This window comes from Salvia splendens, chromosome 4 (genome assembly GCF_004379255.2).
Source record: "Salvia splendens isolate huo1 chromosome 4, SspV2, whole genome shotgun sequence".
Lineage (NCBI taxonomy): Eukaryota > Viridiplantae > Streptophyta > Magnoliopsida > Lamiales > Lamiaceae > Salvia > Salvia splendens.
The window spans coordinates 12,325,252-12,469,430 of NC_056035.1; the positions used below are offsets into that span (position 1 = coordinate 12,325,252).

The following is a 144,179-nucleotide window of genomic DNA, read 5'->3' on the forward strand; positions in this document are numbered from 1 at the left end:
GCAGGGGTTACTACAAATGCAGTAGCATGAGAGGGTGCCCAGCAAGGAAACATGTGGAGCGATGCTTGGAAGATCCTGCGATGCTTATAGTCACTTATGAAGGCGAACACAACCACCCAAGGCTGCCTTTACAGTCGGCCAACGCATGATTTGCAAGGAGATATTGTTGTTGTTCGAAAATCATCTTCTGAATTAGACTTGATTGGTTCTGTACATAAGCTGCTTGAGCTGAGGCGGGGGCAAGCTGGGCGTCGTAGTTTTCTTCAAGGCTTCTAGTTCTAGACGTTGGTAAGACATGAACTCGATCAAGATTTGGTTGTAAGAAAAAAGTTATTCCAATCAATCTTTAACTGACTGTTTTCATGTTTTGTTTTTTGAGAAGTTGGTGGATTTCTATGGTACTGATTTTTTAGCTTATGCTTTTCCTTGGCTATTTACTTTGTTTTTGCATTTAGTATAGATTGAATTCTACTGGGGTGAATTTTATTTTTTGAACTAGTTTCTAAGATAGTTCAAATTTTACGAGAATTTTGTTTGACAACATTTTTAAGAACAGATAGGGGGGAATCGATTTGAATATGTTTGGGAAGTTTGATGCAATGTTTATGATTACTTAAATAACTATTTGTTTTGGTTTTTTAAATTATTAAATCTTCTTTTTTAATAGTATTTTTTAAGTTTTGAATTATATTATAGAATGAGGATACTAATCTACTATTATGATTAGATGCAACCCACATTATTATGTCTCTTGTTTTAGGATTTAATTTCGTGTTTGAAGTTCAAATCATGGAGTATTTTACATGATTAATGCTTCTGGAGTAGTATTTGTTTTTTGGGATCGTTTCGCAACTTTTTCGACTTTTCTTGTTTATCTAAGAAAACTATTCTTGTTTATCTTATATTTGTAAATTTTATTTTAAAATTAATTTCTAGATGTATGATGGAATTATAATTTTATAATCTAATTTATATTAAGCAAAACATATCTAGAGGTCTTGTTGAGTACATTTTATTTCATTTGTAGTACAAGTTTTTTAATGAATCAAAAATTTATAAAAAGATTTAATAAAATAAAATATATTAGTACAAGGACTACTAAAATTGTTTTACATTTATAATTTGAAATATTAGTTTCATGTCCTTCGAAAGTAAATTGGTCTGTCTTGTATAAAATGTAAGAAAATATGCATTGAGTATGTATACAAAGTGATTGTATTCAGACTAAAAATTAAGTTCACTGAAAAATTAAAGTTTCCATTCCCTCAAAAAGTCGAATCCATATCTACACTTATCCAACAATAAATACGGACTCATCATAGGTCTTTATTATTAAATAAAGGAAAATAGTTTTCAATTTTCATAATAAGAAAAGTTTTTATTTAAGCATCTTAATTATCTAGGGGTTTTAGACTTTAATTATAATAATTATCTTGAACATAAATTGAACTGAATATATAAATTAACTTGACATAAATTTAACTGAATATATAAATTAACTTGAACATAAATTGAAATTGACAAAGTATATGAATTCAGAGTAAAAATTAATTTATACTAAAAATAATAAATATTTTTTCTTTTCTAGAATTTTGACCTCGGACTATATTTATCATGTAAAGAAGATGTATTTCAATATTTTAAAAATTGGGCTGATAAGTGAACTGATGAAGATATTGATTGACGGTTCAATTGATCGAACCGATTTAAGTAATGGTCTGGCCAAAATATTGTAGCAAAAAAATTGTCATTAAAGTTTGAATACCTCTTGTTATTTTTTAAAATAGTAGTTCTTAATACTGAGAAGAAAAAAGTACTTAAGATAAAGTATTTTTTTCTAATAAGAAAAAAATATTGAGGCAGAAAATTAAAAAAATAATGAAACACAAAAGGTATTGGTGGCTCAGTCGGCACTGACATAAACCACTCATGAATCCACTTTCACTAATGATCTCAAGGGAAGCTAGTGAAGGATGCCCAAAGTACCCGTCTCAAAAACCCTATGTCGCACCTACTACCACACAACGATCACCACTACAACACGCAACCATCTCACACCTCTCACTCTCTCACGTGAATCGCTGAAATCTCCTCCAACTAAGTGAATCAGAGCTCATATGGTTCGATTTAGCATCGGACTTCGCATGTCGATCCAAGGGTAACCTTTGCTAGAGACGTCATCGTTCAACACTCACAAAAATTAGAGAGAGAACGATTGGAGACAGATATGAGAAGGAGATCGAAGGAAGAGAGAGATCTAGAGAAAAGGCATAACATCACTCATCACTCAAAAGAGAGTGTGAAAGTAAGAGATCAATGAATGAATATTAGAATAATGAGAGATCCACGATAAATTAGTCTAAAAAGTACTTCGTTTGTCCTATTATAAGTGTGACATATGTTTTTTTAGGCCTTCTCACGGTAAGCAAGACATTTTACTATATGAAAAAAAAACAACACTATATCTTTTACTTTATCTTCTTTCCTAGTATTTTTTCCTATATTTTATTCGCTCCTAAAAAATGTGCCCAAAAGTCACGTGTGACGTTTAATTAGATAGAGGGAGTATTGTGACAGAGAGTGGTGATCCACGTGGATAGTCAACATGGCCCAGTAGGGTACTGGGATTCAATTGGGCCAAAACCAGTTAAAAAATTGGGCCACAATAGTTGATGATATTGTGAAAAAGTATTTTAAACAGTAGTATTATATTACTACTATTATTAGTATTAATTTACCGTTCATGATATAAAAATACAATCTACCCGTGATTAATTACAAAAAATGCATATCCGTGTTTCTTCTACCGAACGACACGAAATAAATAGGCATGGTGGGATAAATTAAAATGATCACATTTTCCTAAACCTGTACATACAGCAGCAATATTTACGTGAGGACAAAAGGGTCTAAAGTGAGACCAAGTTGTAGAAATGGAGAATACCAACTCCATACAAAACAAACACATCGACATAATACCAAAAACTAACAATACAAAGAAGAGCAGAAAAGGAGACCTTTTTATTGATTGTGTAAATGTGAAAATCTGAATTACAAAATGCAGATAATCTGCTACTTATATGAAAACGAGAAAGCTTCATCAAAGGAATGAAGAAAATATCTAAAACTGAAAACTAACTACCAACTAATTGACAGTTGTCATAACTAACTTTTAACAGCTTCCAACGGCTCTTTCCAACGGCTCTTCTTTCAACTTCCATTTCATGCTTCAGCTTTGAGCTCGAACTTCACACTTCAACTTTTCTATCATGATCATCAACTTCAACACCCCCTCTCAAGATGGACAATACAAACTTTGAAAGTTCATCTTACTAAGGATGTTACCAAAAGCTGAAACTCCCAGTGGTTTAGTCAAAATATCAGCTAATTGTTGATCACTTCGTATAGGCATAGGCTTAATTACACCTTCTAGATATCTTTCCCTCACAGTATGACAATCAATCTCGATATGCTTCGTGCGTTCATGAAAGACCGGATTGGAGCTGATGTGGATGGCCGCTTGATTGTCACAAAACAAAGGGACTGCTTTCTCAACCTTGATCCCAAAATCTTCCAGTAGGCTTTTCCCCCATACTACCTCACAAGTAGCATGAGCCATAGCTCTATACTCGGCCTCTGCCGAAGATCTTGATATGGTGTGTTGTTTCTTTGCTTTCCAAGAGACTAATGATGAACCAAAGAAGAGACAATAACCTATCATAGATCTTCTGGTGTCGGGACATGCAGCCCAATCTGCATCTGAAAATATGCTAAGTGTTGAATCATTATCACTTGGATAGAATAAACCATGCCCTGGAGTTGCCTTTAGATATCTAAGTATTTTTTCAGTGGCTTCCCAATGCTCATCACACGGTTTTGATACATATTGGCTCAACTTATGAACTGCAAAGGTTATGTCAGGCCTTGTTATGCATAAGTAGAGCAATCTTCCTATCTGCCTTCTGTATTTAGATGGATCCTCCATAAGGTGACCAGTGTCTTGTTTGAGTTGATTTGTTGGATCCATAGGTATTGAAGATGGTTTACATCCTAGTAAACCAGCATCCCTGACTAAATCCATAGCATATTTCCTTTGAGATATCAATATTCCCTGTTTGTTTCTTGCTATCTCAAGGCCAAGGAAATATTTTGGAATTCCTAAGTCCTTGAATTTGAAGAACTGTGACAGAAAGGCTTTGAAACTTTGTATCATGTCTGGTGCATTCGTGGCTATCATCATGTCATCAACATATACCACAACTCCAAAGAATGTTGATTGATCTTTCTTGAAAAAGAAAGAATGGTCCGAGGCTGATTGTTGGAGACCAAATTTGGCTAGGACTTCAGAGAGTTTAAGATACCATTGCCTTGAAGCTTGCTTCAAGCCATATAGAGATTTGTTTAGTTTGCATACAAGTTTTGTTCCATCAGCTGTGTAGTTGCCCTCCTCAACAATAAGTCCAGGATGTATGTTCATGTAAATCTCCTCCTCTAAATCCCCATAAAGGAAGGCATTATTAATATCCAAATGAGAAAGAGACCATCCTTTGACAGCAGCAATGGCTAGCAGAAACTTCACAGTTGTCAACTTTGCAAATGGTGAAAAAGTGTCAAGGAAGTCAATGCCTTCAAGTTGGGTGAAACCCTTAGCAACAAGCCGAGCTTTAAACCTTTCCACTGATGCATCAGCCTTGAATTTCACCTTGTATACCCATTTGCAATCAATGGGAATTTTACCAGAGGGTAGAGGCATAATTCTCCAAGTATTTGTCTTCTCCAAAGAAGCCAATTCCTCTTGCATTGCTTGCTGCCAATCTGGTGAAGAAGATGCTTGGGAGTAGGATTTTGGCTCAAAAACGGCAGTCATGAGGATTATGTACTTGAGGTGAGGAGGGGACAATTTTGAGAGAGTGAAATAGGATGATATAGGATATGGGGTGGAAGAAGAAACTGAATTGCAGACATAATCTGTCAAATGAGAAGGTGTTTTGAGTGTTCTGCCATGTCTGGTGGTTTGAGCCTCAGGCTGGTTTGAAGAAGATGTATCTGAGTGTGGAGTGGTATGTGTTGGAGCAGCTGAGTCAGAAGAACTGGAATGCGGAGTGGAGTCTGATGGAGCTGGAAAAATTTGTGCAGCAGAATTATTTTGAGCGGCTGAGTTATTTAGTGAGGCAGAAGGAAAAGAGGATGGATGAAGGTGAGAGAAAGGGAAAGAGTCTTCATGAAAGACAATGTTTCTGGAAATCAATTCTTGCATGGAGTCATGGTCTAGGACTCTATAGCCTTTGTATCCAGAGGGGTATCCCAAGAAAATGCATCTGTAAGCTCTTGGAGAGAATTTGTTTCTATCTCTATGAAGAGTAGAAGTAAAACATAAGCATCCAAAGACCTTCATGTGATGGTAGGATGGTGGTTTGTTGAATAAAATGTGGAAAGGAGTGGTATTGTTTGGAAGAACAGAAGATGGGATTCTATTTATTATGTATGAGGCTACAAGAATACTATCCCCCCAAAATGTGACAGGTAGGTGAGATTGAAACAGAAGGCTTCGAGCCATGTTAAGAAGGTGTTGATGTTTTCTCTCCATTCTAGCATTTTGTTGTGGAGTTTCAACACAAGAATGCTGAGTTAATGTACCAAATGAAGTGTATAGAGATGGTAAATTGAACTCAGGACCATTGTCAGATCTTATGGTCTTGATTTTCTTGGAAAACTGAGTGGAAATGGTGTGAAAAAATTGGGTTAAGATTGTTCTGACATCAGATTTATTTTTCATAAGAAATGTCCATACAAACCTTGATTTATCATCAACAATTGTCAAGAAATAGGCATAACCTTGTGTGGTGCATGGGGAAAAAGGTCCCCAGATATCACAGTGTATAAGATCAAAGATATCAGAAGCTATAAAGTCAGATTCATGAAAAGGTAGATGATGTTGCTTGGCTAAAGGACAGATTTCACAAATAGAGTGAGATGTTTTGGAGAAAGAGATAACATCATTCATTGATTTTGAGTTTATTAAAAGAAAGATGACCAAGTCTCATGTGCCAAATATCCATAGCAACAACAGAGTTTACATGAGAGTTAGAATTTGGGAAAGCTAAATCTGATACAGTGGAGGGAATGGCAGTGGATGTGTCAAGAGAATAGAGATTACCAATGCGGCTACCCTTCCCAATCACAATCCCCGGAGAAGCTCCCTGAATGATGATGGAATCATGAGAAAAAATTACAGAACAAGGTATAGAGGATGTGAGAGAACTGATAGAAATCAGATTGAAAGAAAATGAAGGCACACAGAGGACAGATTGAAGTGTTATGGTTGGTGTTAAGAGTATAGTTCCCATATGAGTGACATCTGCTCTGTTACCATTTGGTAGATTTACAGAAGCATTATAAACTGGAGATGAGTGTGAGAAAAGTGTGATATCACAACAAACGTGGTGTGTGGCACCAGTATCAAGTAACCACAGAGGTGAAGATAGAGAAGTATTAGCAATAAAAGGTGAGAAGAGAGTGGTACCAATGAATGGAGTAGACTGAGTAGGAGGGAATGGACTTGGTTGAGCAGGAGATGAGGATGAAGAATTTGATGTAGATGTAGCAGCAAGCTGGGATTGCAACAGAGAAATCAGTTGCTGAAGTTGATCAGTTGATGAAGAATTGATAGGTTGTGGTACTTGAGTTGTAGGTTTGTCAAAACTCTCAGTTGTAGATTCTTCAACATAATTCACCACTTTGTTGTTAGAAAAATCTCTATAATTTTGTGGAGGTGGTTTGCCCCTTCCTTTGCCAGAACCTTGAGGAAAACCGTGTAAGGAAAAGCACCTATCCACTGTGTGGTTAGTGCGGCCACAATGAGAACACAATAGTCTTCCACGACCAAAACTAGTAGAAGAAGCATTGATGCTAAAAGGCTGTTCACTGGAGGAGATTGGAGATGAACTCATCATGTTACCATCAATAGATCTTTGTCTTTCTTCTTGAATAACCAGAGAAAAGGCCTTAGATAGAGAAGGCAATGGCACAGTAGACAGGATAGTGGATCTAATCTGAGAGTAAGATGAATTTAGACCTATTAGGAATTGAATTGTGCATTCATCTTCCTGATGTGTGTGCCAACATAAAGAAAATTGGTCTGATACCATATTAGAAATGGGCCACTCACCCCTTAAAAGGCCTCATAAGGGGAAGGGTTATCCACACTTATATAGATTAGATGGGATCTTCACCAAGTCGATGTGGGACGGAATTTAGAGAATTTAACACGCCCCCTCACGTGTGGGCCGGAAAGGACATCGGTCTTCCATCACGTGGGTAGGCAATGCAAGAGAAACCATCATCGATGTGGGTCGGAAAGGACATCGGTCTTCCACTCGTGAGGTAGATAAGAGATAAAGAAAAAACCATCATTGACTTGGGTCCGCTCTGATACCATGTAGAAATGGAGAATACCAACTCCATACAAAACAAACACATCGAGATAATACCAAAAACTAACAATACAAAGAAGAGCAGAAAAGGAGACCTTTTTATTGATTGTGTAAATGTGAAAATCTGAATTACAAAATGCAGATAATCTGCTACTTATATGAAAACGAGAAAGCTTCATCAAAGGAATGAAGAAAATATCTAAAACTGAAAACTAACTACCAACTAATTGACAGTTGTCATAACTAACTTTTAACAGCTTCCAACGGCTCTTTCCAACGGCTCTTCTTTCAACTTCCATTTCATGCTTCAGCTTTGAGCTCGAACTTCACACTTCAACTTTTCTATCATGATCATCAACTTCAACACCCCCTCTCAAGATGGACAATACAAACTTTGAAAGTTCATCTTACTAAGGATGTTACCAAAAGCTGAAACTCCCAGTGGTTTAGTCAAAATATCAGCTAATTGTTGATCACTTCGTATAGGCATAGGCTTAATTACACCTTCTAGATATCTTTCCCTCACAGTATGACAATCAATCTCGATATGCTTCGTGCGTTCATGAAAGACCGGATTGGAGCTGATGTGGATGGCCGCTTGATTGTCACAAAACAAAGGGACTGCTTTCTCAACCTTGATCCCAAAATCTTCCAGTAGGCTTTTCCCCCATACTACCTCACAAGTAGCATGAGCCATAGCTCTATACTCGGCCTCTGCCGAAGATCTTGATATGGTGTGTTGTTTCTTTGCTTTCCAAGAGACTAATGATGAACCAAAGAAGAGACAATAACCTATCATAGATCTTCTGGTGTCGGGACATGCAGCCCAATCTGCATCTGAAAATATGCTAAGTGTTGAATCATTATCACTTGGATAGAATAAACCATGCCCTGGAGTTGCCTTTAGATATCTAAGTATTTTTTCAGTGGCTTCCCAATGCTCATCACACGGTTTTGATACATATTGGCTCAACTTATGAACTGCAAAGGTTATGTCAGGCCTTGTTATGCATAAGTAGAGCAATCTTCCTATCTGCCTTCTGTATTTAGATGGATCCTCCATAAGGTGACCAGTGTCTTGTTTGAGTTGATTTGTTGGATCCATAGGTATTGAAGATGGTTTACATCCTAGTAAACCAGCATCCCTGACTAAATCCATAGCATATTTCCTTTGAGATATCAATATTCCCTGTTTGTTTCTTGCTATCTCAAGGCCAAGGAAATATTTTGGAATTCCTAAGTCCTTGAATTTGAAGAACTGTGACAGAAAGGCTTTGAAACTTTGTATCATGTCTGGTGCATTCGTGGCTATCATCATGTCATCAACATATACCACAACTCCAAAGAATGTTGATTGATCTTTCTTGAAAAAGAAAGAATGGTCCGAGGCTGATTGTTGGAGACCAAATTTGGCTCGAACTTCAGAGAGTTTAAGATACCATTGCCTTGAAGCTTGCTTCAAGCCATATAGAGATTTGTTTAGTTTGCATACAAGTTTTGTTCCATCAGCTGTGTAGTTGCCCCCCTCAACAATAAGTCCAGGATGTATGTTCATGTAAATCTCCTCCTCTAAATCCCCATAAAGGAAGGCATTATTAATATCCAAATGAGAAAGAGACCATCCTTTGACAGCAGCAATGGCTAGCAGAAACTTCACAGTTGTCAACTTTGCAACTGGTGAAAAAGTGTCAAGGAAGTGAATGCCTTCAAGTTGGGTGAAACCCTTAGCAACAAGCCGAGCTTTAAACCTTTTCACTGATGCATCAACCTTGAATTTCACCTTGTATACCCATTTGCAATCAATGGGAATTTTACCAGAGGGTAGAGGCATAATTCTCCAAGAATTTGTCTTCTCCAAAGCAGCCAATTCCTCTTGCATTGCTTGCTGCCAATCTGGTGAAGAAGATGCTTGGGAGTAGGATTTTAGATCCGATGAGAACGTGAGGAACCAGCTGAAGGCTGGGATTATCACTAGGATGCAAGAAATATGGACTTGCATGATCATCAGCTGGAATAATAGCATCTCCTCCACGATTGCCACGATTGCCGCGGTTGTTCATCGTGAAGAAGAGAAAGAATACCATGTAGAAGTGGAGAATACCAACTCCATACAAAACAAACACATCGAGATAATACCAATAACTAACAATACAAAGAAGAGCAGAAAAGGAGACCTTTTTATTGATTGTGTAAATGTGAAAATCTGAATTACAAAATGCAGATAATCTGCTACTTATATGAAAACGAGAAAGCTTCATCAAAGGAATGAAGAAAATATCTAAAACTGAAACTAATTACCAACTAATTGACAGCTGTCATAACTAACTTTTAACAGCTTCCAACGGCTCTTTCCAACGGCTCTTCTTTCAACTTCCATTTCATGCTTCAGCTTTGAGCTCGAACTTAACACTTCAACTTTTCTATCATGATCATCAACTTCTAACACAAGTCAAAACGTTTTTAACCGCCCATGTTTTAGCGTCAGAATAGCGGCGGCGGGAGATTTAAGTCGAACATAAACGGTTTCTTAATTCTCTTCTCCTGCTCGCTCATCACCACCTCCTCCATTTTATAACCCTTGTACTCCGATCGGCGGTGGAGGGTCGCCATAGCCGAAGTTGGTCTTGGCCTTGGCGCCGCGGAAGGACCGGTCGTAGGCGAGCGCGGCCTCCTCCGGTGTGTCGAAGGTGCCGAGCCACTTCCTAGTCTTCTTCCACGGATCGCGAATCTCCGCTGCGGAACTAACGAGGAGCGGCGGCGGGTAGCTTTCATTTTCAACCACCATTTTTGTGATGAGTTTTTCGAGAAGAGAGAGTAGGGTTTCTGATATTTATAGCATTTTATTCTCTTTTTCTAGATACTATATGCATTTTATTACTTGTAGTATTGACTTTAGTGTCAAATTTATCATTTCCGTCCTTAATATATATTCATAATAAACTCACTTTGGTCTCCCGTTAGTTAATTGACACAACGTCTTTTAAAAAATATTTCTATAATGAAATAAGTTAGTGTAACATGAATCTTATTTTTATATAATATTTCCTTCGTCTCATAAGAATATATGCTCTCTTTTTTTGTAGTTTATCCCACAAGAATATGCATTTTTTAATTTTAGAAACCATTCTCTCTCTGATGTGGTGAGACTCATTCTTCACTACCAATAGTACTTTATTACCTTTTTTCTCTATCTCTCTTTTACTTTACCTATTTTGCACTAAAACTCGTGTCGAACCTAAAGTACATATTCTTTGGGGACGAAGGAAGTATTATTAATTTTATAATAAAATATAAGTACAATGAGTTAGTGAAATGTGAGATCCATTACTAAAAATAATAAAAAGTAATCCCAATTAATTGATGAGAGGCGAAAAAGGAAATTGGTGTCATTTAGTGAGGGAGAAGGTAGTACTATTATCATGAATCTATATCAAAACTTAAACAAAAAACATAGAATTTTAGATTTAAAAAAATGGATGTCTAAGATATCGATATAGCATTTTCGGTGTTCATTATAGACACTAATATGGTATTGAGAGGTAAAGTGGTGCGTCTAAGTTGGCCATCTGGTAGAGAAATACTACCTTCGTCCCACAATAAGAGTCAAATTTTACTTTTACCATAAATGGTAAGTAGGTCTCACATTCCACCAACTTATTCCACTCACATTTTATTATAAAACTAATATATAAGTGAGACTCATAGTCCACTATTTTATTCAACCCACTTTTCTTTACATTTCTTAAAACTCGTGCTCACACCAAACATGACTCCTATTGCGGGACAGAGGTAATGATGTCTGAGGTTAAAGGTCTCGGGTTCGAGTCATTCATAGTACAATCTTTAAATTTATATTCATTTACCAAAAAAAAGATAAAATGGCCTAATTGATAATTTTAGTATTAAATTAAATTCATATATAATTTAAAAATATACTTCCTCAGTCATTGCTTGTTACTATTACTAGTTTTCTTTTTTGCATGTTTGCCAATACTTATCACATTCACTATTTACTATTTTTTATAATAGATCACACATTCCACCAACTTATTTCACTCACATTTTATTATAAAACTAATATATAAGTGAGACTCATAATCCACTATTTTATTCAAGTCACTTTTCTTTACATTTCTTAAAACTCGCGCTCACACCAAACATGACTCCTATTACGGGACAGAGGTAATGATGTCTGAGGTTAAAGGTCTCGAGTTCGAGTCATTCATAGTACAATCTTTAAATTTATATTCATTTACCAAAAAAAAAGATAAAATGGCTTGATTGATAATTTTAGTATTAAATTAAATTCATATATAATTTAAAAATATACTTCCTCAGTCATTGCTTGTTACTATTACTAGTTTTCTTTTTTGTATGTTTGCCAATACTTATCACATTCACTATTTATTATTTTTTATAATGGACCACATATTCTACTAACTTTTTCAATCAATATTCAATTATAGTACTCCTTCCGTTCTGCGGTAATGGAGGCAATTCCTTTTGGCACGTGATTTAAGAAATACTGTGTTAAGTGAGTTAAGTAAATGAACAATAAAGTAGGAAATGAAAAAGGTAGAGAGGTGAAGAGATAAGAGAGTAAAATAAAATAGAAGAAATGTGTTGTCTTTTGCAAGAAAATGAAATAACTCTACTATTGTGGATTGTACCAAAATGACAAAATGACTCCACTACTATGCAAGAGAGGGAGTATTTCTTAGAGCATCCACAATGGATGCCCTGGTGGGCGCGCTAGTGGTTGCCACATCAGCATTTCTTAGTCCGCCCTTTCTTTCTGCAATGGTTTCGCTCTAGTGTCCGCCCTATCAATTAAACTTAATTTTTAATATTATTGTTTTTTATTTTTATTTTTAATAACTAAAATACCAAAATATATTATATTAAACACCACAGATTTAAAAAAAAACAACTACATTACTTAATTAAAAAAAAACTAGGCCATACTTAGCTAAAAAAACTACATTACTAAACTAAATTACTAAATTCATAAAAATCTAACTAGTCATATAAATTTAACTAGGGTATTTATATTGGTTTAATAAAGAATAAAAAAATACAAAATCCGAGAGATCGGGCTAGGGCGTCGCGTTGGGCGCCCGATCTCGCAACCATTGTGGATGCTCTTAAAACCCATGTCGGGTCAAATTGTGACATGTAATGGCTGACCCATGGAGTATATTTTTTCCCCATTATATACACTTCATTTAACACATTATAAACTTTTCATTGAGCTCATTACACCGTTGCAACATACTCCCTTCGTTCTATCTGTCCCATGTTATTCGCACTTATTATTTTAGGTCGTAAATTTTGGATTGATTTTTTAGTACAATTAAACTAGTATTTTAAGTGTAATGAGAAACCATTTAATAAGTGAATACTTAATTTACTTTACTATATTAATTAAATATCCTAATTCTTATTTAAAATAGAAATAGTGTAAGTAGTTTGGGACGAGCCGAAATAGAGAAGTGCGAGTAATATAGGACAAGGGGAGTACTTTATTAAATCACAACTATTTGCAAATTTTAAAAACACGCTTAAATATCACTCCCCCCGTTCATGATAAATAGTCACATTTGTGGACGGTACAGATTTTACTCATTCACATTTCATTATATATAAGTAGAATGTATATTCCACTAACTATTTTCACTAACTTTTCATTATATTTCTTAAAACTCATGCTCAGTGAAACTAGATCTCGTACTGATGGATGGAGGGAGTTTATATTAAGAATATGCGACGTGGAAAATATTTTATCAAGTTAGATTGGAGTCATTAATGAGAGTAAAAGTTATACTAGTTGAAGGTTTTATACGTGGATGAGAGATAAAAAAATATTTTATTAAAAAATTGGGTTAAGTTGAATGAGAAATTGAGAATCATGGACGTGAGCAGTCTAATAGTCGAGAGATGAACTTGATACAAGTTTCTTGAAAGACTTGCGATTTAACCGGAGGGCAATTTTTTAGGAACCTCGTTACGAAAGCTAGAGAGAACGTCTAATAATTTCCTTAGGGATTTTATAAAGACCATATTTCCTGATATTTATATCTACGGTTTCAATAAGAAATGAATTTCGTTTAGATTATTATCCTTGAAGCTTTATCTGTTTACGTTACTACAAATCTACAAATCTATTAATCAAATTAGTGATGATTTGCTGTATTCTGATACGTCGATAAGTTTCAAGCGTTAAGAAATTAGGCGTTTTTAGACGCGAAACTACCAATTAAGAGATTATTGTGTCGTTTGGCAGTTGAACGTGAACTAATTTTGTTGGAATAAGAAAATCAATTAATTGGAGAACAAGAAGGCAAAGGATAAAGTTATGGCAAGAATAAAGAAGGAAAGCAATTAAAGATTATGTAAAATCAAATATAAAGGATATTAATATTAGTATAATTAGAATATATTTTCCATGTATAGCTAGAATTAGAGCCTATAAAAGGTTGTGTAACCATTGAGGGAATTAATTCAAGTCATTCACAATATAGTTTTTGAAGTTCTCATCGTCTTTTACTTTCTGCAATAGTATTTTATTTTCCGCATTGTATTTTCTAACATGGTATCAGAGCAGGTTCGATCACATGGATTGATCGCTGTCTCTAAAGCAAAAATAACAAAAAAAAACCAAAACCCTATCAGAAAAACATCAAAGCAGGTGGAGGCTTCTGGGATTAGCACCAGGAAGTTCTTCACCAACAAAGCGACGGCATAGCAAGACCCGACGAAAACGGCGTCACAAGCAGCGACAGCGACCGCCTCTATGGCTGACGGCGGCGCTGTAAACGATGGTGGCGCTTGGCTGGACGGAGACAACGATATTGAGTTCTCCGCAGTTGAATTTCAAACAGCAGCGGCTGCTCAGCTCCGACCGACGGCGAACAGTAGGACGGATAGACGACGGCGCAGACCGCAAACAACGTGATGATGGCCTCTCTTGTCAAAACTGCGGAGTAGCCAACGGACAACTAGCAAGAAAGAGTCGATTGGACGTTGGTGGGAGCGCCGATAAGGAGATGGCAGCGAGTAAGAGAGATCTAAGAGAAGAAGGCAAGAAGACTCCGAAAGTGGAGATGTCAAACAACCATAGCAGGCCAGTCTGTTTCTCCAGAGAAGAGATGATGGCTTCAAAGATGGATATAATGAATCATCCGGCTGAGGGGAGAGAAAGCAAACAGCTGAACAATTCTTCTTCGAACAGAGGAAAGAACCGATGCTGTCAAAAAGGCCGCAGAGTAGCAGCCCAACCAAGCCATCTTTCACAATCTTACAAACATAAAAAATGGAAGAAGAGAATTCGATGAATCGTCCAACGAGGGGGAGACGACAAACACTGCCAAATGATTCATCGCGCCTAGAAGAATACCGAGAAGAGAGCAGGACAGTATGTACCACCGAAAGAAGAGCCGAGGCTGTCGAGAAGGTAGCAGCCCAACCAAGAGATCATGAGTCTCCGAGATGGAGACGCCAAAAGGGAAAGAGTTTGTTGGTGGTCACCGATAGAGCGCCGCAGCCCAGCCGCCGTCAAGAGAAGAAAACAGCGGATGAGTCCTCGGTTTTTCCGGTAGAGGGGGTGAGGAAGTTGTTGGTTTTGCAGCGGAAATCTATTTAGTTTGATTGAAAAATTTACATCTAAACATGCTTTTATCTGATTGTAAACTAGAAACATGTTCATAAGCATATAATCACAGACTGTACTGAATATATGCAATTAAATGCAACATACCGTAGGAATTCAAGAGTTGAATTCAATCACATTCTTCAATTTATCTCAACCACGGATCTTCTGATCTGTTCCCTTTTAACTCAAATCTGACCTTTGTGTAGGCAAATCTAGTCAAATCCTCAAAAGCCGGAGAAGAATTGAAGACAAAAATCTCTACGGAAGAAGAATGCTAAAAACCGATATTTTTCTCTCTACAGATTGAAGAGATCGAAATTTTTACGTAGAATGAATTAATCCGTTTTCTCTTCTTCTCCCTTTTATATTAAGTTAATTATTTTTGGGCCAGACCAGGGATCTGTGGAGGATTGGATTGGGCCACAGTTCAGGCTTTCACTAATTAAATTAAAAGCAACTTAATTCAAGCTCAAACTTAAATATCATTATCATCCACTATAGATATAATATTGACTGCTCGTCCAAACCGAAATTACGAGTATTCCGGGACTTCCTCTTTAATTAAATCATTTCTCGTGTTAAAGATATAAATATCCATTAATTAATATCAAGTCTGCTATCTGACTATTATTAATTAATTTCTTTTTCCAAGAGTGGTCTAGTTTAGAAACATTATTTATTATTCATGGAATAAATTCCAACTGGCCAGTTTTCTGAATAATAAAATCTTTTTCTAAACACCTCTTGAGGATATTATCATACTGGCCTCTCCCAGCACACGATTCATTGCAATAACAATACTAGCACCACTTAGACATTAATGATTATTACCCAATCTATCAGGATTCTTGGGCAACGAAATTCCCTCACCATTTGATAAGTCAAAGTAGTTTTCAATTAATATCGTATGCTCAATGTTATGTCAACAATGATTAAGAAACGACAATCACCGAGACCTCGTCTTTCAGTAAATAGCCAAGAAAGACTTATCTCACTGTTTGATCCTTTCAGTGCTATACCACACCGACGTCGTTCATTTCCTTAGGTAAGGAAACTTTCGGACTGACGTCGCAACCTTTCACGATAGGTAGTCAAAGCCTATCTAGGTTGTGAAACAGTTTTTCTTCTGCATGAACTGACAAGTTACCTACTGTGAACGCCGCTCACAACTCGTCTACTATGCAGAAGACTTAGACTCATTTTGCTTAAACTATGTATTTAAATGGAAAACGCATTTCAACATCTCATAAATACATAAGCAATACATAAGCAAAATACATTATAACAAAATATTATTTCTCATAAAATGGTAACAAATGGATGAAAGAGTTATTACATATACAAGCATTCGAAAGATGCTTTCAGTATACTAAACTCTAACAATCTCCCACTTATACTCAAAACAGCTTTCGAGTATACCAAAACTGCAAAATCCTCCCACTTATACTGAAAGCGGGTCTAGGTCAATCGAACACCTAATCCTTTCACGTGACGTTCAAACGTCCTGGCTGGAAGTGCCTTTGTGAATGGATCTGCCAAGTTGTTTTCTGATGCGATTTTGACCACTTCAATGTCTCCTCTCCGCACTATATCACGAATGATGTGATATTTCCTTTCTATGTGTTTGCTTGCCTTGTGGGCTCGTGGTTCCCTTGAGTTTGCCACAGCACCAGAATTATCACAATAAACAGTGATGCTCTTGGGCATACTCGGAATCACATTCAAATCAAAAAGAAAGTTTCTAAACCATACTGCTTCCTTTGCGGCTTCTGATGCTGCCACATATTCAGCTTCCATGGTAGAGTCCGCGATGCATTTCTGCTTCACACTCTTCCATATTACGGCTCCACCTCCTAAAGTAAACACATATCCAGAGGTTGATTTTCTCGAATCCCGATCAGACTGAAAGTCTGAATCAGTGTAACCTAAAGGATACATCTCGGATGCCTGGTAAACTAGAGAATACTCCTTAGTTCTTCTCAGGTACTTGAGTATTTTCTTTACCGCAATCCAGTGTCCTTGACCGGGGTTTGACTGATACCTTGCTACCATGCCAACGGCAAAGCAAATATCGGGCCTTGTGCATAACATAGCATACATGAGACTCCCAACAGCTGATGCATAAGGGATCCTTCTCATAGCTTCTATCTCAATAGGTGTTTTGGGACACATATCCTGAGACAGAGTGATTCCATGGCTAAAAGGTAGAAAACCTTTCTTGGAATCTTGCATACTAAAGCGTTTAACTATCGTATCGATGTAAGATTCTTGAGATAGGCACAACATCCTTTTCTGGCGGTTCCTAAGAACTTTAATGCCTAGGATGTGTCCAGCTTCTCCCATATCTTTCATCTCAAATTGACTTGAAAGCCAATCTCTCACGTCTGACAACATTTTCTTACTGTTTCCAATCAACAGTATGTCATCTACGTAGAGTACCATGAACACTACATTCTTACCTTCAACTTTCCTCTACACGCAGCTCTCATCTGTGCACTGGTCAAAGCCAAAAGACTTAACAGTTTGGTCAAAACACATATTCCATGATCGGGATGCTTGCTTGAGGCCATAAATGGCCTTCTTAAGCTTCCACACCATGTGTTCTTTGCCCTTGACTACATATCCCTCGGGTTGTTCCATGTAGATGATCTCCTCAAGACTTCCATTTAGGAAAGCTGTCTTGACGTCCATCTGCCATACCTCCCAATGCATGTAGGCTGCGATAGACAACAGAATTCGGATTGACTTGAGCATAGCTACTGGCGAAAAGGTCTCATCGTAATCGATACCTTCTCTCTGGGTATAACCCTTAGCTACTAGTCTTGCTTTGAAGACTTTAACTCGTCCGTCAGGTCCTCGTTTGCGTTTGTAAATCCATTTGCTCCCAATGGCAGTACAACCTTCAGGTAGGACTAACAAATCATAAACGTCTTTGTCTATCATTGATTGTAGTTCAGAATCCATTCCTTCTTTCCAGGAATGACTATCTGAATCTGCCATCGCCTCTTTAAAGTTCCATGGGTCTGATACATTGCCGTCTGGGTCTAAGTCAGATGACTCACCCAAACCAATGTACCTTTCTGGTTCACGAGGAACCCTCCCACTACGACGAGGCTCTACAATTTGTGGTACAGAAGTTGATATCTCAGGTATAGATTGTACTTGTGTTATTGGTTCTTTGCTGGTGGAAACTGAAGTATCTCTTAGTTCCTCAAGAGCTACTTCACTACTGGGCTTATGATTCATCACGTAGTCTTCTTCTAAGAACTTAGCATTTGTGCTAACAAATACCTTCTTATTTCGTAGACTATAGAATTCATAGCCTTTCGTTCCTCTGGGATACCCTACAAACAAACATACCTCAGTACGAGACTCCAACTTCGTTGGATCTTTCTCCAACACGTGTGCTGGACAACCCCACACTCTGAGATGTCTTAGACTAAATTTTCATCCAGTCCACAACTCATGTGGTGTTGTAGGTACTGATTTGGATGGTAAGTTGTTCAAGGTATAGCATGCTGTGAGCAACGCTTGTCCCCAAAACGAAATAGGTAACTTAGCATAACTCATCATCGATCGAACCATTTCTAAGAGGGTTCTATTCCTTCGTTCAGCTACGCCGTTCTGCTGGGGTGTGCCAGGCGCAGTCAATTGGGATTTAATTCCCGCCTCTGATAAGTAGTCCAAGAACTCACTACTAAGGTACTCGCCTCCATGGTCAGACCGTAGAGCCTTGATTGTCTTACCATGTCGCGTCTCCACAAGTGCCCTGAATTCTTTGAACTTTTCAAAAGATTCTGACTTGTGACGCATCAAATAGACATATCCAACTTTCGAGTAGTCATCAATAAAGGTGATGAAATACTGAAAATCGTCTCTAGCTTGAGTAGTCATTGGACCACACACATCAGAATGAACGAGCTCAAGTACTTCCTTGGCCCTATTACCCTTGACCTTAAATGGTCTCTTAGTCATCTTGCCTTCCAAACATGATTCACAAGTTGTATAAGGTTCTATTTCTAGATCCTTAAGTAGACCTTGGTCTACCAACGCTTGAATCCTAGTAGGGTTAGCATGACCAAGTCTAAGGTGCCATAAGTACGTTTCGTTCATTGAAACAGAAGGAGATTTTCTTTTTCGAGAAACTTTCGATGTTGAGTTAGATTCAGTTTTATGTTGCATATATTGTGTAGACATTATAGTGTAAAGGTTGTTTTCCATGATACCACGACAGATATAAGAACCACATTTCTTGATAATGCATGAATCATCAAATGAAATCGAATATCCATCAGAAACAAGTTTAGAAACTGAAATTAAATTTCTTCTAAACGAAGGTATCAACAAAACATTGTTCAACACTAAAACTCTATCACTAGAAAAACGTAAATAAACGTCTCCCACTGCAACGGCTGCCACTCTAGTAGCATCGCCCAGCTGGATCTCGATCTCTGTTTCATTCAACTGCCTTGTTACCTGCATTAAATCAGGATCAAAACAAACATGATCAGTAGCTCCAGTATCAACCACCCATTGCTGAGTAGATACAACTGCTAAACATGATTCAACAACGAATGCTTGGTGCATACCTGAGCCATTGGCCTTTTTAGGACAATTCGGCTTCCAATGCCCCTTTTCGCCGCATTTGAAACACTTGCCACTTTGCTTCTTGTTCGTGTTCACCCGTTTCTTTTTGCCCTTAGCTATCTTTGGTGCTACAATAATCTGGGCTTTCTTCTTCCCCTTACCTGGCTTAGAGCCTGAGGAAGACGGCCTAGAACTCATCATAGCAGCCTTTGTTTGGACCATAAGATCCTCCGCTGACTGCAACTCAGTCAACAGTTCAGCTAGGGTGTAAGCCCTCTTGTTCATCTCAAAATTGAGCTTAAACTGTTGATAGCTAGCTGGCAAACTCTGAAGGATTATAGTTACTTAGGACTCAGGATCAATGATCCCTCCCAAAACCTCAATTTGATTGAGGTGGCTCATCATCTCGAGGACATGGTCCCTCACAGATGTGCCCTCCTTCATAACCTTAGTCATGATGCTCCGAAAGGCTAAAGATTTAGCCGCTCGATTCTGAGTACCAAAAAGGTTATTAAGATTGTTCATAATCTCAGTAGCAGTGTTCATGCCTTGATGCTGATGTTGAAGTACTGTTGACATAGAAGCCAACATGTAGCACTTCGCCATCTCATTGGCTTTACACCACTTTCTGTATGTTTCTTTCACTGCTGCAGAAGCATTTGCAGCAGGTACAGGTGGACATTCAGTAGTGAGCACATATTTGTACTCTTCGGCAGTGAGAACGATATCCAAGTTTTGTTTCCATACGATATAGTTATGACCTTCGAGTTTGTGTTCTTTAAGAATAGCGGAAAGAGGATTGAACGACATCTTGATTTGGATTTAGCTGAGAAAATGAATAGCTTATTGTTACAAATTATGTAAGATTCTAAAAAGTAAAAACCATTAAAATAGTTTAGATTCTCACTACTGTTAAATAGAATTAAGTACGCCTCTAGGGAGGTCAAGTAAAAGATTCATATTTAACAAAATTCTGGTCACAACATCGACGAATAGTCCAGAGACCACTAAGGTGGCATGGCCGCCAAACGTTGCCTAAGCTTGTACCATTGAATATTCACCCCAAGAATTTCGTTTCCGTATTGATACTCCTTCTAGGGAAGGTCGCACGCCACAAACAAAATTCTACAGTTATCTCACAAGTTAATTTAATCTTCTGAACTCTGCAATTTCTTAGGATTAAAGCTCCCACTAAGGTGGGTCGCGATAATATTGGAAATCACGTCTAGATAAAATTAAACTTTATTTTGAGAAGTCTAACCAATGAACTTGCTATTTCTTAGGATTAAGGCTCCCACTAAGGTGAGTCGCGTTAATATTAGAAACTGCTTCATACATAGACTAATTCTTTGGAGACCATATACGACAGGGATCGTAATTATCGCTTAGTTATTTTAAGGTATGATTTTTCTTTTAATTATCACTTAAGTGAATTAGGCAGAAAGTTCACTTATATTAATTTCTAATTAATAGGTAGTTCTATTAAATCCATGAAATTAAACTAAGATAATTAAATAATTTGATTAATTAATAATTAATTAATTATAAATAATTAATCAAATATTTTCTTTAATTAATATTAATCGATTATTATTAAATAATAATAATATTAATTATAATACTTATCCTTTTCCATCAGGTTTAGGAAACCTAGATATAATAGGATTTAATTGAAAAATACTTATCCAAATCATCTTAAGATATATTCTAGATAAATGCAATTTATCAATATCTTATAGATAAGGATTATAATTCAAACATATCTATATCATGATAAGTATATATTATGGATATAATCTACATTAAATTCCAATTTATTTCTTCCATAAAAAAAATGGAATCCTAGATTTGTAGGATTTATTTGAACAACCAAATCTAATCTAACTAGGATATATCTAGATAGATATAATCTATCAAAGTCCCTAAGATATAGATTAAAATTCAAACCTATATTAAATCAAAATAAATTTATTTAATGATATTTCATATAATAAATTAATTTTAATTTTAGATAACAATATCCAAAATTGCGTAAAAATTAATTAGGGTGGGACATATAGTCCCAATCATTATTTACGCAAGAAAACAAGTGTATAAACTTAATTTCAATACTTGCATAATGATATAAAATGTGATGCACAATTTGAATAATGGAATTGCACAATTCACGTAAACACAACCAGATAACATATTTAAATATTCATTCAACTCAATTTGTTTCACAATTCACGCGACAAGCCCACTAATCACGTAATCAGTTTACACAAATCACGTAAATCAGTTTCAAACTTCCGGATCTTGCGGCAAGGTCTGGCTCTGCTCTTGGCCGTGATTTCTTGGCCAGCAGCAACCACCTCATGCATGTTTCCTCCGTTGATACAACAAATTTTCCGAGCGCCACTGTCGGTCGTGAAAAACACGTCCAGCAGTAGTCTTCCTATCGGAAGTTGCAGCTGCTCGACGGTCAGCTGTTAGGCGCTGCTCTCAGTCGTGTAAACACGCCCAGCAGCAGCCTCATTTTGACGTCAACACTGATCGCCGATCAGGCAGCCCTGGTGCTGCTCTCGACCGAGTAGAATCGGTCAGCAACCTCCAACCAGCCGACAAATTAGTTGTAAGCTTGTGTATGCTGCATCAAGCTGCTCTCGGTTGTAAAAGGTTCAACCAGCAGCTGCCATCAGTTTTAGATCACAGAAATCGCCGGCGCTGCTCTCGGCGTGATAAACAGCCAGCGGCGCACTTCGACTCCCACTGATCCAGCCTCCTCGTCGACCAGCCAGCCCGTAACATGGTCGAAACTTGTAGACCATCGGCGCCTGCTTCCCGTCGACTGAACATGTGTGATCCGGAGCTGCTCTCGGCTTTCAACCGGCAGCTCCCACTGTTCTGCGTGACATGGGCTGCTCTCAGCCATGAACGGCCAGTAGCCCCTTTTATTAATTTTCGTATTTGAAAATTTGTTGCGTGAAAACTGATTAATGCAAAAACTGATTGTCTCACCCAAGGGCACAATCAAATTTCTTTTCGAAAGTTTTAGATGTACAGTTCATCATTCAATATGAATTGTTTAAACACTAAAACATGCATCGAAAACTATAAAACATACTATTCATACAATCAAAGCACGTAGTAAATCAAATAATTAGAACCTAAAAACAGGCTCTGATACCAATTGTTGGTTTTGCAGCGGAAATCTATTTAGTTTGATTGAAAAATTTACATCTAAACATGCTTTTATCTGATTGTAAACTAGAAACATGTTCATATGCATATAATCACAGACTGTACTGAATATATGCAATTAAATGCAACATACCGTAGGAATTCAAGAGTTGAATTCAATCACCTTCTTCAATTTATCTCAACCACGGATCTTCTGATATGTTCCCTTTTAACTCAAATCTGACCTTTGTGTGGGCAAAGCTTGTCAAATCCTCAAAAGCCGGAGAAGAATTGAAGACAAAAATCTCTACGGAAGAAGAATACTAAAAACCGATATTTTTCTCTCTACAGATTGAAGAGATCGAAATTTTTACGTAGAATGAATTAATCCGTCTTCTCTTCTTCTCCCTTTTATATTAAGTTAATTATTTTTGGGCCAGACCAGGGATCTGTGGAGGATTGGATTGGGCCACAGTTCAGGCTTTCACTAATTAAATTAAAAGCAATTTAATTCAAGCCCAAACTTAAATATCATTATCATCCACTATAGATATAATATTGACTGCCCGTCCAAACTGAAATTACGAGTATTCCGGGACTTCCTCTTTAATTAAATCATTTCCCGTGTTAAAGATATAAATATCCATTAATTAATATCAAGTCTGTTATCTGACTATTATTAATTAATTTCTTTTTCCAAGAGTGGTCTAGTTTAGAAACATTATTTATTATTCATGGAATAAATTCCAACTGGCCAGTTTTCTGAATAATAAAACATTTTTCTAAACACCTCTTGAGGATATTATCATACTGGCCTCTCCCAGCACACGATTCATTGCAATAACAATACTAGCACCACTTAGACATTAATGATCATTACCCAATCTATCATGATTCTTGGGCAACGAAATTCCCTCACCATTTGATAAGTCAAAGTAGTTTTCAATTAATATCGTATGCTCAATGTTATGTCAACAATGATTAAGAAACGACAATCACCGAGACCTCGTCTTTCAGTAAATAGCCAAGAAAGACTTATCTCACTGTTTGATCCTTTCAGTGCTATACCACACCGACGTCATTCATTTCCTTAGGTAAGGAAACTTTCGGACTGACGTCGCAACCTTTCACGATAGGTAGTCAAAGCCTATCTAGGTTGTGAAACAGTTTTTCTTCTGCATGAACTGACAAGTTACCTACTGTGAACGCCGCTCACAACTCGTCTACTATGCAGAAGACTTAGACTCATTTTACTTAAACTATGTATTTAAATGGAAAACGCATTTCAACATCTCATAAATACATAAGCAATACATAAGCAAAATACATTGTAACAAAATATTATTTCTCATAAAATGGTAACAAATGGATGAAAGAGTTATTACATATACAAGCATTCGAAAGATGCTTTCAGTATACTAAACTCTAACAGAAGTAACCTACCGGAAGATTAATCTCCAATTGAATGGCGCAAAAGAAGCTCGCAAGGCAAAGAAGTTGACGAATTGCCCGGCCAAGGAGAGTGTGTCTGACCGAACAATTCCGCACCAAATTGAGTTAAGAATCTCCGAGATAGGAAAAGAAGCAAATCGAAAAAGGAAACTCAAATCTCTTTTGAGAGACCAAATGGCTTGCATGTGTCGGCTTCAAGTAGAATCCGTCACAGGGGGAGAGACTGTCACTGGAAAGTTGGGGACCGACCATGGTGGATATAGTACATTATAACCGAGAAGGAGTCGAGAATAGGGAGAACCTTGTTGATTTTTGGAGAGATGAAAAGTTGTGGTTGTTGGTGTCGAGGAGGACGCCGTGATGGAGACGAGAGGAGAAAGGAGGCGGGTGTTGACGTCTTCTCAATTGAGTATTTCCCAAAAAAAAAACAAATTGGGCTTAGTGTTATTGGGCTCAAGAAGAAAAAAAAATGAAAATAATGGGCTTATAGTTTGAGCTGGAATGGGCTGGGAATGGTCCTCCAAAATTAAGCTTTGGGCTGCAAATTAAATTTAGTCCAAAGGTGAATGAGCTCCTCGACACGAGTAAAAACTGTCAGTCAGAAAGGTGAATGAGCTCCTCGACACGAGTAAAAACTGTCAGTCAGAAAAAACTGAAGTGGCTCCTAAATACGAGCAAAAACTGTCTAGATTAGCTTCTTGACAAGAGTCAAAACTGTCTGAATTAGCTACTCGACAAGAGTCAAAACTATCTGAATTAGCTCCTCGACAAGAGTCAAAACTGTCTAAGATGGCTCCTAGATATGAGTTAAAACTATCTAAGATGGCTCCGAGATACGAGTTAAAACTATCGAACATGGCTCCGGGATACGAGCTAAAACTATCTAAGATAGCTCCTAAATATGAGTACAAACTGTTTAGACAAGCTCCCGGACACGAGTTAAAACTATCTAGATTGGCTCCTTGACACGAGTTAAAACCGTCAACAAAAATTGAAGAACTCCATGAAATGAGTCTAAACTTTCAATGATGAATGAAGAGCTCCTTGATAAGAGCCTAAACTTTCAATGAAGAAAAATGAAGAAGCTCCTTGAAACGAGTCTAAACTTTCAATGAAGAAAAAATAACTCCATGATATTAGTATAAACTATCATTGATGAATTGAAGAAGCTCTATGATACGAGCATAAATTGCCAATGGAAATTGAGGAACTCTTAAATACGAGTATAAACTATTTATCAAACTAAAGATCGTGCAAGTTAAGTGTCGAAAAACTCGATACTCAACTTGAGGGGGAGTGTTGGAATAAGAAAATCAATTAATTGGAGAACAAGAAGGCAATGGATGAAGTTATGGCAAGAATAAAGAAGGAAAACAATTAAAGATTATGGAAAATCAAATACAAAGGAAATTAGTATAATTAGAATATATTTTTCATGTATGGCTAGAATTAGAGCCTATACAAAGTTGTGTAACCATTGAGAGAATTAATTCAAGTCATTCACAATATAGTCTTTGAAGTTCTCCCCGTCTTTTACTTTTTGCAATAGTCTTTTATTTTCCGCATTGTAATTTCTAACAAATTTTGTCCATTGAAATTTTTATTTCCATTATATTTCAATTATGCTTAGTAAATGTATAAATCTATGGAATTCTGAATGGTTTCATTTGGGACGTGGTCTATAAACATATATTAATTTATTGGATTCAGTGAATTTTGACTTATTTCAATTGGGACGTGATGGTCTTCATTACTAGTTGGACTCAACTTACATTTAGCTTGTGGGAATCTTAAGGCCTGTTAAAGTTTCATGATATGATCAGAAATGGGCTTATTTCTTGGACTTGTTGGCTGTTCAAGGTACAAGGTTTAACCTACTGAAGCCCGCTGATAATTTCGGGCCTGCACTGTTCAATGGTGAAATATGCCAAATCCAATTCAGCCGATGGAGGTGCTTTATGATTTCTGCATAGAAATTCGGATCCAGTAATGGATGGAAGATTACCATTTTGCCTCTGAAAATTTACAATCACCCGTGATAGCCCTCTCATTTTGCCTGCGAATTTTTCTTAATTTTTTCAGTTTCTAACCAATGTTCCCCCAATATCGAAACCGCGATTCACATTGATGATTTCAGACGATGCAGAAATGAATTGAAATGAATTTCACCTGAAAGCAGAGCTCGTCGAGGTCGTTTGGGGGAAAAGGAGCTTCGTCTTTCTCCGGAAGAAGAGGCGCGGGTTTCAGCTCCATTTCTTTGAATTGGTGCTCTTCGGTTTCGGAATAGCCGTTGGAGAGATCGAGGAGCTCGTCGACGCTGAAATCATCGCCGGCGCCGCCAATCTCCGACTCGATTGCACTTGTGGAATCCGATTCCATAACCTAATTAACTAAAGCAACATGCAAAAAATCATCATGCAGTTCATACACAAGTTACAGAGGCGAAATTGGAGAGAATTGAGGTACCTGGGAATGAGAGAAGTGATGAAATTGGGGGAAATTGGGTGGCCGGCTTATTAAAACGCTGAGGGCATAGTAGGAAGTATATAGAAAATGGGCTAATTTAAAAAAAAAAAAAAAAGTTTAAAGCCCATATCTGTACTCATCTCATGAAACTTGAACACTATAAACACTTAAAATAAATGGTGATGGAACCGTATGAAATCTGGATCAGATTATATTGGGCAGATTTCATTTCATCTAACTTGAACATGCCCTTAGTGTTATGGTTTCATCCTAGTTTCCTCAATTCCTAATATGATAATATCGTTATCTGACTAACAGAAAACGATATTTTTCATACCATAATCAATGAACAAACAACGACTTTAAAATATTACTATGGAATAATCAACACAGTAAAACAATGAATTCCACTTTTTTTTGTTTGTGTTACTCCATACCTCTATAGGCAACTAAGCCAAATGTGTGTGTTTAGACACAAGCAACAATCCCTAGTAGTAATAAGTAATGAATATAACAATCTTCAAAATAAAATTGATCGATAGAAATCCGAAATTATTGCTTCAAGTCTAATAGTAAAAATATGTTCAACTTCGACTAACTTTGTATCGTTAATTTTCCAATCAAAACTTGTTAAATTTTCATGATTACGGACCCAACACAATCCTACATCAAGCCAGCAAAGTATTCAACGTTAAACTACAAAATTTCTTCTGAGCATTTTTGCAGAACGTTGAAGAAGTACAATGCTATACACGAAAACACATATCCCGACCATTGCAACTTCTAAACCTGATATCTTCCTAACCAATAATCTTCTCGGCCTAAATGACCATGCACTAGACGCTTATGAAATTCCCTACAAAGTGAAACCCTTTCCATCCCTATCCATTAAACCTAGCTCAAGTTCTGTCCAAATTAGTGTAGCTGAAAAACACATCCATTCCATTAAACCTACTAACTTTGCTAAGCTACGGTATCCATGCGCAATCCTTAAGCGGGGACCACCGTAGATTGGAATTCATCTTACGGTCAGTATTCAAAAATTCTGAATCCGCGTGTATCAGCTTCTAACCAATCAGATTTCGTCTTCATGAAATGAAATCCAACTCTCACTATTTAAATCCACCCAATTTTTCTCCGTTAATACCACACACACAGAATTCGATCTAGATTCCCTCATTTCCCTAAATTTCCTCAATCTCCAAACCCTAATTTCAGCTGCGAATTCTCCATGGCTACCACAGCTAACGATGAGAAACCTCCGGAGAAATCCGCAACGGTGGAGAAGGTTTCTGCACCGAAAGAGGCGAAGAAGAAGGTTCCTGCCCCGAGGAACCGTAATTCCTCTCACCCTCCTTACTTTGAGGTAATTAAATTAAACCATTTCCGTATGAGTACTATCGATTTTTGGTATAATTTGATTTTATAATCTATGAATTGGCTTCTTAATTGATTCGATTTGTTTTATGTGAATGCAGATGATTAAAGACGCAATCGTCACCCTCAAGGATAGGACGGGATCAAGCCAATACGCGATCACAAAGTTCATTGAGGATAAGGAGAAGAATTTGCCGGCGAATTTCCGGAAGGTTTTGCTCGTTCAATTGAAGAAGCTCGTGGCGAACGAGAAGCTTGCTAAAGTAAAAAACTCGTTTAAATTGCCCTCTGCGCGGTCTCAGAAGCCTGTTCCGGCTGCTGCGCCCGCTAAGAAGAAGCTGGCGACTGCCGCGAAGCTGAAGTCCAGAGCCGCCGCGTCCAAAGAGAAGGTCGCTGCTGCCAAACCCAGGCCGAAGCCTAAAACTGCTGCAGCGAAGCCTAAAACCGCCGCAACGAAGCCTAAAACTGTTGCAGCGAAGCCGAAAGCGGCTGTGAAGGCTAAACCCGCAGCGAAGCCAAAGGCAGCAGTTCCTGCGAAAGCAAAGGCCGCACCGAAGAGGAAGGCGCCGGAAATTACGAAGAAACCGCCGGCCAAGGCGACGAGAACGTCAACGAGGACGAATCCGGGGCGGAAGACAACGCCAATTGATGCTAAAAAGAAGGCGACGCCGGTGAAGAAAGCTCCGGCCAAGAGCGTGAAGGCGAAGACCGTCAAGTCTCCGGCAAAGAAGGCAGCCGTTGGGAAGAAAGGGAAAAAGTGATCGCGGAAGGATGGTTTTGGAATCAGCGTTCGCTTGTAGGGATAGTGTTGTACATTCATTACGGATCCGTCAACCAATATATTCATGCTTTAACAGAAAGTGTTCCTTTTTCCTTTATTTTTGGTTTTAGGTCTTGGATTACACCTCAAATTAAATCACAAAAGCTTGTCCTTTCTCAAAATCTTGCCTCTTTTCCCTTGTTTCTTTAATCTTTAGTGAATCTTTGTGCTCGTGAATTTATCTTCTGCTAGTTTATTCAAAGTTGTAATGTTGTTATTATTATTGTGCGTTTTGTGCTTGTGTGTGTGAACTTCTGTTGTTGCGAATTGTATGTTGAGTTAAATGATAGATTTATAACAAAATTACTCTGTTTATTTGAAGGATAAGATGGGTGGAATGTGTGAAATTAATCAATCCATCAAAGTATATGTCGGATTAGCCTGAATTATTTTTATTAATCAATCCTAGCTCTAGCAAAAGTAAATCCTAACAATGTAACACTATATGGCAGTGAGATGAAGCTGTTCAAGTCAGGATTTCCCCCTCTTGCAGTACATGGCATGGTATGGACAAGCAAAACAATTAGTTGCTGTATCTTTGTTTAACAAGACCGAATATAATGTCTGCTTCAAACATGTCAACATTATTCATGAGCACCGCAATTAAATTAACCTCCCTCCTCTTCATACCTACTTTTGTTTTAACTCTCATTAAACATTTGACTCTCCTTGATCTTTCACATCCCAATCTTACTCTTATGCAACACAGCAGATGCTTACTCCTCGTCTCTTTCGAATAAATCGTGGACCTTTTGATTTTTCTCGAGTTGGAGTAATAGTTAAATTCTTGATACTTGAATTTGGTTAGTTGACAAAACACTCAGCGACGCAATCTTTATTCATCAAGGTACCATCGTTGTGCATGAAACAGCTACTGGCTCTGTTAGGTTTAGCACAAGATTTTATATTTCGAACTTGGAAATATTATAAAAACAAAATACTTTGATGATAAACAAGAGGCTGCTGTGATTTCAAATGATAGACACATAATAACAATATAGCAATAAGGAGGGCGATAAAAAATTAAAATTAGTTATGATAACAGATTGAGAGAATATAACGATAACATAAATGAATGCAGGAGGAAGGCAGTGCAGTGCGGTAAAAAAGACCAATTACAATCGTTGCAAAAGTTGGGGAGGCAATGATAATATACCCAGCTACGTTTTCAGGTAGATTGAATTTGTCTAAGTGTGGAGCAATTTACATGCATCTTCAGTGGTGCGGTACCTGTCTGCACGTCGGGCAATACCACTTTCCCTTAAATCTAGTCTCAGGAGTAAGCCCAACACATGCATAATGAAACCATTCACCTCCTTGGCACTGTCCAAGAAAGAAAAAAAATACTTAACAACATTCTTTAAATGACAAAAACTGATCAAACAAAGGGATGATTGACTTACGTTTTCATTGTCGCATGCAATCATATCTCCAAAAGATACCTGCAAACTTGGCGAAGTTAAACTCAACAACATAAACACTAGAAATTGATAATGAGGGTAAAAATAACAGAGGCTTTGACCTGATGGCAGACACAGTAAGTAGGTTCATTTGGATCAATTGGTTGATCAAGTTCAACGGGTGAAGCAAAGTCTTTCTTGAGGCTTCCAGGAGGAGGCATAAGCTCAAAATCTCTGTCACGCTCCCTATCCCAATCTCTCTCCTTGTAATCAAGCCTCTTCGATTGAGGTGTTCCAAATGGTGGCTTGCGTTTTTCACCTTTAGGGACTAAAGGTAATGGAGGAAGCACAGCTGGCTCATCTGGCGCTATTTTTCCTTCTGCAAAACTCAAAAAATGTTAATTAATTAATGCCAATGACATAGGCCATCACTACAATAATCACATCAGTGCAAAAGCTAAACCATTTCCATGTAGACAATGCCTTTTCCACACATACAAGATAACATTTTTTTGGGGGAGAGGGGGGTATGCATTTCCTAACCACTTTCAGAATAGGAAATCTATGCTTTGGATCAATGGGGTTGGCATGTGTCACCTTCATGCTGTGGTAAAGGAATCATCTAATTTTCAGCATATCTTACCTTACATGGTTTGGCATCTATTAGAAATTTAGATATCGATAATTCTCGTTGATACAACAGCACTTAGTACGGGAAAACCAAGTTGACTGGTCAACAGGCAATGAGGCTTAAAAGCTAGAATATGTTTGTCAAGTAAGATTTGTTATATAGGTATTGCTAGTTTTATTACTCGCATTGCAACTAGTATATGAGAAAAACTTTAAGATGAGCGAGTAGCCGCACCTTGTTTGAGATCTTCTGCAAAGTTATTCAAATCCTCGTCAAGACGTTTTATGTGACTATCAATCTGAAGGAAGGTCCCCAAAGCAGAAAAATTATCAGCTCTGAATTTAAGGATAATGATGTGCGCATCTTGTTAATCAACCGAAGTGTCAGTGCTTCTAACAAACATGAAGCATAGATCAAGACTATCTAAAAGTATCTAATCCAAGAACATGCTCTTTATCGACAATGAAGAGGGAACATGCTCTTCCCCCCCCCCCCCCCCCCAAAAAAAAAAGATTTCTACCATGGATGATGCAATAACAAGGAAACCTTGCAAAGTACCAACACATAAGCATCCATGTCACAGACTTACAAGGTCGTGCGCTTGTCTGGCAAGTAGAACCTTCTCAGTGCAGAGGCGAAAGGCATTGTCCTGGTTTGCTTCAATTTCTTTTCGCAGCTTTTCAGACAACTCATCGTCCTCGTTCTTCGTGGAGAATGGACCTCCTTGAGATGCCAAACCCAAACAATACTTTGTTTGCTGCCTTGTATGGTTTATCATGGCTGTACACAAGCATTGACACAGAGAACAGAAGAAATTAATTAAACTTCTGAGCTTAGCATGGCATAGCAGAACATGAAGATCCGTTGCATTTCTGCAAAGAATAAAAATAGCATAACGGAACCTTGTGAACGTTCATCCAGTTCTCGAATGGTATTGAGAAGCCTCTGAAGCTCCGCCGGCAGTGTGCTAGAATCTTTGCACACAAACAATGACACAGTTATAACCTTTTCTTTCATTACAATTTTGGATATATATGAGTGTACATATGCGTGTGTATAAGATATTGTGTTAAGAACTCCAAATAGTCATCTCACACTCCAAATAGTCATCTACAAAAACACCAGTTCTGGCAATCGCCATCCTTCTGCTAGCTCGATTAAACGGATCGTTCTAGGCTACTGAGGTAGCGCACTGAAAATACACGAGGGAAGCTGATACATCAAATCGGAAATATTCCGTAATCACCAAAATGAATTTATTTGATCAATTAAACTAGTCGCATGAAAAAACTCTTAGATAGCGATGAATTTGCTAATTTCCCAAATATAACGACAAAAGAGAATCCGAGAAACGGAAAACGCTGATGAAATACTCCTACCTTGGTGGCAACAGGATTGATTGAAGGGTTCCTCGGCGTAGCTCGATTTTGGAATTAGGGTTTTTTTTCAAGAGAAATCAAATTTGGGCGCGGGCGCAAAATTGGGAAAATCAGGAAGGACGAATTCTAACTGCGTTTCGGAAACACTTTGATTTAAAAGTACGTAATTAAATTAAATCCTTAAGCATAATTTGCTGACCAAACTATTGGTTTTTTTAAAAATGTAATAAAATAATAATCGAATTATTAAAATTTTGTTGATCTCTTTTTTCAAAGTTGCGTAGTTGCTATGTTTATTTTGTTTATTTTTCTTAACCTCCAAACTGTATTACTCCATTTGTTATTATACTAATAATAATAATAATAATAATTAAACACAATTAACAACTAGGGCATATTGTCCAATACACAAATTCCACATCAGTAGCTCATCCTACAAAAAACAACACTTATTTTGCTCAAGCATTGGGTTGTAAAACAAATAACACAGAGACTTTATCATTACATTTAGGAAAACAATAACGATAATATGCTTATTAACCACACAATGAGTAAGTGATAGTATTAAGTCTTTTCATTTTGAAAGTCTTAACGACTGAATCACATATAATACATACAATTTGGCAAACAAGAATGATGATGTGGCGAATTTTTGATGGGAGTAAATGCAAGTAATAAATGATCACAACACTGAAAATTACGTGGTTCGATTTACTGAGGTAAATCTACGTCCACGGGAAGAAAAGAGGGCAAATTTGTATTGCTTGGTCTCGCTTACAGATTACAATACTGATTTGCTATAAGACTCAGGATCTAGAGAGCTTAACCCCTGTCTATCTGATCTAGGTTCTATTTATACATTGAACTAAGATCGTGGTTTGCAGCACCACTCACTAGGTCGTGGATGATTGATAACTGCTTAACACCACTAAATAGATCGTGGGTGTAATGGAGGTCGTGGAGATCCTGCATGGGTCCACTATCTCCTTGTTCGGTCGAACACTGAGACCGAACTGCTGAACTTTGCCGATTAGCTTTTGCCGATCTGAGAGTAGAGCTTGATTGGTTCTTTTGCCGATCTGAGAGTAGAGCTTGATTGGTTGGCTTTTTACCGAGCTGTAGGCTGCGGCCGAACTCTTTGGTTGTGCCGAACCGAACTCTTTGGTCATGCCGAACTGATACTCTTTCTTGGGTTTTGAGAGTAGAGCTTGATTGGTTGGCTTTTACCGAGCTGTAGGCTGCGACCGAACTCTTTGGTTGTGCCGAACCGAACTCTTTGGTCATGCCGAACTGATACTCTTTCTTGGGTTTTGGGCTGATGGGCCGTCACTGTTATTGGGCTCGCAACTAGGGTTTAGTTGTTTAGTTCGTACCCCATCACCACCCCCCCCGAAAAGCGAAGTGAATCACTTCGGCATTTTGGATAAATGTAAGGGGGAGGCTGACGTCAGGGGACGTGCCACGCGCGTGTCTGCATTAAATGTGACAGTAAATCCGGCCGTTGAATCCAGAAAAAGTGGGATTTGAAACGGCGCGACGGATTTGAAATGCCTTTGCGAATCCGATAAATATTTCCTTTCTTCATCATTGGAAACACTTTTGCGATTATTTCTTCTGTATTCTCTCCCTTTTTCGAAAAATTTTCTTCCGCTTCTTCAAGACTTTCTTCAGACTTTCGACCATCAGAGAGTAAGAATCATGTCTTCTTCTTCTGAATCTGTTTCTGAATCAGGTAGCGGTAGGAAGGGGGGTGAGGGGTCTTCTGGCCGGAAAAGGTCCGGGGAGAAGACGGTAGAATATTTTCACAGCATTTTGAGTAAGGATACTGTGATATCCTTACACCGAAAATATTTTCTTCCTGGGGGGTTAGTGGTGATTCCCGACGACATTCATAGGGCTAACTCGCCGCCGGAGGGTTATGCCACCGTTTACAAAGCCTGCTTAGAATGCGGGCTTCGTTTCCCTCTTCCCCCTGCCTTTGTAGAGCTTCTTGATTTTTTTCAACTTCCTTTAGGTCAGGTGACTCCAAATTCTTGGAGGCACTTATCGGCCTTTGCTGCCGAGCTGCGTAGACTAGAAAAGGATCTGTCTTTGAGGGCAATCCTTAATTTCTTTCAGTTTAAGAGAAAGGGATCCTGGTTTTACTTGATCCCTTTACAGCCCTTCAGAGCATTCTGTAAAACCAAATGGCCGAAGTGGCAAAATCGTTTCTTTTTTTACAATAGGACAGCGGCTCCGGACTTTTCCTGGAGAGGGCCGAAGTCCGTAATTCCTCATCCTCGGGTAGAACCGTTGGACGAGCTCGAGGGCGAGCTCAATAAGATTCCCATGATTAGGAAACAGTATTCGGAATCTGAGCTCGTCAAGGGCGACTTCGTGTTCGATTCCTCGTCTTCGGACGAAGAGACTGAGGGTGAGGATTTCTTTTTTATGCTTTACTGCTTTAACGACGAAGACTAACCTTGTTTTCTTGCTTTTTGGCAGTGAACATGCTAAACAAGCTCGGTCGCAAATCCTCCGAATCTAATGAGCCGGAGAGACAGAAAGCCACCGGCTCGGCGTCTGATGCCGAGAAGAATCCGAAAAGGCAGAAGACCTCTTCTTCGGATCCAAAAAAGCCGGAGTCGACTTCGGCAAAGGGGAAGGGGAAGATTCAGAAACCCCCAAGAGCGCCGGAGAAAGACATTGTCTTGGCGGCCCCTTCGGAACATGTCTGTGAGCCTTTTGCATGGCCAACGGACTTTGTAGAGGTGAATTCTCTTCTTGATTTTCTGGCCTTGCTTTTTTCCTATATTTTTTGTGGCCCCTCTGTTGACTTTTTCCTTTTTTCATTTTCAGAGGAACAATATGCTCTCCAAGCTCGTCGCCGTTGAACTCTCCAAAGCGTCCAACGATTATGCTGAGATGCAGAGGAAGTTGAATGCTGCTCGTCACCAGGCCGAACAGGCTCGGGCAGACTTTGAGAAGGCAAGGGCCGCTAGGATCTCGGCTCAGGATGAAGCTCAGCGTGCCAAAAACCAGCTCATCATCCAGAGAGAGCAATCTAAACAGAGGGAAGCTGCCGCCGTGGTTGCTCAGGGGGAGGCTCTCTGTGTTTTCGCGGAGAAACTCTTTTTAAGCAATCAATTTTCGGCCTTTATCGGTGATCTGCTGAAATTGATGACCGATAACGCTGAGCAGGGACCCGAAGTCGTCCTGCCGCTGTATGGCCGAGAGATTGCAGCTCGTCTCCAGAGTCTGCCGCTCCTTGAGGAGCTTGCTTCTTCCTCGGTCCTGCTCTCTGCTGAAAGAGTCCGTAACTGCCGCGCTGACCGTGACGAGAACATGGAGGCCATCTTTGCCTCCTTGGGACCTGTTTCACCCGCTTCAATCTTTAACGAAGAGGGTGGGCAGGAAAACGAGGCCGGCAAGGAGACCGAGCAGACGGATCAGCAGGCCGGCGACGGGCATGCCGAGCAGGAGGTGCAGCAGATCGGCGATGTGGGCACCGAGCAGGCTGGAGGGAGTAGGGAGGCCGAGGCTGAAGCCGAAGTAGACAAGGAGAAGGAGGCTGAAACCCACAGAGGAGCCGGAGACGAAACTGGCGGAGTATGATTTCGTCTCCCTTCTCTTAGTTTAGTTTCTTTCTCTCCTTGTAAAATGGCCTTGAAGCCCTCCTTGTGTAAAAAATTTTTCTTGTGAATGAAAAGATTCTTCTTTCTACACTCGTGTCTTCTTTATAGCTTTTCGTAATCTCTTTTACTCCTGTTGTGGTTTACTGCCTGCTCGGTAAACTGAAATGCCGAACTGACATAGCTGCTTTGTATTCTTAACTCTAAGGAGCTGGAGGTACTTCACTGGAAGCGGCTATACTCTTCGGCTTTAAACGAAGCTGAGAAAAAAGCCATAGATGACCAGGTGAAGTATGACGAACTCTTGGCTCGGTTAGTGGAGCTGGAGTCCAACAATAAGGACTTAAAGTCCATAAAGAAAGATCTGGAGGCCGAGCTGAACACTGTCATCGCTGAGAGGACTGCATATGAGGATTTCATCTGCGGGCGCGGGGGAATGACCATATCTGAAGTTCAGAATCAAGTTGATGAACTGTGGGAGGAGCTTCATGTACTCCGGAAGAACAATGCGCTGGAGAGCTCGGCTTGCCAACAAGTTGTGAAGTCATTGCGGCGCTTGGCTTCTCGGTACGACATCATTCTTTCCCGGCGTCCCTCAATCGAGAGATTCCTTAGGCGTTTCCCGCCAACAGATGCTCACACTCCAACTCAAACCTCTAATCCACTTGCTCAAGATTCTACTCCAAACCAACAACGGACTCAGGATGAACCGGAAACGTCAAGACGAGAACGTACTCCAAGTCAGCAACGGACTCCGGAGCAACCGGAAATGTCAAGACGAGAACGCCCTGAAGTTCGTAGAGGAGTTGTGATTATGAGTGAGCAAGATCAGCGGATGCTTCGTGAAGAGACTCTTCGCCGCCGAGGTGCTAGAACTTCCCGGACTCAGGGAAGGGGCGGTAGGTCGATCAGAGCATCTCGTCGACCTACTTATTCTTCAACTGTTCGGAACACCCGAACTCAGCATCATGAGGATTTTTTGGATAGGTGGCTCAACTTTAGCAACCGTGGACAGTAGAATAGTCCTTTGTAATGGTGTAACGCCTTCTCGTAGGGCAGCGAAATTGTATGCCGAACAAGACTTAATAAATGAAATTTTTTCATTTCGCTTCTATCACTGCGTATTTACAGTTCAGCGATTTTTTATTTCATTTATTGTACTCGTCCGCGGTCTTATGAAGAAAACTCTTCTTTGGCCGGACTCGTCCTCAGTCTTATGAAGAAAACTCTTCTTTGACCGGACTCGTCTTCGGTCTTATGAAGAAAACTCTTCTTTGACCGGACTCGTCTTCAGTCTTATGAAGAAAACTCTTCTTTGACCGGACTCGTCTTCGGTCTTATGAAGAAAACTCTTCTTTGACCGGACTCGTCTTCGGTCTTATGAAGTAAATTCTTCTTTGACCGGACTCGTCCTTGGTCTTATGACGTAAACTCTTCTTTGACCGGACTCGTCCTTGGTCTTATGAAGTAAACTCTTCTTTGACCGGACTTAGTTTGTGTCCTTATTTGGCGAGTTTTATCGCTTGGATTGGACTTTCCCTTTGTGTCCTAATTTGGCGAATTTTATCGCTCGGATTGGACTTTCCTTTTGTGTCCTAATTTGGCGAGTTTTATCGCTCGGATCGGACTTTCCTTTTGTGTCCTAATTTGGCGAGTTTTATCGCTCGGATCGGACTTTCCTTTTGTGTCCTAATTTGGCGAGTTTTATCGCTCGGATTGGACTTTCCCTGGTTGACCGAAGTGGTTTTCGGCTTATTGCAGTCCGTTTCAGACGAACTGCTTGTTTCTTAAGCTGAATTGTGGTCTTGTATCTTCCTTAGAAGCTTGGACGCACAATTGTCTTTAATACATGATCTAAAAAGGGGATCAGCCTTTAAAGATCAATATACCTCAGTAATATTTATAAGAGACAAAACGCACATAGAGACTAAACGCACATAAAGACAAATAAAGAAGACGAAAAAGATTTTAAACTTTTATAAAACGACCAGCATAAAGGACAAATAGAAACATGAAAGCACATATCCCTAGGACCGAACTAGATACAAGACTGACCGGACCTTGTCTCTTACAAATGGAACTTCTTGAGGTTGGAAATATGCCATGTTCGGGGTACTTGTTCTCCTGACATGTGAGTCAATTTATAAGACCCTTTTCCCAGGACTTCTGACACCCGATACGGACCTTCCCATGTGGGTTCAAGTTTGCCCAGCTTTTCTGCTCGGCTTACTTCATTGTTTCTCAATACGAGATCTCCCACTTGAAACTGCAGCTTTTTCACCCTTTGGTTATAATACCGGGTTACTTGCTCCTTGTACTTGGCTGCTTTTATGCAGGCCAGTTCTCTTCTTTCTTCGGCAAGATCTAGTTCGGCTCTCAGTCCGTCATCATTCAGTTCTGTTGAGAAATTGAGTGTTCGGGGGCTGGGTATGCCGATCTCAACCGGAATTACGACTTCAGTGCCGTACACTAGACTATACGGAGTTTCACCGTTGGAGGTTTTTGGTGTAGTTCGGTACGACCATAGGACTTGAGGAAGATTTTCTACCCATTGTCCTTTGGCTTGTTCTAACCGAGCTTTTAATCCTTTCACCAAAATACGGTTTGTTACTTCCGTTTGTCCGTTTGCTTGTGGGTGAGAGACCGAAGTGAACCGCTGTTGAATATTCAACTCTTGGCACCAATTCTTGAATGTCTTGTCGGTGAACTGAGTCCCATTATCCGAAATGAGGATATGGGGTATGCCAAATCGGCAAACTATGTTCTTTCAAACAAAATCCAATGCCTTCGAGCTCGTTATCGTAGCTAATGGTTCAGCCTCCACCCACTTTGTGAAGTAGTCCACGGCAACGATCAAGAATTTCATTTGCCGAGGAGCTTGTGGTAGTGGTCCTACTATGTCTATGCCCCATTGCATAAAAGGCCAAGGGCTTTGCATAGCACACAGATCGGTCTGCGGTATCCTTGGGATATTTGCATGGATTTGGCACTTCGTACATTTCTTAACGAGCTGTACTGCTTCTTGTACCAAAGTTGGCCAATAATATCCCCATCTCAGAACTTTTTTAGCTAAAGCTCTAGCTCCGATGTGGCTGCCGCACGATCCTTCATGAACTTCTCTAAGGATGTAGTCCGTCTCTTCTGGTCCTACACATCGCAATAACGGTTGAAGGTAGGACTTTCTATATAGGACTCCTTCATGAAGTTCATACCGAAGTGCTCGGCATGTGATTTTCCGAGCTTCTCTCTTATCCTCGGGCAGTTGTCCTTGATCTAGATACTTTGATATTGGCGTCATCCAGTTCGGCGAGCTGGTTACTGAAAGTACCTCAGCATCATCAATGCTTCTGTGCGGTAATTCCTCCACTTTTGAGCTCGGATATGAGGCTAACTTGCTTAAAGTATCTGCTCGGCCATTTTCCGCTCTGGGAATGCGGATTATCCGAAAATAAGAGAAACTTCGGCTAATGCTTTGCGCTTTGTCCAAGTATTTTTTCATCCTTTCATCTCGGGCTTCACTTGTACCCAACATGTGATTCACTATGACTTGTGAATCACAATGGATTTTGAGAGATTTGATAAATAGACTTTGCGCTAACCGAAGTCCGGCAAGAAGGGCTTCGTATTCGGCTTCGTTATTAGTGGTTGGGAATAAGAACTGAAGTGAATAAGTTACCTCGTGTCCGTCGGGAGCGATAAGTAGAATACCAGCTCCACTTCCCGTCTTATTCGAAGCTCCATCTACGAATCCAATCCAACAGTCCGGCGGCTCTACTTCGGGTTCCTGGGGCTGTGTTGGTTCATCATTGGCAGGGCTTTTCTGTTCGGCAACAATAGGGATTGCTTGATCGAACTTTGCCTCTACCAGAAAATCTGCCAAGGCTTGTCCCTTGATGGCTTTCCGAGGTAGATATTCTATTGAATGATCTCCCAACTCTATGGCCCACTTGGCAATTCTGCCTGATGCTTCAGGCTTAGTCAAAACTTGCCGAAGTGGAAGATCGGTTAAGACGCATACCTTGTGAGCATAGAAATATGGCCGCAGTCTCCTTGCTGCATTTACTAATGCCAGAGCAATTTTTTCCAGAGGTTGATACCTTGTTTCGGGACCTCTTAATGCTCGGCTTGTAAAGTAGATAGGACGCTGCTTTAGGCCTTCTTCTCGTACAAGTACCGCGCTAATGGTTTGATCTGATGCCGCTAAATATAAGAATATCACTTCGGCATCTGTTGGAGCAGAGAGAATAGGGAGTTCGGCTAAATAACTTTTGAGTTCGTCAAAAGCCTTTTTCTGTTCGGCTCCCCACTCGAACTTTGGTGCCTTCTTCAAAACATTGAAGAACGGCAGTTGCTTTTCGGCTGCTTGGGAAAGGAATCTATTCAGTGTGGCTAGACATCCAGTTAGCCTTTGCACATCATGTATGGACTTCGGCATTGCCATGTTCTGAACAACTTGAACCTTTAGGGGATTTGCCTTGAGTCCGTCCTTTGAAACCCAACAACCCAGAAACTTTCCCGAATCTACCAAAAAGGTACATTTTTGGGGATTGAGTTTGAGGTTGGCTTTTTTGAGCACGTCGAGAGTTGATTTGAGATTGTCTTCGTAATCCGAAGTGCTTCTACTTTTAACAACTATGTCGTCAACATAGACTTCAACCTCTTTTCCGATCAGGTGCCGAAATAGCTTGTCTACCATCCTTTGATATGTGGCTCCGGCATTCTTTAAACCGAATGGCATCTTTTTATAAGCAAAAATGCCGAAGTCAGTAATGAAAGCCGTTTTTGAAGCATCATTCTCATCCATTAAAACTTGGTGGTATCCTTTATACAAATCAAGAAAACAGAAAATTTCGAAGCCTATCAAAGCTTCTACTTTTTTATCTATGTTCGGAAGGGGGTAGCAATCTTTAGGACAGTGCTTATTTAGATCGGTAAAATCTATGCACATCCGCCATCCTCCTTCTTTTTTCTTGATCATCACAGGATTGGCCACCCAAGAAGGATATTTTACTTCGAATAATACATCCGCTTTCAGTAATTGGCGGACTTCGTCATGGATGACTTGATTTCTTTCTGCCGCAAAGAGTCTTTGCTTCTGTTTTATAGGCCGGACTGAAGGATCAATATTTAACCGATGTGTAATTACCTCGGAAGACACTCCGGTCATGTCCAACGGAGACCACGCAAAGACATCTTTGTACTCTTTGAGGAGCTGGATGGTCTTTTCCCGGAGCAGAGGTGTTCCCGCGAAACCGATCTTGACCGTTCTGGATGGATCATCTTCGTATAACTGAACTGTCATTGAGTTCGGCTCCGGTGTGACTTCGGTCATTTCGCCTGCCTCTGACTCCGGCTGCTGTGATTGCTATGCTTGATGGTGCCGATCTGATTGCTCGGCACTTTTAAGCGCAATCTGCAAACATTCTTTTGCTCTCTTTTGATCACCTCGGATGACTGCAATCCCTCCTTTAGTGGGGATCTTGATTGTGAGGTGATAAGTAGAGCAAATGGCCCGAACTGTGTTGAGCCAGTCTCTTCCCAGGATGATGTTATACGGGGACCGAGCTTTTACCACAAAAAACTCGATCATCGTACTGGAGCTAGTAGGCGCTCTTCCCACCGTAATCGGAAGGCTGATAGTACCTTCAGGGCGGGTGTCTTCCTGGGCGAAACTTTTCAGAGGAAGTGGGGCCGGACTGAGCCGAGCTGGATCCACTTCCAGTTTATCAAAACATTCTTTAAAAAGAATGCTAACCGACGCTCCTGTATCCACAAACACTCTGTGGATCAGTTTGTTTGCCACTCCGGCCTGAATGACAATCGCGTCTTGATGAGGAGAAATGGCCGGGACGGGATCTGCATCTGAAAACGTGATTACTTCCTCCTTCTTCAGCCTTTTATGCATAGGCTCCTCTCGATTGACGCCTCTGCGTTCTGCTTTTAGAGACGACTTAGTCTTCCCGGCTGGGAGAGCGTCAATAGTCTGGATTACTCCGTCATATTGCGGCTCGTCATCGTCTTCGGGATCCTGTTGCCTTTTAGGATCCTGAGGAGCGCAGTTCGCACCTCTCTGTTTCTTATTCTTCTTCGGCAGCTTGCTTTGGTATTTTTTTAACGTCCCTGCTTTCACAAGAACATCAATACCTGCTGCCAAATTTCGGCACTCCTCGGTATCGTGACCGTGGTCTTGATGGTAGGAGCAGTACGTATCCTGACTTCGGCGCGTGGCTGATTTCGTCATCCGCTTTGGTTTTTCGAACATATCAGAATGCAGTTCGAAAATTTCCGCTCTCGACTTGTTCAGTGGTACGAACTGAGCGGGCGGTTTCTCAAGATCGAGACGTGGTCCCAATCTGCCTTGTACCGGTGCCCTTTGAATTCTTTCAAAAGGAGTTCGGCGAGGAAGCCCCTGATCGCTATGATCGGGCTTCTTTTTGTCTCCTCTGGATGAGCTGTCTAAAGACCGTTTTCGACGGTCTGCCTCATCGGCACGAGAAAACTGGTCCGCAATGTCCCACATCTCTTGAGCTGTTTGCGGACTGCACTCAACGAGCTTTCTGTAGAGAGCTCCGGGCAGAATTCCATTTTGGAATGCCGAAATGACAAGTAGATCATTGAGATCATCTACTTGTAGGCATTCCTTGTGGAATCTCGTCATGAAGTCGCTAATTTTTTCATCGCGACCTTGACGTATAGAAAGCAGCTAAGCCGAAGTGATTCGGGCTTCCGCTTTCTGGAAGAATCTCCTGTGAAAAGCATCCATTAGATCTCTGTAAGATCTAATGCTCCCTTGAGGGAGGCTGTCAAACCACCTTCTTGCGTTCCCGATAAGCAGCTCGGGAAACAGCTTACACATGTGAACCTCATTGAGACCTTGGTTCGCCATATTATACTGATAGCGTCCCAGGAAATCATGAGGATCCACTAACCCGTCATAAGTCATTGACGGAGTTCGGTAATTCTGTGGCAATGGAGTTCTGGTGATATCATCCGAGAATGGAGTCTTCAGCGCTCCATACATAGCGAATCCGACATCTCTCCGGTATGGTGGAGATGGAGTTCTCCTGTGATTTCGGTAACAAGGAGGAGAAGGAACATGTCGGTGGTGAGGATTCTTTCTCCGGGAAGGTGCGACACTACTGCGGTAGTGACTTTCATGCCTGGAGGGGGAGGGAGAATCCGCCGTTTTCTTCTCCGGCTTCTGGCTCTTTTGCAGGAATGTTAAGAACTCATCCTGCTTCTCAGCCAAGAACGACTTGACAGCCTCATTCAAAGCGAGCTGCTGGGGAGGCTCGGTGCGAGGACTTTTGGAGTGGTTTGTTCTTTCACCGTGAGAACTGGAGGCAGATTTCTCCCGAGGCTGTTTTCCAGACCTATGGGCTGGACTAGCTTCCTCACCTTCATCACGGACGGAAGTACGGGTATTATGTGATCTGGTATGCATTTTTTTTTTTGGTGGAAAAGGATCAAAAACTCGCTTTTATCACAGTTTTGGTTCTCTGTTTCCCACAGACGGCGCCAGTGATGATGTGGCGAATTTTTGATGGGAGTAAATGCAAGTAATAAATGATCACAACACTGAAAATTACGTGGTTCGATTTACTGAGGTAAATCTACGTCCACGGGAAGAAAAGAGGGCAAATTTGTATTGCTTGGTCTCGCTTACAGATTACAATACTGATTTGCTATAAGACTCAGGATCTAGAGAGCTTAACCCCTGTCTATCTGATCTAGGTTCTATTTATACATTGAACTAAGATCGTGGTTTGCAGCACCACTCACTAGGTCGTGGATGGTTGATAACTGCTTAACACCACTAAATAGATCGTGGGTGTAATGGAGGTCGTGGAGATCCTGCATGGGTCCACTATCTCCTTGTTCGGTCGAACACTGAGACCGAACTGCTGAACTTTGCCGATTAGCTTTTGCCGATCTGAGAGTAGAGCTTGATTGGTTCTTTTGCCGATCTGAGAGTAGAGCTTGATTGGTTGGCTTTTACCGAGCTGTAGGCTGCGGCCGAACTCTTTGGTTGTGCCGAACCGAACTCTTTGGTCATGCCGAACTGATACTCTTTCTTGGGTTTTGAGAGTAGAGCTTGATTGGTTGGCTTTTACCGAGCTGTAGGCTGCGACCGAACTCTTTGGTTGTGCCGAACCGAACTCTTTGGTCATGCCGAACTGATACTCTTTCTTGGGTTTTGGGCTGATGGGCCGTCACTGTTATTGGGCTCGCAACTAGGGTTTAGTTGTTTAGTTCGTACCCCATCAAAGACCATAAAGAATTTTCCAGCCAAAAAAATTAACCCAAACAAACACAAGAAAGTTATACATTCACATAAATTCTCGCATAAACCAAAGGAAAAGCAACTTCAATAAAGCTCGAATCCCTAATCAAACAGAACTCAATGAAAGGAGAATCGAAGAAAACAATAAAATAATAAAAAGATTAGCAAGATTAATTATTTGAGTACAACACGCAGCGAGCAAAATTCAGCGACCACAAAATCCCTGAAATTAAACTACTGAAAAATCCAACATCCTCTAATGAATCGAAACCAGAAATTAACCGATACACATAAGTAGAAAGGGTAACAGAAACTAAACCGAACATATCGCGGGCCTTAAATCTGAATTTATTCATGAAATCACAATCGAATCTAATTTGAATACACTAAAACAACAAACTATTTTGGCGTGGGAAAATAGATTTGGTTAGAGCATCCGCAATAGCGGAAGTCCCGGCGGACGTCCGCTATGTCGTCGGAGGCGGACGCAGACGTCCCTTGCGGATGAGAGGTCGTCCGCTATTGCGGCGACACGAGGGACGTCCCAAATTTTCAAATTTTTTTTAGAAACTCTATATATACGACTTATTGAACTTCATTTAATTCGCACCACTTGTATTAACACTTGTATTAACGAGTTTTTCTTCTTCCTCTCTACGTTTCTATCGGTAGATCCAAAATGGCTAGTGGTGGTTATAGTGGTAGTGGATGGCTAGTGGTGGTTGTAGTGGTAGTGGTGCGGGTGGCAGTGGTAGGGATGTTGCTGACACAAGGCAACAAATTAATGAACGGTTGCGGGCTTATACGTCTGCCGAGATAAATCGCCGGGTACAAGAGCACCTGTAGCGGCAGCTGCAGCCGGTGGTACCTCGCCCCATCCATCGTCGAGGTGTAGTACCCCGGACCACATCGCTGCACATCGCCGGTTGTTTGAGGACTACTTCGCGGAGGAGCTGCGGTTTGGGGAGAACTTTTTCCGGCGGCGTTTTAGGATGCATCGGCCACTATTTATGAGTATTGTGTACGCTTTAGAGCGTCGGTACATGTATTTCAGGTTCAGGGAGGATGCGATTGGTAGACCCGGTCACACGCCTATACAGAAGTGCACTGCCACAATCAGGCAGCTGGCATACGGAGGCGCGACTGACATGTTCGACGAGTACCTCCACATCGGCGAGACGACTGCCCGCAAGTGTCTGAAGTATTTTTATCATGGCTTTATTGAGATATACGGGGAAATGTATCTTCTGAAGCCTATCCCCGAAGACTGCCAGGCTCTAATGGATATGCACGAGAATCAGCACGAGTTTCCGGGAATGTTGGGCAGCATAGATTGTATGCATTGGGAGTGGAAGAACTGCCCCGCCGCTTGGAAAGGGTTGTACACGACCGGCTTCAAAAGCAAGAATTCAACGATGATCCTTGAAGCCGTAGCTGACTACCGGCTATGGATTTGACATGCGTATTTTGGAGTAGCCGGGTCGAACAACAACATCAACGTCCTAAATTCGTCACCCCTTTTCAACAAGCAGTGCATGGCCGTTGGTCCGACCGTCAGTTTCGTCGCCAACGGCAACCAGCACGACATGGGCTACTATTTGGCGGATGAGATATACCCTAGTTGGCTCGTCTTTGTGAAGACGATCAGATGTCCAATAGATGAAAAGAGGGTCTACTTTGCGGGTCGGCAGGAGGCGGCGCGCAAGGATGTGGAGCGGGCCTTTGGTGTGCTACAGGCTCGATGGGCGGTAGTGAAGGGTCCAACACGGCTGTGGTATCCCGAGTGTATCGCTGATGTCATGTACGCATGTATTATCATGCACAACATGATTGTCGAAAATGAAGGTCCAACGCTGACTGATTGGACCAATGATGATGTTGATGCTACCGGTCCAAGCCACGGCGTGGCCGCGGCTAATGTACGAATGGAGATATCTCATGGGAACACCGATCGGGTCCGTGCATTGCCGACATGCGCCAACAAGAAGCTCTTATTCGACCTCAGAATGATATAATTGAAGAGTTTGTGGGCGCGGAGGGGTGCACGTTGAACAACGTGAGTTTGTGGGCGCGGAGGGGTGCACGTTGAACAACGTATTTAATTATATATATATTTTAAATTTAATTATGCATTTTTTAAAAATAAAATGGTTGCATTTTTTCCGTATTCATGTCGAAATTTTAATTCCGTAAAATTGCATATTTGTGAATTTGTGAATTTTGATTATTGGGATGTCCGTTGGGATGTCCTTGGGGATGTCCGCTATTGTGCAGTGAGATGTCCTTATGACGTGGCAGGAAGTGTTTTGGGATGTCCGTCGGGACATCCGTCCCTATTGTGGGTGCTCTTAGATGTCGAGAGAAAAGAGTAGGGAGAGAATTGAAAATACCTGCAAAATTGGAGGGCAAAGGGAGCTAAGAAAATTTTGAGGGGCATCGGTAGAGACGAAGGGGATTCGGAGGGACTGGAAAAGGCAAAGGATTAGAGAAAGGGTATTTAGGTCAACCTTGCCCCTTTAGGACATCCACAATAGTGGAGCCCAAGTCCAAGGCCAAGCCACCAAACTTGGCCAAGGCCACAAAACTTGGTCGGGCCAAAAAAAAAACAATTTTCACACAATAGTGGATAAGCCCAAGCCACAAATTATTATTTTTTCATTTTTGCTTATATTTTAATTTAACTAGAATAAATATTTTTGGACTATAATAAATTTAAAAAATTGCATAATTAAAAAAAACCAAATTCAAACCAAATCTTCGTTGTATTATAGACAGGGGAAAATTATACAACGAAAATTTTATAAAAACACTAAACAAAACACCGCCACCACCGCCGCCTACTCGGTGACATCATCAGAATCCAGCACTTCTTCTTCACCACCTTCGTCGTTGAACCCTGATTGGGGACGACCCACGTTCCTCTGCTAATGAGAGGAGGACAGACCCCGATACTGGGGTGTTTGTTGCCACGGTGGCGGCGATTGCGGACTCCACATCTGGTTTGGAGGGGGGTGGGACTCGATCTCCACGGTTGGGAAGATGGAATGTTGCCGTATCCCGAGTCTCCATAGCCGGGGAATCATCAACTCCACCTTGCATTTTTTAGACTATAAAAATTGTAGAGAATGAAAATTAGGATTGTCTAAATGTGTGTGAAGTGAAAAATGGGTGGAAAATGGAGTATATATAAATAATTTTCAAAAAATAGGAGTTGGGTGGGCGCCGCGGCTCGCGGCCGCCACAATAGCGCGCTGCGGCCCAGCGCCCCTGCCTGGCCAGCTTGGTGGCGCTCAGCTGGTCTCCCCTCGCCGCGGCTCTCCGTGGCCTCAGCAATAGGGAGCCGCGACCCAGCCACCCCGGGCCGGGAGCTGCGACTCCCCTATTGTGGACGTCCTTAGGGCACCCGCAACGCTGTGCCGTTGCGGTTCCTATGCCGTTCCGGCGGAACGGTTCCGCGGCGGCACGCGTTGTAGCCTACGTTCCGTCGCCATTCCGTGCCGCCCCCGTTCCTATGCCGTGCCGCGTTCCGTTCCGTGCCGCCCCCGTTCCGGAGGAACGCGGAACGAAACGTTCCGCCACGCGCCTAGGCGACGTGGCGGCCTCCCATTCGACGCGTGAAGCCCACTCGCTGCCCCCGAGTGGGCTTCGTCCCGGTGACACAATAATTCAATTTTTTTTAAAAAATACGAATTTAATAAAAAAAAAAATTTTGCGGATGAAATTATTAAAATTGTGTACTTTTATTTTTTTAGGATTTTAATTGTGTGCTTTTTATTTTTTTAGGATTTTAATTGTGTGCTTTTTATTTTTTTAAGTTTAAGTTGTAATTTTTTTTAATGTTGTGTGTTTTTTAATAAAGTGTGTTTGTTTTTTTAATAAAGTGTGTTTATTTAAATGGAATTGGGTTGGAAATAAAAAAAAATGAAATTGAATGAATAGTAATTTAAGGAACGGTTAAGGAACGAAGGGTTGCAGGTTCCGTTCCTTAGTTAAGGAATGGAGTAAAAAAGTACAGTGGGGCCCTCAAATAGTGGTTTAAGGAACGGTATAGGAACGGTATAGGAACAGCGTTGTGGATGGCCTTACGCCTCCCCTATTTTTATACTACCCGGATTACCCCTTTCCTTATTATTTCATCCTTTTATTTTAAAGACTTTTATTTTATAGACTTTTATTTTATAGACTAATAAGTAGATAAATTATACTCAAATCAATTTATTTTTTTCAAACTATCCTAAATTAGATGGACCTTGCACTAAGGAAATCCCAAAATTTAGACCATCATAAATGTAAACTCTATCCAAAGTTATTAACAAGGAAGGGTGACAGAGATATTTTCCGAAAAATAAAAAAAATTAGAAATTGCAAATGTAAGCAAATTCAATGAATTATTCATGTGACAAGTGACATATTTTTGGGACTATGGTGTGTTCGAATTTGATTATTGAAAGAAAAAGGGCGACAGTTAATAGTTATAGGGCAAGTGGAGTGAATCAACGTTGAACAACGGCATTAGCGCGTGAAGTAAAGATGAATTGAAGCATTGAAATGAGGTTAGGAGTCGGGTGTCATGTGATACACGACCGCTTGTACTGATTCATGAATCTTCTTCTATTTTCACAACTCTCATCTCCATCAAATCCACATATTTACTCCAACAAATCTAATTTCTCTCTTTCACACACACACACAGTCTATATACGAGGTATATCACTTTTTGGTTTTCAGATTCATCTCATCTTGTATCTATTTTTTCTCCTTTATTTCTTCATAAAGATAGTGTTACTTGTTCAGCATTCTTCATTCAGTGAGTATCCCGAATTCCCTAATTCCTAGGTTTTCTTGTGCATTTTTTATTTGGTGGGGTAAAACTATATTCTTTCACCCTTTTCTCCCCTAAATAATAGGGTTCTAATTACTTCGGATGTGGGGTTCCCTAAAAAGTAATTCTTGCTTTAGCCTCGGGCTAACTCACGGGATTCATTGAATTGAACCGGGTTTATGTAAGATTTCAGGTAAATTTAGTTTCAGAGAATTAGTGTTTGAGCTATTGTTTTTTGTCCAACTATTTGGCAGAGATTTCGCTATTCAATCTTTTTAGGCTTGTGATTTTTGTGCCCTTTTTTAAGATGGGGAGTAAGTTTTGGTTGAAGGATGAGGATAAGGCTGTGGTGGAAAGGGTAGTGGGCAATGAAGCAGCTGAATATCTTGCTTGGCTGGCCTCGAACAACGTGCTGTTGGAATTTTCTCCATCCGGTGGGGATCTAGGGGTGCAGCAAGCACTGGTCAAGATTGTTGAGGGATCAGATTGGACATATGCAATATATTGGCATGTTTCTAAATCTAAGTCTGGTAGGTCTGCTTTGATATGGGGCGACGGTCATTGTAGGGAGCCAAAGGAAGGTGAGGGTGAGGGCGAGGACGAGGACGGTAATGTCCCGAAGAATGAGAAATCAGTGGATGGAGATGGTAGAAGATGGGTGCTGCACAAGATTCATGCTTGCTTTGGGGGATCAGATGAAGATAATGTTGCTGCTAAGTTGGACAAAGTTTCGGATGTGGAGATGTTCTATCTCACATCAATGTATCTTGCCTTTCCCTTTGATAAACCTTCCATTCCCTCTCAGTCATTCAACTCTGGTAGGTCTATTTGGGTTTCTGATGCGAAAAGCTGTTTAGAACGTTATGAGTCGAGGTCATATTTGGCAAAGTTGGCTCGTTTGGAGACAGTGGTGTTTGTTCCAACAAAGTCAGGGGTGGTGGAGATTGGCTCCAGGAGTTCTATACCTGAGGATAGGAGTGTTATTCAATCAGCAAAATCTATAGTTGTGAAACCGAGTTTAGCAGCACATACGAAAGCTGCTCCAAAGATTTTTGGTCAGGAACTGAGTGTTGGGGGTTCCAGATCAGGACCAATTAGTATTAGCTTCTCTCCGAAGGTGGAAGATGATTCTGTCTATTCTGTGGAATCATATGATTTGCAGACACTAGGTGGTGCTCAAATGTATGGAAACTCATCAAATGGGCACAGAAATGATGACAGTGATGGGAAACTATTGTCACAATCCATTATTTCTAACACTAAGCAAGCTAGGGATGATTCATTTCTCATCTCTGATGAGCGGAAGCCTAGAAAACGGGGTAGGAAGCCAGCAAATGGGAGGGAAGAACCATTGAATCACGTGGAAGCAGAAAGGCAGAGACGTGAGAAGCTCAATCAACGGTTTTATGCATTAAGAGCAGTAGTTCCAAATATCTCCAAGATGGACAAAGCATCTCTGCTCGGTGATGCAATTGCCTATATTGCAGATCTTCAGACGAAGATAAGGATAATGGAAACAGAAAAGGGGATTTTGAATGGAAATGAGTATCACTGCACTATACAAGACATTGAGTTTCAAGAAAGGCGCGAAGATGCAGTTGTCCACGTAAGTTGCCCTCTGGACGCTCACCCTGTATCTGGGGTTATAAAGGAATTGAGAGAGCATCAAGTTTCAACACAAGAATCCACCATTTCCTTAACTGAGCATGGTGAAGTCATCCACACATTCTCCATACACACTCAGGATGGTGCTGCTCAACACTTGAAGGATAAGTTGGCTGCTGCCCTCTTAAATTGATTTTCTATGTAATTATTGTTTGTGTATTGATGTAGTTTTGATAATCTTATTTTAATTGTGTAGCATGGAGGGATTGGTTCATTATCAATTGAAAGTGTAGAACTGCCTATTTGTAATTGTGCTCAGTTAATGCGTATCCATATTTATCACTAAATCATGACTCTTGACTTCACTTTTTCTTTCTCTCTTGTGTTCTGTTATGCAACAAGCTCTTTCTTGGAAATCTTGTTCTGTGTCTATATTTGTGTCTAGACATGTATATGTAGTTAGAAAGTTAGCAAGAATTGATTGCTGAATGTGCAGATGAATCAGTTAAGTTGTAGTTCACGATGTTATGCCTCATCTATGTGTTGTTGGAGGTTTATCGAGATATGGCTGCCAATCTTTGCCATTTCTGGCTTGGGAACAGAGTGTTTTGCCGAGTAAAAACTTAAAGATAGCAAGTGGAAAACTTGTGAAATAGAACGAGCTTGGAGTCTAATTAAGCAGTCTTTATCCATAAAAGTCAATTTTTTCGATTTTGCAGACTTTGTATGGCACGGCCTTCAGAATTATTTTGGCAATGGAGGTTGGTGATGAGCTTCTGGCTGGGAAGTTTTTCACAGTAGCGATCAATCTTTTGTTGTGAGTCTTGCATTCTGTAAGGTACGTTTTTTGTCCAATTACTTTAGAATTTGAAGATGCCATCTGTTGTTTGGATTAACAGTCATCACGAAGGTAGATAATGAAATTTCATTGGAGACGACGATTTTTTGTGTTCATGCAATTTCAATTTCTGCAGGACCAAGTTACCTAGTTAAAATAGATAGTCATTTATAGCATATGTTTGATGATAAGAGAAGAATTAAAAATCGAAGGTTTCATACAAATTAAGCCTTTTCAACTCTAGGCAAACATATTGTTGAAAAATGTTAATTTATAATCTCTCATTATTTAATTTCCTATAATCTGTTACAACATGCCAAATGCACACCTAAATCACAACCTATATATGGAAAAGAATCAAACAGAGTAAATAATTGGTTCTTGAACCAAACAAATACGAATTAAAATCAAGAAAGAATCTTAAAGCCATTTTGCTAAAAACAAGTGATTTGTGAAACTGTTTTTCTTGTCAATTGCAGTTCGCAGTTGAATTTATATCCTCATAGCAGCAACACCAAACTCCAAACTTTGCTTTGGATACGCATCGCTAGCTGCTGCAGGAGGAGGAGGGGGAGGATATACTTGCGCTGGCCGATGCTGTTAGTGCATGTCCTTTTTCCCTTGCTGGGACCCATGAGCAGGGGTTCGGGCCTGGTGGTGAAACAGAACGATGCTGCAACAACGGCTGTAGGAGGTATTGGCCCCTCCTCATCCATTGCTCTTCTTCTTCATTAAGAACTCGAGTGGCTTCATATGGTTTTATGGTGAGAAATGCTACTAGTACTATAGTCACCTAGATTGCTTTTTTAGACATCGTCTTGTTCCTGAAAGCAGCAAAGTTTTAATAATTTTTGGGTTCAGATTAAACAATGTTGCAAATAACAGTAAAATGGTGAATGTAGAGGTTTGAGATTCTGTGTGTATATAAAATGTATGGAAATGGAAGTAAATGATGATCATGCGTGATTTCAATTTTTCTTGGTTGAAAGTGCAAAAGCTGATTATTGACTACCAGGATTTGCAAAGAAACTGAGAAATTGAAGGGATCATATATTTAACTGCTATATACCATTAATAAGTTTCATGTATCCATCAATTGTTTATTTTAAAAAAGTTCAAAATCTTTCAATCTTTCATTGCAATCTACTCGCAGGTGAATTGAATGAATAAAATTAGCTTAATTTTCGATAGGATTTAAATTATTTAAGTTTCAAATATAAACAAAGTAGACATTGAAAATATTGACTTGTTAAATAAGCGAAAAATGTTTGTCAAGCATTTTGTGGGATACACGTTTGTTGAAATTTGCGAAACTCGCGACTTAATAAATTGTGGTTTGGCGTGGATTAGGAGCATCGTGTCGTGACTTGTATATTATTCGACTCACGTGTTATTCCACAAGCTAGGCATTTGGAGAGTACTATCTCTGTCCCACTCAAGATGTCCACGTTCTTGAGTGGCATGAGATTTTAGGAAGAATTGTTAGGTAGTAGATAGAAAAACGGATATCTTGAGTGGAACGGTGGGAATAATTTATATTTTCAAACTAAATAGTTTATTCACGAGTTAATGGCACAACGCTTTCATACCTAAACTTAAGTGGTCTTGAGCCAGCGAGGAAAGTCGATCGGAGGTTTAAAAATTAGAGCTTTGATGCTAAACATATTTAGTTCACTTGTTGATGCTATGTAATTCTATAGTGCTATTGATGTTCTGTATTTCTACATTATGACAAGCTGAGACGTTTGATTTTACTTTGAAGTAGACAACGGAGATGACAGTTTCGGGGAATTGCTCGGAGAAGCATGTTGACAAATAGGTGCACCAGATTATGCATCGAGGAGGTGTACCAAATGATGCGTAGGAGTGGACCACGAGGCCGTCAGATCATTCCATGTCACAACAGCATTCTATGTAGGATTTAAGTTGATCGGATTATTTGATGATAAGAAATTGGTCATACACTCGAGTCTCAAAGCTCACAACATTCAAAGTCTGGGGGAAAAACTAAATGTGCCTATAGTGATTGGTAAACCGAATACTCACTGCAACTTGGTTTCAGTAAATGGTTTTCAAGGGAGTTTGAGTTTAGGTACCCAAAATTTCGGTAACAGCTTAACTGAAATTGTCTGATCATGACCTGTTGGACGACCTCACATATACTTTGTTGAAATCAACATAATTTATTTTGAGGTTGTACCTGTGTACAGTTAGTTCATTGCCTACTAGGATATGTGAACACCTACAGCCAATTTATTTATTTTCTGTTATGCCAGTGTCAACACACAAATCCATTGAATTATATACCAACTTGGAAATACATATATGGGTGTTGATGATGATCAGATTGGGATTTATTGCAACAAACAATGATCATAAGTATTCCCCAAAATAGAGATAGATCTACAATCGGATAGGACACATTACAGTTGTTCTAAAATCTAAGGACTGATGAAAAGGCGGCTTTACAATAACTGACCTCCATCTACTCTGCCCAGGATTATATATCTGCATTAGCAGCGTTGATGACCTCTTGTGCTGCCGTGATCTTGTTGCTGTTGTTGTCGACTCACTTGCATTTAAAAGGGTGAGCAAGTAGAGCTCCTCCTCTAACCCAACAAACCCAATTGATGCATCATCACTCACCTTCTTTGGCACACAAGTCTCCTTTCCCCAACGATTTGATCCCTTCTCATACCTATCATCAGTATCACCACACCAAATGCAAATGTTAGTACTACTATGTTTTTCATTTTCTATATCACATCAACACCAAAACTAAGCACACCAATTTAAACATGCAGCAGATCCTAACTATCTCAACTGTAACTTGAATGTTCTTTCCTCCATTTCTAAACTGTAACAGAAAACTTTTAAGCCCATAACACAGCAGAATTTACCTGAATATTTCACCTCTGTCAAGCATGAATATTTCCCCTTGAGCCACCACAATCTTCCCCAGCCTCCTCCTTTCCCCTTCCTCCCACATATCTCCAAGCTCCCTCCACTTCCCGCCATTCGTCACCTCCATCACCACCGTATCCCTATAATACTCATCCACTGGAAATACGCCCAGCACCGTCCTCGACTCACCGTATCCTCCCATCACCCAAAACTCCCTCCCAATGTAAAACCCAACGCACCCGGCTCGGAACCTGGGCAAGCCATCCAATGCCACCCACTCGTCATTCCCTATGTCATACATCTCCACCGAGCTCATCCTACTCCCCGCAGCCCCAAACATCGTGTGCCGGGACCCGCCCCCGGCCACCAATATCTTCCCGCGCTCAGGAACCGCCGCGCACGCGAAACTGCCCCGCGGCGTGATCATTGGGGACACCGATTCCCATGAAAGCGCTGCGAAATCGAAACGATACACCGAGGAGGACGGCGACGGCCGATCCAGGGGGAAAGACCGGGTGTCGAAGAGGGACCCGCCGAGGACGTAGAGGTGGGGCCCCACCGCGACGGAGATGAAGTTTGTCAGCCCATACACGTGCGGATTGCAGGGCATCAGCGGAAGCGGGCACCACCACATATTCTTCGGGTCGAAAAGATACGGTGGCGAAATTGAAGGATCCTGCGGGAAAATACAGAGCAATTTCGGTGCGACCACGTAATTCTGGCGGAGAGAGATTAGGGCTTTCGAGGAGAAGAAGCGCCTCCACGATTTGCAGGTGACTTTGAGGCGAGCGTGGTGACAGTAAGGAACGAATGCGAGAATCAACGCCCCGACGTCGTTTGGGAGGCCAGGAATTAGGGTTAGGGTTTGGACCCCAAACTCGTCGGACGATAGCGGTGGAGCCATTTCCCGATCAATTGATTTGAACAAATTAATAATCGCCTACGATCGTCCGCAGCTGCGCCCGATTGGAGAGAGAGAGAGAGAGAGAGAGAGAGAAAGTGTCGTATGTACAGGATACAAGCAAGTGTATGTACAAGCGGTGGTGCAGTGCAGGGTGGAAGATTCAACCTTTTTCTAAAGGGTGCATTTCTAGAGTGAGAATTTATGGAAAGAGAAATTGGAATGGCGGTTTCTCGATCGCCAATCTTTCAATATCATTGACGAAGGAAACGCCATTTTTGTGGCTGCCCAATGTACAGATGGACGACACGTGTCCCAGGGATCTCTTTTCGGTTAAGATTTTCAGTTGCTCAGACAACACCTGCTCTATTTAGGCAAAGTGCAAACACAACTCAATTGGGAAATTTAGATTTTAATTGGTTTCCTCATTTTATATCGATAAAATATAAATATGCAAATTCAAAGCCATAAAATTTAGCCATCGACATTATCTAATGATCTAAAGAACTTCTCAAGTTTAAGATCATATTTTCACAAAATTTAACTCTATGTAAATGACTAAATTTTATGTATCATGCACTGCGAATTATGTACATCAAAATATTCTTGATGTTTGTCTTTGCTCACGATAAGAAATGTAAACAAACTATCTAGTTCCAAACCAAATCAAACTTCAATTTGATCTATATCAAAAATGTAAATTGAACCAAACATGATTGGATTTTGATTAATGAGCATAACAGGATGAGTTTTCCTTACTAATTATTTTGAGAATTATTCAATAAATTATAGTATAATGTTAACCAAGATAAGATAAGATAAAACAAGCCTTAATACGAGAACTGAATACATTGAAATTAAAATACAAAAGTTAACAAATAAATACATGGTCGGCGATATATTTATGAGAGAGTTTCTCTCTCCTCCCCGCCAAAAAACCTCTCCATCAACAGCATCCACAGAAGGATTCAACGGCTCCGAAAACGTAGGTTTTTCAATGTCGCTCTTCTCCACTAACCCTTTCTCACTCCTACACTCACCCTTTCACCGATCAAAACCCAAAAAAAAAGAAAAAAATTAAAAAAAATATACACTCAGATCGCTGGAGATTTTGATTATGTGTTCTCTGCCCCGTTTTAAGATACCCCCAATTCGAAGAGACCCTTTTCGACGGAAACAGATTATTCGTGCCCGCAGATTTTTGGAAATTGTGTTCGAAACTGTGATCACCAATTTGGGTTGAAAGTTTGGTTCCTGAAATAAGATGGTATGTTGTTGGTACATGCGATTGTGTCGATTTAGATTTGGGTATGCGTTTTTAATGTGTTCTAAACACATAATTGCATGAAGATTATGAATATCGATTGAAACTCTTGCTGAAATCATGCCCGATTCACGTTTTGTGATCTTGAATTTTCTTCATAGATTAGGTCATACATTCATACTTTGAAGATTGGTGTTTGATTTCATCCCAAGGCTGCCGAATATTCCTTACATTTGAAAAACTAAAAGAAATGAATGGAATTTGGTATAGAAATAGTGATATTAAAATATTAGGGAAGCATGATAATGATGATGTTTTAACTTCATTTTGTTGTAGAATTTCAGGAATCATTATTAAGTGAGGTTTCTTGTTGTTGAACAGCTGTATTTCTGAATGTGAAGAACTGAGTTGTGCCTAGATACTTTATATCGTAGACGTCTCTTGTGTGCAACTTATGCACTTACTTTCAGCTGAAGCTCAATATTTCTTGCAGGGCAAGCCACCCAAGGTATATGAAGGTTCTCACATTTGGGTTGAGGATCCGGGGGTTGTTTGGATTGATGGGAAAGTGGTAAAGATTAATGGGGACGAAGTTGAAGTTGAAACATCTGATGAAAGGAGGGTAAAATAGCTTTTGTTTTAGCTGAAGCTTTCCTCTTCTGTGTTATGTATGCTTTAAAGGAAGGCATATCTCTGAAAAAGCTATAGTATATATCCACCTCAATCAAATAGCTCATAGCTTGTATTCTATAGATCAGAAAATTTTTCTTGACATTTAAAGAAAAGATAATTTTCCAACAAGATTTGGTGTAATAGACATACTTTCCTTCTGATGCACACTGCTTTAACTTAGTACACTAAATCTGTCAAGGTTAATCAAACACCAGTCTAGTATGATTTTCTTCTTCTTTTTGTTTTCCCATATTGATATTTGAACTGTCAAAATGTTGCATGTTTTTTACACTTGACATCTGTTTTACTCTTTCCATTGTTAAGCTTACTGCTAGCATATCCAAAACATACCCGAAAGATGAAGAGGATCCTGCTGAGGGATTCGACGACATGACCAAACTTTCGTATATGAATGAACCTGCAGTTCTGCATAACTTGGATATGAGATACAAGGTCAATAAGATTTATGTAAGACGATATTCTCTTTACTTTTAACTTTTATGTTCGATCTACGTACATTCTGGTAAGCTTACTATTGAGCCATGGGCATCTTCATTTTCACACTATTTTTGCAGACTTATAGTGGGGGAATTCTTATTGCTGTTAACCCGTTTCAAAGACTTCCTGACTTATACGATGGACAGATGATGGAACGATACCACAGAGCATCATTTGGTGAATTGAGTCCACATGTATATGCGATTGGAGAGGCTGCCTTCAGGTGTTATATATAGTTTTCCACACTCTTTTTCTTGATGGTTTTGTCAATGAAATTCCAGTTATGCCTGAGTCTTGTAAGCTAAATAGGGAAATGATGATTGAGGGAAAAAGTAACTCAATACTGGTAAGCGGAGAAAGTGGTGCCGGTAAAACTGAAACTACTAAGATGCTTATGCAATATCTTGCTTATTTGGGTGGCCATAAAGGAGGCGAAGGGAGATCAGTAGAACAGCAAGTTCTTGAGGTAGGTTTTTACATCTAAGTTTCTGTTTAATCACTGATTATCATTCATTGTTTCTTTTCTTTCAAAATATTTTCTTGAAACGGTTCTCTTGTTGAATATGGTATAATGATAAAGCCTTTGAAGTAGTAAGTAGCTAAGTTTGACTTGAACTGGTAGATTGCCAATGTCTATTTTTCTAGAGTGTGTGTTATGTGTATTACTCATATGTACTGTAAAAGGTGTTTCTGGAATAAAATGCATACTGTTTGACTGGTCGGGTGCAAGTTAAAAATGTGGTGAGAAGAAATACATCCTCCATTGTCGAATAAGTATCCTATTTTGAAAAAGTATTGTCCCGAATAAGTGGGTATATGAAATTTATTCTAGCAAAAATGACTCCAAACTGTCAAATTTCCCTTATTCAGCTTTTCAGCACAACTATGAATTTGAGAATATAGGGAGAGTTGCATGCAAGCTTTCAAGGTAGGGTTTTCTTTTAAAAGATTTATGCAAAGTACCTCCTGAAAGTTATTAAAGCAAATAGGTTTTTGTCTGGAAATGTTAAGACTAGTAGTTAACATTGACACGCACTGTAATAGGATATCTACTTCTACCTTTACATCTATTTATGGGAAGCTTATTTTAGTGGTTCTGTTCAGTCAAATCCAGTCCTTGAAGCATTTGGAAATGCCAAGACTGTCAGAAATGACAATTCTAGGTGAGACCTTGCTTGGATCCTGCATCAAAAGTTTCGAATTTGAATCTGAACAATAGTAGCATTCTGCATTTTAATTGCTGACTAAGGTCCTGATGATGCAGCCGATTCGGTAAATTTGTTGAACTCCAGTTCGACCATCATGCAAAAATATCAGGGGCAGCCATCAGAACATATCTTCTTGAGAGATCTCGTGTCTGCCAAATTTCAGAACCTGAGCGCAATTACCACTGTTTTTACTTTTTGTGTGCAGCACAAGAGGGGGTAATCCGCTTTTACAACATCTTGCTGCATCTATTTTTCCAAAAGACAGTCATCAATTTTGATTATTTTTTGTCAGGAAATTAAGAAGTATAAGCTGGGACATCCACAGACATTTCACTACTTAAACCAATCTACTTGCTTTGCACTGGATGATGTGGATGATGCTCATGATTATTTGGCAACAAGGAAGGCCATGGATGTTGTTGGAATCAGTCAAGAAGAGCAGGTACATTTGTAACAAATTAGGATCTCATTTGTCCCATATCTCTCCTGCCAGTAGTTCATATTTTCTTATTCTACAGGATTCAATCTTCAGAATTGTTGCATCTATTCTCCATCTTGGTAATGTTAGATTCGCCAAGGGGGAAGAGATTGATTCATCTGTCCTCGAGGATGAGAAATCAAAGTTCCATCTCCAGACTGCAGCAGAGCTATTACTGTATGAATGGGACATCTATACTTGCAACACTCTTTTTTTTCTTCTCATAAGTGTAATAATTTCGATATTAGGTGCGATTCTGAAGCTCTGGAAGATGCATTACTGAGGCGTGTGATGGTCACTCCAGAAGAAGTTATCAAAAGATGTCTTGATCCTGATGGTGCAATAGTTAGTAGGGATGGATTAGCTAAGACAATTTATTCTCGCTTGTTTAACTGGTATGATATTTATGAACCATGCACTATACTTTTAACATTTCTGTAAATTCCTTCTCTGGTTTAGCTAATATTATGTGGTCTGCATATGCAGGTTGGTGGAAAAAATAAATTTATCCATCGGGCAAGATCCGTCTTCGAAAAGTCTTATTGGAATCCTTGACATTTATGGTTTTGAAAGTTTTAAAACTAATAGGTAAGATTTGATTGTTTAGAGAAACTCTGTATAGGCATCCGAAATAACTAAAACTTTATGGATGCAGTTTCGAACAATTTTGCATTAATTTTACCAATGAAAAGCTACAACAACATTTTAATCAGGTATTCAATTTGACATCCTTTTTAGCAGCTGATAAAACTATTCTAAGCACAGTACTAAAATTTTCTTTTGTTCTTTATCCAGCATGTTTTTAAGATGGAGCAGGAGGAATACACCAAAGAAGAGATTTCCTGGAGCTACATAGACTTTGTGGATAACCAAGATGTTCTAGATCTTATAGAGAAGGTTTATCTCTATAATACTAAACCATTTTTCTCTAGGCTACATTATTTTGTTATCACTTTATAGTTTGCACATGGTCTAGTGTTTGGAACTTCCCATGTAATTTGTCGATTGCCCTCTTCCTTATATTTCAACTCTAGAATCTGCAGCAAGAGCAAACTTTCTTATAATTGCTTTTGATTGGATGCAGAAACCTGGAGGAATCATTGCTCTTCTTGATGAGGCCTGGTACGGTAACACATGTCTGCCTTTAGGTAGCTTGTAAAGGATAAGTGCTTTAAATTTCTGTGATTACGGACTAATATTATATTTTCTGTTTCCAGTATGTTCCCAAAGTCCACACCTGAAACATTTGCAGAAAAGCTTTATCAGATATTTAAAACCAACAAACGTTTCATCAAACCGAAATTGTCACGTACTGATTTCGCAATTTCTCATTATGCTGGAGAGGTAAACTGGATATATTTATTTTTCTAGAGTATAGTTTTGGGTTTTTCAATTTAATTGAAGTTTTTTTTATTTTGCTTTTGCGTGAAGGTTCAATACCAATGTGATCAGTTTTTGGACAAAAACAAAGACTATGTCGTCCCTGAACATCAGGACCTGCTAACTGCTTCGAAATGCCCATTTGTAGTAGAACTGTTTCCTCCAATTTCTGAAGAGACAACTAAATCATCAAACAAGTCTTCTAAATTTTCATCAATAGGTTCTCGCTTTAAGGTATGTTTCTTTTCTCTTTCTTTTCCTTTACTACTGTTCTAACTTATTTGTCACAGCTTTTTTCTCTAAAGAAGGTTGAAACTGATAGATCGGTTAATTGGTACAGTCTCAACTCCAACAATTGATGGAGACCCTGAATTCCACAGAACCTCACTACATTAGATGCGTGAAACCTAATACCCTTTTCAAACCTAGTATTTTTCAAAAGGAAGATGTTATGCAGCAACTTCGTTGTGGTGTGAGTGCTCTTACTCGTAGTCATTCAAAAATTTCTATATGCTTCCCAAACTTAAGTAATATCTTTTGTCTACTGGCAGGGTGTTTTAGAGGCAATTAAAATTAATTTAGCCGGTTATCCTACTCATAAGACATTTGATGAATTTTTTCAACGGTTTTCTGCTCTGGTGCCAGAGTTGGAAGGAGAGTAAGTCATTTATTTGATATATTATGATCTTATGTGACTACCCTGATGAAATTAACTCTTTTCTCCCACACGAGCAGAATTGATACAAAAGATGCATCCAAAATAATTTTAGAGAAGATGAGCATTGATGGAGCTCAGGTATTAATTTCTTCTTATGCTCAACATTGAGTTTTCCTTAGCCTGAAAAATGGAATACAGAGGAACTAAGTGCCCTTTCTCTCTTGCCTTTTTTATTAACCTTTCTTTTGGTCACATTATATGTGTTCAATTCTTAATTACATTTATTTTAAAATAGAGTTGAAGCTATTCTGGTCTATAAATCTTCTGTAGCATCTTTGATGGAACGGATTTTCAGTAAACAGTTGGAAAAACGGCCTGAAATACACTATTCAGTTTGGAAAACTTTCAATTTTTATCCTAGACAGAAATGTTGATCTTGAGGCCTCAGTCATAGTAATTATTACCAATAAGAATCAAAATGCTCAAATACAGTCTTTTTGTCTTCTTGGCATCTTTTGTTCTGGCACAGATAGTTCATTTGGCAGAAATGAATTTTCATATCCCAGGTTCCGGAGATCAGGTCTATAAAATGAAATTTGTTTTTACTCAGTTTTAAGTATAATACAAAAATCAATTGGGACAAAACCTTTTACTAACCCGAACCCTTTTACTAACCCGAACTTTGAGGACTCTCTCGTAGCACATTCTTAGTCATATTGCACCCTTAGTCATAATAGGTAAGTTTTATATAAAGAATTAGTATATTTTTGAGTTTACTATGTCTTTCTTGTTCTTTACCCGAATCGCATCTCACAGGACTCTATTACTCTTCCCATATCTCAGTGCCACAATTTTTTGAGAGATTAGTATAGATTAACGGGTAATAGATCATACGAAGGTGGTGTTCGGTTTCGTAGATAAAATAGTAGCAATATATAATCTAAGATTAAGTTGTGAGATTATTTAGTAGGAGGGGGTTGGCTATGACTAATTATCATATGACTATCCATCTAGGATTAAGTCATGAGATTCAATCTCGCGAACCAAACTTGATACAAATTTAATCATGGGATATAATCTTGCAAACCGAACACCCCTAAAAGTGTGGGGAACAAAGACCTTCTGTTAAACAGCTTCTCTTCTCGGTGGCTCAAATCTTTCTTTTGCAATTCTACCAACATTTGCAATGTCTGTCCAGCTTCAATGTGGTTTTCTTTTGTTTCTAACAATAATCCTTTGTATCTTGTCACCTTATGGTTTTCGGGTTTGCTTCTTGTTTATCAAGAAATGATGTAAAGTATAATTTTGTGATTGCAGATAGGAAAAACTAAGATCTTCCTCAGAGCTGGTCAATTGGCTACTTTAGATGCTCACAGCGCATTAAAATTAGGTGATGCAGCAAAGGTGATACAAAGAAAAACTAAAACTCATAGGGCCCGACAAAACTATTCTTCCACAGTCAAGGCAGCGGTTGTACTTCAATCTATATGCAGAGGTTTGTTTCAACTTGTCTGATTTTCTAATGTGTATATAGAGGAACCTGTTTTTTGTATTCATACTCTGTGACTCACTTAATTGAAAATATCTTACCCCATGCATGCTCATCGCTGTCCTTGTTTTTCAGCAAATTAATGTTAAGCTTGTAACCATCATGCAAGCTCACATTTTTCTTCCGTGGCACAGGAATGCTTGCTTTCAATTTTTACCAAGTTGTAAGAAAGGATGCAGCAGCCCTTAAAATCCAAACTGATTGGAGATGGCATAAATTCAATCAGAACTATAACAAACTCAAGAGAGCAACTACTTCACTGCAAGCAATAATAAGAGCAATGGCTGCACGGAAGCAGTATGATTTCACAAAACAAACCAAAACAGCGACTGTTATACAGGTGATTTAAGTTGTAGGCTTTCTCTGCAAAAGTCTGAGCAGATTGATGTTCCTCCTTGAATAATAGGCCCTTTTTTCAGTCCCGGTGGCGTGGCCATAAAGCTTTTTCACAAGCTAGGCGAGCCATAAGGGCAACGGTTTTTATCCAAAGTGGATGGAGGAGAGTGTCAGCTACAAGAGAGCTTCGACAACTGAAAGTGGTAGGCCTAAAAGTTCTTATATAACCTGGATTTGCTATGATCATATGAATGTAAGCCTAAAATTTTACAGCGCTCATGGCAGTCGCACTGAACAATATAAATCTCATCTAATTATTTTAGTTTAGGATGCTGATCTCATTCAGAAACTTATGAACCTACTCCCACAGAATGTATGTGCATTTATGTTATGTCTCATCTTAGTTCATTGTATTTCTCAAATTAACCCCTACTCCCACAGAATGTATGTGCATTTATGTTATGTCTCATCTTAGTTTATTGTATTTCTCAAATTAACCTTTTATGGTTCTAGTGCAAAAACATTGCATTTTATATTCTTGATCTTCTTCCACACAGGGGGCATGATTATATGCAAAATGGATATTCATAATTGATTTAGCAATCATCTGACACTAGTGATGGTTTTATCTACTATTTGTAGGCTTCAAGAGAAACAAGTGCACTTCAGGAAGCAAAGAGTAAGCTTGAAAAGCTAGTGGATGAACTGAGATCACAGTTAGAGATGGAAAGACATATGCGAGTTAATAACTTTCTTTTGCATCTTTCTGTTTATGCAAAGTTTAGTCAGTATCTCTGCGTGCGTATGCATATGGAGGCACAATTATACCCTGATAAATATTTTTCCTTCTCTGCTTTATAGATGACTTACATACTTTGATGCTATTAACTTATTGCAAGCAATGCTAGGCCCTTGTGCCACTCAGTGCTTTTTTTGTTAAGATTTACAACTTGTGCCAGGCTGCCTTGGAGAAAAAGCTGGAACAGTCATTGGATGCTATGCAAACCCAAGGCGATAAAACAAATAGTCTTCTTGAAGATGAAGCTGCAAGAGCTAGCAAGCTTGAGGGCGAAGCTGCTCATATCGCAAGTGACGCTGCTCGCATCGCAATCGATGAAGCCTTCTCAATCATGAAGGAGAGAGGGGTTCCAATTGAAGAAGGATTAGGAAGGACTGAGTATTCAAATTCTGATGTGGAAAGATTGAAGGTGACAGTAACCTGATTTTTATAGCCTGTGTAAATGCTTTCTGTTCTCACTGATTCAGCACTCTGTACCATCTAATACACAGGGATTGTTAAAATCTGAAAAGAAACGGGCTGATGATATGGAGAGACGGTATACTGAAGCTATGGAATCAGTTGACGGAAAGCGGCTGAAGTTAGAAGAAACCGAAAGAAGAGTTCACCAACTTCAGGAATCACTGAATAGGTACCATAACTCTTAAAAACCATTGCCGTTCATCGTTTTTCTGCCTGGAGAGCTTATGCCTCTTGATTTTCTCTTGATAAATGATTATTTTGCCAGCTATACTCTGAAAACAGGCTTTTATTTCTCTTGAAATTAATGTTGATGTGGAAAAAGAAGCTCGGTATTTTCCGATGAGATTGGACAGCCATCATCTAGCGATGCTGAAATTCCATGTTAGAGATGCTATGTCAAAATTGCTTCACTATGCAAATGATCAAATATAGTTTTACCTTTTAAGGAAATTTAATACTTTATTAAGAATTCATATCAATATATGGATGATGGATTTAAATTAATCTCTATTCTGATAAGAAAGTTAACTCAGCATCATTTAACTAATATTGGATATGATCTAGTGTGCCTCAGGATGATGTACAGCATCTCTGGTCAATTCTCAGAGCTACAAATGGTATTATGTGCATCTACATCAAGTTCAGCTTTGGGGATCGTGACTAAGGATGAAAAAGGTGATAGTTCTTCCACCTCTTCAGAAACGACATCTTCCGACTCTGATTTCACATTCCCAGCCCCTGCTTCAACTCCAGCAGACATTTCTTCTGCCAATTCTAGTGCACTTCAGCTCATTGTTCAGGATCTTTCAGCAGCTGAGGTTTCAGGTCAGTCTAGTCCCTGAGAGGCCACAAACAATGAAGTTAGGACTTGATCCGGCAAAATTTATCTCTTGCGATACGACCGTATAGAAATTAAAATGTTTGTCCCAATTCTTGATATCAATATTAAGAGTAATTTTTTCATTTTGTTCTTGTTATTTTCTCATTAGTCTTCTATGTAACACATTTGGTCCAAATCTTTATCCCTTCTTTGTTTGAATAAAATCGCGGTAAGAAAGTACATTATACTTTTCTTTTCTCTTGATGGTTGCATTTTGCAGGATCTGGAAAGTGGAAAAATGATCGGGAGGGGGCATTCGATGACTTTTTCTGATGGAAGTTGTTCTGTCAGTGTGTTGTGTCTATATCTTCCCTAGTTAGAAATTAGTTGGGCTAGATTTTAACAATTTGATATGTCACAGCAGATACCGCAATTAACACGGAACACCACCCACTTCTTGTACTGACACATCACACATGTATATAAAGAAAATTTAACACCACATATATAAGTTTCTTCTACCTAACCAATTGACACCGGACACGATAATACAGGTTATAATAATACTGGCATACAGTCTTTAAAGCTAATTCAGCTTCGTATCTGTCTTTTAGTTTAGCACGATTATAACCTAATTGGAGATTTATATAAATGTGTTGAGTCTGTAACGATCTCTGCAAAACTCAGAATCTTGACCTAATCTAGTTTGGCTTTCTGCAATGTGGTGATAATAGTTTTCCTAAAGCATATCTGAATGTTTATTTTATCAGAGAAAAGGTTGTTTGTTGACAGATCCAGTTACTGGTACGTTCCTTCTGCATTGCCATTCATTTATTCATGCCATAAGGTTGAGAGCAGTCAATACCTCTATATACATCGAAAAGGTTTATCTTATCTTCAATATATACCAGTTGTTGTTATGCATGTATCGTGGCGATTAATAAAATTTAGTTCTTCCATTTCTTAATGTCTGTTAGCCCACCTTTTTATAGCTCTCCCTCACTTTCAAGACAAGTCCTCCTTTTGTCATGAGTATCTGCGGATGGATTGCATTAGAAGCATATTTTGAATGTACTTAGTCAAATTCTCATCATCCATGTTTCAAACCTCTGTAAGATTTCAAATTTTTTCATCTTTCTTGTCTCTTCTTAGGTTCCTTTCCTTTTTAAGTTCAATTTGTTTTTCATTTAAGTTTTAGACACCATTATCTTAGTCAACAATTTTAGTGATAGCTGGAGCTCTGTGCATCCAATGGTGTTTACTGCAGTCCATCAGCTCCATATGGAAGTATTCTGTCTGTAGCAGTGAGGTTCCAGGTAAGCATCTTATCAGAGAAAAGGAAATTGTACGAATCTGCAGTGTTAGCCTCTAACAAATGAAATGTGGTACTAGTTGGACTTTTGATGACATTATGAATCTGCATCTTTTCTTTCTCTCCTTTAGAACACTGCTGCAGATATCATGTTCTAACATATGTAAATTATGCCTAATCTACGCTTCTGTTTGTACAACTTCTACAAGGTAAAAGTTACGCCCATCTATTTACTTTGTAGAGAGAATTTCTTAAAGCGAAATCTCTTGTGATCTATTCTATGCTTTAGTTGGCACTGTCTTATTTATTCTCCTACCAAGTTTTGGTTGGAGTCCTATTTGTTAGAAATAAGGTTCTTCTTCACTCGTGCATTGGACTGTACGATTGGATGGTTTGTTTCTTTGTTCTGTCTTTATTGACTGTTGCAACACTTTTAGTTCAAGGAGTTATGAATTGAAATGCATGAGTGGTACTATAAGAAACTTGTCTCTTTTTCATCCATCTGTTCTCTGACTTGTGACAGGCGGCTATTCTTTTGATCTTTTTCTTTTATTTTTCCATTGACGTATTGCGTGTTTATTAGAGTCTTGCAGTTCTTCTTCGATACAAAATGGTAAATGCTGTAATGTAGAATACTTGCTAGCAGATGTAGTAGCATTGTGCATTTGCTGTGATGAGGTCGACATTAGTAACGTAAGTTGTAAGTGCTAGGGAAGTATTGTCAAGTAGAATTTTCTGTCATCAGTCTGTAAATACTTCAACTTGCCTGTTTTTAGGCTTGTTAACTGTGCAATTTTTCAACGGGCAGAGTAGCAGTGAGAGCAGAGCCTTGCCATGATGCAGGCAGTTTCTTGGTGCAATTGGACAGCTACAATCACTATACAGGTAGAACTCAGATGCTGCAATGCAATTTGTAAACAGCATTTGACCCTTTTACGGTTTAAATTTCAATGTTTTAATGGTTTGCTTTATTTAGTGACATTTCTGCGCATTGCGCTTTTGATTTTGTGATTGTGAATAATGTGTAAATAAATACATTGCTTTATTTTAGATTATATCGGGAGCTATATTTATGCCATGATGTTCTTATAAAAAATGTCGTGACTTTTTAAATTTATAGTACCAATTTGGTATATGATCTTTCCAATATCTTTTCATGTCTATGAACTACTAGTATTTTTGAACTTTTAGGTCCCTCCATGTCATGCATTTTAGAATAAGGGTAGTAGCTTTGAGGATAGATTTAAAACAAATGAATAAAATTGTGTACTCCAGCGAAATTATTTGGCCTGAAAGTTGCATTTTCTATCCTACTAATTTTTAGATATTGTACATTCTGAATTCAATTAAGTACTCCATATTTATGTGGTTTTCATTATAATTATTGTACAACTATAAATTTACTCATTCTCATATAGTATAAAAAAGAATTTTGTTGAATAATTATTCGTCTCAAGGTGGCCCCAAGTCAATGGTGTAATAACTTTACTCTTTATTGAGTTAAGAAATGAAGAGCGAGGAAATAGCACTGATTTCATGGCCAATTTATTTTGCAACCCGATTTCCAACCTCAATATTGAACTCATAAATCCAAAATAAAAAAAAGAAATAACTTTTTTCCTTCACTCACTTCCAAAGTCAACACTCATAACTCATAGAACTATAATGGAGTAATATTTTAACTTGGATTAATCAATTCCTTAACCTATCCTTTTTTGGGCATTTAAATAAGTGAGTGAATTGGGCAGTAATCCATTACAAACAAAAGTGAAAAGTTTTGGAATAATGCTATTTAGCCATAGACTAGTCATAATTTGTTTAAAAAATAATCGCAAGAATGTGAAACTAGTACGTATACTATTATATTTTTTAAAATTACGAATATATCTGGTCATATTATGACCGTAGCTTCTCCCAAGGTTTGGTACTTGTATAATTGTATTAAAATCCATTGAACCATGCTTCATTATTATTTATTTGTCACTAATCAATAGTATTATAAATTAAAGCCTATAGATATATTTTAAGAATACATCACCTACGTGTCAATATTCTATATTAATACAATTTCCAGAATGCATAAGTAAAGAAAATTTAGCAGCAGTTCCCAGGTGCGGCGTTCGGCGCAAAAAAAATATTTTTTTGAACAACCTTTCAAACAAACTCATTTATAATATAAAAAATTAAAAAATAAAAATAAAAAACAATTTGAGAGACCAAATCAAATGATCAAAACTAGGGGTGAGAAAAAAACCGGAAACCGAATATCCGAACCGAATCAAACCGAAATTTTGAAATTCGGTTCGGTTTTTTCAGTTTTTCGGTTCGGTTCGGTTTTAAAAATAAAAAAATTTCGGTTTTTCGGTTGGATTCGGTTCGGGCGAAGAAAAAAAACCGAAAAACCCAAAAAATCGAATTATATATATATTCTATTAATTTAATATATTATATTATATATAATATATATATTCTTTTAATATATTCTACTATATAATATATATTATATGTATTATTAATTTTATATTATATATAAATATTCTATTAGTATATATAAAATAAAATAAAATACACATATATAAATATATATTTATATTATATTTATTTTTTTCAGGTTTTTCATTTTTTTTCGGGTTTTTCGGTTTTTTAAGTTCGGTTTTCAGTTTTTCGGTTTCGGTTTTTCAGGTTCGGTTCGGTTTGGATTTTGAACTAAATTCGATTTTTCGGCTTTGGTTCCGAAACCCGAATGCACACCCTAATCAAAACCAAAAGCGAGAGCACAAAAGTCCAAGAGATCGTTTGATTCAAATAATGGGGTATAGTTAGGTGTGCACAAGGTTCATGAACCGGCGGTTCACGGTTCACGGTTCACGAAATGCATGAACCGGAACCGGCCCGCCTAGGGTCCCGGCGGTTCCGGTTCAAGCGGCGGTTCAAAACCGCCGGTTTTCGAGCCGGTTCGGCGGTTCCGGGCCGGTTTGGCGGTTCCGGGCCGGTTCGGCGGTTCGGCCCCTTTTTTTGCATTTTTCAATTAAATTACGACTCCAACGTGTAATATTTATTCAAAAATGTACGATGAAAGTTGCAATTTTACTGAAATTACACGTTTACAAGTTACAACAATTACAAATCGAAAAATTTAAATACAAGTTACAACAATTAAAAATCGAAAAATTTAAATACAAGTTACAACAATTATAAATCGAAAAATTTAAATACAAGCTACAACAATTACAATTACAAGTGTTGACAAAAAAGACTTAGAAGTTCTTATTAAAAAAATTATAAGTATATATACTCTTAATCGGCGAAGGAGATCTTTCTACATAACTAAATTAAGGACACCTTTAGCAATTCAACTTTAAATGTTGAGTTTAGTCTAACAATCAACAATTATAGTAGAATTGTCAAAAGTTTCCCGGATTTAGCTGTATAGAGAAATTCTTATTAACACAAGAATGGGGTGAGGAGAAATGAAGGGGAAGTGAGGTATTTATAGGAGTAAAATTGGAAGAAATAAATAAAAAAAATAAAAAATTTCAAATTTTAAATTTTCGGACAAACCGCCGGTTTACTGCCCAAACCGGCGGTTTTTCCACGGTTTTCCGACAGAAAACCGCCGGTTTCTGACCGACACGCATGCCAAAGCTCTGCACTCTAGCCCCTACGCCTGAAAAGCTCCCGGAACCGGCGGAAACCGGTCGGAACCGCTGGTTTGAACCGGCGGTTTTCGTCCAAAACAGGCGGTTTTCGCCCTAAACCGGCGGTTTTCGTCAAAACCGCCGGTTCACACCAGTCCCTACTTTGAACCCCTACGAACCTATCCCGGAATTAGCCGTTTGAACCATTGAACCGGCGGTTCAAACCGCCGAACCGCCGGTTTTGAACCGCCGGTTCACGGTTCATGATTTTGCCGAACCTGAACCGGCCCGTGTTAACAGCCGAACCGCCGGTCCGGTTCGGTTTGTGCACACCTAGGTATAGTCATTTTAGTCACAGACTCACAGCTAAAATAGTACTCCTATTATTTTATCAAAACAACAGAAGCTGTACTATCAAATATGGAGTATGTTATACATATGCTATACATACAAGTTATGAATTTCATTATCCGTATGTATATAAGTTATGATTTTAAAATACTGATAGAATTATGATAAATTATTTTTTTTGGGTTAATTAGCTAAAAATAGATCTGCCCACGGTTCATGAACCTGCGGTTTCAGTCTTGGGAAATAAGGAACCGGAACCGGAACCGAACCGTGAGGCTGTTTCACAGTTTCGGTTCCGAACCGCCGATTTTCGGACGGTTCATAGCGGTTTAAGTTCGGTTTCGCGGTTTCACGGTTTTTTTCCTTAATTTTTTTGCCATGTAGTTTGAAATTTTAAAATAAATTGGAACAATGAAATGGATAATTTAAATTGAATTAAGACTATCAAGGTGAAAATGATATCAAATTTACAATTTACATGTACAAATTACAATATGATCAAATTTACAAATAAATTACAATGTCATATAATTTACAAACAAATTACAAAAGTGATATAAATAGGGGGAAATGGGTCCAATCTGAATTTAAAATCAGCATTTAAAAAAATAAAATTAAATAATAAAAAAAGAAATGCCGGTTTGTGCAATCAATTTTGAATAGTGCAGCCACCGCCAACCAATTGAAGACTCAACTAATCAATTTTGAAGACTACAAATTCATTAACTAATGTTAATTAGAGTATTATGCTTTATTTAAAGTAATCAATTCTTCTAAGTTTTATTAAATAATGTTCTATAAATATTTATTAATAATGATCCATGCTTCATAGACTCCATGCATAAAAGACAATGTTAATTAATAAAATCAGAAATAGTATTATAAAGTTATTACCATAATCAATGGTCCATACTCCATAGACTCCATCTTGTAATTTAGTTTATTTTTATTTTATTATCTTTTCTCTTATGTTTTCCAAATTACCATCCAATTTTACCAAATAGTATTATAAAGTTATTTTTGCTGCAAAGTTTTGTCCCACGTTATTGTTTCCACGGATATTACCAAATCCAAAAATGAAAATTACTTATAAAAGTATAAAACTAAAAACCGGATCATTCAACAATGTTTTATTTAATGGAGTATAGTTTTAATATAAGGATTAACTATGTTTAAATTTATCATTGCATTAGTGGTTCGGAACCGTGAAACCGGTGGTTCGGTCACGGTTTCGGTTCGAAAAATTTGGAACCTGAACCGAACCACGGTTCTAAAATTCACGTTTTCGGTTCGGGATATTTCTCGCGGTTTTGGTTCGAAACCGTAACCAGCGGTTACAGTTTCGGTTTGAACCGCCGATTTGGTAAACCTTGGGCAGCTCTAGCTAGAAATCAATCTGATCCATATACAATATACCTTTACGATTAAGATTTGATTATACACGAAGTAATCAATGTATTATTCTTATATAAAACTTTAAAATATGTAACGTCATAATATATCATAACGTATAAAAATAACATAATTTTATACTAGAATACTACTATTTACAAATACGTTATCAAATTAACTTTCACTTGGCTGTAAGAATATGAGAAGTATGTTGCTTTTCTTTATATATACTACTCCAGTTGAATACCATAATACTAGCACTTTTATTTGGAATAATTAACTACTTACATTTTGTATCGTCGCACGACTCTAATTGTGGGTAATCATTTGCAATTATATTAATGAAATAATTTAATAAATCGAAGTATCTATTGACACCAAATAGATATTCTATATTCCAATCACACGAGAATGCAAAATTCAATAATTGAACATAGAACCAAACAAATTAGAAAGACATGAAATACTGAAACTCTACATTGATTAAATTATTTAATTATAAGAGTTGTATACATAATAATACTATGTATTATTAGTATTTAAATCAAAATACGAAAAAAACACCACTTTGTTACTACAAAAAAGCCCATCTGATATATAGAAGGCTAAAAATTGCACAAACAAAAGTCTTAAATGTATCATATAGTGGTAGTGTGGGTGGGGAGGCTAATTAATTTGTTGGCAAACTTTATAATTTTGAATGCAATCAATGATGGAGTATTATAAATAAATAAAAAAAGCCTCTCTCAATTATAGATCGATGACAAGAATAACAAAAATGGGACAAAACTAAAAACACCCACACTACTTATTTAAAACAAATGACTGAATGAGATTTAGATAAAAAAAACCAGCCCATATTGCATAAGCCATTAAGAAATGTCTCCTTCAAACCATACACACAGACCTTCCATGTCTCCTTCTCTCTCTCTCTCTCTCTCTCTTCATATACGAGCACCAATTTCTAGTGTGCTCGTGCGCTTCAATTTTCTATAAAAGCCTCCCTGCAAAAGCAGCTATACAGTCCAGTCCATACTTGTATTTCCAATACTACTTAATTACCAAATGGCGAGCGGCAGCGGATCTCCGTGCGGCGCATGCAAGTTCCTCCGGCGGAAATGCGCGGCGGACTGCGTGTTCGCGCCTTATTTCTGCTCGGAGCAGGGCCCCGCTCGGTTCGCCGCCATACACAAGGTGTTCGGCGCCAGCAACGTGTCGAAGCTGCTGCTGCACGTGCCCGCCGCCGACCGCTGCGAGGCCGTCGTCACCATTGCCTACGAAGCCCAGGCCAGAATCAGAGATCCTGTCTACGGCTGCGTTGCTCACATCTTCGCCCTTCAACAACAGGTAAATTAATTACTATTAACTAATTTACGAATGGCCTAAAAAGCCCTAGCTAAGCTAGCTTCATCTTCAGTTTCATAAAATTGATTTGTTAATTAGTAACAAAATTAAGCTATACGACTACTATTTCAGGTGGCATATCTGCAAGCGCAAGTGATGCAGGCCAAAGCGCAGCTAGCGCAAAACGTGACGGATCAGTCGTCGTCGGCGCGAAATGGTGATCAGAATCAATGGAATTGCGGTGCAATGGGGCCAATTCCGGCAGCGAATTACAGTAATTTGTACTCGAGCATATCGCCGCAGAGCTCACTGGACTCGATCGACCAGCAAGAAATCCAAAGCAGAGAAGATGTTGAGCACTACTACTACACCAAGAAGAGACCTTCTCAGACTGATCTCAGCGAGCTCCAAGCGCTAGCTCTTAGAATGATCAACAATCAAGATTGATTTTTTACTTTTGTACTCCTATATATAATGTTGTTGGGATATAGTATAACTCATGATCGATATATATATATATATATATATATATATATATATATATATATAGGTTAGTGATCAAGATATAACTAATCCTAGAGAACAAATCTCAGCCACTCATTATCTTAATCTAATGAGTAAATTAAGTATTCATTTTCTTTTAATAAAAATTGCAGGGGTATTTTGGGAAATACATTGTTCCATATTTTGACATACACCACATTCATGTATACTCTCTCTACGAAGGAGGTGGAGGAGCACAAATCAACCTCCTCTCAGGCGACGCTCTCCTCCACCGGCTGCCTCTCGCAGCTGCTTCCCCCTGTCAGCTGTAGGCACTATGCTAAAGAAGAATCGCCAGAGATTTCGCAAATGGAGATCGGAGAATATGGCTGTTTTCGGCAGAGGCTTTTTGAAGGGGCGCGGGTTTGAATTAATTGAATTTCTGCTCTCTGTTTGATCGCTGCTGCTCCAGACGTCGGCTTCGTCGAATTCGAATTGATCGGCGAACTCCGACACGGAGAGCCTGGCTGAGCCGCCGAGGTAGCGGTGGCTCTTTGTTGCTGCCACTGAAGTTGAGGAAATGAGAATCGATTAGAGAAGAAGACTTTGTAAATATGAGTTTGGGTGTAATAGTCCGACTGTATATAATTTTGTTTTGGATAAGCTATGCTATGCTATGCCAATAATTCAAATAATTACCTATTCTTTGTCTTACCAATGAGAGAATTGTTAGAAATGGTAAAAATTATTTAATGCTGAGTTTTTTTTAGAAGGTGAGTTGTGATTAAATGTTTTAGATGGGGATAAATGTTTAATTGGGATCGGATTTTTGCTTATATCGTATACTCAATACGAAGTCTGTGTTGACGAGATACGTATATTAATTTGTTATTGCCTTTTTATATTTTTGGGTTTTTGTTTAACATATTTTATTTAACTGTTGTTAACAAAACACATCACTCTTAGCATGATTTTACTTCACTCTTATTTACAAAACACATCACTCTTAGCATGATTTTACTTCACTCTTGTTTACAAAACACATCACTCTTAGCATGATTTTACTTCACTCTTGTTTACAAAACACATCACTCTTATTGTGATTTTACTTCACTCTTGTTTACAAAACACATCACTCTTAGCGTGATTTTACTTCACTCTTGTTTACAAACCACATCACTCTTAGCATGATTTTACTTCACTCTTGTTTACAAAACACATCACTCTTAGCATGATTTTACTTCACTCTTGTTTACAAAACACATCACTCTTAGCATGATAAAAATTTGATAAAAATTCAAAACTGGAAGAGTAAATATTAGTACCGTTAAAAATAAGTTTAATGCTGTCATTTTCTATAAATACTTACTTTTTCGAATTTCAGCATTTAATTTCTTAATTAGATAATCTACAAAAATGTGGTGTGTCAAATGACCCGGGATAGACTAGACTTTTCTTCACAAAATTAAACAAACCAACTTCATAATTCCTTCACAAAGATCCTAATGAAACAATAACAAAAAAAACTAGAGAGAACAATGAGATGGAGAAAATGATCTAGCACTAAAATCATTAACAATAATACTACTTCCGAAAACAAGTTCTACTTTTCCATATAAATATATAACAAACTGCTTTAGTGAGAAACTAATTCCCTCCTTCAGCAGAAAAAATCTATAACCCTGCAACTGAGTCATCATTACCAAAACTAGGCGGCTCCTGTTCTATCCCTTCCACATGCACTGATATCCCACCATCACACAACATCTTACCCTCATCCATCTTCTCCTCCCCATCCACCCTCCTCTCCAGATCGAAACCATCCTCTCCAGTAGCCTACTAAGAAAAGGTTCAAAAGATATTAACAAAGATAGAGATAGAGATAGAGATAGAGATAGAGATAGAGATAGCTCTGTCTCTGCATAATAAATTGTTGTCAGTTCAACTCGTTCATCATTCTCTCGAAATCCCTAAACGACATTCCACGCGTCAAAACCGGCGCCGAATTGTACGAAACTGAAACTCGCCTGCTGGCGGAGGCGGAGGCGGCTGAGCGGCGGGGGGATAGTAGAATCCTTTCCCGTGAGGCTCTGAACGACGGATTTGAAGCTTCCAGAACAGAGAAGAGGAGAAGAATAATCGCGGTTCTTTTTCAAATGAATTCAATTTGCCGACTTGACCTATTTTTGGCTATGCAATAACCATTATACCCCTCCTTGTTATTGTGGAGTAAATTTATGATTGATGGAACTAATATCTCCTTAAATTCAAAAATTAATACCAGCCCTTGATTTTTTTGATCTTGTGGCTATTATTTGTTCTCTAGTTATTTGGTTAAGAGGTGTTTGCCATAGATCACTACCCTATATATATATATATATATATATATATATCTATATAGAGTCCCATTATTCACAAATCCACTCTTAAAGACCGAACCACCGAACCATACCAAATTAGGGTTTTTAGATCTAGTTTTTTATGGATGAGAGACACAAATTTATCAATTGTTTTCGCCTTCATCACGAGCCTATTTTAATTCATCCGAAGGTAAATAAATCATACTAACATGTTACGAAGATTTAACTTCATTCTAGTAGGTTTTTACTTCATTCCAGTAGGATTATTACTTCATTCCAATACGTAAATGCGGTTTCGCCGTCGCGTGCCGTTCTTTCTCTCTCCAATATTTATCACCACCGCCACAACGCTAATATGGTGTAATAAACACATGGAATGATGTAATAAATTATTGGAATGAAGTATGTGTAGAAGCATTTGAAGTCCTACTGGAATGAAGTAAAAACCTTATCCAATGAAGTAATAACGTTTCTGAATGAAGTAATAAATGCACTTGAATAAATTGCATTTTTTAATGTAAATAAAGTAAAAACTCAGGTCAGTGAATTCAAATGAAACATATGTTGAATCATTTCAAAACCTACTGGAAGAAAGTAAAAACATGTTGTAGTTTCAAGGTATTACGTACGGAATGAAGTAATAAACCTATGAAATGAAGTAAAATGAGCTTGTAATGAAGACCGAAAAATTTACACAACAGCATATCTCATCAAATAAACTAGATCTAATGGCCCAGATTTGGTCTCTAGTTCGGTCTTTAAAATTGGTTCGACATTGATCACAACTCTATATATATATATATATATATATATATATATGAGCTCACTCACTCTCACTGACTGGGTAAATCTCCTTAATTATATCTCTTAGAATTGGGGTTTGTATATACTAAATAATGGAAAATGATAGAGAGTATTTGTTCAATCATCCAACTAAATCTCACCCATTCAATTTTCAAGATCTGGTGGCTGAAAATAATGTCACATGTAATTAATTTAAATAATTTAATAAATCAAAAATGGCCTTTTTGGTATACACAATTGAGTTGGTTATGGTAAGTTGCTTGATTTTCTCCATCAAAAGATTGCAGCGGTTTTTCTTCTGGAATTACACGATTCTTTCTTCTCTCTCCAAACTTTCATTCTCTCTTTTCCGTTGAAGACAATCGTCGTTGAAGGCAAACGTTGTTGAAGTCATACTCTAAAAAAAATTGGTTTTGTTTTTCCTCCTACAAAATCATTTGTGTTGGAGCCGTCGTTGATTGTGTTCGTTTTCTTCAACAATGGAAGAAGGTAATTTAATTTGTTACTTTGTTGATTATTAAACTGATTTATTCACTTAAAAACCGATTTGGTGGAGTAATTGTTCATTGCAATAAGGTTTTCTGAGCTTTTTTGTTTATATGTGTTATACAATTTCAGGGTTTAGTTTAAGATTGTCGTGTTTGATTGTTCGGCGCACGTTTCATATATTCCCCAAGGGTTTAGCAATCCTTGGAGCTAGGGTGTAGTATGTAGTAAGTAACAAAACCGTCGCCAATGTCCACGAGTTTCAGTCATTCATCTAGGGTTTAGATATCATCTCGGCTAGGGAGAAGTTTTAACTGATAAACATAATGTACATATAGTACTCTGTAATGGTTTTTTTCACTCAGTAATGGACGATTTATGATCTGTAAAGTATATGTTTGCTGAGCCGTTGTTTTGCGATTTTATACAATGGTGGTTGTACCTGAATGTTCTCCAGAATTGAAGCCCGTCGTTGGTCAGAAGTTCCTATCACTAGATTTTGCTTTTGGGTTTTACGATGTATATGCCCGCGCTGTTGGTTTTGATACGCGCAAACAAGGAATGAGGAAGACGGACGATGTTACAACTTGGTATTATGTTGTATGCAATAGGGAAGGCAAGAAGAAGTCAAACGAGGATGACCAATTGAATGCAAGTTCTGGTTTTTCTGTGAAGCGCAGACGGTTATCCATGCGTTGTGGTTGTAAAGCGAGTATATCGTTCAAGTTCTTCTCCGAAGGAGGACTTCCAGGTTATATTATTCAGGAGTTCAACGAGGTTCATAACCATTATATGGTTGAGTCAGAGCATCAGCATTTTATGGCACTTAATCGAAAGTAGGATGATGTACATCACAAATTCATTCTTGACTGTTCCAAGGCTAATATAGGCCCCACACTTACCTTTAAGGTGCTGAAGGAAATTCTCGGTGGGTTTGAACTTGTCGGTTGCACTGTTGGAGATATCATGAACGCTTCTCAAGACATCAAAGCATACTCACATAGATTCAACGTGCAAATGGTGTTGGATGATATGGCTAAGAAGAAGGAAATGTCCGAGGCGTTCACATATCACTACGAAGTTAATGCTACTAACCAGTTGGTTGCTCTCTTTTGGTGTGACGGTTTGATGAAGAGGAATTACCATATGTTTGGTGATATTGTGGCATTTGACTCCACGTACAACATAAACAGGTATACATTACAATGAACTGTATTGTACATTACAACGCATGTATTGTACATTACTCTTTAAATTACAACGCTTGTCATATACATTATTACGTAGCTAATGATGCATTATTCGTTGGTAATGATGCTGATGATGCATTGCTCTGTGATACGCAGGTATTGTATGATTGATAAGGTTTCTTGTGAGGGAATCCATGTGCCCAAGAAATACCTAAAATAGTGTTTGATTTCAATTTTTAGTTTTTAAAGATAAAGATAAAGAGCCTAGCCTCAAAAACTAGACTCAAAATGGATTTGGATGGAGAGAAAAGGGATGAGAAGAAAGTGTAATGAAGGAGGAATCCTCTTTGGGGACCTATGACCTCCCACAAGAAGATGTGGGCAACCCTGGCTACTTTCACCCAAAGCAAATACTCCATTGGCTCCACATTCATGGCTACACCACCATAAATGCATACCTATACTTGATCTAGTCTAATGAACATAAACCAAGCAACCTACATGTTGGAATTTGGATAAAAATCTCTCAAGGGAGATGCTCTCAAAGGAGTCTTCAAAATATCATTCATCAAAATCTGCAAATAAATGTCTCACAAATGGTATTTATAGCTATGGTTGGAAACCCAAGAAAAGCGCCCAAAATAAGTGAAAATCATCTAAAATAGTAAAATCACCCGGTCGGGTGTTTTCGCGAAGTTAATTCACCCTGAACTCCAATTGTGCTCAGCATGAAAAACACCCGGTCGGGTGTTTTGCACCTCAACATCACCCGATCGGGTGTTTTCTCTGGACTCGCTATCTCTTCTGCGCGGCTTTTGTAAATCGGCCATAACTCTCTCCACCGGACTCCGATCGAGGCGTGTAATACACTCACGCGACCTTCTTTCGAAGATGAACACATTGGTGGCCTTTGAAGATCGTTTAGACGTCATTTCAATAGGTTGAGTACCCTTGGAATCCCGCTATGGCTGAAATGTTTGATGCACGGCTCCCATGACCGTATCAATGATCTTCACACCTTTCACGAGAAATGACAATCATGGAAGACCTATAACCTTCGTCGCCGGATTGGTGTGCAACAAGAAAACAGGGGCATTTGCTTAGTTGTTCAAACATTTCATTGAATGCATGGGTGTAGCACCCAAAATGATCGTAACAGATCAAGACTTGGGCATGAGATCAGCTATTGAAGCGGTTCTTGTTGGCACTCGACACCGATGGTGTATGTGGCATATAATGCATAAGTTGGCCACCAAGGTTTCAAACAGGTTGCTGAGGGACGAAGATTTCAAGAAGGAATTCAATGCATGCGTTTGGTCGGACCTGCTTGAACCCGACGAATTCGAAGAGGAGTGGAATGTAGTGGTGGAACGTTATGGGCTAGAAGACGTTGACTGGTTCAACACATTGTACGACTATAGGCAATTCTGGATACCGGCGTACTTCAGAGATTTTCCACTGGGTTCGATATCCGAATCGGAGAACAGCTTCTACAAAAATATTTTGAAGCCCCGAGCTAACATTGCCGAATTCTACTTGAATTTCAACAATGCCGTTGAATTTCAGCGGAACAGTAGAACAAAGTTGGACTACCACGATGCAACTGCCCTGTCCATATTAGCCACTGCTTTGCCATTCGAGAAACATGCTTCGACGCTGTACACCGATAGTATGTTCAAGAAAATACAAGAAGAAATTGTTGAGGGTAATGACAGATGCCGCGTGCTTGGATTTTCATCTATAGATATGGTTTACACCTACAAGCTTGGGGACAACAATCGCAATTCGTATTTTGTGCGAATGCAAACTTTTCTGTAGGCAGGAATATTTGTGCAGCCATATCTTTTTTTTTTCAGGAACAATGAAGTGAAAAAAAGTCCAGATAAATACTGTGAAAGCAGATGGATGAAGACTCCATGAGCCAAGGCTGTACATGGGGAGTTTGATGACGCCCTACCTACCAGGTCCATTGTTGACGATAGGCAAACTGTTTCAAATCAAGGGATTTCGATATTTTATGGTTTTGTTCGACGATTTGAGACGGACATTGATGTGCTTCGTGCATTCGTAGGTGGTGTGGAAGAACTTGGTCATTCTCTTCAAGCTGGAACTCCTACAACGTTTGCCTCGGAAAATAGGCGAATGATTGAAGAGTTTTATGGAATGGTAAGGCCTGGTGTAGTTGAGGTCCATCCTCCGAATGTTGTCAAGACCAAGGGCCACACAAGCAGCTCAGGGAGCCGTCTGATTTCCAAGACAGAAAAGGCTATAAAGGAGGCTACTAGGCCTCTTAGACGGTGTAAGGCGTGCGATGAGATGGGCCATCACGACTCCAGAAATTGTCCAATTCTTAAAGAGATGGCGAAGAAGAAAGAGCTTCGTAAGGGCAAGAGGAAATGTTGAAGTATTTTGTACCTTACAACATTATTGGTTATGTTTTTCGATTTAGTCTTATTATCCAATTCGTTGTCTTCGTCTTATTAGTCTTACCACTATCAACATTTTATGCATAATAATTTTACGTTTTTAATCTGTTTATGTACATTATTATTAATGAAGTTATACATTATTGTTTACACGCACTTAACTTACTATACACAATTATTCGATTACAGTTCATTATTAGACACATTCTATACATTATACATTGCATTATTAAAATGTTAATGTACATTATTATTCATGAAGTTGTACATTATTATTCACAAGCACTTAACTTACTGTACATTATTATTCCAGTACAGTTCATTAATGAGCACATTCTATATATTATTCGGTTAATTACATCTATTATATTTTTGAGAGTTTACGATCGCATAACTCTATATACAATATCTATTCAAATTGTTGTAAATTATTATTATAATCCAGTTAACTTGTTCTACATTATTTTCTTCCTATTGTACATTATTAAGGAATGACGTGTCATTATTCGGTAATTTACATCAGTTATATATTTTGAGTTGATGACATCATACACTAATACCAAAATATGATCTGTTATCAAGAAGCACACTACATATTATTCAAAACATACCAAGCCAGGAGTCGACTATTTTCCATTCCAACATGAGTTATCAAAAAACATAGAGTTCAAACACATATAAATAGCGTATCCAATCATCATCGATAACATCACTCCAGCCCATAATTGTCGACCCACTTCCAACATGAGTTCAAACAAATAAAAAAAACGTATCTAATCATCATCCATATTATCACTCCAACCCATAATTGTCGACCCACTTTTCGAAGTTGAACTTTGGCAGCCTCTCTCTCCAATGCCTGGTGGCTTGACTTTGGTTGATGCCACCTCTGGAGTTATGGGCACAAGTAAGGAGAGTCTTTGCAAACTTTATTCAGAACATTTCCAAGTTCTTTGTCCCCTTGGCGTTGAATCTGCACTCCCATTCTTTCTTCCTCTCTCCAAAGTAGGTTTCCATATGCCGCATGACATAGACCCCCGTCTCCATGGTGCAGATGTTGTTCCTCCAGGGCATTGTCACGACATGTGTACTACATTTTCGCACCTGAGCTGCCATTTTTGGAACCTTGCACTTCGTCATTGCATCTGCCAAGAACTTTTTCTACAACAAATAAATAAAAAAGGTGTAAGAACTAGAAATAATGTACATTTTGTTGAATATAATGCAACGTAACTGAAGACCCACAGTACGTACCAGAATGGAGGGTGTCTTCCCATACTTTGCATTGAAGGAGCCGTGGGGTTCAACCAAACTATGGTCGATGATGTTCATTTTGCCATCAGGCAGATCGAAACAGACCACGCACTATTGGCTTGTACCCCAAATTGGGAAGAAGAACTGCACAATGAAAGGTACATTACATGACACAATATTTTGTACATTATTAATGACTATCAGATACATTGTTATAATATCACTCACCATGTCATATTTCTCCCATTGAAAGCTACCCGTTCCAAGCGCTTCCTCGAATAGTACAGTCCAGAACGACTCGAACTGCCATTGTTCTGTCCATTCAGGAGGTGTGTCGACCACGGTGTGTTTCTAGAGTTTATTTGGCTAACTTGTTAATTATTTGTAATTACAACAGTAATTTGTAAATGACAGTATAACATTTTTCACTCACACATGGATTTGTTGAGAAGAACAGCCTGAAAACAGTCTCCGATGCCTTAAGGATTTCCATGTTATTCAGGTACGAGCTCTAAGTATCTATAATAGCGGGGCTCACTGCCTTGAACGGCGCTAAAGACATGAACTCAATCTGCACAGTTTTCCTAAAGTTGTCTTGGTAGACAACAGAATCCATGAACACCATTAAACCGTAAACAAAAATAACCTATGTGCCAACAATAACATCAAAATTACAAAGCTTACTTATTTGTTTCAGCTGTGCTAAAAACCCAGTAGTAGACGTCCTTGTCAACATTGTTGGGCTTGGCTGTTAGTCTAACCGCTCGCTCGTTGAATGGAGACCGGGCAGCCAGACTGGCTTTATTCAATCGAGATGTTGCAAGATTCGTAGTCTCCTGCACGAATGGAAGATATGGTTAACACAAGTGAGCAACATCCATACATGGTAAAATTGACATATCCAGTACTTTAATGTTTGGATGAAATAAGCTATTCCATACCACATCTCCAGCCTCATCCTGTTGGATCTGCTTGCCTTTCCCTTTTCCTTGAGCAACCACAGTTGGAATGGCCAACTCTTTTCCACTCCCACCCCTTCCAGCTACATCTTTAGATGGCTGTGTTGTTTTCACAACACCAATCTCAATGCCCTTCCCCTGAGCTGAAGTAGGTTTCTGATTGAAAAAAAACAAAAACCAAATAATGCAGGTAACCACCAAAATAATGTACCAATACAACCATATAATGTAGTTAAGCAACCACCTTTGGAATGGCCAGCTGTTTTCCCTTCCCTCCCTTAGGAGCTCCCTCCTTAATGGGTTGTGTTGTTTTGTCAGCCTGAATCTCAGCGCGTTCCCCCTTGGCCGAGTCATGTATCTGAGTTAAAAAACCAAGTAATTTAGGAGACAATCTATATAATGTATCCAGGCAGACATATAATGTAATAATAAATGCAGTGACAATAATGTACCAATAATAGTATATAATGCAAGTAATGTTTAAGATGTAAATACCTTAACACTCTGCTCTACCGCTGCACTCTTTTTGGTTGCTTTCCCTGTCTGGGTTTTACTCTTAGATTTGGTACCAGCTCCATCTTTCCTCACCACAACTGCACCACCTCCATCTTCAACTCTTGTCTCAGACGCCTGTACATAATTGCACCAAAATTGAAAACATGTTAATAATGTACAAAAGTAAGAGCACCAAAGGGTTTAATTTGTTAATGGATACCCCAGTCTTTCTCAGCACTCCCCACCAGCCGCCATATCTGATGTTGTCCCAGTTGCACCGACTAAAGTATGCATTTCAGATGGGACTTCAAGTCTGGCAACACCATCATCCTTTGATATGATATCGGGGATATAATCACCTCTTGGCTCGTGCATTGGAATGTCTCCTGGCTGATCATCAACTCCCGGCTGATCAACGATTGGGGCATCATGTGCTCTCTCGTCATTGTTGTTTTCCTCTCCAACACCACTACCCTCTACCCCATGTGTTTGCTGTGTAGCAAAGGGGTCAGGACAATCGAACCCATCCAACACAAACGATGGCCTAGTGAAGCTGCTGTTAATCGTCTTCTTCTTGTCGTATGCCGCCATCATCTTCTCCATCTCTTCAATCCATTCCGGACTGTACTCTTCCTTGTCATCCCTTGCTTGCGTCAGTTTAGTTACAATTTTATCATCTTCCACCACATTCTCATCTTCCAATCCCAACAATTTCTTTCTAATCTGATTGCCTACTCGGAAGCACTCATCATCTAGCAACTCAACATGTATTCTTTTGAAATCATCTACCCAAGTTGAAATTGCGTGGGCCGTCAGCGAGCTTGAAGTGATAAACTGATCTCTGATTCGCTTCGTTTTATACCTGCTGGCCGCCCCTCATTCTCCTCTATTCACCGATTCCAACCTCCTTACTTCCTCCTCCTGAAGAAACTTCTCCTTGTCAATCCGGGCCTCCAACCTCCCTGTTTCGTACTGGTCGCGCTCCGCGTCCTCCCTTTGCTTGAGGGTCTCTGCCGTGCAACCTTTTATTGTCAGCCAGGCACAGATGACTCGCCTCCGGCAGTGAACCACGCGGTCCACATACGCATACTGACAATAATAAGCACATAATGTGACAGGTCTATAATGTAACTTAATATGTACATAATGCAGGAGTAATAGCGGTATAATGCAAGAGATCAACAACAGTAATGATTATTGCAACTGAAACTTAACAGATGCTTCAAGGAAACATATCAATAAAGTACCACAAGCAAGTACATTTTCTATGCAAATCAGTAATGTACCATCAAGTCCATGTAATGCATTAATTATAGATGTAACAAGATTGGCCGAACTATATAATAAAGCAAATAAGGTGCAATAATGTACCCATCTATATATATAATGCATTTGTTACAGCAGACACATCATTGCATATTGTATCATGTACGTAATGTATGTAAATAGACATATAATGCAGTTATTATTTCACTTACCACTAAAAAGTTGATAGGCCTGGTGAAAGACACACTTTGGCCGTTTGCCCAACTAGGATACGTGCCCTCAAGAACGGATAAGACGTAACCGCACCAATTCAAGTTCCTAGTCTCATCATCGTCGATGAAATGCAGAATCTTTGGCTTGCAATTGCCGTCGGCCGGAGTCTCTATAACGGCATTTTCAAGCATGAACATGAAGAGTTTCTTGAACTCTTGCCCCCTATCAACATCCTGCATCATCATTTGTGCAATTTCTTTTGGGGTCATTTTGAACCGCCCCTTATGACACCGTGCTGCAACATAGTCATTGAACTCGAAGTTGTTTTGTTTGTCGATTGGGCGTGAAATGGGCGTCGGGCATCTGGGAAAGCCTAACGTCAGATGCACGTCCTCTTCATCCAGGGTTAGGCTCTTACCCCCCGATAATGGAATCTGGCACCGAGCTAGATTAAATGTGTTTAGAACCCAGTAGGCTAGGTATCCCGGAATTTCCTTTATATTGAAATGCAGAATAGCTCCGAATCCCAGTTCTCGAACGGCTTCCTTCTGCCGTGGAGTTAGGCTTTTTAAATAGTTAAGGAACTCGGATGGGGTCCGTCGACAGTAGAGATGGTCGACTTTCTTTCCCCTCAGTTTCCTCTTCTCTGTCTCTTCATGAGCGGTACTCGTCTCGGCCCTTTGCTCAGCCAATCTCTCCCGGAATTTGTGCGCAATCGCGATTGGAATAACAACATCAACCGCTTCGCCAATGTCCAATCTAAGCTGCTTCGCTGCTGTCCAACATACGACATCATAACATGATTATAATCGCATGTATCAATATTGTATCGCATTTATATTAGATAATGCACAAATGAATATAACATTCACCAATTTACAACCTTTCTATTAAACCGCCTGATGTAGCTTAAACAAAATTCAAAATGCACGCCACTGCTTACAATAATATACAACTACTCCCGGAATTCTAAATGCAAATGCACTAGATTGCTCACCTGCAGCCTGGGTTGGTTGGCTTTTTAAAGGTCGGCCTCTCTTCGTCATACTGGATCTGTGAGACGAACCAAAAATCAAAACCCGATAACATTTCCTCTACATAATCGCCTAATACACAATTGTAAACCAGTAAATAACTACAAATTCAATAATAGACAGAACCCTAACAAAAATGAACTCGATTTTATGATTAAAGAAAATATCGACCAAAATGAGTTTGAAGACCGTGATTTTTTTGGGAGAAATTATTGAATCGACGAGTAGGTGATGTGTAGGCGGTGAAAATCGGCGATTAACAGTGGGTATTACCAAAAAATTAACCATTTAAACCCTACCTTGTCGTCGCCTTCAACTAGATGGTCGCGCGCGAAGGGAGTGAGGTTTCGACTGTGAAACGGCGCGGGAGGTTGATTTAGGGCGAATATCGACGGTGTTGTTGATTTCCGGTGGCTTGTAGTTGCGGTTAGGGTTTGGAAATTGGGGGGAATTAGGGGAGACGAATTTCAGTTGTGGATTGAGAAGTGAGACGGTTGTAGTGAGAGAGGGAGTGTGTGAGTAGATGGAAGGTCAATGCAAAATCCCTCTTAATTCGCGCTCCTTCCGTTTTGAAACGTCTATGATTCAATGTTGTTTTACAACTATACCCATATAATGTACAGATTATGCCTAATAATGCAACACAAATTCATTTATCAAAGTTTCATCTAGTCTGTCCATCCACCTAATCTAATGGTTGATATTAAGTAGGAACTTAACACTGAGGGAGCAATAGGACCTTAATGCTCCCCTATATATATATATATATATTCATTTCCTTTTAGTATCTTTTGTTCTTTGTTCTTTTTAATATCAGCCCCACGATTTTGTCATCCGACTGTTAGATTGGTGCCACGTGTCATTTAATAATGCAGATTTTCAGTTGAATAATGCACACCGACTAATAATGCACTATTATAGTGTAATAATGCAGATCATCTGGACCGTTGATGAATGAGATCTAACGGCCCATATTAAGAAGAATAAAGGATCTAAGGGATGAATAGGAGAATAACGCTCCTATATATATATATATATATTATATTATATTATATTATATATGAAGTCATGGAGCTAGCTAATGTTATTCACTCTCCTGCTTCAAAACCCAATTGTAAGTGATACAAATTTATGAGGTTCCATTTAAACTCAATTCGTGATAGAACAAGTAGTAGCTCATAAGACTTATATATACAATGATTTCAGTTAGTATATGTTTTTGTTTCATTTGCCAATATTATGAAAATATATATTATTTAGATCTACATATAGACTTATACGGTAATTCCAGTTCTCTCTTTGCTGAGATATGAAATATTGTTAGTATATGTTTTTGTTTCATCTTCAACATCAATCACGTTACTAACATTTGGATCTACATGACTATATATAGCTTCTTAAAGATCTGGACTAATTAATATCGTATTATTTGTGGCATTTAAAGAAAATTTTCTCCCAAAGTTTTCTTAAGTTGCATACCTAAGGAAATGAGCGTATTTTACTCTTTTACTCCTAATTACTGTATACAAAACTAATTAAACAAATCAAGAATTTGCATAGATTAATTACAAGACAAATAAAAAGGTTTGACATCACTTTTCTACGAGTTATGAAAATTCAATCCGATTTTCAGTATTACTGTGAGAATTGATTATTGATGAAACTTCATTCGAATTAGCTTTCACATATAGTATCAAAAATTGCATGTAAGAACTGAACATATATAAGAATAAATCCAAGTATCGAACTATATACTGTATTATTTTAACATTGGATGAATGTATGTGTTAGGCTCATTTTCGATATATGAAACTCAAGTATACTTAAACTACTCGATTTTATTGCGTTATGTTAAAACTTTTCTTTAAACATTTTTTGTTCTAATAGGACAAATCACACTGATACATAATTGGTCAATGGGAGACTAATAATTCACCATAAAATAGTACTCCCTCCGTCCTACAAAGATTGTCTCACTTTGACCGGACACAAGTTTTAAGAAATATAATAAAAAGTTAGTTGAAAAAAGTTAATGGAACGTGGATCCTACTTTTATATATTAGTTTTATAAAAAAATGTGAGTATGAATAAGTTAGTGGAATATGAGGTTCATTATTAAAAATAGTAAAAAGTGAAATGAGACAAATTTTGTGGGATGGACGGAAATAGAAAAATGGGACAATCTTTGTGGGACGAAGGGAGTATAATTTCTAGAGAATAAAATCACGATTTTAACTTTGGAACTAAGGTGATACTATATTTTCAAACTTTCCAACTATGCAAGTACTAGTTAATAACATTGCGATATTAATAATTAGAAGACAGCCCATGATAAGTCCTATTGAGATATTGAAATAGAAGCATTGGAATGTGAGTTGAATTTGTTATTTTTTGTCCTTTATGGGACAAGTGTATATTATAATGGCACGAACGGCTTCTTAAATTATTTTATTTAGCAGATTGAGTTTGCATTATTGAGATATGTTTGAATACTTTTTTGTCTTTTTCACTATACTAATTAATTAAGAAAACATTTTTCATTTAATTTGGTATTTAGGGGTGGGTGATACTTAAAACATCCCAAACCAATAATACACATTGCGTATGCGTTTCCAGATGCACATATATATCGGAAGATTTTTTTTAAAAAAATATTGTACTACTAAGTTTATTTTTTTAAAAATATAATGTATTTGATGAAAATAGTTTCTGACAAATATTCACTCTCAAGCACACGCTTGATTTTCGGATTAATTGCAAATGAGGAACAAGAATATCCATACGTTTTGATTGCAAATTATGACATTGATATTCATCGTCCTTGTGTTTTTTTATTCATTGGGATCGGCAAAAAAAGGCGAAGGCCATCATGTTTATTGAAGCAAACACACGCATGTAATTCTATAAATTTATCCTATAAGTGGGCTCATTGTCTAGGGTTTATGGCCTAATTGTTAGTAGGTTTACCTAATGTATTTCATTATAAAAGTCTAATTAATTATATTAGTTCAACCTTGTTCTCAAATATGCAGACCAAATGTTCCCCTAATTGAGTGCAATTGCCTCATACTTATAGAGTTAATTGACGATTAGCTCATCAAATTGTTAAGAGTACCCATCTCACTAATCTTACTACTATTAATATTACATCGATAATTAATTAGTTGAAGGGTCAAATATATATATATATATATATATATATATATATATATATATATATATATATATATATATATATAGGATTGTGATCAATACCGAACCACTCTTAAACCTTAAACGCCGAACAACATCATTATATGATAACATGGAGTTCATTATAATGAACTAATAACAAACATATAATGAACTTCAGATTTCTAAATTATGCATGATGATGTCATTGTTTTTAAATCTTAGAATTCTCTATAATGAACTACAAATAAAGTTGTAATGAACTCCACATTATTATATAATGATGTGTTTGGCGTTTAGTGTTTAAAACTAGTTTGGTATATAATACAAATACCCATTAACCAAATAACTAGAGAACAAATCATAGCCACGAGATCAAAAAAATTAAGGGCTAGTATTAATTTTCGAATTTAAGGAGAAATTAGTTCCCTCCATCACAAATTTACTCCATAATAACAAAGCGGGGGTATTATGGTCATTGCATAGCCAAAATCAAGTTTGAGAAGAGTGGCGACGAGCTTGCAGGCGGGGGATGCAGCAGCAGATGTAGGCATGGCGATAGGAGTGGGGACGGATATTGCAATAGAGGCAGCAGATTACGTGCTGATGAGAAGCAGCTTGGAAGACGTGTTCACGGCTATGGATCTGTCGAGGAAGACGCTGCAACGGATTCGTGTGAATTACGTGTTTGCAATGGCGTACAACGTAGTTGCGATCCCAGTAGCAGCCGGGCTTCTGTTTCCCTCTCTGAAAATCAGGCTGCCGCCGTGGGTCGCGGCGCTTGCATGGCACTGTCATATGTGAGTGTAGTGTGTTCATCTCTGCTGCTCAGGAGATACAGAAAACCAAGGCTTACAACTTTACTGGAGATCACTTTAGAGGACTAGTAATAGTCAAGTAGTGAGAGAAGCAGAGTTGCAGTTTTATTGGGATTGTATTCTTGTCTTTTAGAATATAAATGATATAGATGTATTCATCCGAAAATTATAAAATTTTCTCATGTCATTATATGTGTCAAACTATATGTCAAACTAACCACATTGACACTATCTTTTGTAAACAAGAGTGAAGTAAAATCATAATAAGAGTGGTGTGTTTTGTGAACAAGAGTGAAGTAAAATCATAATAAGAGTGGTGTGTTTTGTGAACAAGAGTGAAGTAAAATCATAATAAGAGTGGTGTGTTTTGTGAACAAGAGTGAAGTAAAATCATAATAAGAGTGGTGTGTTTTGTGAACAACAGTGAAGTAAAATCATAATAAGAGTGGTGTGTTTTGTGAACAAGAGTGAAGTAAAATCATAATAAGAGTGGTGTGTTTTGTGAACAAGAGTGAAGTAAAATCATAATAAGAGTGATGCGTTTTGTGAACAAGAGTGAAGTAAAATCATAATAAGAGTGATGTGTTTTGTGAACAAGAGCGAAGTAAAATCATAATAAGAGTGATGTGTTTTGTGAACAAGAGCGAAGTAAAATCATAATAATAGTGATGTGTTTTGTGAACAAGAGCGAAGTAAAATCATAATAAGAGTGATGTGTTTTGTGAACAAGAGTGAAGTAAAATCATAATAAGAGTGATGTGTTGTGTGAACAAGAGTGAAGTAAAATCATAATAAGAGTGATGTGTTTTGTAAACAACAGTGAAGTAAAATCATAATAAGAGTGATGTGTTTTGTAAACAAGAGTGAAGTAAAATCATAATAAGAGTGATGTGTTTTGTTAACAACAGTGAAGTAAAATCATTCTAATAGTGATGTTGATTTAAATGATGTATGATGTATTTAATTGCATCTCATGAGTATATGAAAAACTCAGTATGAATGTTTGATGTTTGATTTGTTGTTCGATACATCTTTTACTATGAATGTTGGCACTTATATGACAAAATCAATTTTATTGATAGTAAATTTAGACTATCGTTTACACGTAGTATATACTCCCCCGATAAAATCAATGTCAAGTCAACTAATTTTGGAGTCTGGACTATTTTAATGTTGAATAATCTAAACATTATCAAATCAAAATGGCTTAAAAATCGAGATTTTTCGGAGCTAATGAAAGTCATTAATTAGCAAAATCATAAATTAAACCTCCCCAAAATAGGGATAAATAATTACTCCCCATTCAATACACAGAAGGTTGATTGTAGTTTCACATCAATAACTCAAGTCAAGGATATGGAAGGAATCGCCACCGATATGGAAGGAATCGCCTCTTCTCCAGCACCGATATGGAAGGAATCGCCACCGCGTCGGATCCGGCGAGAGGAGGGGGCAGGCCGGCGATTCTCTCCGGCAAGTCATGTACATGAACTGCTGGGGGCAGAGCTGACCGCCGGAAGGGTGTGACGGGTGGTGTTGAGCTCGGCGGCGGAGGCTGGGGAGAGGAGGAAGAGAGGGGAGACGTTGGAAATTTGAAGGAGACGTTGGAGTTGAATATGGTTTCCAAAAATGCCCTTATTAATTACTTTTTATTTAAAACATGTAAAAATAGCTAAACTATAAGATTAATTTGAAGTATTAAGAGGTGTGGCTGAAATTTGTTCTCTAGTTATACACTTAAAATTTGTCATATATATATATATATATATATATATATATATATATATAGGGTCATGATCTATGGCAAACACCTCTTAACCATATAACTAGAGAACAAATAATAGCCACAAGATCAAAAAAATCAAGGGCTAATATTAATTTTCGAATTTAATGGGATATTAGCTCCCTCAATCACAAATTTACTCCATAATAACAAGTCAGGGGTATTATGGTCATTGTACAGCGAATTAAATCCAATTTTGAAAATTGAATTCAATTAGCGTCTCGTCTTCTTCTCTCCTCCTCTCTTCTCCTCCTCTCGTTGGCGTCGCCGTCGCAGTAGCAGGAATCGGACGCTGAATTGGGGAAAAAGGCGTCGCTGGAGGTGGAATTGGATGCTAGAGATGAGCGAATCCAGGTTTTGGAAAGGATTGTGGAGAAATTAGAATGAGAAGATTTGGCGGAGGAGGAAATGCATAGGTGCTTTGATGAGAAGGAGATGGTGATTAGGGAGATCGGCGGAATCACGGTTGATCACGTGTATCTCCTTGGATACGAATTAAATGTATAGGTGCTTTGATGATAGGTGCTTTGATGCATAGGTGCAGTTGATGATATGAAATGCATAGGTGCTTTGATGATAGGAATTAAATGTAATTGTGTGAATAGTAAGCAGGCTGCTGTTGTTGGTTTAATGGATTTGTATTCAATGAATTCGGCAAATTGATTTTCCGGCGAATGTGTGTAAAGAGAGAATCAGTGAACTGAATAGTTGATGTGTGTGTTTCTTTCCCACGTTAGTGAAGTAAAATTAGAAGTAAAAAACTGAATCATTCTAATAGTAATGATATTTTAAACAATAGTGAAGTAAAATGAGAATAAGAGTGATGTGTTTTGTAAACAAGAGTGAAGTAAAATCAGAACAAGAGTGATGTGTTTTGTGAACAGCAGTGAAATAAAATCAGAATAAGAGTGATGTGTTTTGTGAACAAGAGTGAAGTAAAATCAGAATAAGAGTGATGTGTTTTGTGAACAAGAGTGAAGTGAAATCAGAACAAGAGTGATGTGTTTTGTGAACAAGAGTGAAGTAAAATCATACTAAGAGTGATGTGTTTTGTGAACAAGAGTGAAGTGAAATCAGAACAAGAGTGATGTGTTTTGTGAACAAGAGTGAAGTAAAATCATACTAAGAGTGATTTGTTTTGTAAATAACAGTGAAGTAAAATCGTAATAAGAGTGATGTGTTTTGTAAACAAGAGTGAAGTAAAAGAGTGATTTGTTTTGTAAACAAGAGTGGAGTAAAATCGGAATAAGAGTGATGTGTTTTGTAAACAAGAGTGAAGTAAAATCAGAATAAGAGTGATGTGTTTTGTAAACAAGAGTGAAGTGTTTTCTGAACAAGAGTGAAGTGTTTTGTGAACAAGAGTGAAGTAAAATCAGAATAAGAGTGATGTGTTTTGTGAACAAGAGTGAAGTAAAAATCAGAATAAGAGTGATGTGTTTTGTGAACAATAGTGAAGTAAAATCAGAATAAGATTGATGTGTTTTGTGAACAAGAGTGAAGTGTTTTCTGAACAAGAGTGAAGTGTTTTGTGAACAAGAGTGAAGTAAAATCAGAATAAGAGTGATGTGTTTTGTGAACAAAAGTGAAGTAAAATCAGAATAAGAGTGATGTGTTTTGTGAACAAGAGTGAAGTGTTTTCTGAACAAGAGTGAAGTGTTCTGTGAACAAGAGTGAAGTAAAATCAGAATAAGAGTGATGTGTTTTGTGAACAAGAGTGAAGTAAAATCATGCTAAGAGTGATGTGTTTTGTAAATAAGAGTGAAGTAAAATCAGAATAAGAGTGATGTGTTTTGAAAATCACAATGTATGATTTATGATGCAAACATTAGCATATACAGTAAAACCCAAATGTAATACATCCTTCATTTACTCGATCATGTTATGAAAATTTATTAATTATCAAGGATCATTACAATATATTTCTTGTATTTAAGTTCCCCACCTCAGATACAAATAAAAACTGCAAGGGGACTTGCTCCACAGTCAAACCCAAATTTTACAGAAAAAATTGAAGAATAAAGAGTACAGGAACTGCCAAGCATTCAACTATTAAATTCACCCTATCCTCTGCAACCAAACACACCTAATTTCATCACAGATCATGGAATCGCGATTTGGATGAAGTGATCAGATTTGGAAGGAAATTTGGAAGGAGATTTGATCGCAGATTGGAATGAGAAAGAAGAAAACTGCGTAATTGATCGCAGGTTTAAATCTCAAATGTAATTTCCAAAAATACCCTTCTCCTATTTTATATTATTAAACTAAATAATATTTGTTCCATTAAGATGTGTGGCTGAGATTTGTTCTCTAGTTATACACTTAAGATTAGTTATATCTTGATCACTACCCTATATATATATATATATATATATATATATATAAAATTAAAATTTTCAAAGTTTTGTTCATCAAGTGTATAGGAATACAAGAGAACAAATAAGAAAACGTTGCATTTTAATTACTATATTTTTATTTATTCAATAACAGGAGTAGTACATATTTTGATCTTCAATTTTTTGCAAATGTTTCAATTCCTCAACATGCCTAGGATGGAATCATGACATTAGACCAGGTTCAGTTTAAGATATGTGTTAGATGAGATTTTTTTAAAACTCTCTTTTGTGACTTGAACTCTCAACTTAATATTTTTGGGATAAATATTAATTTTGGATTGATCACCAGCTGTCGCTACAAATTGAACATCCACGTTTATTCATAGTAGAAAGGGCACATGAATCGTTATGCATTTAGTTTTTCTTGTGAGAGTAAAACAGTAACTTGACAGATTTGATGTAGTATTTATTTTGAACAAAATCATAATCCTATGTCGTAAAGATTACTTTAATTTCTTTGTCGTAGAGGCTTTTCCTATTCAGAATTTATTCGATTACTTGATTACTCGAGACTTTCAACCAATAACTAATCCGTTTAAACTTTATAATTTATAATTTATATACAAATATAGAACTGTATGTAAACATAAATTTTGCAAGCAATCTAAAATAAGAGCTTTTTAGTCAAGCTAGCAAGCGGCTTGTGGCCCCCTTTTACAATTTGAAAAGACATACAAAAATGAAATGATAGTACCGATATTATTAATTACTCCATTTATTATCTGGTTGAGTGTTGATCAAGAATCTCATCACTTTAATCTTTTAATATGACTAATACAGTATATATCTTCAAACTATTTATTATCAGGGGTTGTCCGTGACAAAGCTTCAGTCCAATTCAAACTTAGAAAGGGACAGGGGTAGACTGATCCGGTGAGAAAAGAGAAGATAAAATGTCTCGAACATAAACATTTAACCTTTAATTTCGTTCACATGCTATTTTATTCTTAACCAAATACAGTAACTTTAATTTCTTGTAGGTTAAGGAATATAGGTCCATTAATTTAATATTTTCTCCTTAACCAACATATAAGTATGCATTAAAAACACATTAAACAATATTTATTCATGAATATGAATTCATAGGCCTCAGGAGGACTAGGGCCCAGGCCCTAATCTAAGGGGTAGTTAAGAAAAACGTTCAGTCCAAGTAGGCCCAGTTCATAACCCAAATTCTAAATGCAGTTTCACAGAAAAGGATGAAAAAACATCAGAAAGTTAGCATACTCTTTCTCTTAAAAAATAAAGGTTAGAAAAACACACACAAGACAGGCAAGACGCACATAAAATTACATGATATTAATGAATTGGCTTGCAGTGAAAATTAATTTGAAGTTTCATATAGTCATCCCTGGCACTTGATCATTTGAGACAATGCATAAGCATGCTGAATTAATGTATTTAATCTCCAAGTTGTCATAGGTTTAAGTTTATATATGGGTGACTACTGTTGTAGCTTATATGTAATTAAGCATGACATACACAGAACATAGCATTTTCAGGGTGATTTTGTGACCGAAAACTGAAAAGTCATTTCTGAATCCTACCAATATATTAGCTTCAGTTGTTCAAAATACCCTCATCAAACCAAAATATACTAAAAAAAATTTTAAAAAAAAATACTCCACTATATACAGAAGCACTATATACAGTTTTTAGTCTGGGTAACATCATATCATCAAGTAATGCTAATCAATGACATTGTTTAATTAATGATCTATTGCTGAAAGTTGATCGAGGTGAAGGAATGGAAAGAACGAAAATGCACGGCCAGAGATGAATCATGGTTTTGATCATTTATTGTTGAAAGAGTGTGTCTATACTAGATGCATGATAACTTATGACTTATCATACTGTTGAAAACCACAAGAATATGTGTTAAAATTCATAATTCTTGTCCCACATCGACTTAGTAACGATCCTAGCTCACCTATATAAGTGTGGATAACCCTCCCCCTTATGAGGCCTTTTAAGGGGTGAGTGGCCCATTTCTAATATGGTATCAGAGCGGGGCCAAGTCGATGATGGATTATATCTCTTTATCTCTTCTCTTGCCTACCCACGTGATGGAAGTCCGATGTGTCATTCCGGCCCACACGTGAGGGGGCGTGTTAAAATTCATAATTCTTGTCCCACATCGACTTAGTAACGATCCTAGCTCACCTATATAAGTGTGGATAACCCTCCCCCTTATGAGGCCTTTTAAGGGGTGAGTGGCCCATTTCTAATAATATGTACTCACTCCGTCACTTTCCATACATGATTATCCATTTGGTTGTGAGCCTTATAGGTTTCTTATGCACGATAGAGAAAACCACATAATGGAGGACGGAGGGAGTACATATTTATATATGCAAGTAACCTGTAAGGCTCACAACCTAATGGATAATCACAAGAATAATAAGGTATGAAAAGTGATGGTGGGAATGCAACAAAAAAGAACATATACTATAATAGTTCATCAGGTTTAGTAACTCATTTGTTTCTAGGATTTAGGCATGAATAGCTATATATGATCAGTTGGGGGAACAAAACAAATCTATCAAATCAAAGGACAAGGTTAATTAATACTGTGCTGGCTATATATTCTGCTTAAGTATATCCAGGTCACACAGGCCTAAAAACCAATCATAGGATTCATAGGATCCACAAAATAGGTCTATTCTGACAGCAGAACATTCCTAGGGTTTCCGGACAAATCATGAATGACAGAGAATTATTTAACATAATTAGCTAATTAACTAAATTTTCAACAAGAAAGACGTAGGTGTCCAAAAGCAACTGACTGGAGATCATCACCAGCATCTTGGTACGGCCACTGTTGATCTTCAAATGAATCCATGCTTCCATAGGAGGGATTCTGCTCTCCAAAATTCGAGTTTTCGTGTTTTACAGAAGCGCTCGCGCTCAAGTCCATGCTTACACCGGAGTAGTAGGTATTCTTTGCATCAAATTGTGGGGTTTCCATCTGATTTTGCAACCAACTATGGAGATCTTGCGGCAGAGAATGGCTTTCTCTGTAGAATTTGGTATCATTAGGGTTAGGGTTTACAGAGCTGCTGGAATTGTTGATGATGCATTGAGCTGCTTGTTGCTTGAGTGAAGCCAGTTGGGCCTGCAAATTCACAACCTGTACTAGAAAAAAGTTAGGGTTAGAACCTAATTACAACCCTAACAATTAAATTGGAATAAAAAGATATTGGAAAATATATAGACCTGCTGTTGGAGAGAAAAAATATGAGAAACACAGCCATAAATGGGATCTTGCAGCCTAGCTTGAGCTTCATAGGCCAGAGTGATGGCGGCCTCACTCCGGTCGCTGACCGGGAGGTGAGCAAGGAGTTTCGACACGTTGCTAGCTCCGAATACCTTATGGATAGATGCAAAATGAGTAGCACCTTGTTCATGGCAGAAATAAGGCGAAAAAACACAACCTTTGATACATTTTCTTCTCAAGAATTTGCAAGCGCCACAGGGGGAGCTAGATCCTGTCATGTCACTATCAATTCCTTCTTGTTCGAGCCTTTAGAGTAGAATTTTTGAAGGTCCTTTTTATGTTTGTTAGACTATAAGGTCTTGCTTTAAGTTCTTAGCTTGATCACACCATTGTTTATAAACAACAGAAGGGTGAGGAGGATCATATTTTTTGTGTAGTTTATTACAAGTGGTTCCCTTGTGGGGCTACAGTATTAGTCCAATTTCATTTTTTTAACTTGAGAAAAATGTTATCTTCAACACTTTTTCCTAAATCTCATACTTCATGATTTAATTAGGATATATTTTCCTTTGAGGCTTCTTAAAGAACAAAATAGTTAACATAAACCAAACCCAATTGTCTGGTATATTGATTATTCGATTGTCTGGGCTTGTCTTTCTACTGTCAGGAAAATTCTAATATGAGAATAGAAGTGTTTATTTATGGATACTTTTAAAAAAAAAAGTTAAAACTATGTTTTTCTCACCTATCATCACATTTGTACTAATTACAAATGCATATTCATGATATAACATTTTAAATAAATTTAATTTCTAATTTGCAACATTAGTAGTTCCCGTGAAGGGAGCTGTTTAATTCAGTCTTATAACGCAATAATATTTGTATCACTAGAAAAGCAGGGTTTTGAATCTTTTGATAATGGTTACACCTTTAACGAACATATAATTTTTAAAGGTATTTCTACATCATTATTGTTTTTATTACAAAAAAACAATTTCCTGCAAACATATAGCACCATACTAAGTACTAAGAAACATGAATTTCATTTATTCGGCCTTTTGTCCATTGCCGACTTGGAGAGAGAGAGAGAGAGATACACGTGCACAAAAGTTGAAGAATTGCTATTGCACGACATACTGTAATTTATCACTAACATTTTTAATGAAGGTTTCCTAGCATTTTGCTTATAGGGATCTGTAGATTTATCAATTTTTGGAGTTCCAATGAGATTTATCTATTTTTTTATCGATACAAAAACCAATGCTCTCAATGATTCTGCAATTAATGAGAAATAATCAACGTTTAGCTCTTCACCCTACAAATTTCTGCGTGCGCTCTTCGTTAATCCCAAGCAAAAGTCTTGACAAAATATGAAGCATGGGGCAATTTCTTCTTTTTCTCGATTGCATACATTTACCACTATAAAAATTTGGTAATCTAATCAAGCGACGTGACAGATATAAAATGTAATAGGATTTGACATCTGAAGTTAGGTTAGTTCCGCTAAAATAGAAATGTGCTTTCTATCGTTTTAAGCAGTGATTTAAATTTACCATGACTTATGAATTTTAAATTCACTTGGAATGAGCAAATAATTTCAAATGATGATCTTCTCTTCTATATGAAAAAGATTAACCTTTCTATGTAAAGGAGTCATGTTATGGACTCAATTCTCTTGTGTGGTGTGAGGTATATAGACTAAATGAGCTCTATCTACTAACAGGCTAGTCTTTAGGGATGAGTTCTCATATTTGGTCTGTATCAATTAGTGCTTTCATTGAGAGTACGGTTCGGAGTGGTGGTCGGGCAACAAACTCGTCGTGACCAACAAGTGCGTTTGGGGCCGACTCGGAGTGGTGACCCACGGAGTGGTGGCCGGGCAAATAATCCGCCGTGACCAACGAGAACTCGGAGTGGTGGCCTGGCAAAAGAACCAGCTGTGACCAACGTGGTCGTGACTAACGAGGACGTTGGCCCTTAAAGGAGGGCCGAATGTTACAGAATCAATTCCCACATTGATTATGAGAACAACTAAATGAGCTCTATCTCCTAACAGGCTAGTCTTTTGGAGTGAGTTCTCCTATTTGATATGTATCTAAGTCCACGCAATTTACATATGGATGAGAAAGAATGTCATATAGTATATGGTTATTAGTATTTTATAAGTTCTTAAAAGGTTGGAATTTTGAGTTCTAAACATTTTATATCTATTACTGTAGATCACATCAGACCTACATAACGATGTAAACGCATTTTCACTCTATTTAGATGAAAAGTTGTATTGATGTGATTTTAGTTGTTATATTGCTGTCAATTGTCTTGCCTTTTGAGCGGCCCAAATTACAAAGCCAAATAGACAACCTAGCTATTTGCTAAAAAACGATTAAACTGTGATTAGATTAAATTACTAAAGTGAAATGATATTGTTTAAGCTGCAGTGTCACCGCTAACTAGTAGTTGATGTTAGTAATTTTTTCGTTTTATTTTTCTGATCAACCTAACATTATGACTGGAAGTAACGAATTTAATTACTACTATAAATTATATTAAATCCGATTCCCTCAAACTTCAAAGGTGAGGAATATAAGTAGAAATATAGGTTTTGATTACGATGTGATTTTGCAAATTAGATGATTAAGATGATAATCTATGAAGCATATATAGGGGAAATAAAATGAAAACAAAAATGCTAAATAAGGTTGAGAACATGTCAGTGATGCTAATAAATAATGCAAATGTGAATCACATTACAAAGCAAAGTGGAGTAATAAATTCGCAATCTTCACATTCGAATTTCAAATGATAAAACCCTCAATTTTCACACAACTAATTAGCGGAAACGTGAGAGAAGAGATGACCATTCAATCCCCTAAAACAAAAGGTCGGAAAAAGTAATTAATAAAGAGAGGCATATTCATATACAGAATGAAACAAAAGATAGTGACACTTAGACCACAAGAACATGCTACTGAGAAAGCATATAACATGGAGATTTAAAGTAGGGAATTTTTATTTTTTCTGTATTCTTTAAGCGTGGGGAGGGCATAGCTTGTCGAGCAATAAAAGTAGAATAATAATATAAAAACAATTGATGCTGATTAATTTAGAATTATAAATTACTCAACTTTGCCACTGCTTTTAAGCCACCAACATGTAGACCTTAGCTTGCTCAAATGGTGTACTTGGTTTTCCATTTTGTTATAAATTGATTGGTACACAACATATACATATATATATGTTCTGTCTGCTGAACTTAACTATATAGTAGTAATATATATATTAGTAGAAATTAGAGATTTTATCCAACTTGTAAAATAGTTATTATATGTGTCACTTACATACACGTGCCAAGTAGTATAAAATAATTATCTAAGGTAGTGCACCTGAATAATTAAACAGGTTGGATGTCGAATTGTTATAAAATGCTAATATATTAAATTATCAATTATTTAATATATATGTATATATATATATATATAGGGTCTTGTTAGGTTGAGATTTTTTAGCTTAATTGAGAATTGAGATGCATTTTCAGCCACTCATTTTGAAATGTCAACTGCAAGTAGATTATGTCAACTAAGGGGTATTATCGTCATTTCATTTCAATAGCCAGAATATCAAATGTCAACAACTCGTATTAAAATGTCAACAACTAAAAAAAATTTAATTTTTTTAATTTTTTTAATTTTTTTAATTTTTTTAAATTTTTTTTAAATTTTCGCGCGATGTCAACTACTGAGACATTATGTCAACTACGATGTGTAGTCTGCACATCAAATGTCAATAGCTCTGCACATCAAATGTCAACAGCTTATAATTGACATTATATATGTGTAGTTGACATGAATTGTATATGTAGTTGACATTATATGTGTGTAGTTGACATGAAGTGTATATACATGTGTGTAGTTGACATGAATTGTATATGTAGTTGACAAAAAAAATAAAAAAAAATTTTAAAAAAAATAAAAAAAATATTTATTAAATAAAATATATGATGAAATTACAAATATGCCCTTTCACAATTAATTAATGTAAAAATATTTTCCATGTGGCAAATTCTGGACCACTCATTTAATAAAAATGAGTGGCTTATAATGCATCTCAATTCTCAATTAGGCTAAAAAATCTCAATTGATCACAACCCTATATATATATATATAAAAGAAAGAAAGCAAGCTAATTAGAGAGGTTGGATGTCACGCGATGATGAGAACGTGCAAAGTGCACCTTTAAAATAGTTGAGATTGGACATCTTGCCATAAAAAACTACTACTAGTACATAAATACACTTGGCTTAGGTGCATCCTTTTGAAGTTAGTATATTTTACGGTGTAAAAGTATTTTTATTAGTTTAATTATTTCTTTATTTAACTACTATGAGATATACACTTGTGCACTGCTCCACATTTCTTATGTCAATTAAGTTTTGCATTCATCCCATAAAAAATATCTCATTTTGCTTTCTAATTTGTCTCATTGAAAAAATCACATTTCCATTTTTAGAAAAAGTTCTCTACCACAATAATATAAATATTATATTTTCTTTTTTCACCTAACACACAAAATAAAACTTCCTAAAATCTTGTGCCGTTCCACAAATGTGACATCTTTTGCAGGACGGGGAGTAGTAATATTTGCAACTCAACTGCTCATTCATCCAAAATGGGATATTTAAAGGTTGAAAGTGAAAGATTAATAAAGTAAAAGAAAGGAAAAAGTTATTAGAGATGCAAAAAGAGAGTAAAGCAGATAAGAATAAATTAGTCTTTTGCTGAAAAGGAAAATCACTCAACTACTGCGACAATTCGAAAAAAGAATATGAATCAATTAACTTGAAACGGAAGAGTATATTAATTCAACCTATTTGAAACATAAATTCTCATGCAATTAAAAAAGGGGTTATCTTCCTTAAAACGGGAAGTAATATTAACTTGGACTAACAATGTAGAATCAATGCGCAACTATTCAAAAGCAGCGCAGCCAAGCGGCCAATGAGTATTCTTTTTAATCTCCTTGTTCACATTGTAGAACACCTTTAAAAATTGTAGTAGTAGTAGTACTAGTTTATTACAGATCCCGACATTTTGTAGTATAAATTTTAAAATTATACTGTTATTCAAATATAACTGCTCCATATTATAAGTTGCAATAATACCCATAACGTGTTAAATTTGATAGAAAGAATCCATCAAATTGGAACGTTGAGAAAGAAACTTATTTTTTTGAAAATTGGGATCATAGATTAAAGTTTGGAGTTCGAATTTTTCATTTTTACCAAATTAAGTGGGTGAGGAACTATCCAAAGTTAGAAGATGGCTAAAAAAATTGTAAAAATCTCACTACTAAATGGTTGTTGCTAAGGTGACTTTTCCTTATACTTTTTCCTTTTGGTTTGCTATTTGAGCACTGGTAGTTAGAGTTTTGGGTGTTGCGTTTGTTGGTTCTTTTATCCGTGAAAGGATATGGGCTAGATTAGATTAATATGAATTAAATAATTATAGTTGGGCTATAATTATAATTAGTCCAAAAGCCCAACAATCATGAAACCCTAATGACTCTTTGTCTATATAATGGTTATTTATTCTCCATTGTGGGAGATGAGAAATAGCGTAACATTAGAGAGAAAATACGTAAAGCTTTGTAGAGAGAATTCCTAGCTTTCTTCTACGGAGCAATTGTACCGGGATAGTTCCTGCATCGGATTGGAATACACGTGGACCTCGACAGTAGTGGGTTCAACTTGCAGGATTCAATCGTAGAAGAAAACAACACAACAAGTAAGATTTAGTTCCGTTGTGTATTACATGCTCAACTTGCAATATGATTATGAATCTAGATCTGTTATTCTTGTATGCAATTTCCGCTGCGCTCATTAGATGAACACAAGAATTCCTAACAGTGGTATCAGAGCTCAGGGCTCGATTCATAATTATTTTGTTTACGAATTATTTGTGGATTAACCGTGGTAATGTAATTGGATTGTATAGTCACATGAGAAATTAGATTTCAAGTTGGAAAATTGAAATTAGATTTCAATTAAAATTTATGTAATGTAATTGGATTTCGATTTACGTAATGCAATAGGATTTCAATCAAAATCAAAATTTACATAATGTAATCAGATTTCCTTTTAAAATAATAAGGCTGCTCGAAGGGGTTCAAGACATAGCCTCGAGAATTTACATGTATTGAATATTGGTTTACTACCATGTTCGTGAACCATATTTTAACAGATCAATTAAATATTGATTTGATTCATTCAAGATTTGATTCACGGTTGATTTGATTCACCGTTAATTCGATTAATATATTTTAAATAATGATATTGTGTATCTAATATTGATTTTGAATTAATCATGTACAATTATTATAATATAGATTATTATTTAAATTCATTAATTCGATTACTGAATACTAATAATAATAAATATATTATTAATATTAATTTGGAATTAATATTAAATATGTGATCGTGATAATTTAAAATCAATAATATTAATCAAGCCAATAAATTATTACTTACTATTATTATTTTGAATAATAATAGTAAATGTGTTTTTAATATTGATTTAGAATTAATATTAAATATTTGTTTATATTAGTTTGGAATTGATATAGATTAGACGATAAATTTATTAATTGGATTAATGGATTAATGAGCTATAATTTGTTAATATTATAATTTTGGAATAATAAATAATATATGTGCTTGATGATGATTTGGAATTATTACTTGATTTACAAATATATTAATTTAGAATTAATATAGATTGGATAAATTTCGTTAATTAGATTAACAAATTGGGGCATAATTATCATCTGGAAATGATAATATATACTCCACAGCACAATATTAATTTGGAATTAGTATTAAATATGAATAATTATATTAATTTAGAATTAATATAATTAAATCCACATTTAATTAGTGAATAAAATTTGATTTTATTTGTTGAGCATTATTTGATATCCTATGTGATAAGCATGCTATTTGATTTATGCTTATTTATTTAACTATAGTAGTTAGAGACCGTGTTATATTATGTCTGGGTAGGCGGCGCCCAGTATGTGTAGTCCGTGTTATACTATGTCTGGGTAGGCGGCGCTCAGTATTTATAGTCCGTGTTATACTATGTCTGGGTAGGCGGCGCCCAGTAATTGTTTAAGATTTTAATATTAGATATTAAATTGACAATTAGTATCACAAAATTATTCCCCACAAAATATAAGTCTCGTTTTGAAACAAACGCGTCGTCCATCACAATTGTTTGATGCTCCTAGCCTTTTCGACCACGAGTTCTACGCCCTCGCGTTTACTCTAAATCTACAAGGTTTAGGCTCATTCATAGATGCATGGTTGGCATCGTGTGATGGGGTTGACTTGCTTAAATTATTTTGAGTAGCCCTCGCAACCAGAATAATTTATGGACGTATATTAATTAGATTAATAAACCAAGAATTGTAAAATTGTTGTTACAATTGGCTTGGAGGCCTACCTGGTGATATTATTGTAGTAATCAGCCCTCGCAGAGGCTGCAATAATATAGACTTGGATCTTGGACCACTAAAATTTATATTAGATATAAATTCGTATTTTATGTTTGGGGGACATAATATATGTTAAAATTAGTGGGAGCTAATCAATACAATAAACCCTTGTTTGATTAGTGATGCGATTGTGATCTTTGTATGCTTTTCTAATTTGTTTTTCGTTTTATTTTCTGTTCAGATAATATGTCAAACTTATCTTATATATGAGTGTATGATGGAAACAAACAAATTGACTAGGTCAAATTTCATGGAGTGGCAGAGAGACTGCCCAAAACTCAAGGCACAAGGTGCAATGAGTGGGAGCTCAGCTATGTTTGTCATTGAGATAAATATGTCTATGAATAACTCACAATCCTGGGTATTGGATACCGCTTGTGGTTCACACATTTGTAATAATGTGCAAGGTTTAATTGACAGCAGGAAAGTGAGGCCTGGGGAAGTAGACCTACGTGTTGGAAATGGAGCAAAAGTTGCTGCCGAACGCGTGGGAACTTATAGATTAGATCTTCCCTCAGAACATAGACTAGATTTACATAATTGTTATTTCTTTCCAGTTATTTCAAAGAATATTATTTCCATTCCGATGTTGGACATCGAAGGTTTTTCCTTCCATTTTGCAAACAGCAAGTGCTCGTTTTCTAGTAATGGATTGTTTTATGGAAATGCCTCTTTAGAGAATGGATTATATATGCTTGAATGCAAACGGGATATTCTCAATGTGCAAAATAAAAGACTTAAGCTATGTAATACGGATAATGCTACTTATCTTTGGCATTGTAGACTTGGTCATATCAATGAGAAAAGGATAGCGAGATTGAGAAAGTTAGACTATCTAAATTCATTTGATTTTGAATCATATGGTGCTTGTGAATTCTGTCTCAAAGGAAAGATGACTAATAAGCCACTTTCTGGGAAAGGGGTGCGTGCTAATGATGTACTAGAGTTGATCCACACAGATGTGTGCGGACCGTTTCCAACTCAAGCAAAAGGTGGTTATTCGTACTTCATTACTTTCACTGATGATTTGACAAGATATGGATATGTGTATCTTATGAAACACAAATCTGAGGCCTTTGAGAAATTTATAGAGTTTAAGTGTGAAGTTGAGAAACAACTTGGGAAAAGTATAAAAACTCTTCGATCAGATCGAGGAGAGGAATACTTGAGCCGAGAATTTCTTGATTACTTGAAATAGCATGGAATTCAGTCGGACTGGACACCTCCTGGTACACCACAAATGAATGGAGTATCTGAAAGGAGAAACCGAACATTATTAGATATGGTTCGATCCATGATGAGTTTAGCTAGTCTTCCTTTATTTCTCTGGGGTCATGCTTTATTGACTGCTATTTACATTCTGAATAGAGTTCCATCTAAATCAGTTGAGAAAACACCATATGAGTTATGGTATGGCAAAAAGTCTTGTCTTAACTATATGCGGACCTGGGGTTGTCCAGCTTTTGTTAAGAAACAAATGACTGATATGAGAAGTGTTACTTTGTGGGATATCCTAAACAAACTAGGGGATACGATTTCTACTGTCCTGAAAATCACAAGGTGATAACATCAAGGAATGTGACGTTCCTTGAAGACAGTTATGTCTGCAAGGAACAAGGTCAAAATACAGTAGATCTTGAAAAAATTCAAGAATCACAAGTTAACAATGAGGATGATGTATTGTCAAATGGTTTGAACAATAACTCAGTGGGAGTTTTTGATGATCTATTGGGAGGGGAAAAAATACTATTAGAGGAGACCTTAGAGGGACTCTCGAAGAACCTCCTCAAGACAATGAGATGCATCGAATACAAGATGATACAATAGTTGCATCACCTCTACCTCAAGAAGATCATAGTGATATTCCTGGGCCTACTCACAATCAGAATGAACAGCCCGAGCCAGAAGAAAACCAACTCAATAGGCCTAGAAGGATTCGTCGTGCACCTAAGAGACTGAATCTAATGGTTGAGAACCAAGATGATGAAGTTGATTTAGATGATGATGAGCCTAAGACCTATACCGAGGCGGTGTCGGACACCGATCGAGAGAAGTGGCTTGAAGCCTTGATATCTGAAATGGACTCGATGTACTTCAACTTAGTCTGGGAACTAGTTGACTAGCCAGATGGGGTTTACCCCATAGGTTGCGAATGGATCTTCAAAAAGAAGAGAGATGCAGATGGCAAAGTACAAACCTACAAGGCTAGGTTAGTGGCAAAGGGTTTTAGTCAGCGCGAAGGCATTGACTATGATGAAACCTTTTCGCCAGTTGCTAAGATCAAGTCCATTAGGATATTACTTGCAATTGCTGCATACTACAATTTCGACATTTGGCAAATGGATGTCAAAACCGCATTTCTCAATGGAGAATTAGAAGACGATGTCTATATGACACAGCCAGAAGGTTTTGTATCGAAAGAAAGGCCGAATGCAGTGTGCAAGCTAAAGAAGTCCATCTATGGACTTAAGCAAGCTTCGAGGAGTTGGAATATTTGTTTTGACAGAACAATCAAATCGGTTGGTTTTGTCAGAAGCAAAGAGGACCCATGTGTTTATAGTAAACGCGAGAATGGAAACGTTGTCTTCCTCATCATATATGTTGATGACATCTTGATTATGGGAAGCGATCGTTCCATGCTGCAATCCGTGAAAGAATGGTTGTCTAGTTCCTTTATGATGAAGGATCTGAGTGATGCTTCCTACATCCTTGGAATCAAGATGTATCGAGATAGACCGAATAGGATGTTGGGATTATCACAATCCACTTACATAGATAAGTTGCTAAGGTGCTTCTCAATGGAGAATTCTAAGAAAGGTTTTCTTCCTATGGGACATGGCATTGTATTGTCAAAGAAGGATTGTCCTTCTAATGACAAAGAAAGAGACAACATGAAAAGGATCCCGTATGCTTCGGCGATAGGATCTATTATGTATGCCATGATTTCTACTAGGCCAGATGTGGCCTATGCGCTTAGCATGACAGACAGATTTCAGCAAAATCCCGGTGAGGAACATTGGAAATTATTAAGACTATTCTTAAGTACCTTAGAAGGACTAAAGAATATTTCTTAGTCTATGGTGGACAACCAGAGTTATCAGTTACTGGGTACACTGATGCTAGTTTCCAAACAGACCATGACGACTATAAGTCTCAGTCTGGATATGTTTTTGTCCTCAATGGTGGAGCAGTGAGTTGGAATAGTTCCAAACAAGGTACAAATGCCGATTCCACCACCGAAGCCGAGTATATTGCTGCATCTGAAGCTGCCAAAGAAGCTGTTGCTTTGTTAGAGTTCGTTAAAGAACTGGGTGTCATTCCGAGTGCCAATAGTGCAATACCTTTGTATTGTGACAACACTGGTGCTGTTGCGCAAGCAAAAGAACCCAGAGCTACGAACAGGAACAAGCATGTTCCCAGAAGATATCATCTGATCAGAGAAATAATTGAAAGAGGCGACATAAAATTAGAAAGAGTACCCACTGATGATAACTTGGCTGATCCTTTCACCAAACCGTTATGTATAGCAAAACACAACAAGCACTTTGAGAGCTTAGGTGTTAAGCATGTTGGTAGATGGCTTTGAATTAGTGGAAGTTACAGTTTTATATGTCTTAGAAACTTTTTGTGTTGAGACAATATTACTAGATCACATTATATGAAAATTTTATTTTCTATGGGTTTTGTGCACTTATTGGAATAATTGTTTAAAATGTTTGCATTTATTCTAAATATTTGTTCCCTTGAATTATGACTGTCGTTAATGGTGTGAGACATTAATGATATAGTATAATTCTAAAATAGCCCTAACCAATGATCATCAAGAATGGGATATTGATGATATGTTATAGGTTAGCATGGGGTTTGCATCACATTCTTCGAGAATGTAGTTGTTCTCACAACTATGAGATATTAGATACTCGTGATGGACACATGGTATACTTTGGAGAGTATTGGTATACCCTACTATTAAACTGTTTTGTTAAGTGTCTACAGTTTATTAGTACATGAAGTATGTAATAGTCCTTGGATCTGAGGTCATTACTCATTTTGTTGTTGAGTGATGTGCTTTGACCATGTACAACGCTTTGCCTCCCCTCGGAGGATTAAGACACGGACTTGTGTTGGGTACATCATAAGATAAATAGAAATGAGATTCATTCATCGATTAGAATTTCGAGAGAACACTCAAATTCTCTATATTACTTGACCATTAAGTCATTGGCCAATGCAAAGATATATTCAATTAAAGTAATTGAATATGATCGAATGGGTCATTTAATAAAGATGAGATAAAGTGATTGAGCTATTTGGATGACACATGACAAATCTTATGCTCAATCGGGTGGTTCGTGAATGAAAGGATGTTACTATAAACTTTGTGTAAAGGCTTGTTTACCGAATTCACGTAAACGTCCTTCATATATCGAGCTACGCTGCCAACGCAGTCTAGGAGTTTTGTGCAAACTTCGATTAGATCGTCGTCGATAATGAGGGCCTAAAGGGTCACACTATAAGTGTATTTTGATTCGCTCAAGGGTACAAAGTTGGAACTGCGTATTATATCTAATGCTAGTCCAAGTGGGAGATTGAAAGGATATGGGCTAGATTAGATTAATATGGATTAAATAATTATAGTTGGGCTACAATTATAATTAGTCCATAAGCCCAACAATCATGAAACCCTAATGACTCTTTGTCTATATAATGGTTATTTATTCTCCATTGTGGGAGATGAGAAATAGCGTAACATTAGAGAGAAAATACGTAAAGCTTTGTAGAGAGAATTCCTAGCTTTCTTCTACGGAGCAATTGTACCGGGATAGTTCCTGCATCGGATTGGAATACACATTGACCTCGACAGTAGTGGGTTCAACTTGCAGGATTCAATCGTAGAAGAAAACAACACAACAAGTAAGATTTAGTTCCGTTGTGTATTACGTGCTCAACTTGCAATATGATTATGAATCTAAATCTGTTATTCTTGTATGCAATTTCCGCTGCGCTCATTAGATGAACACAAGAATTCCTAATAATCCGGTCATGTTGAATTGAGTGATCTTTTTTGACGGCATCTTAGTCTTTTGTGCTTTTGTTGTTTTTTTTCCTTAGCTTGCTTGGAATTTTTTTATCTTTGACTTGTTTGTATCTCTTCACTTTCTCACCAATTTTCTCACCAACTTTGCAAGTGGTTTGTGGCCTTTATTTTATAAAATAAATGCATTTCATTACATTATATTCATTGCACTTACGTTAACTATTGTTTCATACTCCTCTTGTACACGAACATCACCGACAATTATATTATATATTTGAAAGTCACCAATTGTTAACAGTACAGGAGATTGTTCAACAAGTATGCATCTAAATTTAGAAATACAACCCAAATCTTAGTCCTAGAATTAGATGATTTAATGGTCAATAATTAACTACAAACGCGAAAGGTTATGATTACTCAGTTTTAGATCATTTTACAAAATCTGAGTTTAATGTCAATTTTAGTTCATTTTAGGTCATCCTTTATTAAAATGACCTAAAAATTGACTAACCATGACCTAAAAATGCTCTACGTATGATTTTGTTCTGCATTTCTATATTTAAATCTAGTTTTGCATGGATCAAAACTCGTGTATTATATGTAGTAGTATAATATGTATACAAAAATACATAAATGTTTTATGTATTATATACATTGAACTTAGGTCACTATATATATTATATTGTCATTATTTCACTATAACAGACTTCATTATATACAATTTTTTGGAATATGATAGTTATCATTTTTATCACTACACTTTTTCAGTATTATATACATTTAATGTAGGTCGTTGTACATGTACATTGGGCATTATGTATTACTCCCTCCGTCCCCAAAGAATATGCACTTTGGGTTCAGCATGGATTTTAATGTAAAATTAGGAAAGTGAAACAGAGGTAGAGAGAAAGATTAACTCAAGTATTGTTAGTGGAGAATGGGTCTCACCTTACTGGAGTGAAAAGAGTTTCCAAAATTGGAAAGTATATATTCTTGTGGGACGGACTAAAAAGGAAAGAGTGCATATTCTTGTGGGACGGAGGTAGTATAATATTGCAATGAAAAGCATTATTCTATAGATAGTCATTCATAGATACAAATTACATTATTCATGCAAATTTAGATAGTCATACATAGATACAAATTACATTATTCATGCAAATTTCTTCTTTTGGATATATGTAACTAGATTTCGTTAGAATCCCCATAAATTTCTTTTATTAAGCTATGTGAAAAAAAAATTGAATCTAGAGAGTTTACTACTCCTATAATACTTAAGTTTTTAATATATATCAGGATTGACAATTGCTTATTGATAATTTGTCCGTTTCATTAAAGATTCAAAAACTCTATAGCATTATGATAATGCATCGAATTCGTTATATACATTGCATCTATAACACTATAAGAACATCCCCATCCGTGCTCTTGCCAACGAGCACGGATGTGAGCCTCGACCCACTTTTACTCCATGTCCTTAGGCAAGAGCACAACACCCACATCCGTGCTCTTCCGCAAGGACAAGCTCAAGGGTCCCACCATTCTATTATTCAATTTAAATAAAAACATTTCCACAAAATTAAAATGCATTAAAAATATCCGGAAAACTATTACAAATTACAAAAAAAGGTAAAAATTACATAATTAAAATCCTAAAAATTAAAAAGTTCTTAATTAAAATCCCAAAAATTAAAAATTACATAATTAAATTCATAAAATTAAAAAAACCCACTACTCGTGGCCGAATTTCACCCAAATGGATGATGAATGTGTGTATTTATAGAAGATTTTGGGATTAATTTTTAAAAAATTCAAAAAAAAATTCAAAAAAATGGTAATAAAATTTGTATATTTTTGGGAATCCGAAAATATTTTTTTTATTTTTGGTATTATTTTTTATTTTTTTTTTAAAAAGAAAAAGAAAATGCCAACTGCCAATAGAAATATGCCACATCACCCTGCTCAGCGGCACGAACGTGCTCTATGTATCTAGCAGAGTCGTGCCAGCGGCAAGAGCGCAGCGGCGGACAGGGGTGTGCCGTGCCAACGGTACGGACAGACGACGGACGGACATGCTGCTGCGGATGCTCTAAGAATGTATGTACAACAATGTCGATTATTACATAACTACAAAAAGATCAATTCCATGATTTATCTTTACTGTAAAAAATAAATTTTATAAATATGCCAGTGTAATTTAGACAGTTTGATACGGCCTATTCTAAGATCTCTAATTTAGACATAGTTTTAATATAAAATTTAATCATACATATTTTATAGGTATGTATATGCGCAGGGCAGAAAGAAAAACTTATACTATAATTGATTCAATCATTTCATTCAGTGTTTGTATTCCCTAAAACACAGAGTATCACAAAGTATTAATCAATTACATGTACAATAATTATGTTGAAGCTGCAAACCTTTTCTAGCAAACATTTTATTTCAGGTGAAATTGTGTTTCCTGTTCAAACTTTTTGAGACCATTTTGGAATCTCGCATAATTTAGTTTGTTATTCAAGATGCTGACAGCTAATAATTTTGTTTAACATTGTAAGAATATACTGCAAATTTTGCATATATGCAAAATTGTCTTGACCAATAAAGGTATTTAAGAGATTTTATTTGCAAGATTTTGACAGTAAGGGCATTTTTTGGTTGAAACAAATTTAAAAGATGGAGTAGTTATAGATACAGTTATTAGTGGAGCATAAACAATTAGTTTACGTGTGACGATGATTGCTCATGTCTAGCATTAGCTTTGCAATGCTAGTAGAGTAGTTGTGTATTTTTCTAACATCCAAAACACGTACTCCCTCCGTCCCCAAAGAGTATGAAAATTTCAATTTTGGAAACTCTATTCTCTCTAAACTAACAATACTTAAAAAACTTTCTCTCTCTCTCACTTTGCCAATAATGCATTAAAACTCGTGCCGAACCCAAAGTTAATACTCTTTGGGGACGGAGAGAGTATGTTTTAAATATTTCTGAAATCTGAACCACATTTCCATATAAAATCTCGTAGCTCATGCATGGTACCGATACACTTGAGTATATACATATTCATGTGATGTTACTATAAAAATAAATAAACGAATCACATCAATGATAGATATAAAAAAAATTAGAATTGTAACAAGAACTTGTGTACTCACTGTTAATTAGTTCAGTCCACGGACTATGATTCAATGATCCGACATCTTGAAAATATGTAAAAACATATACTCCTACTTGCTAAATATGAGGAACTGGAAAAAAGAGGGAATAATAATACAAAAAACATTATTATACCCATAAAAGCAGATAATTATTTATTGTAAAAGTACAAGTTACTAGGATAAATTTTATAAATGGTCACCAACTATGAAGATAATACATGCAGAAAAGTAAATATACTAGTGAAGATTGGGCATAGATTTTAGGGACGTACCAGAAATGAGATAACTTTGACTACTAGTGAAAACGACAACACTAGGGAACTTCATTTCCAACGAAACATTTCTCCTTTTCTATTTTTGCAGTTATTATTGGAAAATGAATAGACTGTTTAAACAAAATTAAAATGTAGTTTGAAAAGTAGGCAACTCTTCAATGTTCAAACCTTAAAATAGGGATTGACGTAAATCTTGTGGGACAGAAAAATGTGATCATCCAACAAAATTAATTTCTTTTTTTTGGGGGTGGATTCAATTACTTTTCCTCTTTTTCGTTCAAACTTTCAGTAGCACAAAAACTAAATTTAATAGTGTGTAGTTCGTCGATAAATACCGTTTTTTAATAAAATGATTTTTGAAATAATTTGCACTTGAATTATAAAATAGTAGTACATAAAGAATTATAGCCGATAGATAATTAAAGTTTTATAGACAATAGGAAATATAATCACAATTGTAGACATTATGAGATAAACAAAAGAAACAGAAGTCTATTTTTTATTAGCAAGCAAAAGTGTTCACTTACATAGTATCGGATGGTATTGGAATTCAGTATTCAATATAGATAGAAAATACTAGTTTTTTGAAATGTAAAAGAAAATAGGTGGAAAAAGTTTATGGAATGAGTCTTATTTTAATATATAATGAAATGCGAGTAAAATGTTGAGTCTGAGTATTTTTTACTTTCTTCGTCCACAAAAAATAAATCAATTTTATCATTTTGGGTTGTCCATCATAATTAGACCAATTCTAAACGAGGAAAGTTTTAAACAACTAATAATGTGGATCTCACAGTTCACTAATACTACTGCCACCATTTTATTCCCTTCTCTCTCTCGAACTTTACCAATTACACATTCAAACTCGTGGCATTTACAAATTGGTCTATTTTTTGTGGACGGTGGTGTATTAAATAATGATTGAACAATAATGACATGATGGAAAAAAAACATTTTTTAATTCTATCTATGATAATTGTGTAAGAAAGTAATAATGAGATGAATAAAATGACTTGTACACCCTTCATGGCTTCAAGGGCAACATAGTCAGTTGAGACGCTTCAAACGTGATTTTTTTGACAGCGTGCTGGTCAACATAAAATGTATGTGCTCAGAGTGGAAGAATTTTCTGACGACATGGAGAGGTACGTATGCTATAGTGAATACAATGGCATGCCGACGATCATCCTCGAAGCAATTTATGATCATCAACTTTGCATCTGACATGCATTCTTTGACATTGCGGGATCAAACAATGATATCAACGTCCTAAACGATCTTTTATCTTCAACGAATTATGCGCTAGTAGGGCACCGAACTATCGAATGTATTGTCATCCACGCAGATGACATCTACCCAACATGGTCAGTGTTCGTGAAGTCGATAACATATCCAAATAATCGAAAGATAGCAGTATTTGTCAAAGGCAATAGGCTATGCGAAAGGACGTTGTGAGGGTTTTTGGTGTGCACCGAGCACGTAAAGCGATAGTCAAAGGTATGACATGTATGTGGTATTAATCAACATCACCAATGTAATGGATTTGGGTGTTCTATGGCAAAATAGGTTATCAAGGACGAATGAGAAACTGTAACAAGCTGGGGTGAAAATGAAGTTAAATCTAGCCTGAGAGTCGCCCGTGATAGCCCATTTCAGGGTGCATTGCCTCAATTCTAAGATTTTCTGTCTCGACATCTTCCATAAAGATCTAATCGAAGAAATATGGAAACACAAAGTGGAATTCCATCAAGTAGATTTAGGAATTTAAATTATGCCATTATTGGTTTTAATTAATGTCATTTGAATATTTTCTTTTGATATTTTATTAATGTAACTTTCAAATTGAATTAAGCAGTTTATAACTTTTCGTAATTTATTTCATTTTCATATATAGTATTACTTAAAATGTAAATAAGTAGATGGTATTTGAGAAGAATAAAAAATGATGAAATGGAATTTGTTGGTAAAATGCGGCTGATTTTGTGGATCACCACCTTACACTCTATTTTCATTATACGTTGAAATCATAGTTAATTAACGGGTACAACTCATTATTATGTTTTTTGTGACATAACGTTACCAAAGAAAGAAAGGGAAATGTGCTTTTCCTGTTGATTAACAGTATCTGTTAAAGCTAGTGATCAACGGAAAGCACAAATCAATTATTTTATTATGATAATTGCTTACACCGTAGTATCAATTGTATCTTCTTGCGATAGAGAATGAGCTTGTAAATTAAATATATTGATGCACATTAAGATGACTCGACAATATGATGGACTTTAAAGTTTCTCTTTCTTGCATGATTTGTGAACTTTAAAGTTTAAAATTGATCCCGCTATCAATAGTTGGATGAAGGGCTCCTAATTTTCACATGGATTATAGCTATGTCAACCCATAATTATCATTACATAGCACCAAATATTAAATGAAAAGCTTCAACTATCTAGTAAGCACAACCAGAAAACAATGAGTGATAACATAACATAACCATTACCATATTAGTATATCTACAAAATGTGCTACTATTTCTAATTTTTCTTGGATGCTACAAGCCCTAGAAATGATGTGACTGCTAATAGCTAATAATTACCTGCCACATCTATCATTAATATAGCTTAGTGGCATATCCATATAATCACATCAAAGTAAATAAATTTATTTTATAGACCAATTTATATTTTCAATTTCTTTGAAACCGTTAATGACATTTTTAGGCCGTATAATCCATACTTTGATAACAAGGGGAAGTTCAAGTCCCTATAGATAATACTTAAGAAGTAGGTAATGCATGAATAATCAACATAAATCTTCACACAGTATAGCAAACTGCCTACTACAATTACTTGCCATATTTTTTACTCATTTAATTTTCCATTGATAATATTGTAATGTACAGTATGATAAAAGTTGTAAGTTTATTAACTGGTTGTTCTATCATCCGAAGAAGTAGGCATACCTTTAATTACATCCCTCAGAGCATAAAAATGGCTATCACATTTGTGGGCTGAAATTAGGTTGCTGGAAAGCAGTATCCTTTGGAAATGCTCACCTGGTTGTCTTCTCAACAAGGTGAAATATTCGATGCATCTGCCGTGGCTCTCAGTTTCCACATTCCTCTTCAAATAATAAACTGTGCCTGGAACATACAATTCCTCAGCTACTGTGCTTGCAGGTTTCCCAAGATTCTGTTGATCAGAGCTTTTGTTGCGAGGACCGTGGGTTTGGCTAGAACTTTTAACGGTTGGAATTTCTTCCTTCATGGGAAATTCTGTGAAATCGTCACAGTACTACAGTAGTTATTACATCATCAACAAAGCATTTGAAAATTGCTCTCTAGCAATATACAAAATGATAGTGATGGAACCATGTTGATATTTCTGGCATTTGGTGTAGCAAATGGTTTAATAAGGATGGGTGCCTTTTTCATCTCAATTTATTATGCCAAATTTACATGCAAGAAACTTAAGCACAAATGCAATTTTCATAACCAAGCCGATGAGTAAAATGTGATCACCGGTAGAGTGATAGATAGCAAATTTCATGTAGAATTCCAAATCTGAAGGTCTTACCATAATTGAAAAACTGAGCACTAAATAAATGAGAAGAGATATACCCGGATACTCTGTCTCCCCTCTGAACTTGGCATATTCAGCAAGTTTTCGAGCAACATCTTGTACTGACGCTACAACTTGCTTTGCATTAGTCACCACATCTATAACACCTCTCCAATCTTCTCTACTTAAAACACTTACCCTGCCAAAAACCAGAGGTTACAGATCAACCAAAGCAAAAAAGGATCATTATTGAAGGGTAAAACATGAGAAGGCGTAAAATCCAAATGATATTGTTGTAACCAAAATCATTGTTATGCTATAATATCTTCTAGATACTGCCCACCGAGAAAGTATCCATGGTATGTTGCACATTCTTACACAAGTTCATGATTTTCTTGATCTCAGGGAATCAAGTCAGTGGCCAATATGAAAAGGTTGTGGTTTGCTTACCAATCTGTTTCGACAATTTCATTCCTCAATCTTTTTAAAGAAGCAACACTAAGTCTTGGGATTATATCATCCTGCATAAATAGAAGAAAATACATTATGGAAATTTTAGATAACAACAGACTAAAATTCACTCTAAACATGTAAGATGAGGAAAACAGAAATAATAATTAAAAAATAAAACAGTAAACTTAATGATAGAGCTCATAGAACCTGCATCACCACCGTGGTAACATAATCAGCACAACTTTCAGCAAGTTCTTTGGAGACACAAGGAGAGGTTCCATATGTAACTGCAGTAACTATATCAGGGCTGAACCCAAGCTCCTTAAAGGACTTCTTACGAAGCATTATTGCAAGCAAAGAAGCAGTAGCACCTCCGAGGGAATGACCAACAAGCCTCAATCTAAAACCCTGTTTGTCAATTAGTCTCACAACAATGGCTTGAAATTCATGAAAGACCAACAGCAAAGAAAGAGACAAAAAGAATGCTATAACGTCACCTTATGCTGTTCCAGGCAATTTCTGATGGTATTAATTTCATGGTATAGAAACCAACGAGCAGCCTCAGCTGTGCCAAAGTGGGTTGAATAGCCTTCAAATGTGATCTCCTCATGGCCGGTGGTAATAATGTCAGTAACAAGGTCATAGGCGGTGTGTGTTCCACGGATTCCAAAAATGACAAGTTTCTTCCGCATATCAAGTCCAATATAATATCCAGGCCTCAACACGCTAGAATATTTGACAAACTTCACAACATTTTTTTCTCGAAGCATACTATTCCTTGCTAGAGCAGCAGCATCGTCTTTATAAGCACCCTTTGCTAGTTCTATGTTGTATACGAGATCCTGAACCTAAATCACCAAAATGATTGTCAGATAATTCATTTAATATTATAACAAGAGAATCTTGGTTTATTTAAATAAGAGAATATCTACTCCTAGTTTACAATTTTTTCCAATTTAAAAGGGAAGGGTATAGACAGTCACGATGGATTCTGAAGTGATAATTTCACCCTTCACATCCTCCACAACATTAGTGGATGCTTGCTGAAGATAGATGAGATACAAGCCAACAGTAATATCGCTCAGACTCCACTCTTGCAGTCCAAGCTTACTCCGCTGTAAACTAGTAAATATTTCCGCAAGAGTTCTATCAGTAGGCGCCGGTTTGTTTTCAGTTCCACTTGCTGCAGAATAAACACAAAATTCTTATCCTTTCCAAAGAGACCAACAAATTAAAAAACAAAAAACAAAAAAAAACCGCCTGCTTTGTCATTATCCTTCCAGAGTAAATCAAACACAGAAATTGAAGTGTTCTATTATCACCAATGTTATCAATCTCGTATGGCGACTTATGGCGGTTCGCCTAAAAACCGCCACAGGGATATGGCGGTCAATAATTAAATATATAAAATAATACTTATATATTTATATATAATTCAAAAATTAGAAAATAATAAAAATATAACATCTAAAACTATTAAAACAATTAAAAAGCATAAAATACAACTCTAATCTCCATGTTTCTTGCACAATGCCTCATTCCTAAATGCAGTACACACGCAATGTTGTCAAATGGCAGATATGGAGGTGCTATGGCAGCGCCATGGTACTATGGCGTTTCCATCACCGAACGTCATGCCATAGAGCCATGGCACCGCCATATCTGCTATTTGATAACATTGATTATCACTTTAGGAAGGTTCATGTTAGTATGCATTGAATCTGTATAGTTTGCCGCTAGCCAAACGGGGGCATTGCTATGATATATTTCCATTTTAGGCCTCAATTGTCTTATTTGGTCTAGCCTGTCGTCTGTGTGCCTATTTATATAGAAGTAGGGCACATAACTCTGTGCTCTGAAAAACAATCTGAATGCAATCTATTCTCCGTTTTCTGCCCGTGGACGTAGCCAACACAATGTTGGTGAACCACGTAACTTCTGTGTCTCTTTGCGTTTCTGTTTGTCTCGATTACACAATCCAAATTCTGAGTTACATATTCGATTCATTCTATTTCATACTCAATTTGATCCCATTAAACAACCAAAAAAAGATCACAACTCCATAGCCACTAAAATCAAACTTTTCACAGAACAACATTCTGAGTCGCTAGATTTCCACACTCTGGTATTGCATGTTGATTGAACGGAACATGCAACGATGCCAGAGAGCGCATGTAGTCGACGAAAGATAGAAGAAAGGATGAAGAAGCGCGGATCAAATAAAAGCGCGATAGATCGTCAATAAGTTAGCTCGGCTAACTAACTAGTCACATCAGCAATTGACAGTTGAGCTAACCAAATAACAGCCATGAGAAAGAGCGAGGAAAGGGGAAAGAAGATCACACATAGTATAAGAAGGAAGGAGGAGGCAGTTGTGACTCATTCATGAAATTTGTGTGTGAATTGATTGGGGGCGTGAATATAGAGATTCATTGCATATTATCATTCCCATCCGTTTCAATATAATTCCTGTCAAGATTGCAATCACAATCACAGTCACATGAGCTAGAGAAGCAGGCGGGGAAGATGTTAATGGAATTGAATCAAATGCATAAATTGATTCAGAAGAAATCACAGGAACTGTGACAAGAGAGCCGAGCTCAAGTTGAGCGGAGGGAGGCTCGATTCGATTCAATGAGGCTGCAGAATCAGGGCAGAACGGCGTTGGACGAAACATCATCAGAGGTGACCGACGGTGGCTGGGACTTTAATAACCAGAATCTGAAGAACAAATGGCGAAAATCAACGCGGTTGGACTTTCTGACATTCGACAGAGAAGGTTTCATTCAATGGGTGGTTAACGAGAGCAGAATAATTCTTTGATGTAACCGATGTAGAAGTGACAGAGAAAGTATGAGTTTTGGCATTGCACCTTGAGGGTAAAGCATTGCAGTGGCACCGGGGTCATACGAGCTTGCAAGGGGATAAAACCTATGAGGATTGGAGCGAATATAAGCGGTCATTGGCAGCTCGATTTGGAGCTCGTGCGTACGATGATTTGAGGAACCTCAAATAGGTTAGTTCACTGCAACATTACATAGATATTTTTGATGAATTATACCCGCGGACTGGAATTAGGGAAGATCGGGCATTGAGCTTCTTCTTGTCAGAGTTAATAGATGAATTCCAAATGCGTTCAGGCCAAAAGCCTTAGCAGATGTATATGCTTTAGATATGCAGGAATTAACTATTAGAATATTCATAATAAGCCTAGAACTACTCAGACTAGCAATCAATATGCAAATGCTTATAGCTCAGATAATAAGCCATTATATGTAACTACTTCGAATTATATGCAACCCTTAACTGCGGTGAACACTGAGAAAGTTCCAAAGGGTAATGAGGTGGCCAGACCAGGCCCTAGACTCACAAGAAAAGAAATGGATCAGAGGAGAACCAAAGGGATTGTGCTTCTGGTGCGAGGAAAAATACACACCAAATCATCACTTTCCCAAGAAAAGTAAATGCCAGCCAGATCAGCAACTACTTCTTCGAAAGGAGTATGTGATGCACATTATTAGAAATGGGCCACTCACCCCTTAAAAGGCCTCATAAGGGGGAGGGTTATCCACACTTATATAGATTAGAAGGGATCTTCACCAAGTCGATGTGGGACAGAATTTAGAGAATTTAACACGCCCCCTCACGTGTGGGCCGGAAAGGACAGCGGTCTTCCATCACGTGGGTAGGCAATGCAAGAGAAACCATCATCGATGTGGGCCGGAAAGGACATCGGTCTTCCACTCGTGAGGTAGATAAGAGATAAAGAGAAAACCATCATCGACTTGGGCCCGCTCTGATACCATATTAGAAATGGGCCACTCACCCCTTAAAAGGCCTCATAAGGGGGAGGGTTATCCACACTTATATAGATTAGAAGGGATCTTCACCAAGTCGATGTGGGACAGAATTTAGAGAATTTAACACACATGTTGGAAGAAGAGGTTGGGGGGAACTGGGGGAGACAGAGAACAGGAATGAGTGAAGGGGATGAATTTACTTCAGAACTGCAACTATCACTACGTGCTATGTGGAGATTAGAAGGCACTCAAATTCGTGAGGATTAGATGAGTATGCCTAAAGATGCTGAGCGATCAGGCAGAGTATAAGAAGGAACGAGAAGGAAGTTGTACCTCATTCATGAAATTTTTGTTTATGAATTGCTTGGGAATGAATTCATTGCATTGTACCATTCCTATGATCCTAGCCATTTCAAAATAACTCATATCAAGTACTCTATAATCCTTCTTATTCCATTTTATACATCACATACATAGTTCGAGTTGCATCAAATTGATGCAACAAGAACCACTAATGGTCACTACCAACCAAACCAAACCTACTAGAATCCAGTTACACTGCATACTTTATTTTCCTAACAACGAAAGTGGTAGAATGCAAGCTAAAACAGCAACCGCTGAAACCAAACCCACTCAAGTGTCATTGCAACAAACTCTCAACTTTGAGCGATCAATTACACAAAATATTACTACTACACAAGTTTGCAGCTGAAAAAAAAATAGAAAAAACAAACCTGTAGGAACCGCCCACTTATACAACTGCAAAGCAGGCTCGAGAGCTTTACGCCACGCAATTTCCGGACTCCATTTGTTATTGTAGCCGCTCAACTCGTTGTCTGACGAGCTGCTGTTGCTCGCGGCTGAGTCACAACTCGCTGGATTATTCCCCAATTTATTTTCCAACTTGTCGCCATCCGCTTTCGACCACTGGAAACGGTTCAAAATAAAAGAGGATTTCTTGTACAGATCATCTTTCTTCAACGATCGTACTATCCTACTAAATTCTGAAACGCAAAAAAAATGAAGATACATTTCAAATTTCACAATCCCGAATTAACAAATTCGCGAGGAAGAGGACCTACCCATGCTTGTGAAGAACTTTGATTTCGACATTCAGGCCGAGGTGAATTGGAGAAATTGTGTGTGCTTTGGAGCGAAATGGGGAATAGAGGAAGAGGCGGTTATTGCGCAAGTTAGTCGTTGTTGCTTCGACGGCTTGGATTCCGGTAGTTTCGCTGTGACTGGAATTACTTTGGAGCTGCAGGGGTGTTTTAGTCATTTCACACAACCTATTTCGGGCTTCTTGATCGTTCGCGGGTATGATTATTGGGCTCGGCCCAAAATATTTATGAAATCATCCAACACCATCGAATTTTAGTCTATCTAACTTTGCATGCTCATATTTTTACAATTAGTTAATCTTATCATTAGTAATTATGATCTTGGCCCTCTAAAAAAAGACCTTATTTTCTCTTGGTCAGATAACAACAATGATAATGGGGCAAGTGTTTCCAAAAAAAAGAGAAGAATTATGATGTTGTGTTAGAGTGTCCACTGGTGGCCCTTGAAGGCCACCAAAGTTGGCCCGGCTACGAAATGTGGCTCTCCATGGCCATCCGCAATGGTAAATAAATAAAAACAACAAGGGCCACGAAATGTGGCCCTCTCCAAAAAAAATTTAATTTGTTTACTTTTTTTAATTATATTTTTTAATTTAACTACAACAAATTTAATTAGCCTATTAATTTGAAAAATAAACATAATTTAATAAAAAAGCGAATTAAATACAGATTTTCGTCGTATTATAGATAGAGGAAAATTATACAACGAAAATTTTTAAGAAACACTACACAAAGAGACGCCACCCTTCCTACTAGGTGGCGTCATCGGAATCCGGCACATCTTCATCACCACCTTCGTTGCCGCCGCCGCCGCCCGTCTCGGACCCATCGGCCCACCCAAACTTCGACCTCAATCTAAGAATGAGGTCGTAGCACATCTTCTTGGTGAGAGGGTCTGTCGACTTCTCGTACAAGGACAAGTTATCCCCAAGTTGCTCCATCATCTGCACCTCCAGTGTTTGAGCCAACGCCGCGGTCGGTGATGGGCGCGGTGCTGACGCGCTCGCAGCAGAGACTTGGGATGCGGTTCTAGCTTCCCGCCTCGCCTCCCCCCGCCGCCGCCATTTCGGCCTCGGCCACCGCCTCGCCCCTACCATCGCCGGTTCGGCCACCCCCTGTGGGGGCCTCCACCTCCACACTACCGGATGTCGGGGTCTCTGGTGTACCCATCAACTGTTCCCATGTGAATCTATCAGATTCAGATAGAGGAGACTGGGTGTATTGGAATTGGGAGGATTGGAAGTGCTGAGACGGGTTGTTGATCGCGTCCATATTCGGCTGGTAGTCACCGAACCCCGATTGTTGGCGAACCACGTTCCTCTGCTGATGGGAGGATGACTGAACCCGGTATTGCGGCGATTGTGGACTCCACATCTGATTTGGGAAGTTGTCGTATACCGAGTCTCCATACCCCGGGGAATCACCATCTCCACCTTGCATCTTTGGTAGGATTTTAATTAGGTTTTGAAGTGTTCAAGTGTAAAATGGAGTGGGAAAAATGGAAATGGAAATGGTAAGATTTATAAAAGAATTTTCGAAAATTAAAAAAAATATATTTAAAATTTCGCGGCCCAGCTTTCGTTTCGTGGCTCCATGCAGTGGTGGGCCGCGGCTCACACGGCTCAGCCGCGTGAAGGCTGCGGCCGCGGCTCTCTCGTGGCTCTCGGCCCTCAGCCGCGATTCGTGGCTCTCTGCAGTGGGGGCCGCGCACCCGAGCCCCGGGTCGCGGCTCCCCTACTGTGGACACTCTTAGTGGTTAACATGAAAATTCCGAAGTCCATATTGGCATAAATAACAATCGGCTCATCCAATTTTATTAGAGCATCTCCAGTAACGGCGTCAAAATCGCGACGCCGATTTTTCGCCGACGCCGGTTCTGACGCCGAACCATTGAAACCGGAGTCGGCGAAATCGGCGTGGCCATGCCGATTCGCGCGATGACGCCGGTTCCGACGCCGATCCTCACGGCGCCATTGTGGGTCCCGGATCGGCGTCAAACCGGCGTTAGATTTTATTTTTTATTTTTTTTTCTTTTGAAAACACTATATATACGCGCTTTGAACGTCATTTTCATTCGCACCACTTGTTTTAACGAGTACTCTCTCTACCTTACTTTCTGTTCAAGATCAATAACGAGCAATGGAGAACAACTACGAAGGTACTCCAGTGACTCCCGGGGGATGGTCTCAGACTCCCCCGCCTCCCGATGTAGGGTCTCAGACGGCCCCGACTCCCGGGGTAGGGTCCCATACTTCCCCGGCTCCTGGGGGAGGTGGTTGGCCTCCGATGACCGGGTACTACAACATGTACCCGTGGCAGCAGATGATGCCGGGGTGGGCACCCGGCATGCAGCCCCCTATGCAGATGATGCCGGGGTGGGCACCCGGGAAGCAGCCACCGGCGCAGCAGAAGATTCCACCGGCGCAGCAGATGATTCCCCCGGCGCAGGGGACGCACGGGGGGGACAGCACCTATCGGCCGACTTTTGATTTTTCCACCGGTTCTTCGCACACATCGACCCCAACGGATGCACAGTATACGGAGACCTTCTCCTTAGCGGACTTGGGTTTTGATATGAACGAGGTTCCGGAAACTCTCATTCAAAGCCAGGGAGTAGGGCGGGGTAAGAAGAAGGGCAAGGCCAAGAAGGTCGGCGAGTCGTCGCAGCCGGAGGCGGAAATCCGGGGCTGGAGGAAGTGGACGGACGCGGAGAATGTTGCGGTTGCCAAGGAGGTCCCCGAGACCTCCCCGAGACGGCCCAGGAGGTCCCGACTCCTCGTTCGTTCGGTCACCGACCTCGCCCGGTTGGCCAAAGGCGGGGGCAACAGGTTGCGAGGGGGGCACCCCGAGTTCCCAGGGGGTCCATTCGACATCCCCCCTCGGCAGGTCTACCGAGGAGCTCAAATTCTTCGCGCGCCAACAAACGCGCGCTCAAATGGTGAAGACCTTAGCCGACTTCCAAGCGGCGGTGGACCCCGAGGTGAAGGATTTTCTTCGTGTATTGCTCCAGAGCCAGCGTGAAGAATTGGAGGCGATGAGGAGGGACACCGGCGGGAATAGCCGCGGCGTAGGTGGCGACGGAGGCGGGGGCGACGACGGTGAAGAAGCGCTGGGCGACGACGGAGACGAGGACGGCGGTGAGGAGTGATTTTGTTTTACTTTTTTAAATTAACGCACTTTTTAATTTTTGTACTTTTTTTTAAATATTGTACTTTTTTTTAAAATTAATGTACTTTTTAAGTTTTAATATTATTATTCGAATTTTCCGTATTTGTCTCGTAAATTAAATTCCGTATGTTGATACGAGTGTAAATTAAATTATATAATTGTTATTAGTGATGTGGATAGGTAGTGTGAAGGCTATGTGAGGGCTATTTGATGTCCAGTTGATGTGGCAAGCTGATGTGGCAGGAGAATTGTAGTGCTGATGATGTGGCAGTGTGAAGGCTATGTGAGGGCTATTTGACGTCCAGTCTTACTGGAGATGCTCTTAACTAGTCTAGTGCGTATTACTAAGGTCTAAGAACAATATATGACTTCATTTTCCTACGAAATTACATCAAGAAAAAACATAAGTTGTGAAAACAATGACTAAATTATTTGAACAAATAAGAATTGGATCAACTTCTTTAGCTTCCGAGCGAGTATCCTTTAACACCAAATCAGAATCTTTACAATCCAAAACTAGCACCAACCATTAGGCCATCTATTCTTGGAGTCCCATTTGGGCAGCCACGTGGAGCTCGGGTTCCCTAGCGTCGCGCATGCCCTCTGTTTGCGCAGCCGCCACCTCCAGAGGCGGCCTCTGTTGCGTCGATGGGAGGCACCATAGTCGTACTTTTCTTGGTTGGCCTTTAAAAAGGCGAAGATCTCATCTTTAATAGTTTTACTTGGATGAGATTTAAAGATCACTTCCTCAATTGTGGCTGACGGGAAGACTTGCTCGTGTCCTCTGCTCGTGTTGAGCCTCAAATAGCGCTGCTCGAGGGCCTCCTTTGGAATGTTGCGGGCCAGCAGAGGAGACGCCCCGCCCCAATTGTTGCTGCCGAATGAAGGGTGTTGTGGGGTTCTGAACTCCAGCAGCTCCCTCTGCCTCATTTTATCGAATATCAGTACATGTCACGTGTATATTGTTTAATCAGCTTGTAGTAATGGTTGCTTCTTATATAGGTTTATTGGAGCATCAAAGTGTTACATTCAAGATTATGCTAGTTTAGTGTAGATTCGGAGCTCAAGACAGAGATAGCGATTACTTCAAGAAATGGTACAATGTCGAATTTTTTATGTTGACAAAACTACAAAAGTGCAACTAAGAATTTCTCTTAGTTGTCTGATATATATGCCATTTTATGATTGAATCAACTTTTGATCAAGGGTCTGAAGATCCTCACTTTTACTTTTTATACTGTGAAATGATCGAAACACACGCATTTACCACCAGCAACAATATATACTTGAAAAGACTTATTTGGCAGAACTAAGTATAAATTGAATGTGACACTTATAAATAGTAGTACCAAGTGTTTTTCACTTTTTTTGAGTTAATTTGTGTATACTATAATATAATCGCCATAAGAAGGTTCACTCTTGGAATTAGTCATTGAGTAATTAATTTCAACACTTTATTCAAAAGGCGCTTTTGACAAGTTTTTTTCGATCAGTACTTTTTGTAGTTTGAACTTTGAAGTTTGCAGTGCACTTCTTGGTATTACAGTTAAGATATCATATAGTATGTTGTACATTTATTGCTACCGTTTTGAATATCATAAGGTAAGCCTAGGGGCGTAGCTAGGATTTCATCTGAGAAGGGGCAAAATTTTGTATATAGGAAAAATTTATATATTTAAGAAGGGACAATTAGTATAATTAGAGTATATAATTGGAAATTTATATGTAAATGTATAAGAGTGAGGTAGGGGTGAGGAGGGGCAATTGCCCCAGCACCTTGCAAGCCGGATCCGCCCATGGGTAAGCCTATGCACATTTGATCTAGAATTGTCTCGTACTAGAAGAAATATTCAATGATATCAAACTAATTAACGACTTGTATAGTTGAATTAATAAAACTTGCGACATCGCTTTTAAAAATAATATAAGTTCTGTAAATTACTCCTTTTGTCCACCATGTAAATAACCATTTACTTTTCACTTTTAGTATGCGAACCCCACATTCCACCAACTTTTTATACTCACAATCCAATATAGAACTAATACTCTCTCCGTCCACAAAAAAATAGACAAGTTTTACCATTTTTGGCCGTTCACCAAAATTAAACTCATTCTAAAAATGAAAAGTTTTAAATCAATACTAACCGTACACATCATTGTAAATGTGGACCCTATAACACTATTTCCACCACATTTTCCCCCCTTCTCTATTATTTTACCAATTATGCATTAAAACTCGTGCTGAGTCAAACAATTTTTCTTCACATAGTCAAACAATTTCTTAAAACTTGTGTCGAGTCAAAAGGGCTCTTTAAATGGTGGACGGAGGGAATACATGCATGGTGGTATCCGGTGAACTACATTGCAATTTCATCGAGCCAAAAATGAGCGCCTGCACGGAGTATTTTTTTACAAAAGTAGTAACTAAAAACTTCTTAATACTAGTTTAATGAGTACTATATTTTGATTAAGTAGATATAGTTTAGAGTTTAATTAAAGTGATATAACTAAACGATTATTTGTAACATGTGTAGTTATAAGTCCATAAATCACTAACTTATGAAGCAGAATTTGTCTTTGACCTTACATCCGAACTTGTGGTTAATAACAACATATTAATGGTAAGGCAAAAATTATTGTACGTAACCAAACTAATTTACATACTCCTAGTTAGTAGTATAGTTTCTTGCATTTCTGATCATCAACCTAACTTTCTCATTAAATATAATAGGAAAAAAAGAGTAAAGAAATGAATTACTAGTTTACTACTACAGTATTACTTAGATCTATCCTGTCCTCGGGTCTTTGTTTGGAGAAGTTCCTCCAACAAGTCATTATCAAAATACTCTAGCTCGATCACTCGTTCCTCCTCCGTTGCGGCAGAACGAGACGAGGACTCGGCAGCTGGGGCGGGGGAGGCGTAGTGGCCGTCGTTGGGGAAGTTGAGAATCGCCTGACGACCTCTCAGCGCATACGCGGCCCTATCGTAGGCCAGCGCCGCCTCCTCCGCAGACTCAAAGGTGCCCAGCCACAGCCGCGCCCCGTTCCTGTTGGGATCACGTATCTCCGCTGCGAACTTCCCCCACGGCCGCTGCCGGACGCCGCGGTACTTGTGACCGCCCTCCATTTTTATTTTTTAGCTATGTATGTGCTGACAAGTTTTATTGAATGCAAGAGTAGTTAGATTTGTATTGGCCATGCAAATGCCATATATATATATAATTACTATACACTATACACAGTGGTACTGAATTAACAATTATTAGGTCAGACGTGGCGGTTTGAATTCTTCGATTTTAGAAAGAATATTGACTGAAAGTAAAATAAATTTCAGACGGAATTTTTGTATATTTCTGAATATAATCCCACGAATTGAATTATTACATGCTCCTTTTTCTTTCTTTCTTTCTTTCTTTCTTGTATTCAACACTTTGCATTAATAAATTTACAAAAAGGTAGTAACTCTCTTGGAATCACACGTGTGTGAGAATTTCAGAATACTTTTACGAATATGAGTATAATTTATAATGATAAGATCCGCAGAACCATTTTGAAAGGCACTATTTAGATTTTAGACTACATATGTACAATTGTCAAGATATTCGGTACAAATTTTAAGGATTACACGGTTTAGTATGAAAGTAATACTGTAGCAATAAAATACTACTATGTATAAAAAAAGAAAATATAATTAACAGTGAAAGAAACAAATGGTCTTGAAGTTTATCTTTTACGCGCATATAGTCCTTGAACTTTAAAATTATTCTTGTAAGTCTATGGACTAAGGTATAATCACACCCATGATTTTTTTTACTATTCATCCAAATTTCCACTAAAAAAGGCCCTCAAGGCATGGAGGGTATTATTGGATTTTCATTAAAATGATATATCTAGGTACTGGATATAATATTTTCTCTATATCTCTCTATTAATGTATGATATTTTCTTATTGTCTGCGTATCTGAAATGATATTTTGTACTTCACTTTTTCAATTACTTTGTATCAAATCATTTTTCTTTATCTTTCTCTTAAACTTTTAGAAAGTAAACATTTAAATAAAAATACTATGAAATTATATTGTTCATTAAATAGTGATATTTCAAAAATGTCATTCATGCCTTGTGGGACATTTTTGGTGGAAATTTACGATGAATAGTGAAGAGTAAAGGCCAAAATTGATCTTAAACATATGATCAATTTACGATTTTGGTCATAGACATTATGTTTTGAATTTTTACATCCCAAACATTTCAACTCGGATCACAATCGGTCCAAAACTAACGGTTACGTTAAATTGTAACGGTCAACGTCTTTAAATGTAATTTTGACCCAATTAAGCATTATAATTATATTTTTTTATATTCTGAAAATAAAAAATCATATATTAAAACAAAATAAAATAATGCTCTAAATAATATTTCAAGGGCGGCCTCCCGCCGCCTCGCCCCCTCCGACCACCACCTCACGGCGGGTTTCTCCGACGGTACCGTCCGCTTCTTCCACATCCCCAGCGGCCTCCACCTTTCTACCTTCTACCCGCAGCACCGCGACCGCCTCGGTCGCTTCTCCAGCACCGTCGCCCGCCTCGTCTTCGCCACCCTCGACGGCGACATCCACATGGCCGCCTTCAACGACGTCTCTCCCCTCCGTATGGCCCACCTCGGAATTTCTCCGATGCCGGAAGGAAAGAAGGTCCGATTTCGGCAATATTCAATATCAGAGCCTCTCCGGCGACGGCAACGAGATCCATCCCCAATTTAACACCGAGGATTCCTTCAAAATCTTCTTCTTGTGATAGGCACTGCAGCCCGTCCCGGAGAGATTGAAGATTTTTATATCTCTCCTGATTTTGTACCTGTTGATGATCGACGTCGTCAGTGACGGCGCCGGATAGAAGAGAGAGCAGTTCAACACCAAAACGTCAATGTCTTGGGGGGTTTTAAGCTTGTCTTGGTTAGAAGTGAATCGATAGCGGAGAAGATGACGAGCTCCGCTTCTTCTCTGGCCAGTGCCATGGTCGGCTCCAGAGCAGGGACGGATCTAGGAATTCTTAACAAGAGGGGCAAAGATATACATGGAGAAATTTTAAAAATTAAAGAAGGGCAATTAGTGGAAGATTAATACAAAAATATCTATAATTGGCTATACATATATATAAAGAATAAAATATGAGCAGGGGCATTTGCCCCATTTAGCTTAATGCTAGATCCGTCCCTGCTCCAGAGGGATGTAATGGGAGGCTTCGGTCGCCATGGCCCTACGGAGGGGAGAGACTCCGTTGAAGGCGGCCATGTGGATGTCGCCGTCGAGGGTGGCGAATACGAGGCGGGAGACGGTGCTGGAGAAGCGGCTGAGGCGCTCGCGGTGCTGCGGGTAGAAGGTGGAAAGGTGAAGGCCGCTGGGGATGTGGAAGAGGCGGACGGCACCGTCGGAGAAAACCGCCGTGAGGTGGTGGTCGGAGGGGGCAAGGCAGCGGGAGACCGTCCTTGAAATATTATTTAGGGCATTATTTTATTTTGTTTTAATATATGATTTTTTATTTTCAGAATAATAAAAAATATAATTAAAATGTTTAATTGGGTCAAAATTGCATTTAAAGACGTTGACTGTTATAATTTAACGGAACCGTTAGTTTTGGACCGATTGTGATCCGAGTTGAAATGTTTGGGATGCAAAAATTCAAAACATAATGTCTAGGACCAAAATCATAAAATAACCATATGTTTAGGACCAATTTTGGCATTTACTCAATAGTGAAAAAAATAACACGAATATGAATATACTATAGTCCAGAGACTAACCAGAATATTTTTAAGTGTAAAATGTAAAATCCAGGGACTATTTATGTATTTCACTCTATAATTATCTAAAAAAATATTCAAAAATAAAAGTAAAATCATTTTAATGGTCAGACCAAAAGAGTCAATTTTTTAGTCGGGGAAAGAGTTGCCGTTGAATGGAATTCGAGTTAAAAACATAAATACTCCATATTGTCATTTAGGTCTATGAGATCATTTACATTTTTCATGCGGCTTAGGTCATTCCAGTTGAAATTTGAAACGACGGAAGTTTGGTGGTAGTATAAAACTATTTAAAATATATATACTACTTTCTTTGTTCCCTCACAGTTAAGGAGGAATTTTTGGTACAGACTCTAAGAAAGAAATGTTTGATGCATCCATAATGGTAATAGGCCAGCCATAGCCTAGCCATAAACTCCTCATGTCACATCATCAGGACAAGCATCTGGACAAGCAATAAGCTAGCCACATCATCACGACAAGCATCTGGACAAGCAATAGGCTAGCCAAAATAAACAAAATTATAAAAAATAAATAATTAACAATCACACAAAATACGAAATTAAATTTAAGACACAGATACGGGAAAATTCAATAATAATATTTAAATTAAAAAAGTACATTAATTAAAAAAAATTTACATTAATTAAAAAAATCTAACGACGTGCAGTCCTCCGCGCCCACAACTCTTCAATTAAATCATTTTGGAGTCGAATATGAGCATCCACTTGGCGCATGTCGGCATGTGCCTTGAGGCGGTCGACTTCATCGTGAGGTACCCCCTTCGTACGTTGGGGGCGGCCACGCCGTGGCTTGGGCCGCTTCATTAGCATCGTCATTGGCCCAACTAGTCAGTTGTACACCTTCATCTTCGACAATCATGTTGTGCAGGATAATGCAAGCGTACATTATATCAACAATGCAGTCGACATGTCACAAACGCGTTGGATCCCTAATTGCCGCCCATCGAGACTGGAGCACACCAAATGCGCGCTCCACGTCCTTGCGCGCCGACTCCTGCCGTTCCGCAAAGTATGTCTTCCTCTCATCTGATGCGCATCTGATCGTCTTCACAAAGACGGGCCACCTAGGGTATATCCCATCCGCCAAGTAGTAGCCCATATCATGCTGGTTCCCGTTGGCGATAAAACTGATGTCCGGACAGACGCTCTGGCACTGCTCGTTGAAAAGGGGCAACGAGTTGAGGACGTTGAGGTCGTTATTCGACCCGGCTACCCCAAAATATGTATGCCAAATCCACAGCCGGTAATCAGCTACGGCCTCGAGGATCATCGTGGGATTCTTTCCCTTGTAGCCGGTCGTGTAGAACCATTTCCAGGCAGCGGGGCAGTTCTTCCACTCCCAATGCATACAATCTATGCTGCCCAACATCCCGGGGAACCCATGCTTCTCCTCGTGCATCTGCATCAGATCCTGGAACTCTTCAGGGGTAGGGCTTCGTAGATACTGATCACGGAATATTTCAATGACGCCCTGACAGAAATACTTCAGACAATCCAGGGCAGTCGTCTCACCGATGAGGAGGTACTCGTCCCACATGTCTGCCGCTCCTCCGTAGGCCAACTGCCTGATTGCCGCAATGCACTTTTGTATAGGTATGTGGCCGGGTTTGCCAGCCGCATCGTACCTGAACCGGAAACACAAATATCGACACTCCAAAGCATCAACGATACGCATAAACACTGCCCTACGCATCCTAAAACGCCGCCTGAAAAGAGGCGCCCCAAATAGCGGCTCCTCCGCAAAGTAGTCTTCATATAGCCTCTTTGTATCAACCGGTTTATCTCGCGGGACGTATAGGCCTCCAACTCTTCGTTAATTTGTCGTTCGTACTCCTCAGCATCCCCACCACTACCACCACTACTACCACCCGCGTTACTCATTTCATGTGGTTGCTCTTGTACAGAAATTAAGATGGAGAGAAAACTCGTTAAAACAAGTGGTGCGAATGAAAATGACGTGCAAATCGCGTATATATAGTGTTTCAAAAAATTTTAAAAAATTGAGCTGCCCGATCGCTCGCCGATCGGGAGCCTGCAATGGCGGCCAGCCGACCGGCGAGCGGATCGGCCAGCGCCCGAAAATCGGCGTCGGGTCGCCGATTTTTTTGCCGAAATGGCGCTCGCCGGTTCCAATGGTTCGGCGAGCGGACCGACCAGCGCCGGGAATCGGCTAGCCTGTCCGCTCGCCGCCATTGGAGATGCTCTTAGCTAGATGGATAAAAAAGTAAAAAGGATACAAAAGTAGAGAGAATAAAATAGAAAGTGAATAAGGCAGAGAGAATAAAATAGAAAATAAATAAAATAGAGATAGTAAAGTAAGAGTGAGAAAAGTGTTATCATATATAGTAATGACTCGACTACGAGGGAAGTTTCCAAAATGGAAAAATAACTAAATTATGAGATAATATAGGGAGTACTAGATCTTTAAACAAAACATAATTTTAATAGTAAACAATATAAGTTTTAACGTAAAAATTATAAAATAAGAAAGAAATTTTTTTAATTATTATTAATAAAAAATATAAATTATGTCATTAAAGAGAAAACTTTGTCATAAATTGATAAACTTGTACTACGGAGGTGTAACATCCCCGTAATAGGCTTTGACAAAATTTCTAATTCAACAAGAAAGTTATCCGATTGGGACTTATTGATAGATATTCTCAGAGAAAAAATAGATATAATATAAATATTGATGATATAGGTTGAAACGAATATAATATGTGCAATTATAATATAATGACATTTATTCTTGGAAATATTAACAATTCCCTAATATCTAGAAGCGTCGAGACATGTGGAAAGTTCAATAGAGATGTCTCATCTCCAACAAATATATGATGTATAGAATAATCTAGAAATACAGGAGGAGTATAATTTAGTGGCAAGTTTTGTGCTTCACAAAGCTTTCTCTTTTTCTTTTGAAAGTTAAATTTGAGTTTATAAATATAGATAACTAATAATTTCTTCGTTCACGAAAATTATTTTAAATGTGCAATCGCTGAAGTACAAGAAAGAAATAGAAAAAGTGATTAAAATATACACCTTTCATGCATAAAAAATAATCTCATTAATGAACACGAGTTTTAATTCGAAATTGGTAAGTATGAAAGAGAAAAAAGATAGTAGATAAAATAAGAGAGAAAGTTAGAAAATGTGGACCAATTAAGTAGAAGAGATAAAGATAAATAATGAATAATAAATTGGAAGAAACTTTTTTTTGTATGAGATTAATTTTGATGGACAGAAAAAATAGAAAGATGACACTAGTTGTTTTTTTGAACGAAGGAAGTATAAGAAAAAGGAAAAAAATTGAACCAGCAGATCATAGTGCAAAGTAATTGTGTAAATTTGTATAATAAATATAGATAGAAATTATTTTAATGGATAAACGGAAATATAACTATTGTTTGTATACAAAATATATTATTTCCATCCGTTAATAAAAATAATATTATATTTTGACTTTTGTTCGTTACCAAAATTAGTCGAGTACTAAAAATGAAAAGTGTATTCATTTTTTTATTTTTCTCCCTACTTTGTTCATATTTTTCTTTCTTTTTTTATTATATTCACTTTATTTAATTATTTTTCATACTTTATTAATTTTAAATATTAAATACTCCCTCCGTTTTTTTAAGAATATGCACTTTTTCATTTTTAGTCCGTCCCACAAAAATATGCACTTTATAATTTTGGGAAATCTTTTCTTTCTAATGGGGTGGAACCCATTTTTCACTAAAAATACTTTATTTAATTTTTCTCTCTACCTCTCTCTTACTTCACTAATTTACATTAAAACTCGTGTCAATCCTAAAGTGCATATTCTTTGAGGACGGAGAGAGTATATGTTATTCAATAGTAGAATTATTTTTAGTGGATAAAAGGAGTACTTAGAGCATCTCCAATGGCGGACGTCCGGTCAGACATCCGCGACGGGCGACCGGGACGTCCGCCATTGTGGCGTGGAAGGTAGGATACGGCGTCCCGTAAGAACGTCGGATGTCCTCGGACGTGCGGGCGACGAGCGGGCAGACGTCCGCCATTGTGGTGTGGGTCGGACGTCCGGGTCGGACGTCCGGTATTAAATTTATTATTATTTTTTTAAAAAAACTCTATATATACGGCTCGTTGCCTGTCATTTCATTCACACCACTTGTGTTAACAAGTTTCTCTCTTCTTTTACTACAAATTTCATTTCTACTTAATGGAGAAGGACAGAACCTCCCGCGGCACGAGCTAGTCGCTGACTCCGACGTTTCCCGCCGAACTGGAGGGAAACCCTAGCGGAAATGCGCCAATGGTTCCGGCAATGTCGGGGATGGGTGGGATTGGTAGGATGGGTGGTATGGGTGGGATGGATGGTATGATGTCCTCTTACTTCGGTATGTACAATTGGATGGATGGGATGGGTGGTATGATGCCCAGGGCAGCGGTGATGGGGGGCATGCCCCAAATATGATGGGGATGGGGATGGGGATGGGGATGGGGGGCATGACCCCAAATATGATGGGGATGGGTGGGATGATGCCGGGGATGATGCAGACCATGCCTGGTGGAGGGAGTGGCAGGGGCCCTGAACCACTAGCGGACGATGTCTATCGCCCGGTTATCGATATGCTGTCTACTGATACCCCCTCCAGTTTTGTTCCGGAGACTCAGTTCACCGGCGTGGAAACTTTCTCTTTTGAGGAGTTGGGGCTATCTCCAATCAGGGAGACTCCCGATGATGTGGGGACAGCGGCAAGGGGCAAGGGCAAGGGCCGTGGCAGGGGCAAGGGCAAGGGGAAAGCCACAGGCTCTTCCTCGCGAACGGTGGCTGAGGAGGAGGATGATGAGGAGACGGGAAAGCGGACGGTCTGGAGCGTGTGGGAAAACGTCGCGCTTTCGAAGGCTTGGGTTTCAATAATCGAGGATCCCTATGTGGGTGCTAACCAGCATATTGACAAACTGTGGCATCGCGTCGCTGAAGCCTACCTCACACACAAACCGGCTGGGGCGAAGAGTCGCGTTCCTGAACAATGCCGGAAACAGTGGGAGCGGTTGAGGCCTAAGCTTAGTCGATTTACCGGCCTCTACCAAAACAATCTCTGCCAGGCAACCAGCGGTATGTCCGAGGAGGATGTGAAGAACCGTGCCCTGGCGCAGTACCCCGACAGATCTTTGAAGTTCAAAGATTTCGACCAGTGGGAGTCCTATCTCGTGGTGAAGGATTCCCAAAAGTTTTGTGGGGGTGTCGAATCGGGCTGGCAGAAGCGGACGAAGATCAACACTTCCGGTGAATACAGCAGCAGTGTTGGTTCGCACGAGCTCCCAGAAGCCGAGGAAGTGTCCCCGCTACCTCAATCAGACTCCCGCCGGCGTCGTCGCCCGATTGGGCAAAAGGCTGCGCAGCGGAAGGCTAGGGGAAGCAGCAGCGGGTCGTTCGAGGTCCAATCGGAGGCCCGTGCTCCCCCAGAAGAGTACGACCGTCTCGCCCGCGCGCAGATAACGACTAGCTTGGTCTGGACCATACATAGGTAGCATAGCACGACAGATCATGTGTATAAAAGGATGTTGAAGGATGTCATCGATGGATGTCAGCGCGATTTGGGCATGCCACCCATTGGAGATGATGGCGCCGAGATTAGCGGCGGGGACGACGGGGGCGGCACGGGCGACGGCGAGGGCGGCACGGACGACGAGGAGTGAGCCGAGTCAAAAATTTTATTATGTAATTTTTTCTTTTTTATTATGTAATTTTTTTTCTTTTTTTTATGCAATTTTTTTTAATGAAGCATTTGCAATTTTCTCGTATTCCGTGTCAAAATTATAATTCCGTTACGTATATTTGTGAATTTGTGATTTTTTTATTGCGGGAAGTCCTAGTGGGAAGGGCGATGGGAAGGGCGGATTGTGAAGGAGATGTCCTAGTGACGTGGCAGTGGGATGGGAAGTCCTAGTAACGTGGCAGGAGATGTTTTTGGGAAGTCCTAGTGGATGTCCGAGTGGGACATCCGCCCACTGGAGATGCTCTTATATAAATGTCTTGATGAATAATATTTCCGTCAGTATAATATTTAATGCTCTTATATAAATGTCTTGATGAATAATATTTCCGTCAGTATAATATTTACGCAACTGGCTTATTGGTCATTTTAAGTCAAAGCTGGCGTCGCCATTAAGCTTTTTGGTCTTAGGCGGTCAAGGTAAGCTACTACCATTTTTAAATTATTTCTGAATTATGATATGACATTAAAGGTTGGTTAATATCGTATACTATCTTAAAGTAGCTTAGTAGGGTAATATAATTATACTACATATTTTTATAATTTATGTAGAAAAATATTTTTAAGAGTTACTCGGTTGTTATAGTATTCCCCAATCTTAAGATACATGAGACATTTCTTTTAGACACAAAATTTAAAAAATTAATGTGTTAAATATTAAAATGGATAAAGTAAGCAAAAACAAAAATATGAGAAAAGATAAAGTTGTTACCAGAAAAAGAAATTACTTAATTACGTTAAAATAGTCTAAAAAAATTAGTTTAAAGCATTTAATCAATAGGTTAGAAATTTACATCACTATAAAAAATATCAAAAAAAATTATTATTATCATCATCGTACAAAAGAAACTTGAGTTGATGGAATAAAATTGGAACGCCCAGTACTATTTTATTAGCTAGACGAGGATGCTTTAAAGCATGGTTTTCAATACATTTTCTTTTCAATTATTAAATAAATTAGGAGTTCAAATCGGATAAATGAAAAATTATATATTAAATTTTTAAATATTTTCTTTACGATAATCTCTATTCTTTTCATTAATTCTATTGCTATTTAAAATACTCAGTGCAGAACAAAGTATTATTCCCTCCGTCCACGAATATGAGTCCCGTTTATTTCTAGCACGGGCATTAATAAATGTTAAATAAACAGATGGAAGAAAGTTAGTGGAATATGAGTTCCACTTGTATACAGTATTAAATGATACTCCCTCCGTTCCCAAAGAATATGCACTTTGGGGTCGTCACGAGTTTTAATGTAAAATTGGTGAAGTAAGAGAGAGGTAGAGAGAAAAAGTAAATAAAGTATTATTATTGGAGAATGAGTCCCACCTCATTAGAGAGAAAAGACTTTCCAAAATTAGAAAGTGCATATTCTTATGAGACGGACTAAAAAAGAAAGAGTGCGTATTCTTGAGGGACGGAGGGAGTATGTGAGTGAAATGAGTTAGTGGAATGTGAGACCTCTTTACCATTTATAGTAAAATAAACCGGGACTCCTATTCGCGGACGGAACAAAATGGAAAAACGAAACTCGTAATCGCGAACGTAGGGAGTACATACCTAGGGGAGCACTATGATGACATCATAGTTAAAATGACAACTTAGGCAAACAATCTGCGATACATAGCCAAGCAACTCGGCACATGGTCCAAGCAATCTGCGGTACGAAATAAGAGCACTATGGGGACACCGTATTTAAAATAACAACCTAGGCAAACAATCTGCGATAGGCAAACAATTTGTGATACATATATAATCAACTCGTCGTATAGTTCCAAGCAATCTGCGATATAAAATCACAGATAATCAAACAATCTGAAATATATAGGTAAACCAGCCTATCACGTGGCAAACTAAGGTTGAATCTATTTCTAATTCTAAGGGTCCTCATTAATAGTAGGTTGACATTTTAATTTGGATTCTCATTTTAGTATAACATTACCTTGATATGATACAAGGTTTTAATAAAAGTTACTAGTAAAGTTTGTAAATGGGAGTATTAAAGAATAATAAAAGACCATATTTGGTGTTTTGTAAATAAATCAGCAAAATTAATCCAATTGCAAAAAAAGTGAGTAAACTAGAAAAATTATGAGATGTGAAAGTACCTCCGCCTTATAAAAATTGAAAAGTCCATCTTACAAAAATTGAATTTTTATAAAAAAATATAAATTTTAATGCATAATTGATAAATTAGTTAGAGAGATATAAAAAAAATAGACTTATACTAGTATATGTTAGGATCTTTTGTTATAATAACTATTACTCCATTTTTAAGTACTCCCTCCGCCCTCAAATATTGTCTCACTTTGATCCGATACGAATTTTAAGAAATGTAATGAAAAGTGAGTTGAAAAAGGTAGTGAAATGTGGGTCCTATTTTTATATATTAGTTTTATAATAAAATGTGAGTAGCAATGAGTTAGTAGAATATGAGGTCCCCACCTTTAATAGTAAAAAGTGAAATGAGACAAATTTTATGGAACAAGTAGAAATAAAAAAAAATGGGATAAATTTTTAAAGATGGAGGGAGTATGTATTTAAAAAACGCTCCTATCAAAACTTTGAATTACATAAAAACAAGTTTACAAATAAAATTTAATTTTAAATTTGTATCAAAACAAGTTTTTGTTTTGTATTTCTGACTACTCTTTTCGAATTCATATCTGACAAATCAAATAAAGTAGATTTGACAGACAATCATTATCTTCCCAAATCCCAGGCCAAGACCGTCTATAACTTGAGCACCTAAGGCTACCCGCAACGAGTCACGCGGGTGGCCAGATTCACGTTCCGGAGGGACGAGACAAGCGCGGGACGCATTGCAGAGTCCCGACCCGTCACCAACCCGTCCCCAGCACGTCACGCGTTCCGTCCCTTCGAGACGCGGCACGGGACGGCTCGCCACGCGCTTCCACGACGTGGCGCGCTCCCAGGCCATACGTGACGCCCACTCGCCGGCCCGCGAGTGGGATTCATCACGATGACGCAATAAATCATTTTTTTTAAATTCGAACTAAAATAAAAAAAAAATAAAAAAATTGGCAAACGGTAATGTTACCGTTTTTATAGGCGTTTCCAATTTTTTTTACTCTATAAATACTCCTAATTCATCTTCATTTCACACACAACTACACATCTATTCTTCCCAAATCATCTCCATTTCCTCTCCAATTTTCATTTCAAATCATCTCTCTTTTATTCTTCCCCCAAATTTAATCGATCTCATGGATCCTTATGAGCAAATGCGTCGAATAATGGAAGAATCACTTGAAGAAGATCGACGCCGGGAGGCGGAGGAAGCCGCGCGGCCCCAAAGACGCTCCCGGACTTACATCCATCATAACCGGGAGGAAGCCACCGCAAGGTTAGTCTGCGACTACTTCTGCGATAACTCAGTGTGGGGAGATACCTACTTCCGTCGCCGTTTCCGCATGCGGCGACCGCTATTTCACCATATCACAAATACATTGGCGGCCCGGGAAGAGTTCTTCCAAGAAAGGTTCGACGCCGTCGGCCGTCCCAGCCACATGACGCTGCAGAAATGTACTGCAGCAATCTGTCAGCTTGCGACTGGACAAATGGCGGATGTGTTCGATGAATACCTCCACGTTAACAACACTGGGAGAATGTGCTTGCTCCAATTCTGCAAAGGCGTCCGGGCAACCTTCACCAACGAATTTCTCCGGAAGCCAAGCACGACGGATTGTCAGTTCCTGCTCCGCCTTCACGAAGAAGTGCATGGATTCCCCGGGATGCTTGGCAGCGTCGACTGCATGCACTGGCAATGGAAGAATTGCCCGGTGGCGTGGAGGGGGTCGTACACAAGCGGCCACAAAGGCACCCACCCCATCGTTATACTCGAGGCCGTCGTCGACTACCGGCTATGGATCTGGCATGCGTACTTCGCGGTCCCCGGCTCGAACAACGACATAAACGTGCTCCACCAATCCGACCTCTTCGCCGAAGTTTTGGATGGTAAAGCGCCGGCCATCAACTTCACCGCTAACAACCGGCGCTATAAAATGGGGTACTATCTTGCCGACGGCATCTACCCGAAGTGGCCAACCTTCGTGAAGACGTGCGCTAGGCTTGTGAACGCAAAGCAGACGCTTTTTGCGCAGAAGCAGGAGGCTGCTCGAAAGGATGTAGAGCCGGCGTTCGGGGTTCTCCAAGCGCGCTTCAACATTATCAAAGCCCCGGCTCGTACGTGGTTCATGGAGAGCATGGTCGACATCATGTATACGTGCATAATCTTGCACAACATGATTGTCCAAGACGAAGGACCAGAGGCGGGAAATTGGTTCAACCCCGAAGCCCCCGGAAGCTCAACCGCCATTAGTCCGCCTCGAAGTGGAGTGCATCCGTCTATACAAGAACGGTTGTCTATTCGGGCAAGGACACGTGACTCTTCCGCCCACGCCCAACTCCAAGATAATCTAATGGAGCACATTTGGGCAAATTTTGGCGGAGGAAATTAAATTATGTATTTTGTATTTTTTTTTTGATTTTTAATTATATATTTTTTATTTTTTACGAATTTTATGTTGTAATGTTATTTTATTTTTAATGAAGTGTGTTTTTTATTAATTGAATTTGTTGAAAAAACATAAAAAAATAAAATTGAATGAATAGTAATTTAAGGGACGGTTAAGGGACGGAGGGTTGCAGGTTCCGTCCCTTAGTTAAGGGATGGAGTAAAAAAGTACAGTGGGGCCCACAAATAGTAATTTAAGGGACAGTATAGTGGCAACGTTGTGGATGACCTAAGAACATTTACAATGAGACCTATCTCCAGAGCCCATCTCAGAATTTATCTCCATTTTTTTTTCTGCCATGTCAGCAAGTTCACCTCAAAGTCTATCTCCCTACAATGAGAGTCTATCCCAGAGCCTATCTAATTTCCATATCATCATTATTTTTATATATTTTACTTGTAATTGTTGGTTTAAATTAAAGACAACGTAATATACGATAAAAAAGAAATCCATTAAAAACAAAATAAAACACCATACAATAAAAAAAAACAATAAAGAAAAAGATAGAAAACATAATAAAAAACAACGGAAGTAGAAATCGTGAAATTTAGCATACTCATACACCAGGCTCGTCCTCCCCGACACGACCCATTAACCTTATGAATTTGGGGCAATACTTCAGTTGCAGATATATTTCCCAGTACTTGAACCCCCTCGCATTGCCATAGTAGAATTCGTGAAATTTAGCACACTCATACACCAAGCGTTTCCAATGCTTGCGTAGATCGTCGGGCTGGTGTGTCGGGGCCCCTTCGGGCTTTACTTGTTCGTATCTTTTCCTGACACGCCCTCAGAAACCGCCCTCTACAATCGGTTCTTCAGAGATCTCTATCCAATAATGACCATGAGCAATCGACTCCTCTATGGAGTAGGTACTCATCGTCCGCCCAGCTTCAGACACCTCCCCGACTGTCTCCTTCTTCTTCCCCTTCATGCCGGACACCTTGTTGCTGAAGTTCATAACACCGTGGAGAGAAGTATTAAAATTGAAATTGAGATTGGAACGTGATGAATGTGAATTGAAGGAGAATGAGGTATATATAATGGCTTAAAAATTGAATTAATTTTTTTTAAAAAAAATGGATATCGGCTCCGTCATCGGCCCGAGCCCCCGCAACGGAGGCCCATCGGCTGAGGCCATTGATCGGCGCGGGGGCGGAGGCGAGGGGGAGGGAGAATCAGCCCTCCCTCCGCAATGGTGACCGGTCGGAGGCGGGGGGATCAATCGGCCATGGTGATCGCTCCCCATTGTGAATGCTCTAATTTTCGCCTATTTGAGTAGAAAAATTAAATCACTTAACTGGCATACAGAAATGTTAATAAGGTTGTGCATCGGTCCACACTCTTTTAATATAGCAAAAAAGTTCAATTAAAAATTAAAGATAGGCAAAGTTCAAGTTAAAAAATAAAGATAAGCAAACAGGTCACCACACAAAACTCACAAAGAAAAGTCAACAAACAACACGAGAACTACTCTCATTAAGAAATAAAAAGTCGACAAATAGCACGAACACTACTCGACAACCACCAACAAACACGTCATCAACCATAAAAAAAACATGCGTACTCACCCAATAAGCAACCAAAAACGCAAAAACAACCTCAGACCCAACAACGCCTCACAAGCAAAGACAAAAGGCAAAAGGCGCAGAGAGCCTAAATGAGAGAAGGAGACAGCAAAAACTAGATACATGGTCCATCAATGATGGATCCGCGAATTTCTGATGTTAGTAAATGCTGGTAGAGAATACAAATCACGACACAGAGAATTTACGTGGTTCGATTTACTGAGGTAAATCTACGTCCACGGGAAGAAAAGAGGGCAGAGTTGTATTGCTTGATCTGTTTTCTACAGCTTACAATACAGACTTGCTATTTGATATTTTATCTCTAGAGAGCGAGAGAGTCCAACCCTATCTATCTGATCTAGGTTCTATTTATACAAAAGACCAAGATCGTGGCATGCAGCACCATTTACTAGGTAGTGGATGTCGTGGAGATCGTGGCCTAAGATCGTGGATGTAGCGTAGGTCATGGCCTACGATCGTGGCCTGAGTTGACACCACGTGGTAGTGGGTGTGTTGG

The 144,179-nt window shown here is 38.2% G+C and overlaps 11 protein-coding genes across 22 annotated transcripts in view; 6 read left to right on the forward strand and 5 right to left on the reverse strand.

Annotated features, from left to right (window-relative positions):
• LOC121798621 (probable WRKY transcription factor 21) overlaps positions 1-417 on the forward strand; it is a 2,372-nt gene extending 1,955 nt beyond the window's left edge. For both annotated transcript variants that reach the window (XM_042197702.1, XM_042197703.1), the window contains one exon: positions 5-417. In XM_042197702.1, the coding sequence (XP_042053636.1) occupies positions 5-149 (145 nt within the window). In that variant the 3' untranslated portion in view covers positions 150-417. The remainder of the gene's footprint in view (positions 1-4) is intronic.
• Positions 418-27,904: 27,487 nt separating this feature from the next.
• Positions 27,905-29,070, forward strand: LOC121797768 (histone H1-like). Its single transcript, XM_042196477.1, has 2 exons — positions 27,905-28,117; positions 28,230-29,070. The coding sequence occupies exons 1-2, from the start codon at positions 27,983-27,985 to the stop codon at positions 28,887-28,889; spliced, it is 795 nt and encodes a 264-aa protein (XP_042052411.1). The 5' UTR covers positions 27,905-27,982; the 3' UTR covers positions 28,890-29,070.
• A 924-nt stretch (positions 29,071-29,994) lies between these two features.
• LOC121801557 (PHD finger protein ING2-like) lies at positions 29,995-32,499 on the reverse strand. 3 transcript variants are annotated; one of them, XM_042201068.1, is made up of 8 exons: positions 32,359-32,499; positions 32,075-32,171; positions 31,882-31,953; positions 31,569-31,759; positions 31,214-31,277; positions 30,471-30,727; positions 30,352-30,390; positions 29,995-30,271 (listed from the first exon to the last, which is right to left on the reverse strand). In XM_042201068.1, the coding sequence occupies exons 2-8, from the start codon at positions 32,118-32,120 to the stop codon at positions 30,164-30,166; spliced, it is 777 nt and encodes a 258-aa protein (XP_042057002.1). In that variant the 5' UTR covers positions 32,121-32,171; positions 32,359-32,499; the 3' UTR covers positions 29,995-30,163. The 3 variants fall into 3 exon arrangements, with proteins under 3 accessions (XP_042057002.1, XP_042057001.1, XP_042057003.1); XM_042201067.1 differs by having other exon boundaries at positions 32,075-32,191; positions 32,359-32,493; XM_042201069.1 differs by lacking the exon at positions 32,075-32,171 and having other exon boundaries at positions 32,359-32,493.
• A 16,278-nt stretch (positions 32,500-48,777) lies between these two features.
• Positions 48,778-53,747, forward strand: LOC121798623 (transcription factor MTB3-like). 6 transcript variants are annotated; one of them, XM_042197711.1, is made up of 5 exons: positions 48,778-49,060; positions 49,161-49,268; positions 49,383-50,848; positions 51,400-51,518; positions 51,998-52,529. In XM_042197711.1, the coding sequence occupies exons 3-4, from the start codon at positions 49,383-49,385 to the stop codon at positions 51,479-51,481; spliced, it is 1,548 nt and encodes a 515-aa protein (XP_042053645.1). In that variant the 5' UTR covers positions 48,778-49,060; positions 49,161-49,268; the 3' UTR covers positions 51,482-51,518; positions 51,998-52,529. The 6 variants fall into 6 exon arrangements, 5 of the variants coding, with proteins under 5 accessions (XP_042053645.1, XP_042053644.1, XP_042053643.1 ...); XM_042197710.1 differs by having other exon boundaries at positions 48,778-49,268; XR_006050078.1 differs by adding an exon at positions 53,284-53,747 and having other exon boundaries at positions 48,779-50,848; positions 51,998-52,212.
• A 95-nt stretch (positions 53,748-53,842) lies between these two features.
• On the reverse strand, positions 53,843-55,660 carry LOC121798624 (F-box/kelch-repeat protein OR23-like). Its single transcript, XM_042197713.1, has 2 exons — positions 54,419-55,660; positions 53,843-54,216 (listed from the first exon to the last, which is right to left on the reverse strand). Exons 1-2 carry the CDS (start codon positions 55,324-55,326, stop codon positions 53,922-53,924), a joined length of 1,203 nt encoding a protein of 400 aa, XP_042053647.1. The 5' UTR covers positions 55,327-55,660; the 3' UTR covers positions 53,843-53,921.
• Positions 55,661-56,219: 559 nt separating this feature from the next.
• Positions 56,220-65,953, forward strand: LOC121798622 (myosin-9-like). 3 transcript variants are annotated; one of them, XM_042197704.1, is made up of 27 exons: positions 56,220-56,590; positions 57,081-57,209; positions 57,584-57,727; positions 57,835-57,980; positions 58,067-58,223; positions 58,862-58,920; positions 59,022-59,181; positions 59,258-59,407; positions 59,484-59,620; positions 59,692-59,838; positions 59,930-60,031; positions 60,099-60,156; positions 60,239-60,340; positions 60,528-60,565; positions 60,661-60,787; positions 60,875-61,057; positions 61,164-61,295; positions 61,375-61,481; positions 61,559-61,619; positions 62,799-62,976; positions 63,165-63,370; positions 63,450-63,569; positions 64,009-64,107; positions 64,326-64,574; positions 64,657-64,796; positions 65,202-65,452; positions 65,728-65,953. In XM_042197704.1, the coding sequence occupies exons 1-27, from the start codon at positions 56,588-56,590 to the stop codon at positions 65,778-65,780; spliced, it is 3,438 nt and encodes a 1,145-aa protein (XP_042053638.1). In that variant the 5' UTR covers positions 56,220-56,587; the 3' UTR covers positions 65,781-65,953. The 3 variants fall into 3 exon arrangements, with proteins under 3 accessions (XP_042053638.1, XP_042053639.1, XP_042053641.1); XM_042197705.1 differs by having other exon boundaries at positions 57,584-57,712; positions 57,904-57,980; XM_042197707.1 differs by lacking the exon at positions 65,728-65,953 and having other exon boundaries at positions 65,192-65,431.
• A 7,093-nt stretch (positions 65,954-73,046) lies between these two features.
• Positions 73,047-74,669, forward strand: LOC121800194 (LOB domain-containing protein 16-like). Its single transcript, XM_042199783.1, has 2 exons — positions 73,047-73,487; positions 73,617-74,669. Exons 1-2 carry the CDS (start codon positions 73,206-73,208, stop codon positions 73,929-73,931), a joined length of 597 nt encoding a protein of 198 aa, XP_042055717.1. The 5' UTR covers positions 73,047-73,205; the 3' UTR covers positions 73,932-74,669.
• A 3,377-nt stretch (positions 74,670-78,046) lies between these two features.
• Positions 78,047-81,210, forward strand: LOC121800668 (protein FAR1-RELATED SEQUENCE 5-like). Its single transcript, XM_042200188.1, has 5 exons — positions 78,047-78,394; positions 78,497-78,810; positions 78,964-78,989; positions 79,946-80,594; positions 80,772-81,210. Exons 1-5 carry the CDS (start codon positions 78,047-78,049, stop codon positions 81,208-81,210), a joined length of 1,776 nt encoding a protein of 591 aa, XP_042056122.1.
• A 16,161-nt stretch (positions 81,211-97,371) lies between these two features.
• On the reverse strand, positions 97,372-98,177 carry LOC121800669 (LOB domain-containing protein 29-like). Its single transcript, XM_042200189.1, has 2 exons — positions 97,839-98,177; positions 97,372-97,752 (listed from the first exon to the last, which is right to left on the reverse strand). Exons 1-2 carry the CDS (start codon positions 98,115-98,117, stop codon positions 97,372-97,374), a joined length of 660 nt encoding a protein of 219 aa, XP_042056123.1. The 5' UTR covers positions 98,118-98,177.
• Positions 98,178-116,698: 18,521 nt separating this feature from the next.
• On the reverse strand, positions 116,699-122,913 carry LOC121801515 (diacylglycerol lipase-beta-like). 2 transcript variants are annotated; one of them, XM_042201021.1, is made up of 8 exons: positions 122,754-122,913; positions 122,406-122,675; positions 118,849-119,054; positions 118,369-118,719; positions 118,079-118,279; positions 117,869-117,939; positions 117,478-117,617; positions 116,699-117,132 (listed from the first exon to the last, which is right to left on the reverse strand). In XM_042201021.1, the coding sequence occupies exons 1-8, from the start codon at positions 122,782-122,784 to the stop codon at positions 116,783-116,785; spliced, it is 1,620 nt and encodes a 539-aa protein (XP_042056955.1). In that variant the 5' UTR covers positions 122,785-122,913; the 3' UTR covers positions 116,699-116,782. The 2 variants fall into 2 exon arrangements, with proteins under 2 accessions (XP_042056955.1, XP_042056956.1); XM_042201022.1 differs by having other exon boundaries at positions 118,855-119,054; positions 122,754-122,912.
• Positions 122,914-128,556: 5,643 nt separating this feature from the next.
• On the reverse strand, positions 128,557-129,113 carry LOC121800367 (ethylene-responsive transcription factor ERF098-like). The gene has a single exon (XM_042199938.1). It carries the CDS (start codon positions 129,085-129,087, stop codon positions 128,737-128,739), a length of 351 nt encoding a protein of 116 aa, XP_042055872.1. The 5' UTR covers positions 129,088-129,113; the 3' UTR covers positions 128,557-128,736.
• Between the last annotated feature and the right edge of the window lie 15,066 nt (positions 129,114-144,179).

Excerpts from the sequence above, each read along its gene's own strand:
- LOC121800194 (XM_042199783.1), top strand. The coding sequence starts at position 73,206 with ATGGCGAGCGGCAGCGGATCTCCGTGCGGCGCATGCAAGTTCCTCCGG. Across the intron at positions 73,488-73,616 it reads TCTTCGCCCTTCAACAACAG|GTGGCATATCTGCAAGCGCA; the intron begins GTAAATTAATTA and ends CTACTATTTCAG.
- LOC121798624 (XM_042197713.1), bottom strand. The coding sequence starts at position 55,326 with ATGGCTCCACCGCTATCGTCCGACGAGTTTGGGGTCCAAACCCTAACC. Across the intron at positions 54,217-54,418 it reads GACAGAGGTGAAATATTCAG|GTATGAGAAGGGATCAAATC; the intron begins GTAAATTCTGCT and ends TACTGATGATAG.
- LOC121798622 (XM_042197704.1), top strand. Across the intron at positions 57,728-57,834 it reads ACAAGGTCAATAAGATTTAT|ACTTATAGTGGGGGAATTCT; the intron begins GTAAGACGATAT and ends CTATTTTTGCAG. Across the intron at positions 60,788-60,874 it reads TTTCTCATTATGCTGGAGAG|GTTCAATACCAATGTGATCA; the intron begins GTAAACTGGATA and ends TTTTGCGTGAAG.
- LOC121800668 (XM_042200188.1), top strand. The coding sequence starts at position 78,047 with ATGGTGGTTGTACCTGAATGTTCTCCAGAATTGAAGCCCGTCGTTGGT. Across the intron at positions 78,395-78,496 it reads TTATTCAGGAGTTCAACGAG|GCTAATATAGGCCCCACACT; the intron begins GTTCATAACCAT and ends GACTGTTCCAAG. Across the intron at positions 78,990-79,945 it reads TATGATTGATAAGGTTTCTT|CACCCAAAATGATCGTAACA; the intron begins GTGAGGGAATCC and ends GCATGGGTGTAG.
- LOC121801557 (XM_042201068.1), bottom strand. The coding sequence starts at position 32,120 with ATGGCGATTGCCAGAACTGGTGTTTTTGTAGATGACTATTTGGAGT. Across the intron at positions 31,954-32,074 it reads TGTAGATGACTATTTGGAGT|ATTCTAGCACACTGCCGGCG; the intron begins GTGAGATGACTA and ends TTGTGTGCAAAG. Across the intron at positions 31,278-31,568 it reads CCAGACAAGCGCACGACCTT|ATTGATAGTCACATAAAACG; the intron begins GTAAGTCTGTGA and ends ACCTTCCTTCAG.
- LOC121801515 (XM_042201021.1), bottom strand. The coding sequence starts at position 122,784 with ATGTCGAAATCAAAGTTCTTCACAAGCATGG. Across the intron at positions 117,940-118,078 it reads TTACCACGGTGGTGATGCAG|GATGATATAATCCCAAGACT; the intron begins GTTCTATGAGCT and ends CTATTTATGCAG. Across the intron at positions 117,133-117,477 it reads AGGGGAGACAGAGTATCCGG|AATTTCCCATGAAGGAAGAA; the intron begins GTATATCTCTTC and ends ACGATTTCACAG.
- LOC121798623 (XM_042197710.1), top strand. The coding sequence starts at position 49,383 with ATGGGGAGTAAGTTTTGGTTGAAGGATGAGGATAAGGCTGTGGTGGAA. Across the intron at positions 50,849-51,399 it reads GCTCAACACTTGAAGGATAA|ACTTTGTATGGCACGGCCTT; the intron begins GTTGGCTGCTGC and ends TCGATTTTGCAG.
- LOC121800367 (XM_042199938.1), bottom strand. The coding sequence starts at position 129,087 with ATGGAGGGCGGTCACAAGTACCGCGGCGTCCGGCAGCGGCCGTGGGGG.
- LOC121800669 (XM_042200189.1), bottom strand. The coding sequence starts at position 98,117 with ATGACAGGATCTAGCTCCCCCTGTGGCGCTTGCAAATTCTTGAGAAGA. Across the intron at positions 97,753-97,838 it reads TTTTTTCTCTCCAACAGCAG|GTTGTGAATTTGCAGGCCCA; the intron begins GTCTATATATTT and ends TTTCTAGTACAG.
- LOC121797768 (XM_042196477.1), top strand. The coding sequence starts at position 27,983 with ATGGCTACCACAGCTAACGATGAGAAACCTCCGGAGAAATCCGCAACG. Across the intron at positions 28,118-28,229 it reads CTCACCCTCCTTACTTTGAG|ATGATTAAAGACGCAATCGT; the intron begins GTAATTAAATTA and ends ATGTGAATGCAG.